General features: G+C 40.1%; 2 protein-coding genes across 3 annotated transcripts; one reads left to right on the top strand and one right to left on the bottom strand.

Annotated features, from left to right (window-relative positions):
- Positions 1-29,520: 29,520 nt before the first annotated feature.
- Positions 29,521-51,214, top strand: CALB1 (calbindin 1). The gene is made up of 11 exons (XM_019973484.2): positions 29,521-29,821; positions 30,356-30,432; positions 34,377-34,451; positions 43,476-43,559; positions 43,666-43,722; positions 47,154-47,231; positions 47,907-47,962; positions 48,052-48,091; positions 48,219-48,272; positions 49,138-49,209; positions 49,553-51,214. Exons 1-11 carry the CDS (start codon positions 29,743-29,745, stop codon positions 49,664-49,666), a joined length of 786 nt encoding a protein of 261 aa, XP_019829043.1. The 5' UTR covers positions 29,521-29,742; the 3' UTR covers positions 49,667-51,214.
- Positions 51,215-63,198: 11,984 nt separating this feature from the next.
- DECR1 (2,4-dienoyl-CoA reductase 1) lies at positions 63,199-106,732 on the bottom strand. 2 transcript variants are annotated; one of them, XM_070802933.1, is made up of 11 exons: positions 106,648-106,732; positions 101,178-101,252; positions 85,899-86,101; positions 84,661-84,718; positions 84,454-84,540; positions 83,370-83,517; positions 71,747-71,846; positions 66,493-66,565; positions 64,493-64,639; positions 63,950-64,012; positions 63,199-63,847 (listed from the first exon to the last, which is right to left on the bottom strand). In XM_070802933.1, the coding sequence occupies exons 1-11, from the start codon at positions 106,696-106,698 to the stop codon at positions 63,788-63,790; spliced, it is 1,065 nt and encodes a 354-aa protein (XP_070659034.1). In that variant the 5' UTR covers positions 106,699-106,732; the 3' UTR covers positions 63,199-63,787. The 2 variants fall into 2 exon arrangements, with proteins under 2 accessions (XP_070659034.1, XP_070659035.1); XM_070802934.1 differs by lacking the exons at positions 71,747-71,846; positions 83,370-83,517; positions 101,178-101,252; positions 106,648-106,732 and adding exons at positions 72,366-72,517; positions 74,950-75,069; positions 101,664-106,060.
- Between the last annotated feature and the right edge of the window lie 14,944 nt (positions 106,733-121,676).

Raw genomic sequence — 121,676 nt, forward strand, 5'->3', positions numbered from 1 at the left:
AGGAATTCTATCCCTACTCTGGGCTGTCAGAGGAAGCTGGCTAGAGAACCTGCATTTCCACCTCCTCATGACAACAGGACTTCATCCTTCTTTGTCCACAGACATGTCAGAAGAGACTAGTTACATCTTAAGATTTTTAAAAGATCTATAGTCTCACTAGATGATACCCAAGATGTACAGGGTACAACTTAAAATCTCTCATCCTATCAAGAGTCAGACAAATGCCAACATGAACAAGAAAAGGCATTCTACAGACATCAACACTGAGATGACACAGATGGTGGAATTATCTGACAAGGGTTTTTAAGCAGTCATCATAAATATGTTTAAATTAGCCATCACACTCTTCTTAGGTGAAAAAATAGAGTTTTAGCAAAGAAAAAGGAGGTATAAAATTAAAACCCCATGAATTTTTAAAGTTGAAAACCAATATTAAGAAACTCATTTTTAATTCAATGATGGCTTTAACATCAGAATGTAGAGCACAGAGGAAAAAATCTGTGAACTTGAAAACAGAATAATAAAAACTACCTGAATTGAGTAATGGGGAGAAAATAGACTGATCAACGTTAAACAGGGTTTAAACGGAACTTCAAAGTCCTGTGAGATTATAACAAAATATCTAATGTTTACATCATGGGAGTCTCAGAAGTAGAGGAGGAAGAGGGAAGGCCTAGAAAAATAACGAAAGAAAATAATGAGGCCCAAATTTGGCAAAAAACATAAGCCGGCAGATTCAATAAACTAAAGAAACCACAAACAAGATAAACTCAAAGTAATCTGTGCCAAGACACAGCAAGGGTAAATTTCAAATTTCTTACAGCTAAGGATAAACAAACAAACAAACCAAAACTGGAAAACAGTTAGAGAGAACACCTTACCTTGAGTGGAAAAGCTATTGGAATGACGGGTCATTTCTCACCAGATACCAGCCCTGAAAGAAAAGAACTATCAATCCCACATTCTGTGTTCATTGAAAGTATTCTTAAGAAATGAAGGCAAAATCATAACATTCCCAAATGAAAGGAAACTAAGAGAATTTGTCACCTAAATATCTACTACAATGAATAACTGAATGAAGTTTTTGAGATAGAAGGGAAGTGATGAAGGAATCTTGGACTATCAGGAGGGAAGACAGAACAAAGGTAACAGTAAAATGTGGGGTATGTAGAGTTTTCTTCTGAGTTTTCTAAATGGTGTTTGACAATTCAAGACATTTAACATTAAGAATTACTCATTGAACTGAACATACATATTTATTGAAAATCTGCACACAGAAAAATCCCATTTTTTTAATTTAAATTTATTTATTTTAATTGGAGGCTAATTACTTTACAATATTGTATTGGTTTCAAAGAACTAAAATGTTGAAGTAAGAGAACTCTAAATCTGAGAGCCATGAAGCATAGTATTGCAGTTCAGCTGAAGCATAAATATTTAGAAAAGGAGTAAAGAGTTAAAATTTAGTGAGTAATAGTGTAAAGAAACTGTAGTGTTACAGAATGCTGAAGAGGGCTAATGGCTGATCTGAAAAGGGCTGAAAACGACATACAAGCTTTACACTTGCAACTATTAGCTGTAACCTGAGATTCAGTTTCCTGAACTCTGTAACAGCTGTGTTGAACCATTTCAAAGACCCTTTAAAATCCTAAGATTCTAAGTTTTGTCCCCTAGAGAATGGAAAGCATCACATAGTAAAATGAACTGCTGATTTTGTGAGTATATAGCTATGCACAGTGGTTGAGAAGGTAGGTTCAGTTACAACCTGAAAAAGAAAGGGTTATTTAAACTATTTAAACATCCTGAGAAATCTGTGTGCAGCTCAAGAAGCAACAGTTAGACCCGGACATGGAACAATGGACTGGTTCCAAATTGGGAAAGGAGTACCTCAAGGCTGTATATTGTCACCCTGCTTATTTAACTTATATGCAGAGTACATCATGAGAAATGCTGGGCTGGTTGAAGCACAAACTGGAATCGAGATTGCTAGGAGAAATATCAATAACCTCAGATATGCAGATGACACCACCCTTATGGCAGAAAGTGAAGAGGAACTATAGAGCCTCTTGATGGTGAAAAGAAGGGAATGGAAAAAGCTGGCGTAAAACTCAACATTCAAAAAACCAAGATCATGGCATCCAATCCCATTACGTCATGGCAAATAGATGGGGAAACAATGGAAACAGTGACAGACTTTATTTTCTTGGACTCCAAAATCACTGCAGATGGTGACTGGAGTCATGAAATTAAGACATTTGCTCCTTGGAGAAAAGCCATGACCACCCTAGACAGCAAATTAAAAAGCAGAGACATTACTTTGCCAACAAAATCCATCTAGTCAAAGCTATGGTTTTTCCAATAGTCATGTATGGATATGAGAGTTGGACCATAAAGAAACCTGGGCACTAAAGAATTGATGCTTTTGAACTTTTTTTGGAGAAGACTCTTGAGAGTCCCTTGGACTGCAAGGAATTCAAACCAGTCAATCCTAAAGGAAATCAACCTTGAATATTCATTGGAAGGACTGATGCTGAGGCTGAAGCTCCAATGCTTTGGCCACATGATACGAAGAACTGACTCATTAGAAAGGACCCTGATGCTGGGAAAGATTGAAAGCAGGAGGAGAAGGGGATGACAGAGGATGAGATGGTTGATGGCATCACCAACTCAATGGACATGAATTTGAGGAAGCTCTGGGTGTTGGTGATGGACAGGGAACCCTTGTGTGCTGCAGTTCATGGGGTCACAAAGAGTCAGACATGACTGAGTGACTGAACTGAACTGACTGATTTAAACTAGTGATGACTCACAATAATGAATGTATGTGCCTCCTTCCATCTCCACAGTTCTTTCCTAATATTAATCTATCAGTCATGATCTAGTCTCTAGCAGTAGTGTGCTAGATGAACTGGCTCTCAAGAGTCAACTGTTTAAATGTTGGAGGGGCTGTAGAGAAATGGGAACCCTCCTACCCTGTTGGTGGGAATGAAAGCTAATACAGCCATTATGGAGAACCGTATGGAGATTCGTTAAAACAAAAAAAAGGAATGAATCTACCTTATAATCCAGCAATCCCACTACTGGGCACATATCCTGGATAAAACGTAATTCTAAAAGACACATGTACCCCAGTCTTCACTGCAGCACTATTTACAATAGTCAGGGCATGGAAACGATGTAGCTGTTCATCTACAGATGAATGGAGAAAAATGTGGTGTGTATATATATATATATATATATATATATATATATATATATATATGCATACCCCATGGACTGCAGCCCACCAGGCTCCTCCACCTTGGGATTTTCCAGGCAAGAGTACAGGAGTGGGTTACCATTGCCTTCTCCGAATGGAATATTACACAGCCATTAAAAAGAACAAATTTGAGTCATCTAGTGAAGTAGATAAACCTAGAACCTGTTACACAGAGTGAAGTAAGTCAGGAAGAGAAAAACAAATATATATTAATGCATCTATATGGACTCTATAAAAATGGTATTGATGAAACTATTTGCAGGGAAGGAAAGGAGATGCAGATGTAGAGAATAGATGTGTGGGCACAGTGAAGGAAGGCGAGAATGAGACGAATGGAGAAAGTAGCATCAACATACATCCACCATCATCCAACATACATACACCATCTGTGTAGAACAGATAGCTGGTGTGACATCACTATGTAACACAGGGAGCCCAGCCTGGTCCTCTGTGATGACTTAGAGGGGTGAAATGGGGAGAGGGGAGGGAGGTTCAGGAGGGAGGTAATATACATGTAATTATGACGGATTTGCATTATTGTATGGGCAGAAATCAACACAACATTGTAAAGCAATTTTCCTCCAATTAAAAAAAGATTTTTTTAAGAGTCAATTGTTAAATACTGAGGGATTTTGCATGACAATTGTTAAACCATTGGCAGCATAAAAGTGACCATGGTGGGAGGATTTACAGCACAGAAATGGGCAAACATTAAAACAACAGAGGATTTTATTCAGAGAACCGTTTACTGGCACACCACAGAACAGCAATTCTCCTTCTGTAGGCTAGAAATGTATTCATATACTGCCAGCCTCATCTCTCACCATCGACTTCTCTCCATTCCCCCACATTAAACAATGCTTAAAATATGCAGACCTTTTCGATATTTGGCAAAACTAATACAATATTGTAAAGTTTAAAAATAAAATAAAATTTAAAAAAAATATATGCAGACCTGCAAACACTCCATGCTCCCTCTTGCTTCTCTGCCTAGAATGCCCTCTACCATCACAAACACAACCATCCTAACTGAGCATCTACCATCATCACTGGGCCCGCTATAACCGCACTCCACTGCATTTTCCGTAGATAATAATTTCTTGTGATTAGATTTTACCGACTCCAGAAGACTTAACCCAGCCTCAGCTGATTGTGTTAAGTATGGTCTGTTTTCTCCCATACTACTCAGCATCATCTTTTTATACCACTTTACATTGTGTTGAAATTCCTTGTTTACTTCTCTGCACCTCTAACTAAAGGATAAATTCCTTGGAATTAGAGACATAGAGCTTGTGATTCAACACTGCATCCTCAGCTTGTTTGCAGTAGAAGGCACATAGGGATTGTTGAAAAATTGTTTTTGAGTTAAAACTTTACTGACACATTTCAGACCGGTATTTGCTTCTCAGTTCCATCATATCCCATGGTAAATGTTCCCAATTATATGACTGGGATAGGTTGGAAAATAGGATTTGCTATATGGAAACTCACTTTAAATTCAATATCATTAGCACAAATCCATTTCACAAGGTGAAATATGGCTCATCAACTGCTGATAAATGGAATGTACCTACCATATCAATAAACAAAGGATGTCACCATCATCAGTGATTGCAGCCACCACCTCACCGAGACCTGGTGAGCCCTGGGGGATCTCAGGAAGAAAAGAGTACCTGCTATCTAGCAGCCATCATTGCTTCCCTGATAGCTCAGTGGTAAAGAATCCGCCTGCAATGCAGGAGACCTGGTTCAATTTCTGGGTCCAGGATATTCCCTGGAGAAGGGATAGGCTACCCACTCCAGTATTCTTGGGATTCCCTGGTAGCTTAGCTGGCAAAGAATCCACCTGCAATGTGGAAGACCTGGGTTCTATCCCTGGGTTGGGAAGATCCCCTGGAAGGCTACCCACTCCAGGATTCTGGCCTGGAGAATTCCATGGACTGTAAATCCATGGGGTCGCAAAGGGTCAGACATGACTGAGCGACTTTCACTTTCAGCAGCCATCTGACTGCAGTGCACCCTGAGGAAAGGAAACTCCATATGTGAAAAGAGGGTAGTGTGGCCCCAGAGAGCTGAGGTGCACATCAAAGGAAAAATTTCAGTGAGCCCAGACTCCTGCATCTTCCCATACATAGAAGAGTGCTAAATCCCTTCACTTGGGATATCTGGTTTTCTTTAAGCATAATCTTTTGATGTTCTAGACTACTTCTCCTTTGTTGCAAAACTCCTATATATCCTAGATCCCCCCTCACATCCTTGGAGTAGTTATTTTGGGGTTGCTTGAGATGCTGCCTCCTAGCCTTAATGTCCTAAAAATTCCCACCAAGTAATACATAACTATCAACTTTTAGGTTGTAAATATCTTTAGTTGACATTACATATGCTTGGATATATATCCAAGCATATATATATATATATATCCTTGCATGCATGCGTGCTAAGTCTCTTCAGTCACGTCCTTAGTACGTATTTATAAATAAAGCTCTATCTATTCATCTTCAAATAAATTTTAAACAATGTTCATCATAATTAACATTATGATTATTAGCACTTTAGTTATTTTGCATTTCCCTGGCACCAAACACCATAGTGCTGGATGCAGTACCTCTGAGAATATTCTAATTGTTGTTCATCTGTCTGTTAAAATACTTCTTTACTGCTCATCACTGCTCTTCCTGGGCACATACATGATTTTTAAGATAAAAGTATATGTTACTAGCATTTTCCTAGAGGAAATTAAAAGTATAACGTAAAAGCTCTGTCTGATTTATTCCTAACCATTCCAAAGTGCTATTATTCTAAGGAAAAAATTATAAAAGAAATCAACTTTTAGATTTTTCCTGATGTCCAAGAGCAGCCTTTTTATTCTATTATTTATTTTTGGCTGTGCGGGGTCTGTGTTTCTTTTCTCTCGTTGTGGCAAGCAGGGGCTACTGTCTGGTTGCGGGGCCTGGGCTTCTCATTACAGCACATCTCTTGTTGCAGAGCAGGGGCTCTGGGGTGCGTGGGCTTCAGCAGTTGTCGCCAGTGGGCTCAGTATTTGCTCAGTACTGAGCTCTAGAGCACAGACTCGAGTCATGGTGCTTAGTTGCTTCGCAGCCTGTGGGATCTTCCTGCATCAGGGATCAAACCCATGTTTCTTGCATTGGCAGGTGGACTCTTTATCACTGAGCCACCAGGGAAGCACCCTGAGAACATTCTTCATGCTTTATTTGCAAAAGACACACACAAATGTGCTGGAATAAAATTTCGTTTGGGTGAGCTAGTTCTTCTTGTTTGCTTTCTTTTTGTTGTATTACTGATTATCTTCTTTTACCCTCATTTTTATGGTGGCCTTGCTGCTGCTGTTAGTTGCTAAGTAATGTGTGACTCTTTGCGAGTCCATGGACTATAGCCCACCAGGCTCCTCTGTCCATGGGATTTCCCAGGCAAGAATGCTGGATTGGATTGCCATTTCCTTCTCCAGGGGATCATCCTGACCTAGGGAGCGAACCCACATCTCCTGCTTCACAAGTTGATTCTTTACTGCTGAGCCACCGGGGAAGCTCCTTTTTTCATCTGTTTTGTAATTTCATGTCATGGCTGATTGGAAATGGATTTCCTAAGATTCATTTACTGAGACTGTGCTCAGCTTTCATTGTCACGAAATATTTCAAAAACACTGTGATAAACAGACCTCGTGCGTGTATGCAAGCTCAGTTGCTCACATCGTGTCCAACTTGACGTCTTCTTCCTCTGAAGATGTGGAGGTGTGTGCCACCTCTGAGCACTAAGCCCCGTGTCCTTGTTCCAGTTTGAATATGACAAGGAGAGCCCGACCGTGCAGCTTCATTCAGCCAACGGCTGCCAACTAGCTCAGGTGAGACCTTGACTTTCTAAAGGGAATTTTGGAGAACTAAAAAAGACTCATACAGAATACAATAAGACAGAAAGTGAAAGTCACTCAGTTGTGTCCGACTCTTTGTAACCCCATGGGCTATAACCCGCCAGGCTCTTCTGTCCATGGAATTTTCCAGGCAAGAATATTAGAATGGGTTGCCATTTCCTACCGCAGGGGATCTTCCTGACCCAGAGATGGAACAGATATCTCCTGAATCTCCTGTATTGGCAGGCAGATTCTATACCACTGCACCATCTGGGGAGCCAAACAGTCCTCATCTTTGTATCTTAATTCATATTGGCATTGCTTGCAATGAATAAGTCAAAAGGTCATTCAAAATATCGTGTCTAGTTAATGAACTGTGATCTCTGAATGCAAATTAACAATAACCATCCAATAATTACACAGCAACAAAAATTAACTTGGAATTTTGCTACATAAAGGGCATGGGAATAGTTTCCCCAGTCAATTATAATGAATCAGGATTAGAGAGTTTTAAGATAAGAATCTTGAATCTAATTGAGTCCTCTAATATCACTGTATTCATCACTAACTACTTGACTCGGCTAGTAACCTACCAGGCACTTTGCCTCAGGTTTCTTTTTTAATTTTACAGTACCATGAGATAGATATCACCATTTTACCATTTCAGAATTCCTCTTAACCAAGGTCACAAAATTAATAAATAGTGAAATCATTATTTTAAACAGGTCTCCCTAGCTGTAAAGTCTGTGCTTTTCCTATTATCATGTGGTTCTTAGTCAGTGATACCTGTTTTCATTTAATGAATACAGAGTACCAGCATAAGATGTTGATATTCTGAAAAACTCCCCATAAACACACAAAAAGCTTGTCAGACTCAATTAAAAAAGCAAAACCCAATAATATGCTGTCTAAAAAAGATATACCTTAGATTCCAAATCTACAAATAGGTTGAAAGTAAAATGGTATAAAAGCATATAAAATGCAAACAGTTTAACAATAAGAGAGCTGTAGTGGCTATATTAACATCTGATAAATATATTTTAAAATAATAAATATTATAAGAAATCATTTAAAATATTACAAAATATTTTATAATGATAAAAGTCAGGGATATATTGCCACCATAAATGTATACATATTAAGAACAGATTATCTAAATACATGAAGCAAAAACTTAAAAAATTGAAAGGAGAAGTAGATAACTGAAAAACAATAGCTGACTATTTCAATAACTCATTCTCAATAATTGAGATAGCATCTACATAGAAGAGGAGAAGGACAGGGGTGGGGAATAAGAGAGAGGGAAGAAGAATGAAATTTCAAATTCAGATTGGAAAAAGAAATAAAACTATCTTTATTTGCAGGTTAATTAATCAGTATGTAAAACCCCAAGGAATACTCAAAAGTACTAGAACTAATGAATGAGCTTTGCAAGGTCACAGAATATAAGATCAAAGTACAAAAATCAACTGTATTTCTATATACTATCAACACACAATCTGAAAGTGAAATTTAGGAAAAAATTACATTTGCAACAGCATCAAAAGGAACAAAATATGTAGGAATAAATTTAACAAAAAAGTTCAAGATTTATAGACTGAAAACTGCAAACCATTCATGAGAGAAATTAAATAAGACCAAAATAAATGAAGAATTATTCCATGTCAGTGTAGTAATAAATTCAATATTATTAAATGGCAATTCTTTCCCATGTTGATCTATAAATGCAAGTTAATCTCTGTCAAATTACAGCAGGTTTTTATGTAGAAATTGCCAAGTTGATCTAAAATTTCATAAAAATGCAAAGGATCTATAAGTGCCAAAGGAATTTTGAAAAAGAAGAAAAATTGGAAATTTTAAACTTCCCAATATCAAAACTAACAATACAGTTAACAATAATCAGGAAATCAATATATACATTGGCATTAACAGCAGTAGAACAGAAATGAGTGCTTGGAAATAAATCCTTGTATTTATAATTGATTAGCTTTCAACAAAGTTGTCAAGGTAGTTAAATAGGAAAAGTCTTTTCACATAATGCTGGGGAAATTCACATGTAAGTAAATAAACTTAGAGCTTTGCTTTATACCATACACAAAAACTAACTCAAAAGACTGTCCATCAATGAATAAATAAATAAAGAAGATGAGGTGTATATATATATATATATATATATATATATATATCTAAAATGAAACATTTTTCAGGCACAAAAAAGAAGGAAATCTTGACATTTGAGACAACATAGATGGAGATTGAGGACATTTTCTAAAAGAAATAGACAAAGAAAGACAAATCCTGTACGGTCTTAATTACATGTGTTATCTAAAACAAAAAATAAACAAAAAACCAAGGCCATAGATATGGAGAACAGATTGGTGGTTGACAGATGTGGCAGTGGGTTTGAAATGGATGAAGGAGGTCAAAAGTTGCAAACTTCCAGTTGTCCTAGGGATGGGGTGCAATGCACAGCATGGTGTCTATAGGTACTGCATATTTGAACATTGCTAAGAGCAGATCCACTGGAATATCGAAAAAGCAAGAGAGTTCCAGAAAAACATCTATTTCTGCTTTATTGACTATGCCAAAGCCTTTGACTGTGTGGATCACAATAAACTGTGGAAAATTCTGAAAGAGATGGGAATACCAGACCACCTGACCTGCCTCTTGAGAAACCTATATGCAGGTCAGGAAGCAACAGTTAGAAGTGGACATGGAACAACAGACTGGTTCCAAATAGGAAAAGGAGTATGTCAAGGCTGTATATTGTTACCCTGCTTATTTAACTTCTATGCAGAGTACATCATGAGAAATGCTGGACTGGAAGAAGCACAAGCTGGAATCAAGATTGCCAGGAGAAATATCAATAACCTCAGATATGGAGATGACACCACCCTTATGGCAGAAAGTGAAGAGGAACTAAAAAGTCTCTTGATGAAAGTGAAAGACGAGAGTGAAAAAGTTGGCTTAAAGCTCAACATTCAGAAAACTAAGATCATGGCATCTGGTCCCATCACTTCATGGGAAATAGATGGGGAAACAGTGGAAACGGTGTCAGACTTTATTTTTCTGGGCTCCAAAATCACTGCAGATGGTGATTGCAGCCATGAAATTAAAAGACGCTTACTCCTTGGAAGGAAAGTTATGACCAACCTAGATAGCATATTCAAAAGCAGAGACATTACTTTGCCAACAAAGGTCCATCTAGTCAAGGCTATGGTTTTTCTAGTGGTCATGTATGGATGTGAGAGTTGGACTGTGAAGAAAGCTGAGCGTCTTAGAATTGATGCTTTTGAACTGTGGTGTTGGAGAAGACATTTGAGTGTCCCTTGGACTGCAAGGAGATCCAACCAGTCCATTCTGAAGGAGATCAGTCCTGGGTGTTTATTGGAAGGACTGATGCTGAAACTGAAACTCCAATACTTTGGCCACCTCATGTAAAGAGTTGACTCATTGGAAAAGACCCTGATGTTGGGAGGGGTTGGGGGCAGGAGGAGAAGGGAACGACAGAGGATGAGATGGCTGGATGGCATCACCGACTTGATGCACATGAGTTTGAATAAACTCTGGGAGTTGGTGATGGACAGGGAGGCCTGGCGTGCTGCGATTCATGGGGTGGCAAGGAGTCGGACACAACTGAGTGACTGAACTGAACTGAACTGAACTGAACTGTTGGTTCTAACTGCAAAGAATCTGCCTGCAGAGGAGGAGACCAGGATTCTATCCCTGAACAGGGAAGGGAATGGCAGCCCACTCCAGTACTCTTGCCTAAAGAATTACATGGACAGAGGAACCTAGCAGGCTTGTCCATGGAATCACAAAGAGTTGGACACAACTGAGAGACTTACACTTTTACTTAAGATAAATTCAGGAGGTCAGGAGAAAATTTAAGTATTGAGGTGGTAGCTTTACACTCTATAAATTCATTAAAAATCACTGAATTGTACACTAACAGTTGGTGAACTTTATGGTATATTTCAATAAAGCCATTAATCTGAAAGTGAATGTGTTAGTTGCTCAGTCGGATCCAACTCTTTGTGACCCCATGGACTGTAGCTTGCCAGACTTCTGTGTCTGTCCATGGAATTCTCTAGGCAAGAATACTGGAGTGGGTTGCCATTTTCTTCTCCAGGGGATCTTCCTGACCCAGAGATTGAACTGGGTCTCCTGCACTACAGGCAGATTCTTTACAGTCTGAGTTACCAGGGAAGCCCCAATAAAATTATGATAAACATTAAATGAGCAAGGTTCTTCAACCTTGGCTGCACATTTGAATCACTGGGGTAGTTTTAAGATATACTCATGCCTGGAGCCCTTGCTGTTGTTCTTATTCAGTCACTAAGTCGTGTCTGACTGTGGCATGCCAGGCTCCTTTGCCCTTCATTATCTGCTGGAGTTTGCTCAAATTCATGGCCATTGAGTCGGTGATGCCATCCAACCATCTTATCCTCTGTCATCCCCTTCTCCTCTTGCCCTCAATGTTTCCTAGCATCAGGGTTTTTCCAATGAGTCAGTTCTTTGAATCAGGTGAACAAAGTATTGGAGTTCAGCTTCAGGATCAGTCCTTCCAATGAATATTCAGAACTGATTTCCTTTAGGATTGACTGGTTTGATCTTCTTTCCAGTCCGAGACCCCTTATTATGATTTAATACTCTTGGGATCAGGGCGTAATTAATTTTTTAAAGCTTTTCCAGTTATTTAAATGTTCAGTGGTTGAAAACAACTACAATAAAGGTTTGTTCTTTCTTTAAGCCTTAATATATGGTATTCCAACTCTCTATTAAGCTATTCAACAATTTATAAAGCATTCATTACATCTCAGGCACAGCGTTTGACATTGAGGAGAAAGAAAATAAAGAAGATCTCATCTTTGTCTCCATGAACTAATGAACAGGAAAGAGGTACAATCCACTCATTATAACAGTATGATAAATTTTATAACAAGAGTAAGTACAATGTTAGTGGAAGTGCAAAGAAAAGAATAATCAAAGCTGAATAATGAAAGAAAAGGTAAAACAAAGATATGAAAAGCATAGAGTATTGAAGAAAAAACAAGTAATTCAGTATAGCTGAAAAACTGGGGAAGGAAAAAATATATTGAGAGAACCTGTAAAGGAGGGCACAGTGAAATTGCAGAGCATATCATAAACTATACAATGGGAAGCAGTTGAGTGAAAGGCCTTCAGAGAGAGCACTCTATCAGCATCATAAGTAATGAATTAGAAGATTTCCACTTCTGGTCAAGATGGAGCAATAAGAACCACACACACACACACACACACACACCTGTAAAAAACAAAAACTGTACAAAATATATGAAACTATAGATTTCAAGACAATTGGTGATCAGGCAACAAAAAACAGGCATCCCTGAAATACAAGAAACAAATGAGGTGAGCTCAATCATTGCTTCAGCTTACTGCCTGGAAAAAGTTCTAATTCATGGTGTAGGAACGAGGAATCCAAGTAGAATCCAGAAGACTTCTCAGTTGAGGAGACAATGCCAAGAGTCTGAGGAGAATGATGTAGATCAAGTTTACAGGCATGAGCACTAGAGAGAAGAAATCTGCACACAGAGAGAACTCTGGGAATCTGCAGAGAGTCCTCTTAGGATCCTGCTAAGTACTGACCAGTGCAAGCATTTCTGGTTGTTGTTCAGTCACTCAGTCATGTCCAACTCTTTGTAACTCCATGGACTGCCACACACCAGGCTTCCCTGTCCTTCACCAACTCCCGGAGTTTTCTCAAATTCAAATCATTGAGTCAGTGATGCCCTCCAACCATCTCATCCTCTATCAACCCCTTCTCCTCCTGCCTTCAATCCTTCCCAGCATCAACGTCTTTTCCAATGAGTCAGTTCTTTGCATCAAGTGGCCAAAGTATTGGAGTTTCAGCTTCAGTATCAGTCCTTCTAATAAATATTCAGGGTTGACTTCCTTTAGGATGGACTGGTTGGCTCTCCTTGCAGTCCAAGGGACTCTCAAGAGTCTTCTCCAATACCCCAGTTCAAAAGTATCAATTTTTTGGTACTCAGCCTTTTTTATGGTCCAACTCTCACATCCATACATGACTACTGGAAAAATCATAGCTTTGACTATACAGATTTTTTTGGCAAAGTAAGTCTCTGCTTTTTAATATTCTGTCTAATTTAATATAATTTAATATAGGTTTGTCATAGCTTTTCTTCCAAGGGGCAAGTGTCTTTTAAATTCATGGCTGCAGTCACCATCTGCAGTGATTTTGGAGCCCAATAAAATAAAATCTGTCACTGTTTTCACTGTTTCCCCATCTATTTGCCATGAAGTGATGGCACCCAATGCCATGATCTTAGTTTTTTGAATGTTGAGTTTTAAACCAGCTTTTTCACTCTCCTCTTTCACCTTCATCTGAGGCTCTTTAGTTCCTCTTCACCTTCTGCCATAAGACTGGTGTTATCTGCATATCTGAGGTTATTGATATTTCTCCTGGCAATCTTGACTCATGCACAAAGAGAGTGTATGAAAATGCTCCAGGAAGCAGGAAGTAAATGTGCAAATACTCTGGAGAAAAGAAAAAAGAAAATTTTGAAGAACTAAAAGATTCATACAGAATATAATAAGGCAGAAAGTGAATGTCTCCCAGTAGTGTCCAACTCTTTGCGACCCTATGGACTGTAGCCAGCCAGGCTCCTCTGTCTGTGGAATTCTCCAGGCAAGAATACTAGAGTGGGTTGCCACTTCCTTCTCCAGGGATCTTCCCAACCCAGGGATCAAACTCAGGTTTCCTGCACTGCAGGCAGATTCTTTACCACCTGAGCCACCAGGGAAGCCCAATCCACAATAAGGCAAGTGTGCTGGAAAGAGATGATTCTAAAAAGTCAAACATCAGACTTTATTAATAACTTTTAAATTCTTGAACAATACATACCTGTTTCACTGATTGACTAGCTCTCCATTTTCAGTACCCTATTCTATTTTGTAATGGCTGATTTTTTAAATTCATTGCATGTATTGATGAGAATCTTTCATACTTCTAAGTATTACACAAATCTATGGGGGAAAACAATTATAAATCCAAAGATATTATCATATAATGGGTTTCTTCTAGTCAGGTATTAACTCAGATTAAAATCAAATGTGACAAATTTCCTGCCCTGTTATTAGCCAAGATACTTCCCTTTATCTGGGCCTGTAAAGCTACTTTACAAATAACTGTATAATCCAGCTGAGAGACCAGACAGAGAAAATACAACACAGTAATCTACTCAAAGTTACTCAACAGAAAGAAGTACTATTCTTGGTGAGAGACCAAAAGAGAAAAACCTGGCAATATCTAAACCTGTAGGAAGCTGCTGATTGGGTAGTACTCAAACAGGGAAATATTGAAGAAGGAAAAAGGCAAATTTCCTAGAAAAGGGAGACTAATAGGAGCAAAGATTTTCTGCAAATATGCAAGCGAGGTGTATGTATGTGTGTGAGGCTGGAAAGTTGGAAATTATGGGAATGTGTTGTAAATAAGACTGAAAACATATTGCATGGGTCACAGGTCTCTGAATTCTAGTCTGAGAGATTTAAATTCTAGTCTTCACAATCTGTAGATTCAATGCAATCCCTATCAAGCTACCAATGGTAAATTTCTCACAGAACTAGAACAAATGATTTCACAATTTGTATGGAAACACAAAAAACCTCAAATAGCCAAAGCAATCTTGAGAAAGAAGAAGGGAACTGGAGGAATCAACCTTCCTGACTTCAGACCATACTACAAAGCTACAGTCATCAAGACAGTATGGTATGGCACAAAGACAGACATATAAATCAATGGAACAAAACAGAATGTCCAGAAATAAATCCATGCACCTATGAGCACCTTATCTTTGACAAAAGGGTCAAAAATATACAATGGAGAAATCTCTTTAACAAGTGGTGCTGGGAAAACTGGTCAACCACATGGAAAAGAATGAAACTAAAACACTTTCTAACAGCATACACAAAAATAAATTCTAAATGGATTAAAGCTCTAAATATAAGACAAGAAACTATGAAACTCTTAGAGGAAAACATAGGCAGAACACTATCTGACATAAATCACAGAAAGATCCTCTATGACCCACCTCCCAGAATAATGGAAATAAAAACAAAAATAAACAAATGGGACCTAATTAAACTTAAAAGCTTTTGCACAGTGAAGGAAACTACAAGCAAGGTGAAAAGGCAGCCTTCAGAATGGGAAAAAAATAATAACAAGTGAAACAACTGACAAAGAATTAATCTCCAAAATATACAAGCAGCTCATGCAGCTCAATACCAGAAAAGCAAACAACTCAATCAAAAAGTAGGCCCAAGAACTAAACAGACATTTCTCCAAAGAACACATACAGATGGCTCATAAATACATGAAAGATGTTCAATATCACTCATTATTAGAGAAATTCAAATCAAAACCTCAATGAGGTATCATCTCACGCTGATCAGAATGGCTGCCATCAAAATGTCTACAAAACAATAAATGCTGGAGAGGATGTGGAGAAAGGGTAACCCTCTTACACCGTTGGTGGGAATGCAAACTGGTGGAACCACTATGGAGAAAAGTGTGGAAATTCTTTTAAAACTGGAAATAGAACTGCCATAAACCCAGGAATCCCACTGCCGGGCATACACGCTGAGGAAACCAGAATTGGAAGAGACACGTGTACTCCATATAGCATCTCAGAAGGGCTAAGACTGACCTATGGGGGCTATGTGGGTTTTTGTCACTGATTCTAAGAATTGGTTGGCTCTTTCTACTTTTCCTGAAGACTGAGGCCTCCAGGCACAATGGAGGAGGTAATAAGTAATGCCACCTTTAGAGACTCCCTTAGGTAGACTTTAGAAGTAAATGATGTCCCACTGTCACTTTGTAGGGACCTGGGAAGGCCAAATCTTGGAATGACTTCAGAGAGCAGCTTTTTTACAGCCTCCTCAGCCTTTTCAGTCTACCTTCAATCCATCCTGTGAATATATCTATCAAGCCTAGCAGGCATTTATATCCTTGAGAAATTGGCATCTGTGCAAAGTCTATCCGCCAGTCCTAGGTAGGTCCCTCACTGTTGTTGGATGGGCTGGGCCAGCTGGGGTTTTGAGTTTCTTGGGGATTATTTAACTGGCAAGTGGGACACGAGGAGAATATTTGCCTTATAGTCTTTTGGAGGTCTGATCCTCTGAAGGACCTTTCTAGTAATCTTTGGAGGGCCTTGTCCCCTAAATGAGTGATGGCATGTAAGGAGTAAATGAACTTCCACTGGATGTTCCCAGGCAGAAAAAGGAGCCCCTCCTTTTGGAATCACCCCATATGATCTTCTTGAAAACCCTCCCTCTTAGCTTTAAGAGTCTCACCTTCAGTATATGAAGGAGTTTCCAGCAAATTAGTCTGTGGAACTAGGGTGGCAACCCCTATTAGGTCATGGTTCTGTAATGCTGCTCTCTTAGCTGTCTGATCAGCTGCTTGGTTCCCTCGTGCCACTTCCGTGCTCCCTTTTAGGTGTCCTTTACAGTGGGAGACTGAAACCTCAGTGGGCAGATGGACTGCCTCCAAGAGCCTAAGAATTTGATCACCATATTTGATTGGGGACCCTCAGATGGTCAAGTGGCGTCTTTCTTTCCAAATAGCAGCATGTGTGTGTAGCATCAAAAAGGCATACTTGGAGTCAGTGTAAATGGCTACTCTTCTTCCTTTTTCCAGCTCTAAATCTCGAGTCAGGGCTATGAGCTCAGCCAATTGGGCTGAAGTAGCTGGTGGCAAAGGTTTAGCCTCTATCGTCTCAAAATTGGAGACTATTGCATATCCTCCACTCCATCCAAGACAAAGCTGCTTCCATCAGTGTACCAAATTTCCTCAGGATTGGTCAGAGGATCTTCTGACAATCTCTCTCAGGGTTTTGTACAATGGTCCAAAGTTTCTAAGCAGGAGTGAAAGGGGAGAGAGCCCTCAAAGGCAGGCAGGAGGGCAACAGGGTTAAGAACCTCACAAGGGGGTATAGTCAGGCCTGGATTTTCCATCAGCACTACTTGATACCTGAGGATCTTTTGATCAGACATCTATAAATGGTCTCTCCCATTCAGGAGTTGTTTCACTTGGTAGCTGGTAAAAATAGTTTGCAAAGAGTCGGACACGACTGAGCGATTGAACTGAACTGAAGAGAAAGTTTTAAAGCATCTTCTATCAGGACTGCAGTAGCTGCAAGTTTTTGAAGGCAGGGAGGCCAGCCTTGGGTGGTTGGGTCAAGCCTCTCAGATAAGGAAGTTACTGGTTGGGGCTCAGGTCCCAACCTTTGAGTAAACATTCCCAAGGCTATTCTTTCTTTTTCATGGACATGTAGATGGGTTGCTTTCTCTGGGTCTGGCAACATCAAGGCGGGTGCTTGGATTAAGGCCTGTTTTAGTGTAGCCTCTGCCTCCTTTTGAGGAATTGTCTTGTCCCTTTAAGCATTCATATAAAGGTTGGACGATCAGGCCATAGTTGGGTATCCAGATTTTACAATACCTGGTTAGCATCAGGAAAGCTCACAATTGCTTTCAAGTCATGGGGGAGGGCAACTGGAGGATTCCTTGTACTTGGTCGAAGGACAGCCTCCTGGACCCGTGCGTAATCTGAACTCCCAGGTCTTTGACTGGACCATCTGTGCCTTAGCGTGAGACTTTATATCCCCTCTCAGCCAAAAAGCTTAGAATCTGAATCACATGTTGATGAGCATTTTCCTCATCTGAAGAGCAGATTAGTAGGTCATCTACATATTGCAATATTTTCCCATTAGGTCCCAGGTCCAGATCTAGAAGATCCCAACTAAAAACCTGTCCAAAGAGGTGGGGGCTATCTCTGAACCCCTGAGGGAATGCTGTCCAAGTCATTGCTGGTGTTTTCCTCCTGGAGTTTTTGGTCCCTCCTTATTGGAGAGACCATAATGGGCTTCTCAGTAGTAACCAGGAGCTGTAGGGCGCTAGGGGCTGAGAAGCTTCCCATCACAAGGGTGGCTCCCTGCTTAGTGAGTATGTCTCTTCCCAGTAAAGGAGTAGGACACTCAGAGACCACCAGAAACTGGTGGGAAAATATCTGTCCATCCCAGCGACAAAGAAGTGTTCAGGTGCATTTTTTGTAATTGCTTTTCCCATAGCACCCAAAATGCTAAAGGTCTGAGGGGAGAAGTTTCCAGAGTAGGAGGTCAGGACAGAGTAGGAAGCCTCTGTGTCAACCAAGAGATTCTCGGAACTCCCTGTCACATCCAGTTGCACCCTTGGCTCCAGCCCTGTGATGGTTATCTGTGACAGGTGGACTGGCTGGAGCAGGCCACTTCAGTCCTGTTGAACCATCATGAGGGAGGGCTTGGCACTTGACCTTGAGGCTCTTGGGTCCTGAGGACAGAGGGCCACCCATGTCCCAAATGATGGCCTTTGTAGTAAGCCATTTTAGGAGACTTGCCATGATTTGGACACTCTTTGATGCAATGTCCCTTCTGTCTACAGATTAGGCATTTGTCTCGTGCTCTGTCCTTCAAGGACTCAGGGTTTGCCACAGGGCTATCTGGAGGGCAGCCAGCATCTGGTCATGCCTTGTCTCTTTCCTTTTCTCCCTTTCCTGATCCTTGGCCTCCCTCTCCTGTTCTCTGTTATAAAAGGTATTGGTGGCTATCTGGACTATCTCATCTAGAGGCAGCAGGATCCTGCTGCTGTAGCTATTGTAACTTTATCATTATGTCTGATGTACACTGGGACAGGAATTGGTCCTTTAAAATCACCTGTCCCTTGTAAGAGTCTAAGTCCCGATTGGTAAACTTTTGGAGGGCCTCTTTTAGCCTTTTGAGAAAGGCAATGGGGTTCTTGTTGGACTCCTGAGTTACTGTTGAGACTGGGCACAGCACCACAACTAATAGGCTTCCTCCTACTTCCACGGGTGGACTTCCTTAGGGGTGAGTCTTTCTGAAGCTTATCCTACCCAGTACTATTGCAACCTGAGAGCCAAGTGTCCCCAGGTCAGGGTGCAGATCCCCAGGTAGGTTGAGGCAGGTCATCCTCCTGGAGATCAAATCCCCCAGGCAGATCAAGGCTGGTTGCCTCCCTGGAATTGGGTCCCTGGGCAGGTTGAGGCATTTTGACCTCTTGGGACCCCTGGACTGGCAGATCCCCAAGCAGGCTGAGGCATGTCAACCTCCCAAGGACCAGATCCCTGGACAGGTCGAGGCAGGTCAACCTCCAGGGATCCCCAGGCTGGAGTTGGGTGTCCCCAAGGTCTCCAGCATGACTAGTGCTGGGTAGGATCAAGGGGTTGTAATCACAACTCATTGCTGGTTTGCCCACCCCGGAAGGAAATAGATAGCATGATGTAAAGCAATCCAAGCCTATGCTCTGAAACTATGAACCTGGTAAAATAGCCACAAGCCTAATCCTCTTATTGCTGTGAGGGAATGTTAAGTCACTGATTTCCTTCCCTAGCCCTCCATAAGGGCATTATAGGGTGCCTCCAGTGGTAAACATTTCATCGTCACAGACCCATTCTAGGTAATAACGGAAGTAATAATAAAGGAGTAGGTTATCTGGTCCTGCTAAGAGTATTTAAATAATGGACTGAGTGGAATGATGTTGCCTACAGAGGGGGTTTCCCTGGTGGCTCAGACAGTAAAGCGTCTGCCTGCAATGTGGGAGACCTGGGTTCGATTGCTGGGTCGGGAGGATCCCCTGGAGAAGGAAATGGCAACCCACTCATGGCAACCCACTCCAGTAGTCTTGCCTGGAAAATCCCATGGACAGAAGAGCCTGGTAGGTTACGGTCCATAGGGTCACGAAGAGTCGGACATGACTGAGCGACTTCACTTTCACTTTCACAGAGGGGGCAGGCTTGTGGTTGTAGGAGTTGGGGCAAAGTGGCTTAGGGACAAAATGATAAGAGGCAACAGACCAGATGTTCCATAAAGTGGAGTGGAGATTTGATCCAGGGGATATGTTTGTAGCTTTAGGAGAAGGATGGTAAGGGTTTGAGCTCAAATGGCCTGCAGGGCTAACCCCCGAAGTGGCAAACATTGTACCTGGAAGCCCGATCACCCTGGAAGGTTTGCCACCAACTGATGGACTTCTAGCAGGCATTGTGTGCCTGTCACCCACCCCAGTGGGTCAACGGAGAGGTGCTGTTGTCACACATGTTGTAGGAAACACAGAGGATGAAGGCCTGAATCTCTAGAGGGATTGGAAACTATACAGTATTTCCTTCCCAAGGCCAAGCCATTTTCTAGTTGTCCCACCAGAAAATTGCAGAGGCAACACTGTGTGCCCAGACAGGGCTCACGAAAAGAGCAGCCTTTCTAGAAATAGAAAGGTGATGACCTACCCAATACTTTGCAAACAATGGCATAGATGGAGGGAGGAGCTGAAGGACAGGAGGAAAAGGCAATGGGAAGAACGTGCTGAGGAATCCCCTTCATAAATGCCTGACCTGTGCTCACGGTTTTCATTGGCCTGATCCTTGGCACAAGGGAGATTAAGGATAGAACCCTCACCCACTTGGGCAACAGCTACTGGGATACAGTGGATAGTGTGTAACAGGAGGGAAAGGGGCAGGGCACAACTTTTGAAAGAATGACATAGCCCAAGGACATAACACAAACCAATTAGAATTAAATGTGTTGAAGACGGCAGAGAAGTCAACTTTGACTAGACCTTGATCTGCAATCAGCAAGCTAAATGACATACTCAGAGGCTCCATGACAGTTTCAAAGCACTGTTGAAAGACCAAGGAGTGGGCAGTGGCCCAATTTCAGGAAATTTCTACCCTTTCCCCAAAATAGTTGGAATGACCCTCCCACTCATTAGCATATGAAATAACCCAGCCCATAAAAACTAATCATGCCACATTTCATAGCCACTGCACTCACCATTTGCAATAGCCCACACTCTGTGGAGTGTGCTTCTCTCTGAATCTGAACAAATCCACTTCTTACCTATCACTTTGTCTCTCACTGAATTCTCTTGGCAATGAGACATCAAGAACCTGAGTTTCACTAGATCCTGAAACCAGGTACCAAGGGTTTTGGCTGGGTTCGAGTCCCAGCCATGTGGGTTCAAGTCCCTGAAAGGTTGTTGTGGAGCCATGAAAGATGCCAGGATTCTTGGCCTTCGGAGAAGAAGAATTCAATCCAGGGCCAGTGGTGAGGCTTGATCACTCAGAGCTTTTGTGTAATAAAGTTTTATTAAAGCATAGAAGAGATAGAGAAAGCTTCTGACATAGACATCAGAAGGGGGCAGGAAAAGTGCCCCCCTGCCAGCCTTTAGCCAGATGCTATATAGCTACTAGCAGTCCACTAATTAGAGAAAGGAAATGTCTCAGAATTCAGAGAATGGCACCAGGCCCCTCACCCACAACATGCCTGCTTGCAGGGTGTTCAAGAAAACAAGCAAAGAGAGATCGTAAAGGAATTAACATTTTGTTAGCCATATGTCCTTCCAGCCATAGGGGCGAAGACCTACCTTAAACAGAAGTTTCTGGATTCTGAGACTGAGCCATGTACGCTTTCTGCCGCGTTTGTTTTGCTGTGCCGGCATCCAGCACGCTGGGCTTCTTGTCACTTCCGTGCACTGGGTTTCTGTCGCGTTCTGCTTCCGCCTTGACTGCTTTTGCCGAGTCGGGCTTCTGCTGTGCTTGGCCTCTGCCTGGCTGGGGCCAAGCGAGGTAGCTTGGCTGAGGTAGCTTCAGCCAAGTTAGACCTGAGTCACAGCACCAGCTATGTCGGGAGAGTGTGTAATTTCCTTGGTTCTGTCTCTCCACAACAAAGATTTGAAATGGTGGACCAGTGTTACAGATTGGTTACAGCTCAGAATTTTATTTGGTGAACAGAGGACAATACACCCTCAAGGCATGAGGGTGGGCCGACCCCAAAGGAGAGGCCTCAACCCATCTTGTGACCCTCTTTTTATACATTTTGTCTCCACACACCCCCACCCCCCGCAACCCCGAGCCTGCCCTATGAAAATTAGGGCTAGCCAGGAAGGAGGCATGTTTGTTTCACCTGAGGTTCTTGCTTTGGTCCTCAGATTTATCCTTTATTCCCTTTTTGTGGGCTTTTCCCTTTCTTTGTCTTTTAGCTACTGCCGTTTTGGACTCCTTTCTCTATTCTAACTACCTAATAAAGGGACTCTATGTCTTTGAAAAAATGAAATCACAGTTAATGCAAATATTTGTTGCAGCATTTACTGTGTTTGTAACTCAGGTTAGATGGTGCATTTAGTGAGGTCAAGGACTTCAGAATTATCTTAAGTAGGTCAGGTAGTCACCAAGAAAATCATTTTTGCTCAAGGCCACAGTCTGTACTCGTACTGCTGCTGCTGCTGCTAAGTCACTTCAGTCGTGTCCGACTCCGTGTGACCCCATAGACAGCAGCCCACCAGGCTCCCCCGTCCCTGGGATTCTCCAGGCAAGAACACTGGAGTGGGTTGCCATTTCCTTCTCCAGTGCATGAAAGTGAAAAGTGAAAGTGAAGTCGCTCAGTCGTGTCTGACTCAGCGACCCCATGGACTGCAGCTCACCAGGCTCCTCCATCCTAGATGTCTATTTAGCAATGTATACTATCTATCATAAAAACACCAGACCAAGCAGAGTCACGAAATTACAGAACTGAAGAGTTGGGAAGGGTCACAGAAATTATAAAATCAAAATGCCCCCAGTTCTCACAGCCTGCCATTGGACTTCTACATACTTTCCTGCTAAACTGTAACCCCCATGAGGACAGACACTCTTTTTCACCATCATAGGCCCCTGAAAAATGTGTGGCCAGTAAATATTTTTGAGCAAGTAAATGGGTGTTCTTGTGGGGGAAATTGTGCCAGCTATATCCGTAGTGGCGCTAGTAGAAAAGAATCTGCCTGGCAATGCAGGAGACATAAGAGACGTGAGTTCAATCCCTGGGTTGGCATTCTTCCCTGGAGAAGGGAATGGCAACCCACTTTAGCATTTTTGCCTGGAGAATCTCATGGACAGAGGAACCTGGTGGGCTATACTCCATAGGATCTCAAAGAGATGGACACTACTGAAGCAATTTAGCAAGCATGCAAGCTTTCATTAAAAGTGGGAAGTTCAGAGTCTTCCCATTTGCATAGTGAATTGGAGCCACTGTAGCCTGAATATGGAGATATGATCATTCAGTACTATGAAATGGGAAATGCATTTTAACTACCCCAGGCATTTTTTTTTGCAAACGAATTGCTTCTGTTTTTATGACAATATGAGATCATGAACCCGTTCACCTTAACGGTGGTTAATAAGGCCTATAAAGCAAGTCGTAAAAATGCTTTGTTTGCAGTGCTGTTTTTAGAAACTCGTATCTTATGGAAAAATCTTCTCATTATTGAAAGCTTTTTAGTTATTTAAGAATCCTGGAAATAAAAGGATTCCCATGAACTTAAGAACATCCTTCATACCTTAATTAAGGAATCAAAGTATTTGAAGACAGTGGTAAGAATTATTTCTAAATTTACTTCAAATCTATATAAACTATACATTTTTTTTGCTGGTACCATAAAGTAGAATTTAATCTGGAAATGGCTGAAAATAGTCTGAAAAAAGACACTGTATGTACAATGAGGTAACAGTCTGAGACAATAGACCAATAATAATTTCAAGGAAAAATATTTTCTATTGAATGATATTTCTTCCATTAAATATATATATACATGAAGTCACTCAGTCGTGTCTGACTCTTTGCAACCCCATGGACTGTAGCCTACCAGGCTCCTCAGTCCGTGGAATCTTCCAGGCAAGAGTACTGGAGTGGGTTGCCATTTCCTTCTCCAGGGGATCTTCCCAACCCAGGGATTGAACCCGGGTCTCCCACATTGCAGGCAGACGCTTTACTGTCTGAACCACCAGGGAAGCCCATTAAATACACATATATAATTTTTTAAAAAATCTCACCTTAGAAAATGAAAAGGTAAAATTTAAGAATAGTGAATGCAAATTAAGGGAAGACTGATAACCTAGTTTTACAATTAGATTAGCACAAAATTTAAAGGCAATTCATAGCTAATGTGGCTAAGTATGAGTTGCTACAAGTTGAGAAAAATAATCTGGAAATATGTATTAAAATTTAAAGTATGCACACTTCTGAACTAGCAGTACTACTTTTTGGGACTCTGTCCTGCTGTAATAAAAAATACATGTATTGGAAATTCCCTGGCAGTCCAGTGGTTAGGCCTTGGAACTTTCACTGTGGTAAACCGAGTTCAATCCCTGGTAACCCTGGTTGAGAAACTAAGATCCCACAAAGTGAAAAATGTCAGTTGCTCAGTGGTGTCCAACTCTTTGTGATCCCATGGACTGTAGCCAGCCAGGCTCCTCTGTCCATGGAATTCTCCAGGCAAGAATACTGGAGTGGGTAGCCATTCCCTTCTCCAGAGGATCTTCCTGACCCAAGAATTGAACCCAGGTATCCCACACTGCAGATAGATTTTTTTTTTTTAATCATTTGAGCCACCTGCAAGCTGAGGGCCAAAATACAAACAAAACAACAACTAAAAAATACATGTACCTAAGATAAACGGATAATGGTGTATGTTGCATTGTTATAGCACTGCTTGATGCTGCAAAAGAAAAGAAAAAAGGAAAAAACAACTAGAAATAAATTGAATGTCTATAATTAGAGTTAATAAAAAATATTTGACTAAAAAAATATTTGACTATAAAAAACTATGTTAGGTTTTGACTTAATACTGGAGGGATGCTTTGATTTAATAATTAAAATTTATGGAGTAATATGAAGAATATAGTCTCTTTTCTATGAAACCGACTTTTAAATAAAAACCATATGTGCATATTTGTGTGTTTATAAAAGCATGGAGGTTTTAATATTGATTGCCCAAGGTAATGGCCGTACTAAGAGGGGATTTAAAAGGGAGCTTTAGAGCTCCATAATCTACATTACTTCCTCAAAAGCCACTCTACACATACATAAAAAGAAGGAAAGTGCTTCCCTGTTAGTTCAGTGGTAAATAATCTGCCTGCCAGTGCAGGAGACATGGGTTCCAACCTTGACTCGGGAAGATCCCACGTGCCGCGGAGCAACTAAGCCTGTGCACCACGACTGCATAGCCACAACTACCGAGACCGCGGGCTGCAACTCCTGAAGCCCGGTGCCCTAGAGCCCATGCTCTTCAATAGAGAAGCCACTGCAGTGAGAACCCCAAGCACAGCAAGGAGAGGCCAGCCTATGAAGCAATGAAGACCCAGCACAGTAAAAAAAAAAAAAAAAAAAAAAATTAATATATTTTAAAAAGAAAAAGAACTAAAAAGAGTGTTCCTGGTATTTGCACACAGCTCCAGGAAAAGTCACCTGTTCCTTTCTGCTGCTGCTGTTAAGTCGCTTCAGTCCTGTCCGGCTCTTAGCGACCCCATGGACTGCAACCTACCAGGCTCCTCCATCCATGGGATTTTCCAGGCAAGAGTACTGGAGTGGGGTGCCATTGCCTTCTCCAAATCTGTGTGACTTGAAGAAAATCAGTCCGTTTGCTCTGTAATTTCTGAACCTAATCAAATCACTACACCTAAACAATGCTGCATGGAAACTCTGAAGTCTTCTTAGCTTCAACAAAGTAAAATGGAAAAGAGGCAGCTTTTTCATATACACCTTTTTTTTTTTTAATTAAGTTACCATGTAATATTTTCAAAACTTAAAATGATACTCTAAAAAAGTTGTGGTGAAACTAATTAGGAATTTATACCACTGTGTGCTGAGCAGGGGAAGCGGGGAAGGAGTGTTCAGGAGGAAACTGTTCAGTCTTCAGGAGGAGTGTTCAGTTGTTAACTACCAAAAGTAATAGAAATGTTAGTGATTTTTAACTGGTTTGTTCATGATCCTTCATTTTTTTTCCCCAGTATTTTTTTTTCCTTCTCTCTGAACTGTACCCAAAGTCTAGACATTCTTAGCTGTTAGGACTAGAAAGGGTCAAAGTTCTTCCTCAAATCATTCTATAGTCAATTCTTTTTCACGTTCTCTTTGAAGTTTATCCTCCAGCATTGGTTTCCAAATTCACATACTATATTTTTTCATATAAAGTACCTGTTGCTAATATAGTGGCAAACTAGATTTAGGATTAGTCTTCCAGAAATTATGAATTTGCCCAAGCTATTGGTCTTTCATTCGCATGACCATTTCTCCTTACAACCAAAGTGCCTACCATGGAACGAAGTTCTGTCTGTGCCTATCATCTACGAAAAGTTACAAAATTTAAGCTTCAACGCTCATGCAAGTACATTGGGAAGTTTATGCATACATAGTATCTTGTGAGTAACTCCAATATATCTATGATATCATGTGTGTGTGCATGTGATTGTATCCCCATAAATGTAAGCTTCAGTAAGGCAGGCATCATGTCTTTTATTTCATCTTTTTCCAGTGTCTAGCAGAGTGCTTGGTGTAAGTACTAATAAATGTTCATTGGATACATAAAAGTATAAACAAATGAACATTTAATGAATGCCTACTTAGTCCAAGAATACAGTTATTTGGGCTTCCCTGATAGCTCAGTTAGTAAAGAATCTGCCTGCAGTGCAGGAGACCCCAGTTCAGTTCCTAGGTTGGGCAGATCTGCTGGAGAAGGGATAGGCTACCCATTCCAGTATTCTTGGGCTTCCCTTGTGGATCAGCTGGTAAAGAATCCACCTGCAATGCGGGAGACCTGGATTCGATCCCTGGGTTGAGAAGACTCCCTGGAGAAGGGAAAGGCTACCCACTCCAGTATTGTGGCCTGGAGAATTCCATGGACTGTATAGTCCATGGGGTTGCAAAGAGTCGGACACGACTGAGTGACTGAACTGAACTGAACTGAATCAGACACTTAAGATACATCTTCAGTGGATCTCAATTCTTAAAATATTCAAATCCAAATACTTTAGAAGTCTTTCAGTTCAGTTCAGTCGCTCAGCTGTGTCCAACTCTTTGAGATCCCATGGACTGCAGCACGCCAGGCCTCCCTGTCCATCACCAACTCCCGGAGTTCACCCAAACTCATGTTCATTGAGTTGGTGATGCCATCCAACCTTCTCATCCTCTGTCGTCCCCTTCTCCTCCCACTTTCAATCTTTCCCAGCATCAGGGTCTTTTCAAAAAAGTCAGTTCTTTGCATCAGGTGGCCAAAGTATTGGAGTTTCAGCTTTCACATCACTCCTTCCAATGAATGTTCAGGACTGATTTCCTTTTGGACTGGATCTCCTTGCTGTCCAAGGGACTCTCAAGAGTCTTCTCCAACACCACAGTTCAAAAGCATCAATTCTTCAGCACTCACCTTTCTTTATAGTCCAACTCTCACATTTTACATGACTACTGGAAAAACCATAGCCTTGACTAGATGGACCTTTCTTGGCAAAGTAATGTCTCTGCTTTTTAATAAGCTGTCTAGGTTACTCATAACTTTTCTTCCAAGGAGCAAGTGTTTTTTAACTTCATGGCTGCAGTCACCATCTGCAGTGATTTTGGAGCCCAAAAAAATAAAGTCTGTCACTGTTTCCATTGTTTCATTGTCATGAAATGATGGGACCAGATGCCATGATTGTAGTTTTCTTAATGTTGAGCTTTAAGCCAGCCTTTTCACTCTCCTCTTTCACTTTTATCAAGAGGCTTTTTAGTTCCTCTTCACTTTCTATCATAAGGGTGGTGTCATCTGCATATCTGAGGTGATTGATATTTCTTCCAGCAATCTTGATTCCAGCTTGTGCTTCTTCCAGCCCAGCATTTCTCATGATGTACTCTGCATATAAGTTAAATAAGCAGGGTGACAATATACAGCCTTGACGTACTCCTTTTCCTATTTGGAACCAGTCTGTTGTTCCATGTCCAGTTCTAACTGTTGCTTTTGACCTGCATACAGTCTGTAAGTAAATAATAAATCATCATTTATTATATTAAAATACATAACATGTCCAGTTAGATTTTTTCCCCCCAATTCTCATGGTAACTTCCAAAAATGTCTGAAAATTTCTTTAACAGAACTTGCTTGGCATAGCAAAAAGGAGAGATATGTGTGTTCCAGCCAATGAGCAGGGCCTTGGCTCTTTAGCTCACCTAGGTATGGTTTCTCTTTCTTTAATTTGCTAAGTCTTTCTACACCCAAAGGAGGTAAACCATAGTATCTGTAAAGATCATTTCCTTCTCCTTACATTTTATGATTTTATAGTTTAAATTCTGTCACTTTTCAATTATAATTCTACTTCAAGTTGAAAAAAAAAAAAAACACATCATCCTGCTTTCTCATGTTGGCAAGCCTTGTTTATATAAATGATCAGATGGTGATTGTAGCCATGAAATTAAAAGACGCTTACTCCTTGGAAGGAAATTTATGACCAACCTAGATAGCATATTCAAAAGCAGAGACATTACTTTGCCAACAAAGGTCCGTCTAGTCAGGGCTATGGTTTTTTCAGTGGTCATGTATGAATGTGAAAGTTGGACTGTGAAGAAAGCTGAGCACTGAAGAATTGATGCTTTTGAACTGTGGTGTTGGAGAAGACTCTTGAGAGTCCGTTGGACTGCAAGGAGATCCAACCAGTCCATTCTGAAGGAGATCAGCCCTGGGATTTCTTTGGAAGGAATGATGCTAAAACTTAAACTCCAGTACTTTGGCCACCTCAAGTGAAGAGGTGACTCATTGGAAAAGACTCTGATGCTGGGAGGGATTGAGGGCAGGAGGAGAAGGGGACAACAAAGGATGAGATGGCTGGATGGCATCACCGACTCGATGGACCTGAGTTTGAGTGAACTCTGGGAGTTGGTGATGGACAGGGAGGCCTGGCGTGCTGCGATTCATGGGGTCACAGATTCAGACACGACTGAGCGACTGAACTGAACTGAACTGAACAAATACTCACGTGATGGTCTTCAACAAGCACAAAATAGAGTAGCTATTGATACCAATAGATTCATTGCATATGTTCATCACATTAATCTAATATTTGCTAAACTTTCACCCGATTTTGTTCAAGCAAACACTCAAACGTCTTGGAGAAACCACGCACACACACAGGCACACACACAATGTAAGCATCCTTTATGTGGTTCTACCCTTCATTAGCTTTCCTCTTCCATCTGCAAATCAAAACCTTTTCACACACGATATTTCACTATAGTCTTCGGAAATAAGATTCCTTTCAGACATGAGAATGTGGAGGGAAATGAGTATTTTCTGCAACCAGTTTGTAAGCTAAGGATTTCCCACCACCTGCTGCTTTCTGCACTTCACAACTAGTGCTCCAGCTCGCTTTCCTGGGAGGAGAGGAGGAGACGGGAAGGGAGGGGTGGAAGGTTGCTGCGAGCAAGAGGCGGGATTGAGGGATGGGAGGCCGGGGCAGGCGTGGCCCGGCCCGACTGCGGGATAAATACCGAGAACGGGAGCCCGCGCGCAGAGAGGACTCCCGGGGACGCCTGAGCCGAGCAGCACCGAGGACAGCGACTGGCGGCGCCGGCGCCCTGAGTTCCCTTCTCCTGCAGCCCGGGATTTCTTCTTACACACACACACACAGACGTCCACACTCGCGCACGTGCACAGACACACGCGCACCTATACCCTGAGGTTCTCACCCCACTTCAGCGCTGACACGCGCATACTCCACGCAGACCACCCACTCCGCTCTACGATGGCAGAATCCCACCTGCAATCATCTCTGATCACAGCCTCACAGTTTTTTGAGATCTGGCTTCATTTCGACGCTGACGGTGATTATCTTTTATCTTTTTAATTGTTTGAAGAACTTTGTCCCACCCTCTTCCCTTCCTTGAGCCTCCTGATCCGATTATCCTTCATTTCTTTTCTTTGCTTCTTCCCCCATCTCCCTAATCTCTCTCCAGTTGGCTGCCAACCATGAACTTTAAAGTTTGTGTGTTGTTTCTATGTTACCCCAAAACCTTGAAAGTTTTTTTTTTTTTTTTTTCTCTCTCTCTCTCTCCAAGGATGATACTAATAGAAGGTGGGGGGTTGGGGTGGAGGGTAGCGACAGCGAGAGAGACCCTACCCTGCAAAATTTCTATGGCTACACTCATCAACCCAACCATCCTCCTTTGCCCTTAGTGGGTCTCTCCCAGGAGGGGACCACTGCCCTGTCGTGTATCTTTTGCGGGTTAATCAATAATCGATACTGAGGCCAAGATGGGACCTCTCCAGTGGCCGGAAAATAGCTATTGTGGAAATTGAACGGGGAAGAAACTTAAGAGTGAAATGTCTGACAACTGGGTGCATCTTTGTCTTTACAGGAAGTGGTTACCTGGAAGGAAAGGAGCTTCAGAATCTGATTCAGGAGCTCCAGCAGGCGCGGAAGAAGGCTGGTTTGGTAGGTTGAAGTTTGCAAGGGAGGAAAGAGACCTTTGTCCTTGAATAAATATTCTAGCGTTCTCATAAAGAGCTAGCGAAATCAAATGGTTTCCGGGGACGTACACATTTATTTACTGAGAAGGGGAGAAAGAGTGCCTTTTGAAATTGTGTAGGGAGAAAGAGAGGGAGAAGGAGGGGGAGACACAGAGACAAAGGAGAGAGAGAGAGAGAAATTCCTTAAAGGGAAAAAGCCTTACCATATGAAATCAGAGCGTTTAAAAGATTGTATACTTGTATTTTAATAGTACTTAAAAGGAAAGCGTGGGTGAGACCTGTTAGCAGATCACCACCTCTTCTATTGAGTTCAGTTAGGTAATTTTTAACCTCTCTTTAATAGCCTGAAAAGTAAACGAGTAGAAATACATTTCTGCCCCTTGAAGGTCAGGAAACCAATCTGTAGATTATGGATCTCTTATTCTATTGCCAATTATTATTCTTGTAATGTTGATGTGGTTGGAGTGAGGAGAAAATGTCCTCCCTCACTGGGGGAAATTTGTACAACTTTGCAACATAATAATGAGCAGGAAATTTAGCAAAAAGGGAGTTCATTTCTGTTGTGAGGAAGAAAATCAAAAGTTAGAGATGTAAAATGTAATTTTAATAACTTCACACATTTTAAACAAGCAAAGTGATTCTCTAATGGGAAGCAATTAGTGGGATTTTGAAAATAATCTATATTTGTGATTTAAGCTATCAGTTAATTTTTACTAATTATGAATAGCTTCCTTTAGGCATAAATTAGCCTGTTAAGAAAATATATTGTCAGCATAGAGATTTCACATTATATGTATACATATAATATATGAAGATACAAAGATATATCTTTAGAGGAAAATATAATTGTGTGAGCTTTTAGCAAATCACCACCTCCAGCACTGAGTTATATACATAATAGTTAACAGAGGAGCCTGGCGGACTGTGGCCCACAGGATCACAAAAAGTTGGACAAGACTGAGAAGAATGGCCATATATATATATATATATATACATATAATTCACTAATAGTCACCTTTTTGTTCTATCTAAGTTGAAAATTGAGTGACACACATCTCTGTACAACATATTAAAATAACGCCTAGCCCTTCAGGCTCCTCTGTCCATGGGATTCTCCAGGCAAGAATACTGGAGTGGGTTGCCGTGCCCTCCTCCAGGGGATCTTCCTAACCCAGGGATTGAACCCAGGTTTCCTGCATTGCAGTTGGATTCTTTATACCACCAGGGAAGCCCAAGAATAGTGGAGTGGATAGCCTATCCCTTCTGCAGGGGATCTTCTCAACTCAGGAATTGAACAGGGGTCTTCTGCATTGCTGCAGGCGGATTCTTTACCAGCTGAGCTACCAGGGAAGCTCCAAAAGAATGCCAGAGGACACCAAAATGATTTATAAATCAGTTGCTAAAATCCAATGATTTAAATAAAATTTATTTAAAACCAGAGAGCACTCTGGGATCCTGGGTCAGGAATATACCCTGGAGAAGGAAATGGCAACCCACTCCAGTATTCTTGCCTAGAGAATCCCATGGACAGAGGAGCCTGGCGGGCTACAGTCCATGGGGTCACAAGGAGTCAGGCACAACTGAGCACGGCACACGGCACTCTGGGAATTGTTTTACCCAGATTTGATGTTACATAAATTTGAAAGTGTAATAGGATGGGATCAAATAAAATTGAAAATGTATTATATACTGTCTCCATACCATCTTATACATTACCGTGTACATAAATTCATGCAATACTATCATTATAGATCTATATATCTTTGACTAGTAATACAAAACATTTTCTTCTACAGTTAAAATATATATATTTAAAATATCTGGTTGAGAAATCTTACCATAAAATTTCTAATTAAAACCTTTAAAGATGTTTCCACCAGCTAAATGATTATATTTTAATTTTCCTAGAAGTAATTTTAATATTTATTTTCAGCTTAGAAATTCAGATATTTAGAAACTCTATACATGTTTTCAGATATTTCTTTTCCTCTTCCCATTTTAATATATATACTTTTTGTAAACAATGACTTCATCTTAGTCTTTTTAAACTTTTAGATCTTAATTATTTTTTTCTACTGCTAAATTTCCAATCTTAGAATATTGGAAGATGGTATTGTTGGATTATAATCCAATAATACCAAATCTGAGCACAGGTTCAGGATTATATCAAGTTGCTTAACAGCTTGATTATTGTAGTATAGGTTTGAATAGTTAAAATCTAAATCTAGATATGAATTGAAACATTCATGTACTAGACAAATATTTCACTACTGGCCTCACTGTATTAAATCAACTTTTATCTATTTTTTCTTCTCTTTATTTTTAGAACTTAAAGGTTGAACTTATAAACCAGGTTTCTTTGCATTTCTAGCAATAGGATAACAGATTTTACTGTATTAATGGAAAAATTGTTTGGCTTAGCATATTAATAATGTGAAATTTCAAAAATTTCACTAATATTAACTGTAGGTGAATATAACATTAATGAAATATCATAACTTAATATACTTTCAGAACTAGCATTTTTCACTAAACAGTCTCTAAATTTACATTTATTTTTTATAAAGCTTTAACTTATTATCATTATCATTGTAATTATGTTTTGCACTGTTTAAGGTAATAAAGGTAGGTTGAAATTAATCCATATTGGAAGAGGTTTTTTAAGCCTATTTTAAGCTGCTTAATTACTATTTGTTACCTTCTATTAAAGATATTTACGTTTAACCAAAGTAGGATTTTGTAACACTAGTAATAATAATATTCAGCCTCAGTACAACCCTCAAACTCTGTTAAGCTATTTATCCCTAGAGCAAATGTGTGTGATAGATACTATCACCATCTTGTTCGTTATGATAAAAACTGAAACCTTAATTTACTTTTCCAAGGACACAGAATAGGACATTCATAAAGGCTGACCTATTTTACATCAGCTGCAGTTAATGCAATAGGGCTATTTTAAATGGGCTGTGTTGAAGACCCAAGGGTATAAAATCCAACTTCCTGAATACTAGTTCTATCTATGTACAGGTCATTAGTTTACAGTTCAGAGCTATCCATTCTGTCAATATGTGAAGAGGTTATGTAAGCAATAGAATAGATTGAAAAAGATAAGTCAAACGAGATGAAAGCTTTCACTTTGTCCCTCTTCAATAATCTTCTGTACGTAACTAAATGGAAACGAGAACATCCTCTTGGTAGAAAATGGAAACAAGGAAACACTGGAGAACTACTCCCTAAATTCCTCTTGGAGACAAAGATCTTCAGTGTATACAATCAGTGATCCAAACTAAGGTCATCAGTATCGAGTATTTCTAATGAAAGTACAAATCGGTCAGGTCATTTTTGTTAATTTGACACAAATTTTTCTGATTTTTAATTTGTAAGAACATTTCCAGCTTCTTCCACGCTGGAAACTTTCTTTGTTTAAAAATGAGTTGCTTTTGAACATTCACATTTGCTTGTCCAAGATGAAAACACAATATTAACTTCCATGGATAAAGCGTGTTATAATAAGGAAAATGTTATAGAATAATTAGTGCAGCAATATAAAATAATCTTCCCCAAAGCAAGTAATGTTAAGGTGCATTCATGAGGATCACTATATTTAAATTCACTAAAGGTTATGAACAGAATAATTCTGACTACATTTTTAAAGGATAACATATTCTCAAAACTAATAATAGAAGTTAAATCATAATGACTGATTCAGAAATTATGTCTTTCATTTCAAACCAGTAAAACTGGTGCATCAGCTACATCCTAATTTTCATGAAAAGGTTAATCAATATGCATAATTCTAAATGATTCTAATTCCAGTTTTTCTTTGTAACAAGTTATTAACATGATAACAAACATACTGTTTGTTTTTTTTAAAAAACCTTCTTCTTACCTGGCTTGTTATAATTTTAGGAGTTATCACCTGAGATGAAAACTTTTGTGGATCAGTATGGACAAAGAGATGATGGAAAAATAGGAATTGTAGAGGTAAGGAATTTATGCATTGTTCTCATATGGTTTTAATAAGTGAGCTTTTTGAAGTTGTATTCAACTCAAACATGATAAGCAAAACCTGTTCTAAGAGGCTTATTTTACTTAAGTAACATGCTATCTTTTGTTCAGAGATATAAAATCAAAAACTGCTCAGAAATGAAACAGACCTAAGAATTTTCATAATCCAAGCCAAAATTGAATATATTATGAAACTAAGACCTAAAGAAGTCAAATGATTTGTCTCTGGCTGTGCAACTGTCTGCTGGCCTTGGGGCGGTTAGAGACTCAAGTTCCCACCTCTGGATAAGTACTCATCCCATTACCTTACCAGCCTCAGTCCAATAAAATGCTAACTAAGAACACAGTTCACTGGTATTTCTTATTAATAGTGTAGACTTTTCTGTTAGAAAATAAAATGAACTATTTGCAGGCCCTAAAGATGATATCATGGCAAAAAGTTGCATCTTGTTTTCTGAAGTTCCATTTTAAATTGCCAGTTGGCCATGTAAAAACACAAGAACTTAAAGTGAGTGAATGCATAGGTATTTCTTTTGAGTCTTTAAAAGCTGAAACTTCAGTGTCAAATCTTATCTTTTCCTAGTGAGGACAACTTTTTTGTCTATGAATCAAGGAAGCAAAACTTTGACTATACATTAACTCTTTTGCATTCTTCAGATATGTGAAACAGTACTTTTACTTTTATAAAATCTAATGTCTTAGCTACTTTCTTTATCTCTGCAACCCATTAGAGAAATTGAGTGGATAATTTTGTCCAGAAAAATTAATAAGGTCATAGTTTAAAATATATCAAATAATAGGCATAATTATGTTCTTTATATAATGTTCCTAGTGTATTAGATTGTGAAGTATTCTTAGTCATAATTTACCTTTGATTCAGAGAACTAACCTGGTTTTCAAAAATTGATGTTATAGGACACCAGTGATGTCAATGTGAAATATACTTATTTTTAAACAGCTACTACAAATAGAGTTAAGGAAGGACATACTATTATTATCTTTGTAATTAAAATATTCCCCTGGAGTATACACTTTTCCCTTTGCCTATGCATAACTCATTACTATATAAATAGATAAATTAATAGTAATGGGACTTATAGATTGACATAGAAGCCAACTAATCAAGATATGAATCATCAAGGATAAGAAAATAACATTGAAATGAACATAAATGAGATGACATAAATCTAATTATTCAGAACTAGTCAGAAATTCTGAAATCAGTGAAATTATAGATGTGGCTATTTGAGAGTTTGGCATACTTTGTAATTCTAGTACAGGAAAGACTGTCATCTTATATTTAATGTATTTAACCTTAAGGACTCCAATGGGCTCAGCTATTTTAAATTTCTTCTGTGACCCTAGGTTGTTAACAGTAGCACAAAAAGCATGGATCTGATTCACATAGATTCTATATTTTTAAAAGGATAAGATGAAAAAAGCGATTTTGAATCTATATTTTACTGTATATTATATGGGATAATGATTTATGAAGTATTATTTGAGGTCTAATTTGAATGAGAAGCTAGGAGTTATTACCAAATACATTTTCCTAGAGATTTGATGTAAGGAATTTCCACAGAAGTTTGGGAAAGAAACTGTTACATGAAAGAAAAGGATTTCTGTGTGGGGAAAGATAGAAATAGTTAACAGAAGAGAATGAAGAAGTTAATGAAGACCGAAATGAAGACTTGAGGAACTTTTATAGCAATAACAGTAAGAAAGAGAATTTTCATTTATTTGTATGACATTACACAAACGTGGAACCCACTCCAGAATTCTTGCCTGGAGAATCCCATGGACAGAGGAGCCTGGAGGGCTATAGTCCAGGGCTAAGAGTTGGACACGACTGAGGGGACTGAGCACACACACAATTATTGAGTGTTTTCAAACACGTGATCTCATTTGATCCTCATAATAACAAAATAAAATAAATTTATAGTTGAGGAAAGCTGTAGCTTAAATAGAATTTCAGCTGCTTTCCTCTAAACCACTCAGCCTTTTTTTTTTTTTTGCAATTAATAATCCACATATTTTCTGCATTAAAAGAAAATATTTTCAAGTTTCAGTTCATCGGTTACTTATGGCAAGGCTTAAATTTAGCCTGGCTGAACAGGGATGCACAAAGTATAGAGAAGTTATTTGACCCAATCACTTGAAACATGATTTGGGAAGAACTTTCAATCAGCGAAAGGACTTCCCTGGTGGCTTAGAGGGTAAAGCATCTGCCTGCAATGCAGGAAACCCGAGTTCAATCCCTGGGTTGGGAAGATCCCCTGGAGAAGGAAATGGCAACCCACTCCAGTACTCTTGCCTGGAAAATCCCATGGAGAGAGGATCCTGGTAGGCTACAGTCCATGGGGTCTACAGTCCAAAGAGTCGGACACGACTGAGAGACTTCACTCACTCACTCATTCAATCAGTGAAAGCAGAAAGAGTTTAAAAGAAGAGAAGTTAAACACATAAGACTTAATTAGAAAGTTTAGTTATTCCAGGACATGGAACTTTTTGCTGCATGGGACCCAGAGGAAAAGCTAGCCAAGATTTCTCACTTTAAGGGTAAAGAAACTGAAGCTCAGAAAGGTTGAATGATGCGTCTAAGGTCCCACTGGCAAGGAGTGACAGAACACTTATACAGGTCTAGATCTGACTCTGATTCCAGAATTCTTTTTATTGATCAGAGTTATCAGCCAAGACGAAGGAAGTGAGGAGGGTCTGTACTTGGAGAAACGAGAAGGAGAGAATGGGGGAACAGGGAAGAGATTGCTGCCGTAGTTCACATGCAGGTTGATTGTATTTAACCTAGTTAAGGAGGACGGATAGGAAAAAAGGAGATTCCGAAAAATCATTGGAAAAAAGGAATTGAAAGCTACAGATTACATGTACAAAATGGAGGAGAGTGGGGAATGCCTGAATTTATAATGTGCCCTCTAGTGTCACCAGTAAGTTGTATTAAATCAAGTTCACCCTTTCTGTTTTCCAATCTGACATATATATCACTTGCTAAGAAATCCTATATATAACATGGAACATAAATACATGAATTTCAGCCAGCTTTGAAAGAATGAAAAAAACCCAGGTTTTCCAAAATTTATAATAGTTTACAGATTCCCATCCGCTCACATCAAGTATACCATAACTTTCACTTTCAAAGGGAAAAGAGATTAGATTTGCTTATGTATTGCCCACTTAGTAGGTGTATTCAGGGGCTCATCAAAATCTAATCAAAGTAAACCAAATGGTATTTATGTGGTAGTTTGCTTTCCAGGTCAAATTGACTTGGCTCTAATTGAAACGTGTTGTTCAAAAAAACAGAAAATATAGTGGTTAACTTTCAAACTTCTGTTTTAACGAAGTTGCCTGACACTTTCCAACAACATGCTGTTACTACCTAGACATGTGAAAACGTGTAAAAAGAAGGGTAATGTACAAATATGCTTTCTTGTGAACTTTTAAGTTTCATGTCTTTTAAATAAATTTTCAAATTCACACAAATACAGCTTGATATAAAGAGATTGTTGATACAAACTCAAAACAGGAACTCTGAAATTCTGAGATAATTTAACAAATACCATGACAGTCAAATGTTCTAAATTTATTCAGACTAATAGCTCTATTGCAGAGAAGATTGATTAAAATGGTCAAAGAGGGAGGCTGAATGATTTAGCAGATAATAGAAATTCCGTCTCTGGTGCTCACATTAAGTATAGATGTTTCCCTCAGCTGGATGTCAAATCTGCAAACTTTTCACCTGATTGCCTGAGCACTGTGTGAGAAAACAGTGTCCTCTCGAGTCTTTCTGTGTCTATTTGTCCAGGTCAGTGCATCCACCGGAAAAAAATAGATCGGAAAGCTATTTCAGTTGTAAAATTGTAATAACCCTCCCAGGGCAGCAGGCATTTTTCTGGACTTTCCTTCTTTTCTTGATAGTGGGATTTGAGCATGCAAGTTTAACCATAATAAATGTAATTTTGTAAATAGTAAGCTAATTTTCTACCTCAGGCTTCCCTGGTGATTCAGTGGTAAAAAATTCACCTGCGATGCAGGAGGCTTGCAGGAGATGAGGGTTCAATCCCTGGGTCAGGAATATACCCTGGAGGAGGAAATGGCAACACACTGCAGTATTCTTGCCTGGAAAATTCCAAGGACAGAGGAGCCTGGCGGGCTACAGTCCATTGGGTTGTAAAGAATTGAACATGCCTGAGTGACTAAGCATACACAGTTTTCTACTTCAGAGTTTGGGGAAATGACTGACAATAAAACCTGATTTAGAACTTCATTCTTGATAGATTTTTAAAATAGTTTATTAAGACTGAAGATTTTAATGGAGGGTGATAGTTAAAGGACAAGAGTCTCAAAATCAAAAAGTCAGACTGATTTCAAATCTGGCTCCAACTGTAAGCTATGTGATAGCAGGTCATTTACCATCTCTGAGCCTCTGTTTCCTTGGTTGTGAACACAGATGACATGAATATCAACCTCAGGTAACACATGTCAAAAATAGACAAGCCCTAGTACACTATAAAAACTAAGTAAATGTACTTGCTATTATTATTAAAAATAAAAGTATTTCATTAGAAAATCTTTGCCATTTTTCTTAATGTCAATCTTTTCCCCATTCTTACAACTTGTCAAATTCGAATTATTAAATTCAACTAGCCTTTAAAAAACGGAGAAGGCAATGGCACCCCACTCCAGTACTCTTGCTTGGAAAATCCCATGGATGGAGGAGCCTGGTAGGCTGCAGTCCATGGGGTCGCTAAGAGTTGGACACGACTGAGCGACTTCACTTTCACTTTTCACTTTCCTGCACTGGAGAAGGAAATGGCAACCCACTCCAGTGTTCTTGCCTGGAGAATCCCAGGGACGGGGAGCCTGGTGGGCTGCTGTCTATGGGGTCACACAGAGTCGGACATGACTGAAGCGACTTAGCAGCTTAGCAGCAGCAGCCTTTAATTTGTGTGAAAAGATTATTTGCCTTTTAAATTTCCCAATTTCCTGGACTCACTTCTCACTGGCTAGAAAAATATTTCTTTGGCTTCCAAACCAAGAAAGTAAATGTTTTACTAATATGTGTCAAAAGAATCTAACGTGCACCAAGGTTGTCTTCAAATATATACCTCATTCATTTATATTTCTTGTAAAGTTGTCCTTCACGTGTTCTCTCCCAGCACCTAGAGTGTAGCTTTACCACTGTAGTTATCTCTTGCTTTGAAATTGTCTGAAACAAAATTTTTAATTATCTGCCTCCCTGTAAAGTTCTTACTGTCAGTGACTATGAATCCCCAGCCTGCAGTCCAGTGCCTCATAGGTACTGAATCATGGCCACATGAGCCACAGCAAGGGATTTCAACCTAATCCAAAACATAGTCAAGAGCTCCATATTATGGCTAGTAATAGAAGAGAGGTGGTAAAGATCCCTGTCCTGGGACAGGTTGGTTCCTTTGGGGACCATATCTGAGCTGAAGAGAAGCAATGAGGAAGTTTATTAGGAAGTGCTCTTGGAATCAGTGCCTGTCCGAGGGAAATAAAAGAACAAAGCTGGGCAGAGTGAGACGTTGGGCTGTGAAACAGTCTCAACTTTGGCTGACCCTACAGTGAGCTCTGAACTGGGACAACCCTTGGGAGATGTCCCAAGTTTTGAGTGAGAGAGCTAGGTTTTATATCCCTATGTGCATCTTGGGAACATAGGTCTTGTCAGCCCAGGTAATCTCCCAAACAGACCTGACAGCTGAGACCACGACAACACCCCCAGCGCCTAAGAGAACTCTGGATGGCAGTCACAGTGGCCACCCCAACCCCTATCCACTGCTTAGTAGCAAGCTATTTGAATTCTCGCAGCCTGTGCTGACCCTGGATAGTCAACTGCCTTCATTTATTGGTTGAGTAAAATATCTATGGAAATTCTTGCAGGTGCCAGGCAAAGAAACATTAATTAAGTCACAGACCCTTTCCTCTAGATGTACATAGACTGAAACAGAAGACAGGCAAGTAGAGAGAAATTTTTGCCTCCCCACTCTCAGTGACAAGCAAGCAATTTTCATAAAAGAAGCTTTGAAAGATTCTCCTAGTAGCCACAGTTACCTGCCTTCCATTCATTTCTCTGCTTTTCTTAACTCTCTTCTCCAACTTATAATAAAGTTTTGAGAGTTTATAAAAAAGCAGGCTGGTGGACTGAAAATTAAGAAATCAGCAATAATCTTGGAACAAGTAATACAGGCTACTACTGTTGACAAGAGTGACTTAGCAAAAGAGAGGCAACAACAGCCCTACTTAACAGCTTCTATAAAAGACCTCAGTCACATTGTAGATGTGGTATTAGAGTCAACAGCTGGGGAGTTACGGCACCCAGCTCTGAAATTTGAATATTGATTCATATGCTTTCCCCAGTGGTCCATTGATTAGGACTAAGTGCTTTCACTGCCAAGGGTCTGGGTTCAATCCCTGGTCCAGGAACTAAGATCCCACAAACCACATGACATGGCAAAAAATACTCAAAAGATGATTTGTTATGTTATCTGTTTGTTGTGAAGGGGCTTCCCTCATAGCTCAGTCAGTAAAGAGTCTGCCTGCAATGTGGGAGACTGGGGTTTGATCCCTGGGTTGGGAAGATCCCCTGGAGAAGGAAATGGCAACCCACTCCAGTATTCTTGTCTGGAGAATCCCATGAGGAGCCTGGCGGGCTACAGTCCATGGGGTTGCAGAGAGTCAGACACAACTTAGAAACTGAGCACATAGCCACATCCTCTCCACACATACTTACTTCTTTCTTAGTGGCTGGTTTGTCTTCTGACAGTGTTTTATGTGTTTAAGACTCATTACTAACATCTATAAAATATGATGGTACTATATTGAATTTAACATTAACAGTTCAATTAAGTTAAAAGATTGACTATGTTGCATGTAGATATAATATGTATTTTATTATAATTAAACCAAGTAGGACCAAAATAGCGGGTGAAGAAATATACATTTATACTAAACATAAAAAGCAATTTTGCCATCTCTATATTTGACATTCTTAGAGACCTCTGAACTTCATGCCAGTTATGTAAAGTTTAATTTTTGAAACAAAAGAGGTTAAAATATCCCTAATTTTACATGTGGTCATTGCTTGCTAGCTCAGTCTTTTAGTTTTTCTGTTTTTATCTATTTGGTGGGTTTTGATAAGTAGATTTTTAAAGAAAAATTATTATTTTGTTCAAAACAATGTACAGTAATTTTGAAAATCCAAGCAATATAGAAAATCACAACAAAGATAAAAAATATGCTCACTACAAATCATGTTAAGTAGGTACTTTTAATGAAGTAAAATTATTAACCAAATCCAAACGTTTATGTCAAGCACCTAACATGTTGAGTACCACACTAAGTATTCAGGGGATGCAGACAAAGAATAGTCTTTGCCCTCCTGAAATGGGTGGGTTATGGGTAGGTCTACCAATAGTTTACAATGGGGTATCTGACAATTTACATACCAATAAAGAAAGAGTTGGCATTGGCTATTTCCTGTTTCCTAAATTAATGCTTGCATTAATGCATAACCATACTATTGACCTTTGGAAATAAGAAAATGTTTTCTGATAGTCATACCAAACATCCTAATAAGATATCTGGCTCTACCCCTTCATTTCATCCCATTATTAGTGCCTGAATGATTCTAATTTGAAATATTATTTCAAAGATCTAAAAATAAGATGTTAAAGGACATATACAGCATAAAGAAGCTGAGGTTACTTGCATATAAGATAGAATGATACATTTTATATTTAAAATTTTTAAATGGACCTAAAAGGACAATATTTTTTTTTAAGTGTGAGTCTGTTCTATAATTTGGTAGACTTTTGGCATTTATGCTGACCTAAAGGTTAATCTAGACCACGGGTTTTTTAGTTTAAAATTCACAGATGAGGGTCCCTGCCTGTACTTCAGGGATTCATCAACTTCTGGAAATTAGATGAAATATAGTGTTTAGGTTCATTCTTTAATGGTGAAGACACAGTGATTCTAACAGATTCTCAAAGTCATTTTGAACCCAACACATTTAAGAGACACTGGTTTCTATTTCAACTCCTCATTTTAAGTGATGAGCATGCTAAGTTCCAGAAATGGCTGAGGGAGTTGCTGGGGACCACAGCTAATTAGCAGCTGCCCAGGAATAGAGCACACACCTTCATTAGGACATCAGTCCAGCTCCCACATTCCCTGCGCACAATAGATAGATTGTATTCGTCCTAAAATGGGATCTGGAGTCCTTCTTTCCACCAAAAAAAAAAGGAGCATTGAAGTTACAAAATGAGATCTTAGGAGAAATGTCATCGGGTCATTCAAAGGAGATCATCAAATAAAATTTAAGCCCTGGACTCAAGCAACAGATGTCCTTTTAGCAGACACCAAACATTTGAGAACTGATATTCCCTATTACCATTCAGTTTCCACTGTTCCCTGTAAAGTGTCTTTTTCCATCTCTCTTTCTCTTGTTTTACAATTGTCCTTAGTTTATATTCCATTGCATCTCTTAATAAGCTTTCTCCTTCGACTTTCAGAATTCATTTTTTGCCTTCTGTCCTCTCTGCTACATTCATATCTCTCAGCTTCTTCTTTTATGAAATGTATGGCCCCACGTGTGCCATCTTCTGGGCCCTCACAGGAAAAGACCTGATCTGGGGCACAGGAAAGATGCAGGGGTCGAGCCAGCGGCATGAGTCTGCTTGTGTGTCTAGCAGACGAGAAGTGTCAGTCACCCTTCCCTGCACTCCCTAGGCATGCTTGCTGCAGCCTCCTCCCTGACCTGAGAACCGGTCCCTCAAAGGGCAGCAAGCCCTGCAAAACACGATGGCACTTTGTAGGGACAAAGTATCTGAAAGGGAAAATCGATTGCCATGTTTCTCCTCTCCTAGTTTTCTGGGTAATAAAATCATGGTCAAGCACAACTAAGAGCAGGAAACGAGAGAGACTTGCTTTCAAGCTCCTCACACCAGCTTCTTCGATCTTTTCCAGTTGGCTCATGTGTTACCCACAGAAGAGAACTTCCTGCTGCTTTTCCGATGCCAGCAGCTAAAGTCCTGTGAGGAATTCATGAAGGTATAGGAAACCTTTGTCACTGAGTGATATCTTCAGATATCTGAAAGTGGGGGAATTGTGACATTTTCTAATGTGTTTGGTCTTCCTTATCCAAAATTACTTACAGACATGGAGAAAATATGATACTGATCACAGTGGCTTCATAGAAACTGAGGAGCTTAAGGTAAGCAAAGAAAAATGTGTACATTTTCCCCTTTCAAATGCAATTATGAATTTTGTGGGTTTTTTTAAAAAAAACTTCCCACAAAAGAAACTAACGTTGAGCAATGGTACATTTTCATCCACTCTTCCACGTGGTTAATAAAGTACCACATCAAAAAAGAGACTTCAAGTACCTTTTGAAATTCTGTTCAGCAGCTGGCATTTTCTGTGGTGTGTACCAATTGTTAATAAGGGATAGATAGATGATAGATAGATATATAATGGTACACTAAGCCAAATAAGTCAGATTATTTTCATTAAAATTTGACATTTTACCTTATAAATTAAACAACTATATAGATTTCCCTTTAAAGATAAAGAAACAACTATTGGACACCAGTTGTATGCCAGGCACTTTATACACATCTTATTTAACCTTTATGTGAGTTCTGTGGGATTAATGTTACTGCAGTAAGGAAAAAAGTGAAGAGAAGTTAAGTGATGAACTGAAGTCTACACGGAAACAGGACATTGAGCTGTGATCTCTGAACTAGTTTGCTTCCAAGACTCCAGGCTTACAAAGTCCTAATATAATCAAACTTCTGAAAAACTGTAACTTTGGAAATGAATTTATCAATTCGTATCTCAGAAGTGTACATAGGAGCTGGTAGGAGAGGAGGAAGATAGGAAGGAAAAGGTAAAGAGATCTGAAATCAAGTCTGGTCTATGGACAAATGTCTTTATCATTCTGCCTCACTTTTTCATTCTTTATATGAGGGTAATAACACCTACCTTTCAATTTATTGTGAGGCTCAAGTAAGATGTTGCATCTTAGAGGTTTTGTGAAATACAGGTACAATATAAATTATATTATTCATGAACTCAATAATTTACTAGCCTTTCAGAAATACAAAACCATCTCTCATTTTTTTAAATTGACCTCAACACTTCTCAGTTTGAAAGACTCTATTTTCTCTATCTTTAGGATATAGAGTAACTAGAAGGGAAACAAATTAATAATTAATGAGCACCTGCTATGTGGCAGGCATAATACTAGATGCTTAACATGTATTTTAACATTTAATCCTCAAAGAAAATTTGCAGGGGAGGTATTATAATTCCCATTATACAAACAAACACACTGAAATTCAGAGAAATTAGATAATTTCTCAAGAGTACTCAGCTGCTCGGGAAGAGAACCTGGCTTTGGCCACAGAATATCTGATAATAGCAATGATTTTCTTTCCCACAACATCAAAAGTTTTCAGCTTTAGTCACTAAGAGTTACCTCTTCTGCTGTTCTGTAGGGAAACAGGAATATCAAACATGGTTTCCCGGTCGTAATTGAACATCGTCTGAGTTACGCGTATTTGTATAATGGAGGGCTTCCCAGGTGGCACTCGTGGTAAGGAACCTGCCTGCCAGTGCAGGAGGCTCAAGAGATGTGGGTTCAGTACCTGGGTCGGGAGGACCCCCTGGAGGCGGCCACAGCAACCCACTCCAGTATTCTTGTCTGGAGAATTCCATGGACAGAGGAGCCTGGCAGGTTACAGTCCATAGGGTCACAAAGGCTGAAGCTACTTAGCACACATGTATAATTGCAAAATCGTTAAAGCACGTGGGACTAACAACACTTAGAAATGTAAACATTTTTCACGTGAAATCAACAAAAACTATATTTTTCACAAATTTGTAATTCAACAACCCACAAGGTGACAGTTAAATTATTGTGTTTTTATTCTACTGGACCAAAAAAATTCTTTTAAAAATCATTTCAAGTTTATAAAGAAACTTTAGCTCATTTCCAATACTGACCTTCTTTGTTCTAAATTTTATTCTCAGAAGAGATTCTAAATAGAAGTACTTCTGTCTGGGGAATTTTGAAGATAAGTTGGCATTCTTTTTTAATGGATCTTTCAAGAAAGCTAATTTTAAGATTCCATAATGGAGTAAAACATTGCTTGCTCTCAGACATGACTTTGAATCTCAGCGTCCTGAAGTTTCTCCCAGGCTATTTTTGTGACCACCATTTTAGTCTCTGATGAGGATTTTTAACCCAATTAGTCTCTGACAAAAGCCTCATATGGTTCAAAAATAAAATTCATCCCCAACAGATAACTTTGAATTTTTCATGCTTCACTTTGAATTTTAAGTGGAATGTTTGAAGTGAAAATAAAATTATGAAACCAAGAAAAAAGTCTCCATTGAAAATAATGAAGTTAAATCATCCCAGCAGAACTAGAAAATTTGGGAGGGAGATATATGACAGCAAAGCTGAAGAAACCCAATCCTTCAATAATGTCTTAACATATCAGCTCAGTTTTCCATAATTGCAGTAATTCATTTTTCTGAACAAATAAAGAAATTGCAAATGAACAGCACTAGACAAAGTGAAAAACTATTATATTCTTAAGTACTTACATTGTCATTTATATGGCAAGCTTTTGAAAGCTTTTATTTGATTTATTTCTGTGGTAGAAAAATTAAAATCACTCCTAAACTTCAACTGTCAAATTAATAATCATCTTTTTTTTCATCCTTCCCATATTAATTTCTACTTTGGTGTGATTCATATCCTTCAAGAATTAGGTAACGCCTGCAGCCAACTATTTTAGTTTGAACAGTCAGGTGAAACATTCTAACCAAGGTGCTTTGGACTGCATCAAACCTAAAAGCTAACCCAGCCTCTAGTGAAATGTGCTTCATACTGGCTATACACTGATATGGAAATACAGATTGTAAGGGCAGAAAATGCACTTGAAATTAAGGGTAGATCTCCACCTTGTATACTAATAATCATTCACATACCTCAAAAAGGTATAAGGGGGTCCATTCTGTTTCTTGGGATTCCCAAGTGGCTCATAAGCAAAGAACCTGCCTGCCAATGCAGGAGACATTAGAGACGCAGGACCGATCCCTGGAGGAGGGCATGGAAACCCACTCCAGTATTCTTGCCTGGAGAATCAATCCCATGGACAGAGGAGCCTGGCAGGCTACAGTCCATGGGCTTGCAAAAGAGTCGGACACGACTGAAATGACTTAGCACACACACATGCACAGTGTTTCTTATTTCTTGGAGAAGAATCGCATGAGTATCTGTGAAGATACCATTGGGAAGAAATGCATCCATTGGGCTGGCTGGCTTTATAAGTTTTTACTCTGATTCCTACATGGTGCACAATCTAACTTCTCTTTTAATTGAAATCATAAAAGCATAGCATACCATAGCATGGTCTGACAGATCAGTTCTCAGTAAAAGGCAGATATCACACCCGTCAAAGGCAGCATCACTGCTGGAATGCCAAGAGGACCTCTCTTCTAATGTCCTCCTTTTATCCAGTCCTAGTCTCAAAAAGAGACTTTCGTTGTATTCCTGGGTTGTTCCATCTCAAGGCAGGCTGTGAAGAAAGCAGATTGTTATTGATGAAATTTATCTGTTTTTTGTCTTAACAGAACTTTCTAAAGGACTTGCTGGAAAAAGCAAACAAGACCGTTGATGATACAAAACTAGCTGAGTATACAGACCTAATGGTAAGACTGATCTTGAAAAGATTATAGCCAAGAGCCTATGAAATATTACTGTGTTCTGGCTAATTCCCAAGACTACACAGGATGAAATGAATAAACCATGGTGTGGGCATCGTATGCACACATGAATCATTTCACTTGAAAAGTAAAATACCTACAAAGCTTCTACCTTGTAAGGCTAGCTTCAGGGCTCCGTGTATGAGCTTTTCCTTTCTTGTGGAGTTAGGCAATTTTCATCTATCAAAAGATCACTTACTCAAAAATTTATTCTGTAAGGATTTATTCATATTATCTGCTTTACTCTTTGGTGCTCTAAAAGAGGAAAACAAATATTTATTTTCCTACTATTATTTGGAAAGTTTCAGGATGTGTACTGCCAGACACCATATCTCCCACATCTTGATACATATAAACACATATTTGCAAGAAAAATAAACAATGATGTTCCAGAAGTCTAGTGTAAGATCACTCTTACTCTGTTTTATATTGTTGTGATAAACTTTTGTAACTGACAAGTCATAGAATTGAAATTTTTCACTGAAAGTTTAATAAATGCTAGTTTCTAGAATTTTGCCATCTATATAGGTAATTGATTAGTCAAACTTCTTTATTTTGAATTTCCTTCTCTATGCAACAAGTACTTTTTTTCAATACAAAATAATGCCTTCTGTCTTTCAGTTGAAATTGTTTGATTCAAATAATGATGGGAAGCTGGAATTAACTGAGATGGCCAGGTGAGTTTAGGAGCTATGCAAATATAACCATTATAAGCTGACCTTTGTCAAAAATCTAATGCAATTATATAATGTTTTTCTCTCAAAAGATTACTACCCGTGCAGGAGAATTTTCTTCTTAAATTTCAGGTATTTCTCTTTTTCTCTACCATACATAATATTTCTCAAAAGGGTAAAATGTGGGATATCTGCCAAGGGAAGCACAATGAAATGTAATTGTAGCATTTTAATCTTTGCCCTCTTCTCTATCATCTAGGGAGTCAAAATGTGTGGGAAAGAATTCAATAAAGCTTTTGAGTTATACGATCAGGTAAAAAAAAAAGTGTTTCTTATCTGTAATTTGATTTTTTAGAAAAATTCAGAAAAAGGGAAAAAAAGCCTCAATCTCAAGGTTATATTTAAAGAAACATGAGCTATTAAAATTACTCAGCCAATTTATTCTTGTCATAGGAAATGAATTACGTTATATCCCAAATTAGACGAATTTGATTCAAATCCCACGCTACAATTTATCTCCTGTGAACTGTGAATAAGATACCAAACTCCTCTGACCCTTAATTTCCTCATTTGTAACCAAGAGATAATAATACTCACTCCACAGGGTGGAATGAAGATTGAGCTGGATGAAAATATCCGGCGGGGATTCTCCCACAAAGGGTATAGTGAGATCACGTGTGTGAGGAAAGGTTGGGTATGACGTCAGTAGTCAACATGCTCTGTTTCTGCTCATTTCTTTCCTCCTGGACCAAGCCAGTCCTCTGGAGACCCTAGCACAGCTCTCCCACTGCATGATGTGATAACGGCCCGCCTCTATCACAGGCCGCGAATATGCTTCCCCGATGCCTATGTCCTCCCTCCATCAAAACATTTGTGATTAATTTCTTACTTCAACAAGAGGTAGTGATATTGTTAACATACAGGGAAATAGTAAATGTAAAATCACTTTGAAAATTTCGAAGCATTTTACAAATATAAGGTCTGAAAGAGAGGAAATTCGTATCTGTTTTGGGACTTTGGAGCAGTTCAAAATTTGAGGGTCTGACCTACAAGGTTAGTATATCTGCCAAATTTGCAGTAGGCAGATTTTCTGAGGATTTCAATTATTTCCATTTTACTACCTTTGCCTTTTTTGTGGATGAGGTTGCTTATATATTGTTTTATTACCCCTCCCGTAGGATGGCAATGGATACATAGATGAAAATGAACTGGATGCTTTACTGAAGGATCTGTGTGAGAAAAATAAACAGGTAATGTCATTACCTTGCCATTTCCTTCTTAAGCAGACTTGATGGATCCATCCAGATGCAACCACACATCTACTTTGGAGAATCTACTTTAAAACTTTATAGAGGAGAAGAAGTAGATTTCAGTTCTTAACTTGATTTCATACTGGTCTGAATCAGTGCTTAACTGAGATAAATAGATTTTAAAAACAACCTTGTGATTTATTCACATTTGTATAAGAATTTAATCCAACTCTTCTTAATGGATTGGTATAACAAGCAGTTTTGTCTCATATTTTATTACTTGACAGTGGTTAATTCACTTCCATGTTTAACTGCATTGTAATACCATCTATGTCCTATTTAGGATCTGGATATTAATAATATTCCAACATACAAGAAAAGTATAATGGCTTTATCGGATGGAGGGAAGCTATACCGAACGGATCTTGCTCTCATTCTCTCTGCTGGTGACAACTAGGGTTGATGACCATGACACTTATTAGTGATACATTGTATCTAAAAAATAACTGTGCACCATAAGGATGTAGGCTGTATTTTCTTTTCTGTCTGTAAATTTAACTGCATATAGATAACTATCCAAGATCTGTGGCACTCTTTTCAGTTTGCTTCTATACTCTTCGTAATGTACAGTTTTTGTAACCATATGACTGAAAAGGAAGATGTCTATGCTCAGGCCAGTCAATACACTCAATTTAAAAAAAAATAACCTAACATATTCTTCCTTCCATACATGTCATTGGACAAGATTTCCCTCAAAAATCCACCAGGATCAGTCTCTAAAATCCTAGTCTCTGATGTTTGTCACTATTGAATAGAAGGATTATAAATAACAAGCTAAGTATTCTTATTTCAGACAATCTGAAGTCTGCCCAACAAAATAGTTCTGAGCTGTATTTCCAATTAGAAGAAATGTGCTTTTGCATCTAAAATACCAAACTATTAATCCATAGTTAATCGCGGCTCTATGAGGTTAACAGTCTCACTTCACTGGGCAAGATATAGTGAATCAGCAATACATCTACTGCTTGAATTCTTATCAGTCTACTGGTTCAAGTTGATTTGATGACAAGGAAAAGCAGACAATGCATAGATCTACCTAATTCTACATTTGTATTTATAAGTCTACTGTCAAAGAGTATGACCTCAACCCATTTTCTAACTGGTTTCATGTCTTGCAGCCTATTAATTATTCTAGGAAACTGCTGTTTTATGTCATAGTCTATGTACTATCTGATTAAATTATATATATCACGTATCCTGGTGTTTACTTTGCATACTTCTTGGATTTTCTTTCTATGTAGAACTGTTCTTTTCCGCCCAGGGTAACTGCTGTCTCTGAAAATAATTTTTTCTAGCTATGACAGCTCTATTTTTACTACATAAGTGAATTTTAATGTAAAATTCATAGCACCCTGATTATTGAATGTTACATCAACAATTTTGTCTATTCTGTGAATTCTGTATTTCATATTGAGATCAGCATTCAAACTAGTTCTATTTCTATCTGCAGATAGTTTCAAATGAGTTAACAAGAACATCTGAAAAGAAATGCTAATGCAGTCATTTATCTTATTTAGTAAGGGTAATTCTAAAACATTCTCTTGACACACATTCAAGCCACAGTTTCATATATTTGTAGCTAGAATATACTATACTGGTTATAGTTGACATGTAATGCTTGGTGATTTCTCATTTTTTGATTGTGAAGCAGGGAACTATGAGAGATGTGTCTCTGAAATTTATAGTTACTACCAAAGAGTTAATGGTTCTGGGTCACTTTGAATGTTGCCATTCTATAAATTCAGCACTGATTTCCTCAATTCATATAAGTAACAAAAAGTGAGGTATTTCTTTCCCCCAAGAATGAACAGAAAAGAGATTGCCAAAAAATAAAATTTATCATGTGATTTCAGTGGTAGACTGGCTTTGCTTTTAGTGTGTAAATGGAAGCACTGGTCTTAGGCTGAATTTAACTACTAAGAATAAATAAAAACAGAAATAACTTTAATAATTTCTTGTACTTCTCTTTTCTTCCTCAAAAAAGTCAATGAACACGTAACCCATGATCAATCCATGGGAAATGTAGGTTATCAAAATTATTACACCCTAAGATGTCTAATGGGCTTCCCTGGTGGCTCAGATGGTAAAAAAAATCTGCCTGCAACACGGGAGACCTGGGTTCGATCCTGAGTTGGGAAGATCCCCTAGAGAAGAATGGCAACCCATTCCAGTATTCTTGCCTGGAGAATCCCATGGACAGAAGAGCCTGGTGGGCTACAGTCCATGGGGGTGCAAAGAGTTGGACATGACTGAGTGACTAAGCACAGCACAAGACATTTAAATAAATGTAAACCTGCTTGACCCATTATTATCAAATTATGGGATGCCTCATTGAATTAATAGGTGTCTCTGACATTAAGATTTACAAAGAAATCTCAACAAACATAATCAAATATTTCTTTATGAAAGATATTCTCCAGAGGCATAGAAACAATATACAGAATTTGCCAGGGTCCAGCCCCAGTGGATCCAGGGAAATTCGAAGGGGAGACAGCTTCAGCAATCAGGATACGATAGCTTTAATTAAATATTAATTAGAGATATAAAGAGTAATAGAATAAGGATAGCTCAGCAGGAAAATTCAGTGGAGAAAAGAGGCTGAATAACTTGGTTTACGTGGAAAGCTAATAAAATTCCAAAATAAGGAATTTATGTCACCTATGTAGGCCACAGGCGTCCTCCCATTCTCCAGAAGGAGACACTAAGGCCTCCCTGGTCAGATCTTAGAAGCCCAGGCATAATTAGTAGGCTTGACGAGCCTCCACGTTCCAGATGGGGATTCAGCCAGAAGGTGAGAGAAAGAACGACATGGGAAGACCAGTCTTTCGAGGAATTTATCCCATTTTTTATTTTTCCAGGGTCTGTTTTTATACACTGAGATGTTATACAAAAGTCACGCGGGGTCAGCAGTCCTGATTTTATTAAAGTCAGGTGCTTCATACAAATGAATACAGAGGTCTTAGGGGTGTTACATCATCTTCTGGCCAGGGGGCCTGCTGACAATTTATGACCCTCTCCTTGTGACAGCGGTCAGTCAACCAGAGCACTTATTTCTCCAGGGGTGATTATTCTTAAAACAGACGCCACCTTCTGAAGGTACCAGATAAAGTTACATTCCTATAGAGTGAGGGTGTAGTGGGTTTTAATTAAGGAAAGAATTTGCTTAGCCTAAGGTCTAACATGATTCATATCGAAGGTTAATACTTATTTCTTCTATATATTCATTAATGTGTAAAAGGGCAGGGGATGTGGAGACTTAGCAGCAAACATTGGCTCAACAAATGAAAAACCCTTCACCAGTACAATTTCTAATCAGCCCACTAAACTATACTAATAGTTTTCTAACTTCTCTAAAGAACCTGTTTTTATAAGGTTTAAAGCATCTCATGCCTCTCACAGTTGGGAGGCTGTGAACAATCACATGTGGCTGGACAAGCCTGTCAGGCAGGCTAGAGAACCTTCAGAGGAGTTTGTAGGTTGAAACACTTCTATCATGCCCAGGAATTATTATTAACTGGAGCTGTAAGTTAACTCCTTCTCCAAAAGAGGTGGTGGGGGACAGCCCCCCGTGAAGTCAGAGGTGTAGGTGAGAGCACAAAGCAGTAAAGTAGGCAGACTCTGGTTTTGGGGGTAGATGCTCGAGAATTTCCAGGGGGACTCCTGAGGCTCGATCCTGCCTTTGTGTATGCCAAGCCTCCTTCTTCATGACCTTTGCCATGGGCAGAGTTCCTCACGCTGGCTCCCGGCAAGAATTTCCCTACATTTCATCCGTGGGTGAACAGGTGTTTATTATGAAGTATGAACCATAACTAGACCAGGTTTGGTACTCTTACAATAATATCAAGGAAAAAGAAAGAAAAGCAACAGCAAAACTTCTTATAGAAGGATGTCTGAGGGAACTTCCTAGAGTGCTGACAGTTATAAGGGCCACAAATTGAGCACCTGGCCGATCAGGGTGGACTTTAACTCCTAAGCACTCCCAGGGAAAATTCTTACAACTCAGCTAAATTAGTCACAATTGCATATAGGTGACAGGCCAGCCTCCCGGAGCAGAGAACAGAACAAAGAATGGAAAATGAATCTGAAAGAACAAATGTAAGATAACTCATATAGCACCTTCCTCATATCACGAAATCCATTCCAAGTATGTTACCAGTCTAAATGGGAAGTGTACGCAGACAGCAAGAGAATATCTCTAATACTTCAAGCATGGAAAAATTCCTTAACCAATTATGAAAAAGCAGACTGAAAAATTGGACTCTATTAAAATTAGGAACTCTGTTCCCAAAAATATGCTATTAAGAGAACAAAGTTGCTTGTAGCTTGAAAACCAAACACCAGCATGTGAAAAGGTATTTGTGTTGGCTCACAGTCTTGAGAGTTTCCCAGGTGAAACCCGAAACTGGCCCCAGTACACAGAGGGCATGGAGAAACCTAAGAAAGAGGCAGACCACTCCAGACTGGTAGGTGGCAGTTTTAGTAAGTAAGGAAATTGACATACAAGGTTTGGCTTGGGTGTTAAGTGACTAGACCTCCACACTCACCCACCTGAATCTGAGAGTTTCTATAGAGCATTGACCCTGGGTTCAGTCATGCATTCAACCCAGGTGGTCTCACAGTACCTTACGTACTCGTGGCTGAAATACCTCTGGTGGTAGGAAGGGTAGGTCAAATGGACATTCGAGGAAGGAGGGAGTGAGGAGCCCAGACTCAGCTCCTGGGTCAACCTGCACTTAAGTCCACTTGATGACCGCCTTCAATGACTTGTAACACTGACAAAGGTACAAATATATAAACATTATTTCTGAAAACAATGTTTACATTCAACACAACATAAATACGTATAAGAAGGCTGAACAGGCATTTCACAAATAAAAGGATATCTAACTATCCAAAATAAAAATAAAATAATCAGTGGTATTAGTAATCAGGAGAAATCATATTAAAATAAGTGGAATACTAGCATGCACTCACCAGAGAGGCTAAATTAAAGAGATTTTTGAATGCCAAGTATTGGTGAGGTTGTGGCACAGTGAACATGTTTATGCACTGCTTGGTGGGCACTTAAGTTGTGAAGACCTTGAAAAGCCATTTGGCAGTATCTACTAAATTTGAATGCATGTACACTTCATGGGCTTCCCAGGTGGCTCAGTGGTAAAGAATCTGCCTGATGATGCAAGAGATGCACGTTCAATCCCTGGGTCAGGAAGATTCCCTGGAGTAGGAAATGACAACACGCTCCAGCTCCAGTATTCTTGCCTGGAAAATTCCATGAACAGAGCCTGGCGGGCTACAGTTTATTGGGTTGCAAAGAGACACGACTGAGTGACAAAGCACACACACACACTTCACAATCCAGAAATTTCACTTTTAGGCTTAGCAGCCTGACAGAGAAAGGTGCATGTATCTTCCGAAAAAAAAAAAAAAAAAGGATGCTTTATAGCAAGCAGCATTGTATTTGACATAACCCAAACTAGAAACAATCCAATGTCTACCAACAGTAGAGCAAATAAACTGGTATATTCATACAGTGAAATGTTATATAACTATGAGAATGAACACAGGAGACTGGCCTACACATGGACACCACCAGATGGTCAACACCAAAATCAAACTGATTATACTCTTTGCAGCCAAAGATGGAAAAGCTCTATAGAGTCAGAAAAAACAAGACCGAGAACTGACTGTGGTTCCACCATCAGCTCATTATTGCAAAATTCAGGCTCAATTTGAAGAAAGTAGGGAAAAACACTAGGCCATTCAGGTATGACCTAAATCAAATCCCTTATGACTATACAGTGGAAGTGAGAAATAGATTCAAGGGATTAGATCTGACAGAGTGCCTGAAGAATAATGGACAGAGATTCGCCACATTATACAGGAGGTGGTGTCCAAAACCATTCTCAAGAAAAAGAAATATAAGAAGCCAAAGTGGTTGTCTGAGGAGGCCTTACAAATAGCTGAGAAAAGACAATAAATGAAAGGCAAAGAAGAAAAGGAAAGATATACCCATATGAATGCAGTGTTCCAGAGAATAGCAAGGAGAAATAAGAAAGCCTTCCTCAGTGATCAGTACAAAGAAATAGAGGAAAACAATAGAATGGGAAAGACTAGAGATCTCTTCAAGAAAATTAGAGATACCAAGGGAATATTTCATGCAAAGATGGGCTCAATAAAGGACAGAAATGGTATGGACTTAACAGAAGCAAAAGATATTAAGGAAAGGTGGCAAGAATACACAGAAGAACTATACAAAAAAGATCTTCATGACCCCGATAACCATGATGGTTCAATCACTCACCTAGAGTCAGACATCCTGGGGTGAGAAGTCAAGTGGGCCTTAGGAAGCATCACTACAAACAAACCTAGTGGAGGTGATGGAATTCCAGCTGAGCTATTTCAAATCCTAAAAGATGATCCTGTTGAAGTGCTGCACTCAATATGTCAGCAAATTTGGAAAACTCAGCAGTGGCCACAGAACTGGAAAAGTCAGTTTCCTTCCCAAAGAAAGGCAATGCCACAGAATGTTCAAACTACTGCACAATTGCACTCATCTCACACTAGTAAAGTAATGCTTAAAATTCTCCAAGTGAGGCTTCAACAGTACATGAACTGAGAACCTCCAGATGTTCAAGCTGGGTTTAGAAAAAGCAGAGGAACCAGAGATCAAATTGTCAACATCCATTGGATTATAGAAAAAGCAAGAAAAACATCTACTTCTGCTTCATTGGCTATGCCAAAGCTTTTGACTGTGTGGATCACAACAAACTGTGGAAAATTCTTAAAAGAGATAGGAATATCAGACCACCTTACCTGCCTCATGAGAAATCTGTTTGCAGGTCAGGAACAACAGTTAGAACTGGACATGGAACAACAGACGGGTTTCAAATTGGGAAAGGAACATCAAGGCTGTATATTGTCACCCTGGTTATTTAACTTATATGCAGAGTAATTATGAGAAATGCTGGGCTGGAGGAAGCACAAGCTAGAATCAAGATTGCTGGGAGAAATATCAATAACCTCAGACATGCAGATGACACCACTCTTATGGCAGAAAGTGAAGAAGAACTGAAGAGCCTCTTGATGAAAGTGAAAGAGGAGAGTGAAAAAGCTGGCTTAAAACTCAACATTCAAAAAATGAAGATAATGGCATCCAGTTCCATCACTTCATGGCAAAGAGATGGGGAAACAGTGGAAACAGTGACAGACTTTATTTTCTTGTGCTCCAAAGTCACTTCAGATGGTGACTGCAGCTGTGGAATTAAAACACACTTGCTCCTTGGAAGAAAAGTTATGACAAACCTAGACAGCATATTAAAAAGCAGAGACATTACTTTACCAACAAAATCCATCCAGTCAAAGCAATGGTTTTTCCAGTAGTCATGTATGGATGTGGGAGTTGGACTACAAAGAAAGCTGAGTGCTGAAGAATTGATGATTTTGAACTGTGGTGTTGGAGAAGACTCTTGAGAGTCCCTTGGACTGCAAGGAGATCCAACCAGTCCATCCTAAAGGAAATCAGTCCTGAATATTCATTGAAAGGATGAATGCTGAAGCTGAAGCTCCAATACTTTGGTCAACTGGTGGGAAGAGCTGACTCATTGGAAAAGACTCTGATGCTGGGAAAGATTGAGGGCAAGATGAGAAAAGGGTAATAGAGGATGAGATGGTTGGATGGCATCACTGACTCAATGGACATGAGTTTGAGCAAACCCAGGGAGATGGTGAAGGTAGGGGAACCTGGCATTCTGTAGTTGATGGGGTTGCAGAGAATTGGGCCCAACTTGGCAACTGAACAATGACAAAGCAATTGCTATGTAGATAAAAATCCAAAAATATAAGAATACATGTTTTATAATTCTAAATAGAAACTTCAAATCAGCTTAACTTAGATGTTGGAAGTCGAGATACCGGTTAGTTTTAGGGAGAAAAATGGAGTGACAGCGGCGAACATAAGCAAGGCTTCTGAACCCCTGGTGGTATTTTGTTTCTTAGCTGCTTAGTAGTTATACAACCAAATTCTCTTTGTGAAAATTCATGATCTGAGTATTTTTAGCGATCATAGGTCAGCTAAAATTATTTTTGAAAAATTAATGGTGTCCAAAGCATCCCTGAAAAAGCCAGATATATAAAGATAAGGAAAAGCACATTCATAGGATTAATAAACAGCAAGTGCAAAGGCCCTAGGCCGAATAATTCTGAGGAATAGAAGGAAAGCTGCTGTGAGCCTGGGTGAGGGGAGACGGTGTATAAAATACAGCAGGCAAGATCACAGCGTAAGGAGTTGAGATTTTGTATTAAGCACCATGTTTTCTGTCTCCAGACCCAAGGGTTATTTTACTGTACACTTGAGAACTGCAAGACCTTGGAAGGAAATTGAAGTTAAAGGGACTGAGGCTGTGAATGAATTTATGAAAATACAACAAATATTTTTATGTTCAGTTACAACAAAATAAAATTGATCAAGAACCAATTCCCCCATTCTGAAAAAATTAATGGGCCTTTTTCTTTTCAAAGCTTTTGTGATAGAACTGTATCTCATAAAGACCTTATTGTTGTCTCCTGGTTTAAATGATGATGCCACAAAACTGGTCCAATTGAGCAGGAAACATAAGCTTAGCTTAATCATACGACCTGCAGTTCAGTTCAGTCGCTCAGTCGTGTCCGACTCTTTGCGACCCCATGAACCACAGCACGCCAGGCCTCCCTGTCCATCACCATCTCCCGGAGTTCACTCAGACTCACGTCCATTGAGTCAGTGATGCCATCCAGCCATCTCATCCTCTGGCGTCCCCTTCTCCTCCTGTCCCCCCTCCTCCTCCCAGCATCAGAGTCTTTTCCAGGGAGTCAACTCTTTGCATGAAGTGGCCAAAGTACTGGAGTTTCAGCTTTAGCATCATTCCTTCCAAAGAACACCCAGGACTGATCTCTAGAATGGACTGGTTGGATCTCCCTGCAGTCCAAGGGACTCTCAAGAGTCTTCTCCAACACCACAGTTCAAAAGCATCAATTCTTCAGTGCTCAGCTTTCTTCACTGTCCAACACTCGCATCCATACATGACTTTGGTCAAGTCCTAACTTCCTTGAGCTTCAGCTCTCTTTATAAAATGAAGGGGTGAAAGGGGAAGAGTCCAGATGGAGGAGAGGGAGCACATGGAGTCAACATCTCTGCACAGCCAAGACACTGCCAGATGCTTGTGGGGACCTCAACACCCAGGCGGATGGAATGAACCCCTGAGCAACAGGGCAGGACTTTGTGGGGAGGGAGGGGGAAGAAGGGGAGGCCGAAGAAGAGGCACACTTACCTTGAGGGGCCAGCGGGGTCAGGAAGGGTATGGGGGTCACATCCCCGCACCAACTTGGCCTGGGGGACCTGCTGAGGTCCTGCACCTGGTCCTCCACCTTCCAAGGCCCCCTCTGCTCACAGAGGAGGAAGAGACAAGCTGGATGGGGAGGGACCCTCAGGGAACAGATATCAGAAGTTACTGGCAGTCCCCCAAGCACTCAGCCCAGGGCAGCCTGCGGAGGCCCCAAGCCTGATACTCCAAGGACAGAAGCAGTTTTTTGTTTTTGTTATTGGGGTTCAGTTTTACCTTCCAGTTGTTTCATATATATATTTTCTAATGTTAATCTTCTCAATTTATTTGGTATTCTTTGTTACTGCTATTTATTATTATTTTTGCCACACTGCACAACCTGCAGGATCTTGGTTCTTAGGCCAGAGGTCAGGCCTGAGTTCCTGTACTGGGAGTGCCAAGTCCAAACTCCTGGATTAACAGAAAACATCAGCACCCAGGGGCTATTAATCAAAGTAAGGTCTCCTGGAGGTCCACGTCTCACACTAAGACCCAGCTCTACCCAACCGCCTGCAATTCCCAGTGCTAGAAACTTCAGGCCAAACAACCAGAAGACAGGAATCTATCAAAAAAAAACAAAAATGACATGACAAAAAAATACGTTACAGATGAAAGACCAAGGTAAAAATCTATAGGACTAAATACATGAAGAGGAAATAGGCAACCTGCCTGAAAAAGAATTTAGACTAATAATATTAATGTTTGAAAATCTTAGAATGGAGGCACAGACTGAGAAAATAAATGTTTAACAAAGACCTAGAAGAACTAAAGAACAAACAGAGATGAACAGCAAATGAAATAAAAAATACAGTAGAAAGAATTAATAGCAGAATAAATGAGACAAAGGAACAGATAAATGAGTTGGAAAATAGAATGGTGGAAATAACAGCCAAAGAGTGGAATAAAAAAAAAGGTGGGGGGGGGGGAATTGAAGACTGTCTTAGAGAACTCTGGGACAACACTAAATGCACTAACATTCGAATTAGAGGAATCTCAGAAGAAGAAAAAAGGAAAGGATGTGAGAAACTATTTGAAGATATTACAGAAAAAAATTTCCTAGCATGGGAAATAAAATAGCCACCCAAGTCTAGGAAGACCAATGAGTCCCATAAAGGATAAACCCTAGGAGAATCACATCAAGACACATATTAATCAAACTAACAAAAATTAATTCAAAATTGAATTCAGAGAAAAAATGCAGCAAGGGAAAAGCAAAAATAATATACAAGGAAATCCCCATAAGGTTCTGCAGAAGCTCTGCAGGAGAGAAGGGGGTAGGTAGCAGGATATATTTAAAGTGATGAAAAGGAAAAACATACAACCAAGATTACTCTACCCAGCAAGAATCTCATTCCGATTTGATAGGGAAATTGAAAGCTTTACAGATAAGCAAAAGCTAAGAGAATTCAACCCAACCAAACCAGCCTGAAAAACAATGCTAAAGGAACTTCTCTAGGTAGGAAACACAAAAGAAGAAAAAGAATCACATAAACAAAACAATTAACAAAACGGTAGTAAGTACATATTAATAATTACCTTATATGTAAACAGATTAAATGCTCCAGCCAAAAGACACACACTGGCTGAATGGATTAAAAAACAAGATCTGTGTATATGCTGCCTACAAGAGACCCACTTCAGACCTAGGGACACATACAGACTGAAAGTGTAGTGATGGAAAACGCTATTCCATGCAACTGGAAATCAAAAGAAATCTGGAGTTGTTTAGTTGTTAAGTCATGTCCAAGTCCTCGTGACCCCATGGACAGCAGGACACAAGGCTTCTATGTCTTCTATGGTCTCCCATAGTTTGTTCAGATTCATGTCCATCAAGTTGGTGATGCTACCTGACTATCTCATCCTCTGCCCCCGCTTCTCCTTTTGCCTTATATCTTTCCCAGCATCAGGGTCTTTTCCAATGAGTCAGCTCTTTGCATCAGGTGGCTAAAGTATTGGAGCTTCAGCTTCAGTATCAGTCCTTCCAATGAATACTCAGGATTGATTTCCTTTAGGATTGATTTACTTCTTTGATCTCCTTGCTGTCCAAGGGACTGCAGTCCAAGAAGACTCCCCAGCACCATAATTTGAAAGTATCAGTTCATCTGCACTCAGCCTTCTTTCTGGTCCAACTCTTACATCCATACATGACTACTGGGAAAACCATAGCTTTGACTAGACAGACTTTTGTTGGCAAATTGATGTGTCTACTTTTTAATACACTGTCTAGGTTTGTCATAGCCTTCCGTCCAAGGAGCAAGCATCTTTCGGTTTCATGGCTCCAGTCACTGTCCACAGTGATTTTGGAGTCCAAGAAAATAAAATCTGTCACTGTTCCCACTTTTTGCCCTTCTATTTTCCATTTTTTTTTAATGTAGAGTTTCAAGTCAGCTTATTTACTCTCCTCTTTCACCTTCACCTTCATCAAGAGGTGATGTTCCTCTTCCCTTTCTGCCATAAAAGTGGTATCATCCGCATATCTGAGGTTGTTGATATTTCTCCTGAGAACTGTGATTCCAGCTTGTGATTCATCTAGTCTAGCATTTCGTATGATGTACTCTGCATAAGTTAAAAAGATTGACAATATACAGCCTTGACATACTTCTTTCCCAATTTGGAACCAGTCCATTGTTCAATGTCCAGTTCTAACTGTTGCTTCTTGACCTGCACACAGGTTTCTCAGCAGGCATGTAAGATGGTCTGGTATTTCCATCTCTTGAAGAATTTTCCACAGTTTGTTGTGACCCCACATTCAAAGGCTTTAGTATAGCCAATGAAGCAGAAGTGAAAGTCAGTCATGTCTGACTCTTTGTGACCCCATGGACTATACAATTCATTGAATTCTCCAGGCCAGAATACTGGAGCGGGTAGCCTTTCCCTTCTCCAGTGGATCTTCCCAAACCAGGAATTGAACTGGGGTCTCCTGCATTGCAGGTGGATTCTTTACCAGCTGAGCCACAAGGGAAGCCCAAGACATGTTAGTCATTCAGTCATGTCCAGCTCTTTGCAACCCCATGTATATTCCAGGAAAAAAAAACTAAAAGAACTGAAGATAGTTACATGGGAAGACAGCTTTGGAGTGGGGATTTCAGTGTACTCCTTCCTGTTCAAATTATATAAACAAATTACTTTCATAAAAAATAAAGATTAAATGGAAAAAAGGCAAAATGTTGAAAATAAATATACCAAAATGTTAACAGAAGTTTTCTTTAGGAAGTTAGCTTTCAAATTTTTTATTCTTTTCTATTCTCACATTTTCTATAATAATAATTTCTTAAAAATCAAAGAGCAGAAAAACAGAAGGGCCTTATCTTTCATTTGTGTGCTTGACACTTAACATGGTGTTTTTAGTTATCTCACTTAATCCTCATCACAACCCTGTGAAGCAGATATTGCAATTTTGAATTTTATCATGAAGAAAATGAGTGATGAAACTTACAAAAGGTCATTTATGTAACTACTGTCACTTTTTTTCCTACACCATAATAAGTATCGATAATTTAAAAATAAAGAAGATAGATGTGGATAGAAGAGAGGAAACGGTTATTTTTAAAGGTAAATGGAGATAGGTATGGGGTCCCAGTAAAAGGCAAAATTATCATACATGTAAAGGATACTCATTCTAAACCATTTATGTACACAATTTAATGTAATTAATGCATATAATTAACTGCCAATGTAATAAGGATTTGTATATCAGGCTTATAGTATATAAGTTCAAACAGGAAAACTAGATTCTTTTGCAGGAGGTAAGATGGAAGCTGCTGGTGCCCTCTCTTAGTAACTTAGGCAATGGAGAAAGTCAGTTTGGTGAGCATATAATGAATGATTCCTAAATGGCAAGCCACTCCAGTATTCTTGCCTGGAAAATCTTGTGGACGGGGAGTCTGGAGGGCTATGCAGTCCATGGAATCACAAAAGAGTCAGTCATGACTTAATGACTAAACAACAATAATGAAAGCAAACTACTTTTTTTAATATAAACTCAAAATTATATCTATTAAACTTGAAACTGTGGATTTTTTGCTATTTGATTCTTAGGATGACAAATTAGTCAAATTAAATATGGAATAAAATGAAATTATACACAAAAAGTTTTTATAAGCTTTGTTCATCTTTTCTACACAGAGAATACACACAATTTTTTTTAGCATTTCCTAGTCTAGTAATTTTATTTTTTTCAAAATAAGCATTTTATTAAAAAATTTTTTTTTCTATTCTTTTCCAAATTCTTTTCCCATTTAGGTTATTACAGAATATTGAGCAGAGTTCCCTGTGCTATCCATCCTAAATACTGCAGTGTATACATGTCAATCCCAAACTCCCAGTCTATTCATCCCCACCCCATCCTTCCCTTCTGATAATTGTAAGTCATAGAGAATATATACTTTAAACGCTGAGATGAAATGCTATCTACTAGGCGTTACTTTCTCTAAACTCTAGAAACAGAATGAATTACTTCCCCCTCCATAACCCTGCTGGAACCTTGTGATTCATTTATCACAATGAATCATAAATAATTATTTACTAGTTTATTTATCCTGTTAGATAATGAGTTTTAAGAGTACAAATGCTGTAGATTATTCATGGTTTATTTTTACTGCCAAATAAAACTTCTGGTTACAAAATAGGTCCTGGCAAAAACTTGTTTGAATCAATACTAAGTTAATGGAGTTAAAACTGAATTAATACTGAGTTAAAGAAGACAATTCCTAAGTACAATGAAAAGGAAATACCTTGGAAGGACAGAGTCCATTATTAGGTTTATTGTAAATCCCCTGTTTTCTTTTAGACACTGTCCCCATGTCACTGTGTCACTGAAGACATAGGTTTAACATGTAACTTAAATGCTACTTCCACCATTAGGTTTCTCCTGATTTTCTCCAGTTACAAATATCTGTCCCTTTCTCTGCACTTCTAAGCACTTTTCAGTTCTATTAATAGCCTTTCACTTTCCTGTTTTTATTGTTTAAAAATTCTTTGAAGAGACAATATCCCATCTTATTCATCTTTTAATGTACAAGATCTACCTACCATTGGCCTAGCATATAATACACATTCCAGGAATGCATGCTAATTAACAATTTATTAGACCTGAAAATATTCAAATCATTATAGATTGTCTGCATAATTTCCATTATAACCAAGATGAGGCCAGAGTAGTCTTAGGAGCCTTTGGTCTTCCTGATAAGTCCTTCTATTATGTCCCACTGATCCTTGGTGACCTACCACAAAAAGAAAAAGTCAATTTAATGAGGTTCTTGTGTGTTTTTAAAGCTTAGTATCCTCACTGTTAATATTGTATTATATTCACAAAATGGCATTACCTTCCTCAGACTGTTGAATTCCCCTGAAATAAGTACTTCCTCTCCACCATCAAATCTAATTACCTAAAAAATGATAATAAAAGCTGTGAAATTAACTTCTTTTAAAAAGTTTTCTGAACCATTAGCCACTTCTCCCTCCTAACTGGTTGGAATATCTCTTTGACACTTTCAATCCAAGCACAAGTTTTAAAGACAAAACTGACGATTAAACCTAAATTGATTTACTCTCTTAAAAATCCTCTCTCCATCATTTCTATGATTTCAAATTCTACCCAATTTTAAAGATCAGCTTAAAGGCACGTCTACCAGAGTTATTTGCATTTAATAAAATTAATTTATTAATGAATCAACTCCATAAGTTTAAACTATATTAGTATTTCTATATTATAAATAACATACTAAATACAGCTAATTAAATACTTTAAATCATATTTACATTCAACATCATAAGGATTGGTTCTACAATCCACCTTCCCACCCCAAATCCACCTCCCCACCCCAAATCCACCTCCCAAAAGTGTTGAGAAAGAAAACTATGCTTACAGCTCCATTAATCCAAGAAGCATAATCACTACAAAGGAAAGCAGCAAGACTTGCAAGTTCTTCCACAGTTCCCAGCCGACCACAGGGAATTCTGTCAATCATTTCTTTTTCAAATGCTCCAGTTGGGTCCAGACGGCTAAAGGCACCCTTAGAAATTAAGAAAATAGTTAGGTAACTTAAAAAAAAAAATCCTATTTAAGAAATAAATTTGCAATAAATGGAATGTTACTAAGGCAGCCCTGTTCATATCTTACTCCCTATAAGCAAAAAGTTTTGCCAAATTCTTCCATATTCATTTTGCCTAATGCTGCTGCTGCTGCTAAGTCGCTTCAGTCGTGTCCAACTCTGTGCGACCCCATAGATGGAAGGCCACCAGGCTCCCCCGTCCCTGGGATTCTCCAGGCAAGAATACTGGAGTGGGTTGCCATTTCCTTCTCCAATGTATAACAGTGAAAAGTGAAAGTGAAGTCGCTCAGTCGTGTCCGACTCTTAGCGACCCCAAGGACTGCAGCCTACCAGGTTCCTCATTCCATGGGATTTTCCTAAGACAGGTATAAAGAAAATCATAGACAAAGGTCTCAAACCTGGTTCTATCAGTTCTGGCTACAGAGTTTCCATACTTCAATTTTCTTTTAATTTCTTTAAAATTATATGCTTGTCGTTTGCATAAAACTCATACCTAGACTGCTAGACTAAAGCTCCTTGATGGCAAGCATCTTGTCACAACTGTTTTTATATCTTTCTCAGCACCTTTGCACACAGAAGGCACTCGGTAAATATACGTTAAATAAATAATAAAATGCAGATGACTTCCCTAGATACTGAGGTCCTAGAATGAAGTTTTGATGACTCTTTAGTCCTTTTCAGACAGTGCTTAACACAGTGATACTCTGAATCAAGTATTTTAATATGTGCATTTGGATTATTTTTCCATTAATTTTATCATTTTTTATAATTTAAGTGCCAAATAAGATATTCAGTCAAGTTTCACTTAGGCAGTGTTTCTATTTTCCACCCTTCAAACTACTTAATTAATACAACCATCTTCATGTTAATATTTAACAACCCAGAACCACCTATAAGGCCAATGTTCCTTAGCATTATTTTCCATTTATATAACAATACTGGAGTGGGTAGCTATTCCATTCTCCAGGGGATCTTCCTGATCCAGGGATCAAACCCAGGTCTCCTGCATTGCAGGTGGATTCTTTACCATTTGAGGCACTAAGGAAGCCCCCTCAGTTTATTAAGTTAAAGTTAGCAAATTTCACTTGGGCCTTCAAAGCAACATTCCAGGTGGGATTAAAAATTCCTGCTTTACATGAAAACAAAAAGATGTGAGAATGAAGTTATTTGGGATAATGTGAGAGAACAGAGAGCCTGTGAACTTTTGAGCAATGTCTGTAACAGCATAAGTGATAATTATGAATTGCAATGAATATCTGATTACAAGTAAAATGTATGCCATCAGAAGAATTTTTAATCCCAGAGACATGGGACTTAGATAACATACGTAACTGAGTGTTTAAAGTGAAAAGGCACAGATATGACTCAAAGAAAATGCTACCTATTTTCTGCATATAAGACCAAGCTTATATGATCAATTTAGAAAGCATCTCTTAAATTTAAAATATAGTTACATTTCCATGATTTTTTAAAAAAGGACGTCAAAGTAAGAACCTGTAAAATATAGTAAAAAATAAGAAATATAATAACAGATCATTAAAGCAAATCAGACAAAATACCAAAATTCAAGGCATAGAAGATCCCAAAAATATTATATTAAGACACTGAAATAGACCTTATGAAGGAGTTGTGTAACTACTATTTTCTTTCCCAGATCCTTATTTCTTATGTTGGATAATAGCAAAACCCTCTTCCCTTCTACCAGGGCTCCAAACTCCGGTATCCTTGGAAAATGCTGCATATTTCAGAATGTATCTATTAGTCGTCCACTTCTTAATCACTCAAAATGTGATCATAAGCAAACCAAAACTTACTTTGGTTTTTATAGGCCCCGGCTGAATCACATTGAATCTCATTCCATATTTACCCCATTCAGCTGCAAGAGACCTAAAAATTAAACAGTACAGATTTCTAAAATACTATACTATAAATTACAAATACTATTAACCAAGACTTAATACATGCTTACTACATGCCAGAAACTACAGCTCCAGTAGGTAAGTACTACTATTATTCCCTATGTTACAGACAAGGAAACTGAGGCACAGAGAAAATAAATCATTTGCTCTGGGTCGTATGGCTAGTGAGTCAACTTCTAGGAGTCTAGCGCAAGAGTTTGTGCCCTTAATCACACTCTTCTGTACTATGTAATATTTACATTTTAGTGTCCTAAGCACTATGCTAGACTACCTACCATTCATATTTTAGTATGAAGACCAATATCAGTATACATATTTAAAAAGGGTATCATTATTTAGCACAAAGAACTGAAAGGATCATGTCTCTTCCTCACATTTTCTGGAGTTCAGTCCTGCACCTATAATGTTCAATGCAACTTTACTTACAGTACATTAGATCACAGTGTCTGCAACATTACAAGTGCCTTCATCAAGTAAAAGATGGAAACTGTGCAATATGTGCCAATATGACTCAGAGGAAGAAGTACCCATCTCTACCAGGAGTAAGAGGGAAGCCTTCCTTCAGGAGGTGGTAATTGAGCTGACACTTGAAGAAGGATTAGGAGGTTTTTGTGGGAGTAAGGGGAAAAGAGAAGAGGATGGAAAATATTGGAAGGGAGGGTGGAGAAAAGAAGACTGCCCAGGTATGTGGGCCAGTGGGTATGCAGGACAAAGGCATAACAACACGCAGTCTCCAGGACCTAAAAGACCTTATCTGGTGTGACTGTGCTACAAGGTATGGAAGAGGGCTGAAGGGAACTCAGGCTGGGGAAGAACATACAGAGTTATTGAGCATCTATTATGTGCAATTCACCGTGTAGTAATATAATACCAAAAAAGCAGCACAGGCTCATGGCCCTTAAAGAACAGGAAATTGAAATATCTAATAAGATCTAGACAAAACAAATATAGATATTGTACAAATGGTGTCAAAATAGTCAAGTTCTAAGCTCTTATTTCCACTATCATTTGACCTTAAAAATGGTAATTATCTCTATTCAGACTAAGTTTAAACTGCTGAGTAAAGTACAATTTTGTCTCCCAGAGAAATGTGTATTATTAGTTTATATGTTACAAAGTACCTTAAAACTACTCAAAAGAGAGAATTGTGTAGCTCAGCAGGAACTGAGCATTGGCTATGTACCAGATCTTGCTGAGCAATGAGCAAGATGAATAAGATCTGCTTTCTTCTCTCACAGTACACAGATCCTAGTGGGGAAGTTATACAGCTTTAATAATATATTAAAAATGGTCTACCATGCCCTTTTCTGTGCACCTTCATTTTAGAATCTATAACACAAGATGGCATTTATTAATGTGTTACTCTTCTCATTAGATTAGCATAAACATGCAAAGGGTTATTGTTGTTCAGTCACTAAGTCCTATCTGACTCTTTGAGACCCCATGGACTGCAGAACGCCAGGCTTCCCTGTCCTTCACTATCTCTCAGAGTTTGCTCAAATTTATGTCCATTGAGTCAGTGATGCCATCTAACCACCTCACCCTCTGCCACCCCTCTTCTCCTTTTGCCTTCAATATTCCCCAGCATCAGAATCTCTTCCAATGAGTCAGCTCTTCCCATCAGGTGATCAAAGTATTGGAGTTTCAGCTTCAAAACCAGTCCTGCCAATAATGGGTTGATTATCTTTAGGACTGACTGGTTTGATCTCCACACAGTCCAAGAGACTCTCATGAGTCTTCTCCAGCACCACAGTTTGAAAGCATCAATTCTTTAGTGCTCAGCCTTCTTTATGGTCCAACTCTCACATCTGTACATGACTACTGGAAAAACCATAGCTTTTCTATATTGACCTAAATCAGCAAAGTGATGTCTTTGCTTTTAATTTTGTGCCTGCAGTCACCATCTGCAATGATTCTGGAGCCCAAGAAAATAAAGTTTGTCACAGCTCCCAATTTTCCCTATTTGTCATAAAGTGATGGGACCAGATGCCATGATCTTTGTTTATTGAATGTTGAATTTCAAGACAGCTTTTTCACTCTCCTCTTTCACCTTCATCAAGAGGCTCTTTAGTTCCTTTTCACTTTCTACCATTAGAGTGGTATCATCTGCATATCTGAGGCTGTTGTTATTTCTTTCAGTAATCTTGATTCCAGCTTCTGATTCATCTAGTCTGGCATTTTGCATGAGTATCCTGCATCGAAGTTAAATAAACAGGGTGACAATATACAGCCTTGTCGTACTCCTTTTCCAATTGTAAACCAGTTACTTGTTCCATGTAAGGTTCTAACTGTTGGTTCTTGACCCTCATACGGGTTTCACAGGAGACAAGTAAGGCGGTCTGGTAGCCCCATCTCTTTAAGAATTTTCCAGTTTGTTGTGATCCACACAGTCAAAGGCTTTAGCACAGACAATGAAGCAGAAGTAGATGTTTTTCTGGAACTCTCTTGCTTTTGCTATGATCCATTGAATGCTGTCAATTTGATCTCTGGTTGCTCTGCCTTTTCTAAACCCATCTTGTACATCTGGAAGTTCCCAGTTCATGTACTGCTGAAGCCTAGCTTGGAGAATTTTGAGCATCACTTACTACCATGTGAAATGAGCGCGATTGTGCGGTAGTTTGAGCATTCTTTGGCATCACCCTTCTTTGGGTTTGGAATGAAAACACATTTTCCAGTCCTGTGGCCACTGCTAAGTTTTCCATATTTGCTGATATACTGAGTGCGGTACTTTAACAACATCAACTTTAAGGATTTGAAATAGTTCAGCTGGAATTCCATTGCTTCCACCAGCTTTGTTTATAGGAATACTTCCTAAGGCCCATTTGACTTCACACTGCAGGATGTCGAGCTCTGCGTGAGTGACACCATCATGGTTATCCGGGCCATTAAGACCTTTTTTGTATAGTTCTTCTGTGTATTCTTTCGCCCTCTTCTTAATCTCTTCTGCTACTGTTAGGTCCTTACTGTTTCCATCATCTGCCGTGCCCAACCTAACATGAAATGTTCCCTTGATATCTCCAATTTTCTTGAAGAGATCTCTAGTCACTTCCATTCTATTGTTTTCCTCATCTACTTCTTTGCATTGTTCATTTAAGAAGGTCTTCTTATCTCTCCTTGCTCTTCTCTAAAACTTTGCATTCAGTTGGGTGTATCCTCGGAGAAGGCGATGGCACCCCACTCCAGTACTCTTGCCTGGAAAATCCCATGGACAGAGGAGCCTGGTGGGCTGCAGTCCAGGGGGTCGCTAAGAGTCGGACATGACTGAGCGACTTCACTTTCACTTTTCACTTTCATGCATTGGAGAAGGAAATGGCAACCCACTCTAGTGTTCTTACCTGGAGAATCCCAGGGATCGGGGAGCCTGGTGGGCTGCCGTCTATGGGGTCGCACAGAGTCAGACATGACTGAAGTGACTTAGCAGCAGCAGTAGGGTGTGTCCTTCCCCTTCTCCCTTGCTTTTTGCTTCTCTTCTTTCCTCAGCTATTTATAAGCCTTCCTCAGACAACCATTTTGCCTTCTTGCATTTCTTTTCTTGCGGAATGGTTTTGGTCACTTCATCACGTGCAATGTTACAAACCTCCGTCCATAATTCTTCAGACACTCTGTCTACCAGATCTAGTCCCTCAAATCCATTCGTCACCTCCGCTGTATAATCATAAATGATTTGATTTAGGTCATACCTGAATGGCCTAGTGGTTTTCCCTACTTTCTTCAATTTAAGTCTGAATTTTGCAATAAGGAGCTGATGATCTGAGTCACAATCATCTCCAGGTCTTGTTTTTGCTAACTGCATAGAGCTTCTTCATCTTTGGCTGCAAAGTATATAATCAATCTAATTTTGGTATTGACCATTTGGTGGCATCCATGTGTAGAGTGGTCTCTTGTGTTGTTGGAAGAGGGTGTTTGCTATGACCAGTGCGTTCTCTTGACAAAAATTATGTTAGCCTTTGCCCTGCTTCCTTTTGTGCTCCAAGGCCAAGCTTGCCTGTTACTCCAAGAAATGAGAAAAAATATCCCAGAAGAGGTGGGATATGAGAGCTCTGAAGGGAGGTGAAATCTATTATAGCAAATTCTAACAACAGCACAATCTAGGCATAGATATATGAAAGTGCATGATGTGTTTAAGTAAGTATAGAGCTCAGAAATATCAGTGATTAAAGCAGAGGAAAAATGGTAAAAGAATACAAGCTCGGTGAGAATGAGGATTGTTCTATTTCCATTACTACCATATCCCTCTACCTAGTAGAAGTGCCATGTACGCAAAAGGTACACGATAGATATTGATCTAACAAGCCAATGAATACAGAAAGGCCAAAGGCAAGTCCATTTAGAATATCATACTGAGTTTTGGCTTTTATTCCAAAGATGAATAGAAATATGATATAAGGTTTTTAGCTAGGGAATTGTAACAGCAGACATACATTGTTAGAAAGATGAATCTGGTGGGAACATGAATAAAAAATAAACTGGCAGCAGAGAAGCATATTATGGGGCTATTACAATAAGAAGAAAAGCAGTGATAAGAACTTACATTAAAACAAAGACATTGGGAAGTCCAATGGGGAACAGATTCAAAAAGCAATCATATACTGCTGAGAAAAAGCTGAAAGACCTGATAAGTGGTCACTGTCTATGCTAGTCTATTAATCCTGTATAATAGTATAGTCAGTACAATAGAAGGATGAAAGCACATTTAAGGGAGGTCAGAGAGGGTACAAGTAGAGACACATGGACACTCCAGTCTAAGTTCCTATCAGCCCTTTTCTCAAACTTTATAATATAGTCGTACTGGATCAGTGATTAAAATTAAGTAATAATTAGTTTCTCAGTCGCAGTAACCACAATGCAAGGGTTCAATGGCCGCTTGTAGCTCCTGAAGAGTACAGATCTACAGAATAGTTTAATCACTACAGAGAATTCTAATGGACAGTGCAGCTAATAGAAAAATAAGACCTATTCATGAGACCCAGTGTCTCCTGGCAAATCCAAATTAGTCATTGTTTTAGTTTTCTCTGGAAAGAAACAAAAAAGCAGGAATTTAGTTGCACAGGCTTTCAAAGCATGTCATCTTCAGGGACAAGATTAACCTGAAAGTACTTATTAGATTACTATATACCCAGTAATAGAAGATTAACAAGATAGTACTCACTTGTTCAAGGCCTCCACTCCTGCCTTGGCAGAAGCACTTGGTACTACAAAACCTGATCCAGTCTCAGCATAGATGGTGGTAATAGCAAGAAATGATGCTCCTAATATTTTTAAATGATACAGTAATTAACAATACAGCTAAACCAATTCACATCAGGAAAACATTTAAAATAATGGGATCTGGTTCAAGACGGTATAACCAAAACAGAAGAATTTTTTAAAACTTTACTAAGGCTAAATTAATGAAACAGTAATCTAATAAAAGTGTCTCATCTTTCTTTGCTAGTAATCTTGCTGTCATTCAGGATGGCCCAATCTTAATCAAAATTCTATACCAGCTGAGTCAATACCTAGGCTCAAATCTCAGAGGCCCTGCATACAGCTGGATAGGATTTCCATTAGCTATCCTCCCATTTGCTGCTGCTGCTGCTAAGTCACCTCAGTCGTGTCCGACTCTGTGTGACCCCAGAGACGGCAGCCCACCAGGCTCCCCCGTTCCTGGGATTCTCCAGGCAAGAACACTGGAGTGGGTTGCCATTTCCTTCTCCAATGCATGAACATGAAAAGTGAAAGTGAAGTCACTCAGTCGTGTCCGACTCTTAGCGACCCCATGAACCTACCAGGCTCCTCCATCCATGGGATTTTCCAGGCAAGAGTACTGGAGTGGGGTGCCATTGCCTTCTCCGATCCACCCATTTAAACAGGAATAAATCAGAACTAAAACTAAATTAGCAGGGACTTCTGCCTTCAGCACCATGGACTTGCCTTCCTCCTGAAACATAAAGAAATTGTAGCAAATATATGATACAACTATTTTCAGATACTGTTTAGCAGGGAGGGAAGACAGCAATTTCTGAGAGAAGAAAGACAAATGAAATGAGCCCTAAGATCACATTTTACATAAAGGTACTATACATATACTACAGTATGTACTCCATATATATATACATATTATAGTGTATATTACAATCTATGTAGTATATATCGTATATACATATGTCATATAGACTGTGGCATGCTGCTGCTGCTGACTCGCTTCAGTTGTGTCTGACTCTGTGCGACCGCATAGATGGCAGCCTACCAGGCTCTGCTGTCCCTGGGATTCTCCAGGCAAGAACACTGGAGTGGGTTGCCATTTCTTTCTCCAGTGCATGAAAGTGAAAAGTGAAAGTGAAGTCACTCAGTTGTGTCCAACTCTTCCCGACCCCAAGGACTGCAGCCCACCAGGCTCCTCTGATCCATGGAATTTTCCAGGCAAAAGTACTGGAGTGGGTTGCCATTGCCTTCTCCAGACTGTGGCATAAGGAGTGGGAAAACAGTAAAATATAGCATTATCACTGTGTCTAGGAGACAGACTGGAGTTTGGGGAGAATGAGGAAGTTTGAATTTGTGAGGAGATTAACCCCAAAGAGGAAAGTATGTAAAGACAGAGCCTCATAAATCGGCATAGTCTATCCTTGAGTCTGGTCAGACACCAAAATGTACTTGTTAGGCTGAGCGTCCATAAGGCCAGGCGAAGAGTAGCTACCCGGGAGTCATAAACGGAACAATTCCCTGAGTACACATAGGCTGGGAGATAAGCGAGTCCACGTAGCCTTGTTGAGTATCAGAGCTTTCAGTGGAAAGTTCAGAAGGGCTGTGCATCAGTAGGAGGGTGTTTGTTGTTCAGCTGCTAAGTTGTGTCCGACTCTTTGCAACCCCATGGACTGCAGCACCCCAGGCTTCCCTGTCCTTTACCAACTCCTAGAGTCTGCTCAAATTCATGTCCACTGAGTCAGTGACACCATCCAACCATCTCATTCTCTGTTGCCCCCTTCTCCTCCTGCCTGCAATCCTTCCCACCATCAGGATCTTTTCCAGTGAGTTGCCTCTTCATATCAGGTGGCCAAAGTAGGAGGATTTAATTAGCCCAAAATAAAGTCTACTCTAGACTCACCTGATCCACCAGCTTTTAATTCAAAAGGAAATAGAAGTGCATACACATATGGACATACCACATACACACACACACATGCACACAGCTCAATGACATAAGATTTATAGCACGCAACCCAAAATCACTACACACGAAAAGACACAGAAACAACCAGGGAAAAAATCAGATAACAGACACAGTCTCTCAGAAACGACACAAAGGAGAGAATCAGCAGATGAAGACCTTTCAGATGATATTGTACACTGAACAGCTACATGCAAAAAAAAAGATTAGAACATATCCTCACATTGTATTCAAAAATAAACCAAAAATGAATTAAAGGCCTAAATGTAAGACCTAAAACTATAACAGTCCTAGAAGAGAATAAGGGAGAACACTCTCTGACATAAATCATAGCAATATTTTTTTAGATCTGTTTCCTTAGACAAAAGAATAAAGGCAAAAATTAACAAATGGGACATAATTAAACTTAAAAGCTTTTGTACAACAAAGAAAACCATGAACAAAATGAAAGAAAAACCTACTAAATGGGAAAAAATACTGACAAATAAGATAACCAATAAGGGGCTAATAACCAAAATAAGTAAATAACACATACAACTCAATATTAAATAAACCAAACAACTCAATTAAAGAATGGGCAAAAGACCTGAATAATCTATTTCCAACGAAGATATACAGATCTCCAGCAGGCATAAGAAAAATGCTCAACATTACTAATCATCAGAGAAATATAAATCAAAACCATAATGAGACATCACCTCACACCTGTAAGAATGGCTATCACCAAAAGTCTACAAATAACAAATGTTGGCAAGGATGTAGAGAAAAAGAAACCCTAATATGTTGTTGATGGGACTATAAATTGGTGCAGCCATTATTGAAAACAGTATGGAGTCCTCAAAAAATTAAAAGTAGAATTACCACATGATCCAGTAATTCCATTGTTGGAAAGAAATGAAATGAAGAAAAGGAATATACTAATTAGAAAAGATACCTGCACCCCAATGTTCATAGTGGCATTATTTACAATTGGCAAGATATGGAAGCAATCTTAAGCATTCATCAACAGATGAATGAATAAAGAAAATGTGATGTATATATACACAATGGAATATCACTCAGCCATAAAAAAGAACGAAATTGTGACATCGGCAACAACATGAATGGTCCGAAAGAGTATCATGCTTAAGGAAATAAGTCAGAGAAAGACAAATGCTGTACGTTATTGCATATACTTGGAACCTAAAATCTAACATGGACCGTACCGTGTGCTCAGTTGCGTCTGACTCTCTGCGACCCCATGGACTGACGCCCACCAGGCTCCCCTGTCCAGGGAATTTTCCAGGCAAGAATCCTGGAGTGGGTTGCCATTCCTTCTCCAAAATCTAAAATAAATGAATATATATGACAAAACAGAAGCAGGCCCATGGATATAGAGACCAAACTAGTGGTCACCAGTGAGGTGAAAAAGAAGGGAGTGGTGAGATAGGAATACAGGGTTGAGACACAAACTGCTGGGTATAAAATAAGCAATGAGGACACATTGCACAGCACAGGAAAACACAGCCACTATTTTGTAGTAACTTTAAATGGAGTATAATCTGTAACAATATTGAATCACTATGTTATACACCTGAAACTAACAGAATATTTTAAATCAACTATACTTACAATTTTTTTTAAAGATAGTAGAAAAGACTTCTGTTCAAGACATCAGAATAGAAGTATGTGTGCTCATCTCCTCCTGCAAGACCACCATAATCACAACTAGTAATTGCACAACCCTCAACAGAAGGACACTGGAGCCCACCAGAAAAAGATACTCCAAAGCATATTCTTTGTCTTTGGACAAAGCTGCAGGGAGGTGGTAGGAGGGGCACAATCATGATAAAATCAAATCACAACCCCACTGGATGGGCAACCCAGAAACTGGAGAAAAATAATACCAAAGAAGTTCTCCTACTGTAGTGACGGTTCTAAACCCCACGTCAGGCTTCCAACCTGGGGATCCAACAGAGGGACTGGAATACCCAGGGAATCTGACCTTGAAGGCCAGAGGGATCTGATTACAAGACTTCCACAGGACTGGGGGAAACGGAGACTCCAGTCTTGAAGGTCACAAACAAAATCTTGTGTGAACCAAGACTCAGAGAAATGCAGCAGTAACCACCACCCCCCACGCCCCAACACAGGAGACTGAAGCAAAACTACCTGCCAGTGTTGGAGGGTCTCCTGTGCATGTGTGGGTCAGCAGAAGCTCACGACAGGAGGCAGGGAAGAGGCAGCAGCAGTCTCAGAAGGTCCCCCTTGATGTAAACCCTCTTGAAGGTCACCAGTAACCAGACCAAGAGCCCATAGACCCAAGGGTTGGATTGGCTCAGGCCAAAACACGACCAGGGAGGGGACGCAATCCCACTTATCAGCAGATAATTGGATTAAAGCTGTTCTGAGCAAGGCTCTGCCCACTAGAGCAAGACCAGTTTTTCCCACCACCAGTCCCTCCCATCAGGAAGCTTACACAAGACTCTCCATCAGCGGGCAGACAGAGGAAGCAAGAAGAACCACAGTCCCACTGTGACTAAAACAAAAGCCACATTACAGAAAGTTAATCAGCATGAAAAAGCAGGAAGTTGTGTCCAGATGAAGGGACAAGATCAAACCCCAGGAAAACAACTAAATGAAGTGGAGATAGGTAACCTCCCAGAAAAAGAATTCAGAATGATAGTGAATATGATTCAGAATCTTGGAAAAAGAACAGAAGACCTACAAGAACTAAAGAACAAACAAACAGAGATGAATAATACACTAGAAGGAATCCACAGCAGAATAACTGAGGCTGAAGAACAGATAAATGACCTGGAAGACAGAACGGTAGAAATCACTGCCACAGAACAAAATATAGAAAATAGAATGAAAAGAAATGAAGACTGCCTAAGAGACCTTAAGGACAACATTAAACACATCAACATTTGCATTACAGGGGTCCCAGAAGAAGAGAGACAGAAAGGATCTAAGAAAATATTTGAAGAACTAATAGCTGAAAACTTCTCTAACATGGGAAAAGAAGTAGTCAGCCAAGTCCAGGAAGCACAGAAAGTCCCAGGCAGGATAAACCCCAGGAGGAACACACCAAGACACAGTAATCAAACTGACAAAAATTAAAGACAGAGATAAAATGTTAAAAGCAACAAGGGGGAAATGACAAATAACCTACAAGGAAACTCCCATTAGGCTATCAGCTGATTTCTTAACTAAACTTGTAAACCAGAAGAGAGTGGCATGATATATTTAAAGTGATGAAAGGGAAGCAACTACCATCAAGAATACTCTACCAAGCAAAACTCTCCTTCGGGTTTGATGGAGAAATCAAAAGCTTTCCAGACAAGCAAAAGTTAAGAGAACTCAGCACCACCAAATCAACTTTACAACAAATGCTAAAGGAACTTGTCTAGGCAGAAAACAAGAAAAGGAAAAGATCTACCTATAGAAAATAAACCCAAAACAAGAAAACAGTAATAGGATCATATATATTGATAATTAACTTAAATGTAAATGGAGTAAATGTACCAACCAAAAGACATAGACTGGCTGAGCAGATGAAAACATGTGCATGTAGGCACTTCCACTCACCACATCACTCTGCTTGATCCCCCAAATTGTATGTAATTATTTTATATTGTTAGGTTAATCACGTTCCCATTATGGCTTGCAACAGTAATTATCTTTCATTTTTTATTTGGCTACTGATTGTGAAAACTGATCAATATCTTTTACTATTGTGACTATGTAACCATTACTCACTTAGTACCATGGTATCACGACTGGTCAACAGAAAATAGAAATCTGTATCACCAAAAGTAGCATTTAATAGAAAAACCTGTAATCATTTTTAAAAATCCAGATGCATATCAGTATTACCTTGGAATTCTTTGAAAAATACAAATGTCCAGGTGTTACTTGTTTTTTTTTTTTTTTTTTTGCCAGTTTCAGATATGTGTCTAATGAGCAGCCATGTTTAAAGACAACTGAACTCTATGAGGATCTTTTACTTTTATCTAGCTTGTTTCACATTCTCTATTGTACATTCAGTGCTCCCATTTCATTTAGTTTATGTTTTCCAGTTTCTCCACCTTCTCTTTTTTTTTCTAATGTTCTTTCTCAAGCCTTTAACAAGCATAGTAGAAAATCTTTTGTATACAAGGCTTCCCCGATAGCTCAGTTGGTAAAGAATCCACCTGCAATGCAGGAGACCCTGGTTCAATTCCTGGGTCAGAAAGATCCCCTGGAGAAGGGAAAGGCTACCCAATCCAGTATTCTGGCCTGGAGAATTCCATGGATTATAGAGTCCATGGGGTCGCAAAGAGTCGGCCACAACTGAGTGACTTTCACTTTCACATATGTATAATATATATATTTTTGAAGATTTATGAATTTTTGCCTAACTAAAAAATTTATGACATTTTGATTTCACCTGATTGACTTAGTGTGAATAGAATGCTAGATTTCTAATTTTAAAAATAGATATGCAACAAGAAACAAAGGTTTACTACATAGCACAGGGAACAAAGTCAATATCTTATTATAACCTATAATGGAAAATAATTTCCAAAATAATATATGTGTATATGTATAACTGAATCACACAAGAAAGGAATTCTACTTCTTGAAATTTAGTAATGTTTACCTTTTTGTCAGTTTTTCTAAATGTCCTATGGAAACCAAATAACAAATGAAATACAAAATTTTAAATATAGTTCTGTAGGATATAAGATTAATATAAATATAAAACTATTATATTTAAATTATTAATGACATCATTCAAGACACATCTATTCTTATTTTTTCTGTAACTGATAAAATATTCTCAGAGAAATATTAATATGTCTCACTATGATTATATATTTTTTCCTTTTCCCTTACATTTCTTCTCAGCTTTGCTTTATATATCTTTGTTTCTCTGTTGTTAGGTGTGTAATGATTTATGATGTCTATCTCCTTTGTGAATTGTACCTTTTATCATTAAAAATATCATTTTTGTTTAAAAAAACAAAAGATGGAAGAAAAAATGATATTGTAAGTATTCTAAAATATTTCAAGGAAAACATGAGTATAATTAGAAATACAAAAGTAGAACCAAATAGAACTTCTAACACTAAAAAACATCTGAAATGAAAAATCAAATAAATGGTCTTAGTTGCAGAAGAAAAGATCCATGCTCTTGAAGACACCACAAATATCAAGCATGGAAAATAAAGGACAAAGAAGGGATAAAAATTGAGGGGAAAAAAAAGGCAGAACGTCAATGAGCTGTGGAAGTATCTAGCATGTTAACATATATATAATTGAAGTCCCAGAATAAAGGAACAGAAAAATCATTTGGAGAAATAAAGACTGCAAATGTGCTATATTTGGTAAAAACTACAACCTCTAGAGACCAGATGGAGAAGACAATGGCACCCCACTCCAGTACTCTTGCCTGGAAAATCCCATGGATGGAGGAGCCTGGTGGGCTACATCCATGGGGTCGCTAAGAATCGGACATGACTGAGCGATTTCACTTTCACTTTTCACTTTCACACATTGGAGAAGGAAATGGCAACCCACTCCAGTGTTCTTGCCTGGAGAATCCCAGGGACGGGGGAGCCTAGTGGGCTGCCGTCTATGGGGTTGCACAGAGTCAAACACGACTGAAGCGACTTAGCAGCAGCAGCAGCAGCTAGAGACCAGATAACCTACTCTTTTATCGTTACTTCTGTTATTACCTAGAAAGGGTCTATGATCCTCTGGATCATAGAAAAAGCCAGAAAATTCCAAAAGACATCTGCTTCACTGACTATGCTAACACATTTGACTGTGGATCACGACAAACTGGAAAATTCTGAAATTCTGAAAGAGACAGGAATACCAGACCATCTTACCTGTCTCCTGAGAAACCTGTATGTAGGGCCAGAAGCAGCCTTTAGAACAGGACATGGAACAATGGACTAGTTTGAAATTGGGAAAGGAGTACATCAAGACCATATATTGTCACCCTGCTTATTTAACCTATATGCTGGGTTCATCATGCAAAATGCTGGGCTGTATACTCACAAGCTGGAATCAAGACTGCTGGGACAAATAGCAACAACCTCAGATATGCAGATGATACCACTTTAATGGTAGAAAGTGAAGAGGAACTAAAGAGTTTCTTCATGAAGGTGAAACAGGAGAGTGAAAAAGCTGGCTTAAAAACTCAACTTTTAAAAAATGAAGACCATGGCATCTGGTCCCATCACATCATGGCAAATAGATGGGGTAAAATTGGAAACAATGAAAGATTTTACTTTCTTGAGCTTCAAAATCACTGTGGACAGTGACTACAGCCACAAAATTAAAAGATGCTTGCTGCTTGGAATAAAAGCTATTAAAAAACCTAGACAGCATATTAAAAGGCAGAGACACTACTTTGCCAACAAAGGTCTCTATTGTCAAAGCTATGGTTTTTCCAGTAGTCATGTACAAATATAAGAGTTAGACCATAAAGAAGACTGAGAGCCACAAAATTGATGTTTTTGAACTGTGGTGTTGGAGAAGACTCTTGAGAGTCCCTTGGACTGCAAGGAGATCAAACCTATCAATCCTAAAGGATATCAACCTTGAAGGTTGATATTCATTGGAAGGACTGATGCTGAAACTGAAGCTCCAGTACTTTGGTCACCTAATGTGAAGAGCTGACTCATTGGAAAAGACCCTGATGCAGAGAAAGATTGAGGGCAAAAGGAGAAGGGGGTGACAGAGGATGAGACAGTTGGATGGTATCACTGACTCAATGGACATGACTTTGAGTAAACTCCAGGAGATAGTGAAGGACAGGGAAGCCTGGCATTCTGCAGTTCGTGGGGTCGCACAGTGTCAGACACAATTAAGTGACTGAACAACAACAGACTAGGAGGAGATATTCTAAATACATACTATATCTCACAAAGTACTCAGTACAGAGTCTATGAAAATTTTCTACAAATCAATAATAAAAAGGTAGAGCAAAATGGAACAACAGACTGGTTCCAAATAGGAAAAGGAGTACGTCAAGGCTGTATATCATCACCCTGCTTATTTAATTTATATTCAGAGCACATCATGAGAAACACTGGGCTGGAGGAAGCACAAGCTGGAATCAAGATCCCGGGAGAAATATCAATAATCTCAGATATGCAAATAATACCACCCTTATGGCAGAAAGTGAAGAAGAACTAAAGAGCTTCTTGATGAAAGTGAAACAGGAGAGTGAAAAAGTTGGCTTAAAGCTCACCATTCAGAAAACTAAGATCATGGCATCCAGTCCCATCACTTCATGGCAAATAGATGGGGAAACAGTGGCAGACTTTATTATTTTGGGCTCCAAAATCACTGCAGATGGTGATTGCAGCCATGAATTAAAAGACGCTTACTCCTTGGAAGGAAAGTCATGGCCAGCCTAGACAGCATATTAAAAAGCAGAGACATTACTTTGTCAATAAAGGTCCATTTAGTCAAGGCTATGGTTTTTCCAGTGGTCATTGATGGATGTGAGAGTTGGACTATAAAGAAAGCTGAGTGCAGAAGAATTGATGCTTTTGAACTGTGGTGTTGGAGAAGACCCTTGAGAGTCGCTTGGACTGCAAGGAGATCCAACCAGTCCATCCTAAAGGAGATCAGTCCTGGGTGTTCATTGGAAGGACTGAAGCTGAAGGTGAAACTCCAATACTTTGGCCACCTGATGCGAAGAGCTGACTCATTTGAAAAGACTCTGATGCTGGGAAAGACTGAAGGTGAGAGGAGAAGGGGGTGACACAGGAGATGGTTGGATGGCATCACTGACTCAATGGACATGAGTTTGGGTAAACTCCGGGAGTTGGTGATGGACAGGGAGGCCTGGCGTGCTGTGGTCCATGGGGTCACAAAGAGTTGGACACCACTGAGCGACTGAACTGAACTGAACTGAAAACTGTCAGGTTACAGCATCTATAACTGACAGGAATTTTGGCAGAAAAAAACTGGCTCCATCTTTTAAGAAGCCTGAGCTAATATAATTTTAATGAAGTCCATAGAATTTTAATTTTAATCCAATGTGATGAGTAAAAATAGATCAAAGTCTATATTACAATGAAAGACAATAATGAGAAAAGAAAGGAGAGTCAGACGGAAGTCAAGAATAACAAAGACGGGCAGGGGATGAAATAAAACAGACAAGACAGGGAAATACCAAGTGATGAGAGAGACCGAGATGAAGAAATAAACAGAGAAACAAAAGTGAAGAGTTGATAGAGAGTGAGAGAGACAGACATATGGAGAGAAACCGAGAAATGAGTAAGAGGTATGGAGAGAGGAAATCAGACACAGTGTGGATAATTCTCAAATACACTTGAAAAAGGATACAGTAAGAAGAGATATAGAAGAGATACAAGGATCCTGGGAGAGAGAAGAGAGAGAAGTCAGCCCACACTTCTCTATCTCCCCACTCAATCATCCTTCTTTAAAAAAATTTTTTTAAAAAGCAAATTCCCTATCTCAATCATATTCACTTTGCTATAATAGGAATTGAAACATAGGGTTTCAACTTCAATAAGAGAACAGGGAAAAGATGGAAGTTGTTAGCATACGTGTAGAAAAAAGGCTAATGCCCCTCTAGAATCCTTCTGTCTGTTCCTAGATCCTTTCTCAAGCTGATTTGAGAATTATCCACGCTGTACAGAAGAAGAAATTGAATCTAATGAGACAAAAGCTTTGAACCAACAGAAGGAAACTGATCAGCTCCATGCCATTCCCCTCAAGCCCCAAAGGGCATCCTTCAAGTAACACAAGGATACTTCCTCCTTGTCCTGGTTCGGAATACTCTATCACCTCTCTGAGAAAATACCTGCACCCTTCAAGTCCCAGCCACAGTCTGATCAGGGACAGTGTCTTATTCACCTCTGTCATTTGGACATGCAGCACAGGGTATGGTACACAAAAGTCATCAGTGAGTGTTAAGTGAGTAACTGTACACTGATTCTAGACATACTCGTTTTTCCAGTGGCCGTGTATGGATGTGAGAGGTGGACTGTAAAGAAAGCTGAGCACCAAAGAATTGATGCTTTTGAACTGTGGTGTTGGAGAAGATTCTTGAGAGTCCCTTGGACTGCAAGGAGATCCAACCAGTCCTTCCTAAAGGAAATCAGTCCTGAATGTTCATTGGAAGGACTGATGCTGAAGCTGAAACTCCAATACTTTGGCCACCTGAGGTGAAGAACTGACTCATTGGAAAAGACCCTGATGCTGGGAGGGATTGGGGCAGGAGGAGAAGGGGACAACAGAGGATGAGATGGCTGGATGGCATCACTGACTTGATGGACATGAGTTTGAGCGAACTCCGGGTGTTGGCGATGGACAGGGAGGCCTGGCGTGCTGTGGTTCATGGGGTCGCAAAGAGTCAGACACAACTGAGCGACTGAACTGAACTGAACTGAACTGACTCACTTGATACCATTGCATCACGACTGGTCAACAGAAAATAGAAATCCATATCACCAAAAGTAGCATTTAATAGAAAAACCTGTAATCAGGTTTTTCTGAGTGACTGAACTGACTGTACAAGTACAGACATTGCATCATTGAGTATCCCAGGGCTTAGCACAGAACCTGCACACAGTAGGGATCCAATTAATATGTGAAAAATAAATAAACATACCTTTCTGTGCTTTGATTAGTTCCTTCCCAATTGCTAGAGTCACAAAGGCTGTGCCATTCAGAACTATGTCAGTTATTGTCTTCCAAGCATTAGGAGAGAGTCTTTCAGAGGGAGAAATAAAATTCCCTGCTGCATTGTTTATCACAATCTAACAAGTGAATAAGGCAAGTTATAGAAACTTAGATGAGGAGGAATATTTTTCCTAAAGAGCTTTTATTTCTGAAACTTAAAGCTAAAGTCCATAGTCTGTTAGGAACAGTACTGTGAGATTTGGTTCAGTTTTACTTTCTGTGAGCCTTTGAAAATTTCCTCTTTTTGTTTACCAAATTTTGGAATTCTAATCCGTGTCTCAAAATTAGGGTAGAGTCTATTACTAAAAATATACATATAGATTAAGCATGTCTAGGATGTGATTATTTATTTCAAGGAATCTCAATTAAAGTGCCTTTAATTTCTGATATCATTTTGGCTTAATTTAGCTAATGAAATTCTTGGTTGATGACCAACTTCTTCAATAACAATAAAAATTCCACTTAGTTCTATAGTAGATATTGATTTGTCCAAAAATATCTTTAACATAGCAAAGTGCTCTCTTTGAGACTACTGGAGAAAAGGCTTCTTTCCAATATGCGAACCAAACAAAAGCAAAACATCCATGTATATCTCAGGTCTTATAAGGAGAAATCTGGAGCGTTTTTGTCCGTTTCCTTGTTTGTATTATTTTCCTCCATGGACAGAGATAATCCAAAATTATAAAGAAAAGCAAAGAGCATGAATCATTTAAACTAAATATTGTGCTCTTGGATAGCTACTCTTATTTCATAATCTTATTAAATATAGTGAAATAAAGTTTGTTCTATATGATTATAAATGTATTTTTAAAGTGTTCCTAAAAGGAAATAGTATAGCAGTCTACCTACTCTACTCCCTAGCAAAAAGAGCTGGCTTTTTGCTAGCAGAGGAAAACAGGGGCTTCTTAACACAGCACTTGCTCAGCATCAATATTTTATTTCATTAATACACCTTGGTAGGTGCTATCAACATCAAACACCTCATACTGTCGCCTCATCACCATCACACTTACATCAGGATGTCCGATGACTTTGATGGTTTCTGACACAGCGTTTTGCACCATATCGGGGTCCCTCACATCACACTGAATTGCATGAACCTGCAAAACAACAAAAACAAAAAGTTCTACATTTTTCAGACTTCTTAATCCAGAAGCATGAGTCACTTACTTAAGCATGTTATCATTCTGAAATCTGATTTAAATAACTTTTTAATGTACCTTATTTCCAGTTTGAGAAGATATCTGCTCTGCAGTTGCTTTCAAAACATCAATTTTTCTAGAAAGAAACACATGGTACTTTGCATGAGTTCTGAAATAACTTCATGTTATATTTTTCTTTTTAATTTCATAAATTAAGAAAGAATTTACAGTTTAAAGACATGTATTTTGAGGACAATAGAAAAGCTAAATCTATAAACAAGTTAGTTTGAGTGCATTTATTTTCCAGAAGTTACATTTAAGCAATTTTCATATATCTGACATTAATTGATAGAATTAGTTTTAAGCCAGTTAAATTTTAAATTATTTCTTTAATTATATTCTTTTCTATGTGTTTTCTTGTCCAGGCATGCTTTAGAAGGAAAATACATTCCTGGAATGATGTAAGCTTAGGTTAAACTATTTTTAAAAAATCTATGTTCTATATAAATCTATGTTACCAGATTTTATACCAAATTGATGGGTTTGGACAACCTAGATGTACTCAGAATCTTACACGCTTCAGAAAAACAAACACACAAAAGCAATGTAAATCACATAGTATTACAAAGACAATAATATATTAACACACTTAAAAACATTGCAACATAAAAAAAAAAATGTTCTGGCCAATTTGCGTTAAAAGAAACATCTGAAAGAAACTCCTTTGGGCCCTTATAAATTATACAGTGACTTATCATTCAGACTATTATTTAGCCTATCTAAAAATTTTACAGTATTCCAAACTGAAAGAAAGGATAGATTTTTTGGCCAGTCTCTAAACCTCTAACTTGAATAGCTATAAGATACCAGGACATGCCTAAATAAATTCTTTCCACAAGGCCTCCCCCTTCCTATATTCATCACAATCGATGTTTTGAAATATTTGCCCGTCTTATAGGAAATGGAAGCATTCTATCCATTATCCTGGTGCAAGGTTAACTATCTACTGAATCAGTAATTATAATCACTCTCACTGAAAACAAAGGAGCCTCAATATAGTACTTCATTACTTCATACACAGAAAAAATTCTGTCGCTGAATTTGTGAAGTATATTATCAGTTCCATCATCAATCATTACTTCTATCATCACAAATAATAACTGACTTTTTCCAAGGAGATTTAAATCATCTAAAGACTATTTCATAGAGATTAAGATGCAAATCAAACAAATCTGGCAAAAAGTGTTTTCAACATTGTAGCACAGACTTATTCCATCAATAGACTCTCGCCTGGCAACTTACTGAGACTCACTCACCGGCTGGCTATCACGCACTGTGCACCCAGGCTGGACAGACAAGTTGTCATTCCTTTTCCAAGGCCAGTGCCTCCCCCGGTAATAAATGCTACTTTTCCTTGAAAACTATTGGCTGGTAGCATCACTTTTGGAAAAGGTGGAAAGAATTTAGACTGCAAAGCTTCACTGTTTTGATATAATGTTTTTGTTCCATAACTGAAAAACTAATAGAAGAAAAAAGAATTGAAATAGGCATACTTGTGTTCCCACAAAAGATATGAGATTTTAAACTTATTCTTTAATATTGGTCAAATTCGTGGATTAACACAAACACTGTAAACATATTGGTACTGTATTTAACCAATTTTTGTACTTTTTCTGTTGGAATGTTAAGTAGCTTAGTAGAATGGTTTATAGCAAGGGCTTTGGGGCTAGACTAGGAGAGAACTTTCTCCCTAGTCATACAACCTTCAGCAAGTTATTTAATCTCCATTTGCCTCAATTTCTTCTATAATTGGAAATAATGACGGAACCTTCCTCACGGTCATTATAAGGTTTTCACAAGACAATATAAATAATATACTTAGGAAATTGGATAGCACATAGAAAACACTCTATAAATGCTGGCATTGTTAGTTCATGTGTTTAGCTTAAATTTAACTTTAAAAAGCTTAAAGCATGTTTGTCTTTTAACAAGAACAACTTGGAAAAAATCACATTCCATCTTTTGAATCACTTAAGAACACTATAAAAATCCTTTATAAGGTTTATCAAATCAAATGCCTCTTCTCATGTTGTCTTTGAATAATAAATTTAAAATAGGAAAAAAACTAATTGTTATAATTAAAATGGGGGAAACTATAAAACCATTTTCAACTAAAAAAGTATTTGGACTGCCTTATCTCGTATTTTACAGCTTACCCTCATATTACTTATCGAAAACACTGCTATTCTCTCATTTTTAATTATGAAAACAAACTTTTAAGTGTTAAACACAGAAACAAATAAAGAGCTAACATATTCATTAAGTGTTTACCACGTATCAGGATTAGAAACTAATTGTCACCACCCCATGAAATAGGTGCTAATTTTACCCCATTGTACAGGAGGGGCCCAGAGAAGATAAACATGTTGCCCAAGTTGCAAAACCAAGATTATAAAACCTTGCATGTTGTCTCTTTATATTCACTGAGATACTACTGAGTTTAATAATCACACTATTCGGGTATCTGATATTTCCCATCAGGTCACGGTTGTAAGATTAAAACTTCAGAATATATAATTTCCCACTAGAGCATTCTTATACATTAAATGGGCTGTCATTATTTGTCTTGAGATATCTAGAAATTTACTGTAAGGAAACAGAAGTCAATAACTTCAGTTCAGTCGCTCAGTCGTGTCCGACTCTTCGCGACCCCATGAATCACAGCACGCCAGGCCTTCCTGTCCATCACCAACTCCCGGAGTTCACTCAGACCAACATCCATTGAGTCAGTGATGCCATCCAGCCATCTCATCCTCTGTCGTCCCCTTCTCCTCCTGTCCCCAATCCCTCCCAGCATCAGAGTCTTTTCCAATGAGTCAACTCTTCACATGAGGTGGCCAAAGTACTGGAGTTTCAGCTTTAGCATCATTCCTTCCAAAGAAATCCCAGGGCTGATCTCCTTCAGAATGGATTGGTTGCATCTCCTTGCAGTCCAAGGGACTCTCGAGAGTCTTCTCCAACACCACAGTTCAAAAGCATCAATTCTTCAGTGCTCAGCATTCTTCACAGTCCAACTCTCACATCCATACATGACCACAGGAAAAACCATAGCCTTGACTAGACGAACCTTTGTTGGCAAAGTCATGTCTCTGCTTTTGAATATGCTATCTAGGTTGGTCATAACTTTCCTTCCAAGGAGTAAGCGTCTTTTAATTCATGGCTGCAGTCACCATCTGCAGTGATTTTGGAGCCCAGAAAAATAAAGTCTGACACTGTGTCCACTGTTTCCCCATCTATTTCCCATGAAGTGATGGGACTGGATGCCATGATCTTCATTTTCTGAATGTGGGCTTTAAGCCAACTTTTTCACTCTCCACTTTCACCTTCATCAAGAAGCTTTTTAGTTCCTCTTCACTTTCTGCCATAAGGGTGGTGTCATCTGCATATCTAAGGTTATTGATATTTCTCCTGGCAATCTTGATTCCAGCATGTGTTTCTTCCCGTCCAGCATTTCTCATGATGTACTCTGCATATAAGTTAAATAAGCAGGGTGATAATATACAGCCTTGACATACTCCTTTTCCTATTTGGAACCAGTCTGTTGTTCCATGTCCAGTTCTAACTATTGCTTCTTGACCTGCATACAGATTTTTCAAGAGGCAGGTCAGGTGGTCTGGTATTCCCATCTCTTTCAGAATTTTCCACAGTTTATTGTGATCCACACAGTCAAAGGCTTTGGCATAGTCAATAAAGCAGAAATAGATGTTTTTCTGGAACTCTCTTGCTTTTTCCATGATCCAGCGGATGTTGGCATTTGATCTCTGTTTCCTCTCCCTTTTCTAAAACCAGCTTGAACATCTGGAAGTTCATGGTTCACATACTGCTGAAGCCTGGCTTGGAGAATTTTGAGCATTACTTTACTAGCATGTGAGATGAGAGCAATTGTGCGGTAGTTTGAGCGTTCTTTGGCATTGCCTTTCTTTGGGATTGGAATGAAAACTGACCTTTTCCAGTCCTGTGGCCACTGCTGAGTTTTCCAAATTTGCTGGCATATTCAGTGCAGCACTTTCACAGCATCATCTTTCAGGATTTGGAATAGCTCAACTGGAGTTCCATCACTTCCGCTAGCTTTGTTCATAGTGATGCTTTCTAAGGCCCACTTGACTTCACATTCCAGGATGTCTGGCTCTAGGTCAGTGATCACACCATCATGATTATCTGGGTCATGAAGCTCTTTTTTGTACAGTTCTTCTGTGTATTCTTGCCACCTCTTCTTAATATCTTCTGCTTCTGTTAGGTCCATACCATTTCTGTCCTTTATCGAGCCCATCTTTGCATGAAATGTCCCCTTGGTATCTCTAATTTTCTTGAAGAGATCTCTAGTCTTTCCCATTCTGTTGTTTTCCTCTATTTCTTTGCATTGATCACTGAGGAAGGCTTTCTTATCTCTTCTTGCTATTCTTTGGAACTCTGCATTCAGATGCTTATATCTTTCCTTTTCTCTTTTGCTTTTTGCTTCTCTTCTTTTCACAGCTATTTGTAAGGCCTCCCCAGACAGCCATTTTGCTTTTTTGCATTTCTTTTCCATGGGGATGGTCTTGATCCCTGTCTCCTGTACAATGTCACGAACCTCTGTCCATAGTTCATCAGGCCCTCTATCTATCAGATCTAGGCCCTTAAATCTATTTCTCACTTCCACTGTATAATCAATAACTTAGGATAAGGCTATTCACAAGTAGAAATTGAATAAGAAAATGCTTATAATATGATGTAAAAAATAAGAGAGAGAAATATACAGGATGTTCTGAACTATAAATAAAAATACATGCTTAGAAAAATGACTGGAAGGAAATAACAACAGTAAGTAGTGGATTTGATATTTGCCAAGTGCCAGGTCTAATTAGGACTTTCTACAACCCTATAAGGTAAACTGTATTGTCACAATAGAGTGGGAAAGACTAGAGATCTCTTCAAGAAAATTGCAGATATCAAAGGTACATTTCATGCATGGATGATCATGATAAAGGACAGAAACAGCAAGGACCTAACAGAAGCAGAAGAGATTAAGAAGTGGAAAGAATACAGAAAAAAGAATTATACTAAAAAGGTCTTAATGACCCAGATAACCATGATGGTGTGGTCATTCACCTAGAGTCATACATCCTAGAATGTGAAGTCAAGTTGGCCTTAGGAAGCATTACTATGAACAAAGCTAGTGGAGGTAATGGAATTCCAGCTGAGTGATTTCAAATCCTAAAAGATGATGCAGCTAAAGTGCTGCATTCAGTATGTCAGTGAACTTGGAAAACTCAGCAGTAGCCACACAGCTGGAAAAGGTCAGTTCTCATTGCAATCCCAAAGAAGGGCAATGCCAAAGAATGTTCAAACTATTGTACAGTTTCACTAATTTCACATGTTAGTAAGGTTAAGGTTAAAAATCCTTCAAGCTAGGCTTCAGCAGTACGTGAACCAAGAACTTCCAGATGTACAAGCTGGTTTAGAATGGCAGAGGAACCAGAGATCAAATTGACAATATTTGTTGGATTATGGAGAAAGCAAGGGAATTCCAGAAAAACATCTGCTTCATTGACTATGCGAAAGGATGGACTGGATCACAACAAACTGTAGAAAATTCTTAAAGAGATGGGAGTACCAACTACCTTACCTGACCCCTGAGAAAACTGTATGTGGGTCAAGAAGCTATAGTTAGAACTGGGTATGAAACAACTGACTTGTTCATGGAGTTCTCCACTGGTTCAATGGAGAAAGGAGTATGACAAGGCTGAATATTGTCACTCTACATATTTAAATCTATGCAGAGTACATCATGAGAATGCCAGGCTGGATGAATCACAAGCTGGAATCAAGATCTCCAGGAGAGATTACAACAACCTGAGATATGCGGACCGTAACACTATAAAAAGAGGAACTGAAGAGCCTCTTGATAAGGGTGAAAGAGGAGAGTGAAAAGCTGGCTTGAAACTCAACATTAAAAAAAACTAAGATCATGGCTTCCAGTCCCATCACTTCATGGCAAATACAAGGAGAAAAAGTGGATGCAATGACAGATTTTATTTTCTTGGGCTCCAAAATCACCAGGGATAGTGACTGCAGCCATGAAATTAAAAGACACTTGCTCTTTGGAATGGAAGTTATGCCAAACCTAGACAGTATATTAAAAAGCAGAGACATTACTTTGCTGACAAAGGTTCATATAGTCAAAGCTACGGTTTGTCCAGTAGTCATGTATGAATGTGACAGTTGGACCATAAAGAAAGCTGAGAGTCAAAGAACTGATGCTTTTGAATTGTGGTTCTAGAGAAGGCTCTTGAGAATCTCTTGGACTGCAAGGAGATCAAACTAGTCAATCCTAAAGGAAATCAACCATGAATATTTATTGGAAGGACTGATGCTTAAGCTGAAGCTCAAATACTTTGGCCACCTGATGTAAAGAGATTAGAAAAGCCTTGATCCTGGAAAGACTGAAGGCAAAAGGAGATGTGGGCAACTGAGGATGAGATGGTTAGATAGCATCACCAACTCAATGGCCATGAATTTGAGCAAATTCCAGGGGATAGTTGAGGACAGAGCAGCTTGGCATGCTGCAGTCCATGGGGTCACAAAGAGTTGGAGACAACTTACGGGACAAAAGCAACAACAACACTGTTACTCCAATTTTATAGATGAGAAAACTGAAGCAAACAGGTAGGTCAAGTAACTAACTTTTAGAGGCAAATAATGAAAGTAGTAAAGATTCAAATCTAAGATGTATCTGACTTCATTCATTACCTTTCACAGTCATTATGTATGACTAGGTAATGGCATAATAGAAGACTATTTGTTCTTTTTGTTAGGTTGGTTGATTTTGAGTAATTTCAAATTTTATTCAATAAATATTAATATGATTTGATTTTTAAACCAGGGGGGAAAAGTTACTGAAGGATAAAATTTGAAAATGTGTATAAAGGATAAATAAAAATGTGCAGATCTGGTCATCTTCCAAGCTGGTCATTATATTTCCTTTAGTTTCATGTTGACAAAGCCTTGAAGGACTTCTTATCTCTCCTTGTTATTCTCTGGAATTCTGCATTCACTTGGATATATATTTTCCTTTCTCCTTTGCCTCTCACTTCTCTTTTTCCTCAGCTATTTGTTAAGGCCTTCTCAAACAACCACTTTGCCTTCTTGCATTTCTTTTTTGGGGGGATGGTTTTGGTCATCACCTCCTGTACAATGTTACAAACCTCTGTCCATAGTTCTTCAGCCATTCTGTCTACCAGATCTAGTCCCCTGAATCTATTCGTCACCTCCACTGTATAATCATAAGCAATTTGAATGTCCTAATGGCTTTCCAGTACTTTGGCCACCTCATGCGAAGAGCTGACTCATTGGAAAAGACTCTGATGCTGGGAGGGATTGGGGGCAGGAGGAAAAGGGGACGACAGAGGATGAGATGGCTGGATGGCATCACAGACTCGAGGACGTGAGTTTGAGTGAACTCCAGGAGTTGGTGATGGACAGGGAGGCCTGGCGTGCTGTGATTCATGGGGTTGCAAAGAGTCGGACACGACTGAGTGACTGAACTGAACTGAACTGAACTGAATGGCTTTCCCTACTTTCTTCAAATTGAGTCTGAATTTTACAATAAGGAGCTGATGATCTGAGCCACAGTCAGCTCCAGGTCTTGTTTTGCTGACTCTATAGGGCTTCTCCATCTACCGCTACAAAGAACATAATCAATCTGATTTTGGTATTGACCATCTGGTGATGTCTATGTGAAGAGTTGTCTCTTGTGTCGTTGGAAAGGGGTGTTTACTATGACAAGTCTGTTTTCTTGGCAAAACTCTGTTAGCCATGCCCTGCTTCATTTTGCACTCCAAGGGCAAATTTGCCTGTTATTCCAGGTATCTCTTTACCTTCTACTTTTGTATCCTAGTCCCCTTGATGAAAAGGACATCTTTTGTGTGTGTGTGTGTGTGTGTGTGTGTGTGTGTGTGTGTATTAGTTCTAGGAGATCTTGTAGGTCTTCAAAGAACCATTCAACTTCAGCTTCTTCGGCATTATTGGCTGGGGCATAGACTTGATTTACTGTGACGTTGAATGGTTTGCCTTGGAAACAAACTGAGATCATTCTGTCATTTTTGAGATTGCATTCAAGTACTCTTTTGTTGACTATGATGGCTACTCCATTCCTTGTAAGATTCTTGCCCACAGTAGTAGATATAATGGTCACTTGAATTAAAATTAATTAAAATTCTCCCATTCCTGTCCATTTTGTTCACTGATACCTAAAATACTGATGTTCACTCTTGCCATCTCCTATTTGACCACATCCAATTTACCCTGATTAGCACACATGCACACAAAAGGTGGAGCAACACCTGAGTCTGAGTTGACTCAACACTGCCCACAACAAGTCCAGAGACCTTCCTACAAATATTGGATGACTTTCTGAGCAGGGAGATTGACTGAAGAAAACTGTGGGCAGAGGAAAATGAAGGAATCACAAGGATATTCTTCATACTGCCACTCTCCATATATTTCTCTCTTTTTTCTCATACGTTCTTATGTTGTCCTTTCTTTATTATTCCCTTAACTTTCACTTTTTAACCTACTTTTTCCAGTTTTAAAACATCTTATTTTTTTTTTAATTCATTTCATTTTTTTCCTGTTTTGAGGGTACTATGTAGTTATATTGCATTTTCCCCCATGCTTTCATTTTGCATTTTTGCTAGTCATGTTTTTACTACACATTTTCACTTAGGGGCTTGTTTATTAGCTTGATTGCTCTCTTCTGTTTTGACTCTAGTTTTTATCCTTTTCTCTGTTTTCTCTCTTCTTTTTATAAGTGTGCGAGTTTCTTTGGGTGTTACTGGCTACTGAGTGTTGCTTTCACCATTAGTCTTGGAGTTTTGTCCCACATGGCCTATGAAGTCTTGCTGCTACAGTTAGGGGTCGAGCCTGAGCCCCCGAGGTGGGAGACCCGAGTCTAGGACCTGGGACCACCAGAGAACTCCCAACTTCATGGAACATTAATCGTGAGCACTCTGCCAAAGGCCTCCCATCTCAACACTAAGACCAAGCCCACCCAAAAGCTAGCAAGCCTGTGTCATGCCAGTACTTTAGCAAAACAGGAACGCAACTTTGTTCATGAGCAGAAAGGCTGCCCAAAGCCGCACCAAGGCACAGACACCCAAAAAACACGACTGGAAATGGCACTACCCTTCAGAGAGACAAGATCCAGCTCCATGCACCAGAACACAGACACACATTCCCCCAACCAACAGACTTTCATAAGGCACTGGTCCAACTCCACCCACAAGGGGCAGATTTCACAACTGAGATGAACTATGACCTACCACCAGGCAGAAAGGAGACTCCAAACTCAGTAAGTTAAATAAAATAAAAAGACAGAAACATGCAGCAAATTTAAGGGCCATGGTAAAAACAAAAACAGAAAAACAAGGCCAAACAAATGAGGAGGAAATAAACAGCTTACCTGAAAAAGAATTCAGAGTAATGAAAGTAAAGATGATCCAAAATCTTGGAAATAAAATGAAGGCACAGATAAACAGACTCGAGGCAGGGATTGAGAAGATACGAGACAAAGTTAAAGAGGACCTAGAAGAATTAAAGAATAGACAATCAGCAATGAACAACACAATAACTGAGAGCAGGAACCAACAGCAGAATAACTGAGGCAGAAGAACAGACAAGTGAATCAGAAAGTAGAACGGTAAAAATCAATGAAGCAAAGCAGAATAAAGGGAAAAGAATAAAAAGAAATGAGGAAGTCTCAGAGATATCTGGGACAACATTAAGTGGACCAACATTCGAATCATAGGGGTTCCAGAAGAAGAAGAAGAAAAGAAAAGGCATGAAAAAAATATTTGAGATTAGAGTTGAAAACTTCCCTAACATTGGAAATGAACTAGCCTACCAAGACAGGTAGGCTAGGTAGGCTCTCTCCTACCAAGAGAGCCCATACAGGCTAAACCCAAGGAGAAAAACCCAAGACACATATTAATTGAACTAATGAAAATTAAATACAAAGAACAAGTACTAAAAGCAGCAAGGGAGAAGCCACAAATAACTTACAAGGGGATCCTCCTAAGGCTAACAGTTGATTTTTCAACAGAAACTCTGCAGGCTAGAAGGGAATGGGAGGCTATACTTCAAGTGATAAAAGGAAAAAAAACCTACAACCAAGATTACTCTTTTTAGCAAGGATCTCATTCAGATTTGAAGGAGAAAGCAAAAGCTTTACAGCCAAGCCAAAGTTAAGAAAATTCAGCACCACCAAACCAACGTTACAGCAAATGCTCAAGGAACTTTTCTAGACAGGAAATACAAGAGAAAGAAAAGGTCTACAAAAACAAATAATACAATACAGTAAATGGTAATAGGATCATGGGTGTGCATGCTCAGTCACTTCAGTCATGTCTGACTCTTTGCAGCCCTGTGGACTATAGCCTGCCAGGTTCGCTATCTATGGGATTCTCCAGGCAAGAACACTAGAGTGGGTCCCCATGCCCTCCTTACAGGGGATCCTCCCGACCCAGGGACCAAACCTATGTCTCCTGCATCTCTTGCACTGCAGGCAGATTCATTACTGCTCATTCACCAGGGGAGCACAGACATAACAATAATTATCTTAAACGTAAATGGACTAAATGCTACAACCAAAAGACACAGACTAGCTAAATGGATACAAAAAACAAGACCCCTATATATGCTATCTACAAGAGATCCACTTTAGACCTAAGCACAAATACAGACTGAAAGCGAAGGGCTAGAAAAAGATATTCCATACAAACAGAAATCAAAAGAAAGCAGGTGCAGCAACACTCATGTCAGCTAAAGTAGATTCATGTTGATGTACGGCAGAAACCAACACAGTACAGTAAGCGATTATCCTCCAATCAGAAATAAGTAATTCTTTAAATGTCAATTTCGTGAAGACCAAACAATCTTATTTGTCAAGCAACTTTGAAAGTGCACACTTTTGCATTTCTAAAGGAATTCATATAGCGCACAAACAGAGTAAGCCTACAATAACTACTTTGGAATTTATTTTATCCAGTTGCTAGAAGGCATAAGCCTGTGACATGCATGCATTCTTTTCAGTGCCCAGACCCTACTGTCACTTCCGCATAATTGACATGGTTCATAGTGTCTGGAAATATAAGGGGCAGACAGAACATTATTTCCTGCAGAATAAAGAGATCATCCCACCTGCTAATGCCAATAGTGTCAGGATACTAAAAACTTTAACAAAATTGAAGAGCCCAAATTCTACCCATTCCATTCTTGCCACAGGCTTTATTAAACTCAAACTCCACACCTGTGTGGTTTGCTTGAGCACCTCTACCTGCTCCTTCTCTTAAACCGGGCACTGTACAGAGGCCTCTGATATTCTAATCTTCTGCAGAACACAGATCTCATTGCCACAGCAACATGAAGGTAAGGCTAAGCAAATATAAAAGAGAGTTAGCTGACTCCAAGCTTCAGTGGCTAGGCTGAATTATGTGGTTGTTACCAGTTACAAAACAAAAATTACATTTTTGAGTGATGATATGTCCCATAGTGATGAACATCAGTCCTTGAAAAAGTAGCTGCTCTGTGTTACAGGGTGTACTTGCTAATTTTTATTACAGTTCTTATCTGTATGCAATTAGATGTAGACTAAATAGATGTTTCACCCACACTATGCAATCAAGGAAGATGAAATCAAAGAGATAAGTTAATAGGCACTTTGAAATTTTCAAGTGGAGTTTTCACTCCTGCTTGCCTCTCATTCAAGTCATCTCCTGTTGATCCCTATCACATTAGCCAAAACTAATATGACTAACTTTTTTGAACCAAGAAATATAAACCCTGCGCTTGAAAGAGATTTGTTTTGATTTGGGAATTTGCTTCTATGAAAAAGTACTAGAGACAAATATGATATTATAACTAGGTATACTGTTAACTCATTTTATTTTTAGCAAGTTTTTACTGAGCATATGCTATACCCAAGACACTCTTCCAACCAATGGCAATATAGTGGTGAGCAAAACAGATACACTATTCCATCCACAGAGAGATTATCTTTGGGACGAGGGCAGATAAATTAAGTGAAATATATAGTATAGAAAAAGCTAATGTGTTGCTGTGGGAAAAAAATAAGGCATAGAATATGGGTAGAGTGTTGCTATTTTAAATAGAGTGGTCAGCAAAGGTCTCACTGCAGTGACATCTGAACAAAGACCCAAAGGGAGTGAGGGGATGAGTCACATGGTTCTTTCAGGCAGAGGAAAAGCTAAAGGCAAAGCCCCTGAGAAGGAAGCCTACCGAGCACATGAAGAGTCAGAGGGCCAGCATGGCTGAAGAAGATGGAGGAAGGAGAAAGAGGGAGAGAGGTGAAGTCAGTGAGGCATAGAGGACGGGATCACAAAGGCTGAGTCAGCCACGACACGGACTGACATTCTTACTCAAGTTGTGTGGGAAACTTTCCAAAGTTTTGAGCACAGGACTGTCATGAGCTGCCTTAGGTTTGTAGACATTTGTTCTGGTTACTAAATTGAGAAGAAAATGTAGGAGGCAAAATGGAAAGCAGGGAAAGTAGGTGTAATGTTTTGTAGCTGGCCAGGCAAGAGATGACGACCTTGACTGAACGCCACCATAGGAGGAGTGGGAAGTCAACAAATAAAATTACTTGTGGGTGAGAAGGTCCCAGAAAAAGAAGATGCAGTGAATTACTATTTCCTCTTGCCTTAAAGTCCAACCTCAGCACACCTTGATCCATATCACTAAAAGAAGACAAAGAGGGCTCTCTCTTTAATCAAGGCTATTTGGTGGACCAAAATTTTCTGCTTCTCCCACCTTCATCTCAGTATCTGAAGCTACTTTGTGCGTTGCCTTTGTGTTTTAGAAAGAATAAGATTTAACGGTGAACTAGAAGGAAGTGGGGATGAGTCAGACAAAAGTCATTAGTCTGGGTGAGAAACAATGAGGACAGCAGAAATCAAGGCAAGACAACACTTCCCACACATTTAACACGTTGGTTAGCCTGAACTCAGAAGCCAGCCAACTGGAAATGGGAAGCAAGAAGGGGAGAGCTGAAGATGACAGAGTTTAAATAGTATAAATAGTAACTGAAATGACTCAGTTGATCTGAGAAGACTCAAGTTGGAGAATTGAAAATAACCAGTTCTGTATCAGAAATGTTTCACCTGGCATGCCTGTGGAATATTCAGGTGGAGATATCTAATCTGGAGTTAAAAATATAATTTTAAAGCATAAGCAAAATAAATCAGGGCTAAAGGTGAATGGCAACATCATTTCACAAATTGTGAAAGCCTACAGTTCTATCACAGCTTTTGATGCAAGATAGCACGGGAGTTTTCCCATTCTGGAAGGGATCACAGTACAGTCGTCCCCTTACTCTTAACTTACTTAACTTACCCAGGCATTTCTACTGTCAAAGTAAGTTATCATTTTAGGAAGAGAATATAGGACAGTTAAGTTTGCTGACTATTTTCCACCTGGAATTTTCTTTACAAACTAAGGGCTAGGGCTGGGTTTCCCTGGTGGCTCAGTGGTAAAGAGTCTGCCTGCCAATGCAGGAGACACAGCTTCAATCCCTGGCCCATGAAGATCCCACATGCCAGGGAGCAGCTAAACCCATGCGCCACGACTATTGAGGCTGTGCTCTGGAGCCCAGGAGCCACAACTCCTGAGCCCATGTGCTGCAGCTACTGACTCCCATGCACCCTAGAACTGGTGCTCTGTAACAAGAGAAGCCACTGCAAGGAGAAGCCTGAGCACCTTAACAAGGAGTAGCCCCTGCTCTCTGCAACTAGAGAAAGCCTGCATTCAGCAATGAAGATCCAGTGCAGCCATAAACAAATAAAACTAAAAAAAAAAAAAACAAAACAAAACTAAGGGTTGCCAAGTATTAATGAAATGCCTTCTAATTGCCCGTATTCTACCTCCCTAGTCAGTATCCTTCCTCTCTGCTTACTGTCTGACTTCAAAGACTCCTATCTTCCACCATTCACAAATACTAAGGGTCAGTGCTACATCATCTCTTAGGTGGTCTCTGCCCTCCAGTCCCCCTTTACCCAGCACATCTGCGATACTGCTCTCCAGAGTACTGCAAACCTGCTTGTAGCACTTCTCTCTTTGGGATTCCCTGAATAAAGTTCAGATTCCTCAGCTTCACCCAGCACAGCAAGTCATCATGACCTGGCTCTTCTCCATCTATCCAGCCTTATCTCCCTTTGCTTTCCCCTCTTTAAAATTTATACTCAGATAAACAAAATAGTCAGGGTTCCCCAAATACCAACTGTGTCCACCTCTCTATCTTTACACAAATGGATCTCCACCAACACTCAACATGCATCATTCAAAGGCTAAGGCCTTCGTTAACACTCCTGACAGACTTATCATTCTCCCCACCACCTCTACAACTTAATCAAATCACCTGCATACCAGTTTAGAAGTCCTAGAGGCCACCCTTACGGCAGAAAGTGAAGAAGAACTAAAGAGCCTCTTGATGAAAGTCAAAGAGGAGAGTGAAAAAGTTGGTTTAAAGCTCAACATTCAGAAAACTAAGATCATGGCATCCGGTCCCATAACTTCATGGGAAATAGATGGGGAAACAGTGGAAACAGTATCAGACTTTACTTTTCTGGGCTCCAAAATCACTGCAGATGGTGATTGCAGCCATGAAATTAAAAGATGCTTCTCCTTGGAAGGAAAGTTATGATCAACTTAGACAACATATTAAAATGCAGAGACATTACTTTGTGAACAAAGGTCCGTCTAGTCAAGGCTATGGTTTTTCCAGTGGTCATGTATGGATGTGGACTATAAAGAAAGCTGAGCGCCGAAGAATTGATGGTTTTGAACTAGTGTTGGAGAAGACTCTTGAGAGTCCCTTGGACTGCAAGGAGATACAACCAGTCCATCCTAAAGGAGGTCAGTCCTGGGTGTTCATTGGAAGGACTGAAGCTGAAGCTGAAACTCCAATACTTGGGCCACCTGATGCAAAACGCTGACTCATTTGAAAAGACCCTGATAATGGGAAAGATTGAGGGTAGAAGGAGAAGGGGACAACAGAGGAGGAGATGGTTGGATGGCATCACCGACTCAATGGACTTGGGTTTGGGTAAACTCTGGGAGTTGGTGATGGACAGGGAGGCCTGGCATGCTGTGGTTCATGGGGTCGCAAAGAGTCAAACACGACTGGGCAACTGAAATGAACTGAGAGGCCACTTAACATTTTCCAGATACATCATTTACCCCTCTCTTCTCTCTGGCTCTTCTTGTAAATTCTCTCAGAGAGGAACATTTTCCTTAGCTCAGGGGCCAATGATAGAAATTTGGACTTCATCTCACACCACGCACCCAATCCACTGAGTTCATTTTAGTCCTAAATAGCAACAAAAACTGCCCTTAGGTCAGACCCCTGTCACTTTTACTTATACTGTAGGATCCCTATCTCAAGTCCCACCTGATGACATTACTTTCCTGCTTCCACTTCTGATGGTGCCATTTGCCTCCTCAGCCTGGCCCAGTCTTCCTTTCTCACCTCCTACCATGGACCAAGCAGCAAGGACTCTCCAGTTACCACTTGAATATCACCAGACTTCAGGCCTCTCATGTACGGCCATTCCCCGGTTGAGGCCACCACGGTCTCTTATCCAGAGAGAGTCTTGCCCAAGTTTCCTCCATTCTCACCCTGCTCTCAGGCTTTCAGGACAAAGCTCTGACTCCTTCCTGGGGCTCACAGGCCTCCCCCGCCTGTCTCTCACAACCCGCCTCCTTACTTGGGACCTATAACTCTAGTCTGGGTCTTCACAAAGGTCACTCTGCTGCCTAGAACTTTCTTACTCTTATTCCTTCCCCTGGCTAACTTCCACTGATCCTTCAGGTTCTAGTTTAAATGTAAAACTCCAAAATGATACACCTAAAAACTCTACACTTCTCCCACTGTGAGTGGGAATGTCTTCTTCCCCAGTCCTGATGCTTCACTTCCCCCCAGGAGGGAAGATGTCTTCCCTCCTTAACTCCAGGCTTCTTTTGCCCCTTTATTCACTCTGTCCCCCTACAAATGGTTTATCTGACCAGAAAATTTTGAGAGAATAATAGGGCATGAGTAGTCCTTCTTAAACCTTCTCCCTCTTGAAACCAGAATTGAAAGAGACACGTTCAGAATTGAAAGAGATACCCCAATGTTCATCACAGGACTGTTTACAATAGCCAGGACATGGAAGCAACCTAGATGTCCATCAGCAAACCAACAGATAAGAAAGCTGTGGTACATATACACAATGGAATATTACTCAGCTATTAAAGCGAATGCATTTGAATCAGTTCTAATGAGGTGGATGAAACTGGAACCTATTATACAGAGTGAAGTAAGTCAGGAAGAAAAACCCCAATACGGTATATTAATGCATATATATGGAATTTAGAAAGATGGTGATGATGACCCTAAATGCGAGATAGCGAAAGAGACACAGATGTAAAGAACAGACTTTTGGACTCTGTGGGAGAAGGCGAGGGTGGGATGATTTGAGAGAATAGCATTGAAACATGTATATTACCATATGTGAAACAGATCGCCAGTCCAGCTTCTTTGCATGAGACAGGGTGCTCAGGGCTGGTGCACTGGGATGACCCTGAGGGATGGGATGGGGAGGGGGGTGGGAGGGGGGTTCAGGATGGGGGACACATGTACACCCATGGTGAATTCATGTCAATGTATGAAAAAACCACTACAATATTGTACAGTAATTAGCCTCCAATTAAAATAAATTAATTAATTAAAAAAAACAAAAACCCCTTCTCCCTCTTGGGAGCTAGCCGCCCTCAGCAAGCAAATGTTCCCCCTAAGGTGATTATTGTTCACTTGCTAAGTCCTACATGATGCTTTGCAACCTCATGGACTGTAGCACACCAGGCTCCTCTGTCCTCCACCATCTCCCAGTTTGCTCAGATTCATGCCCATTGAGTCAGTGATACAACCTAACCATCTCATCCTCTGCCACCCACTTCTTTTGCTTCAACCTTTCCCAGAATCAGGGTCTTACCAATGAGTAGCTCTTCATATCAGGCGGCCAAAGTATTGGAGCTTCAGCTTCAGTCCTTCCAATGAATGTTCAGGTCTGATTTCCTTTAGGATGGACTGATTTGATCTCCTCGAAGTCCAAGGGACTCTCAAGAATATTCTCCAGCACAATTTGAAAGCATCAATTCTTTGGTGCTCAGCCTTTTTTGTGGTCCAAATCTCACATCAGTACATGACTACTGGAAATAACCATGGCTTTGGCTACATGGTCTTCTGTCAGCAAAGCAACGTCTCTGCTTTGTAATACACCGTCTACATCTGTCACAGCCTTCCTTCCAAGGAGCAAGCATCTTTTCATTTCATGGCTACAGTCACTGTCCCCAGTAATTTTGGAGCCCAAGAAAATAAATTCTATCACTGCTTCCACATTTCCCCTTCTTTGTGCCATATTATATCATAATGTTACTAGACTGTTAAGCTTTGTGAGCAAGAATCAGTTCTTTCTTATGCTTGGATGGCTTAGTATAGTGCCTAATATATAGCAAATGTTCGATCTGCCACATAAATAAGTGAAGCCCAGCATGCCTTGGGCCCTCGGCAACCTGTTCAGCCTCATCTCCACGCACTTCTCTCTGACTCCAAAACTTCACAAACTCCACAGTGCCAAACCACTTGGCTTTTTAAAAACAGGCCATGCTCCTTCACTTCTTGAAACATGCAATTCCTTGTATTAATATCTAGATTGTCTTTGGGGCTCCATATAACTCAATTCCAAAAGTGAGCTTGGAGCCACCTCCTTCATGAAGCCCTCCCTGTCTCCTTTAGCAACACACTGTTTCGTTCAGATGTCCATTCTAATAACACATCTGCATTTTCACAGTCTGTTGATGTCTCATGATGACCCACTGGAATACAGTATTTCAGACAGATTTTGGATGAGGACCTAGTATGAAATATGCCTTACACACAGCACAGTACATGTATTCTGTCGTGTAACAGATGTTAGTTATTTACTCTGTGCTAAATGGCAACTCACTCCACTATTGTTGCCTGGAGAATTCCATGGACAGAGGAGCCTGGCAGGCTACAGTTCATGGGGTCAAAAAGAGTCAGACATGACTAAGCTACTATCACTTCACTGGGCACTATTCTAGGCCTGCCTCCAAGAAACCTATATTCTGAAATTTTGAGTTGGGTAAAGAAAGATTTCTTAGGCTTTCTGGATAGAAAAAAATAAAATAAAGAAAACTCAAAACATAAACAAGGGGGAAAAAATCTAGCTGGCTTTATACTTCTCACTGACAATATTCAGCATCAGAATAAAATGAAACAATGTTGATTAAATTCAATGTGAAAAACAAATGTGATACAGCCAAGCAAAAACATGGCTAGTCAGCCGTCTCTTTGCCAGTACAAACAGATGCCTGGGATGAAGTTGGTCAAACATTAACCCTGGTTATTTCTGACTGGCCAGTTTGCAGACATGTATTATTTTGTTTAATTTAACTATTAATATATTACTTGAATTCATATTGGCCCAGTATCATTTTTATAAAAATACTAATTACTCTTTATTTTTTAAAAAAAAGTGAAAGTCCCTCAGTTGTGTCTGACTCTATGTGACCCCCATGGACTATACAGTCCATGGAATTCTCCAGGTCAGAATATTGGAGTGGGTAGCAGTTCCCCCTGGAAAATTTCCAGGGGATCTTCCCAACCCAGGGATCAAATCCAGGTCTCCTGCATTGCAGGTGGATTCTTTACCAGCTGAGCCACAAGAGAAGCCCCCCAAAACAGGGAGGAGGCAAAGGATGGCAATGTGCATAAGAGATATCAAAGAACTGTAAATTTTTAAAAGTTCCACAAATTGTATGCTTAACCTTACTATATAAGATGAATTCTTGTATTTTCTATTCTATTCCATTTTGCTTTTCTTAAACTCATTTTGTTCCACTAAATTATTTGACGGTCCAATCATGAGTTATTATTCATAACTTAAAAAATATACAAGAAGCTATTAATTCAAGGATGATAGTGATAGTTTCCAAGTAAAGATTGTCAAAGAATGCCCAACACTTTGTAGGCACTTAATTAGCATTTTCTGATAAACTACTGAATGAGTGAATGTTTTCCTCAGTAAAACTGAAAGCAACTTGAGAGCAAGTTTTGTATTTTTTTAACCTTTGCATTCCCATAGCCAAGCAAAGAGCTAGTTCTCATTAAATGCTGTACTGAACTGAGCCCTAGTAGCCCATAGCACAATATTGGTTAGTTAGTTAGTTCAGTCGCTCAGTCGTGTCCGACTCTTTGCGATCCCATGAATCACAGCACGCCAGGCCTCCCTGTCCATCACCAACTCCCGGAGTTTATTCAAACTCATGCCCATTGAGTTGGTGATGCCATTCAGCCATCTCAGCCTCTATCGTTCCCTTTTCTTCCTGCCCCCAAGCACCCCCAGCATCAGGGTCTTTTCCAATGAGTCAACTCTTTGCATGAGGTGGCCAAAGTACTGAAGTTTCAGCTTTAGCATCAGTCCTTCCAATGAACACGCAGGACTGATCTCCTTTAGAATGGACTGGTTGGATTTCCTTGCAGTCCAAGGGACTCTCAAGAGTCTTCTCCAACACCACAGTTCAAAAGCATCAATTCTTCGGTGCTCAGCTTTCTTCACAGTCCAACTCTCACATCCATACATGACCACTGGAAAAACCATAGCCTTGACTAGACAGACCTTTGTTGGCAAAGTCATGTCTCTGCTTTTGAATATGCTATCTAGGTTGGTCATAACTTTCCTTCCAAGGAGTAAGCATCTTTTAATTTCATGGCTGCAATCACCATATTCATAAACAGTGTCATTCAGTCATGTCCATCTCTTTGGAACCCCACGGACTGTGACCTGCCAGCCTCCTCTGTCCACGGAATTCTCCAGGCCAGAATACTGGAGTGGGTAGCCAGTCCCTTCTCCAAGGGATCTTCCCAACCCAGGGATCGAACCCAGGCCTGCTTGCATTGCAGGTGGATTCTTTATCATCTGAGCCACCAGGGAAGCTCACTTCATAAATAGATATATGAGGGATGAAACATTTCTCAGATTCTTGATAACTAAAATATTTAAATCAGGGGCTTTAATTGTAACAACTTGTATTTGCCCACAAAATCATGTTTCCCGGAACAACCTGCCACTTCACAGATGTGAAAACTTTTCTACACCCAGGAATTCACACCGAAGCTTGTGTGGGCCAGGAAAGGGAGACACACCACTTACAAGGAACTCTCTTGCCTTCAAACCTCCATCCTCAAAACTTCCATTTTTCTTAAGCAAAGGAACTTCAAACTGTCAGGTTACAATTAATTTTTAGTTCATTTTCTCCCTCTCATGCTATATTGCGTAATGACATCAGAAGATCGTGGACACGGTCTGTGTGACCTTATTACTACAATTCTAACAATTTGTGTTCTTTAAAAAATCTCTGAAGACTTCTCTACTTTACAGAGCCATTATAGGATCCAAATGAAGAGTTCTTTAAGAGGGATCAGACAGTGTAGCCTTCTTTTACAACCTACAACCCAAATCTTTGTAAGAGAAAATACTATCAACAACACCCTGGCCTTGAACAAATCTCACTTTTTAAAAGGAAGTTCTCTCTTACGTCATAGACTCATAGTATTCCCTTGTGTTCAGAACTGGAATTTGAAATTTGTCCATGTTTTTCAAAAAAGATAAAAACATGGCTACTCATTCTAACTGAAAAAAGTTTTTTTCACAATTGGCACACTGATTTTTCTACTTGGCTAAGGAAATTGTGAATTCAGGTTTAGTTTCGCTTAGCTAACTAAGGTTTCTTTTCATTTGATTGAGGAAAGGGGTTGTCTTGGATATCATTAGTCTCTTTTTCCTTTCTCTTTCTTTCCCTCTTTAGCTGTTTCCTCTTGACCACTTTAGACTATCGGTCTAGTGGAGAGATGTTGACAAAACCAAACAAAATTAGGAGAGAAAAAGCTGTGGAAGCCAGCCTGAGATGCAGCGCTCCCAGCATTAACTGCAGGCAGGGAAATTTAAACAGCTCGATTTGCTTTCTATTTTTTTTATGTGAATACGTTCATATGGGCTTCCCAGGTGTAGTGCAGAGGTAAAGAATCCACCTGCCAATCCAGGAGGCAAAGGCTAAAGAGAGGCGAGTTCTGCTCCGCAGATGGGGAAAACCCCCTGGAGTAGGAAATGGCAACCCACTCAGGAAAGACCCTGGAAAATTCCCTGGACAGAGGCGCCTAGAAGGCCACGGTTCATGGGGCCCGCAACGAGTCCAACGTGATTTAGCACTCACGCACGCCAGGTTGGTATTAATCTTTGAACAACAAACAGGTGAACGAATTTCTTCGTTTAAAAAAAAAGGACTCCAGCTAAGGCCAATGTTTCCTCTGGGCCCCGCTCCCCACCCCTCCTTCCCTTTCCCCCTCGTCCCCAGGCCGGCAGGTGTGTGCAGGGCCCTTCTCTCTATTTACATGCAACTTGGACTCTTTGCGACCTCATGGACTATATAGTCCATGCAATTCTCCCTGCCAGAATACTGGAGTGGGTAGCCTTTCCCTTCTCCAGGGGATCTCCCTAAGCTAGGGATCGAACCCCGGTCTCCTGCATTGCAGGCGGATTCTTCACCAGCTGAGACACCAGGGAAGCCCGACTTTCACTGGAAACTCACAAGAATGTGCAACTTGTGAGAACCACGCAGGCGTTCAACGTGCCCCTCCACACGGGCACAAACGTACCCCAGGGCTTCTCCCGAGGGCAGCTTGGATGTGACCGCCCCTCTTCATCCCAGTCCCGGGAAGCCACAGCCCCCTGCCCCGGCCCCGCGTCTGCAGGACGCCCGCGCCTAGCTCCCCGCACCGGGACCGCGGGGCTCCACGGCGCTCCTCCCCGCGCCCGGGACGCCGGGTCTGCGCTCCCTGGACGGGGATCTTGCAGGGGACACGCAGGGCTCCCGGCCCTTTCGGCGCTGCCTTACCCGCCGGGAACCGCGGCCCCAAGAAAAGAGAAGCTGGTTTAGCACCGCCATGTCTGGCCTCCCTAGGTCTGGCCGGAAATGCGCGCGCGAAGGGAGGCGGGTCAGAGAGCCCCAAGTTGGCAAGACTGGGCTGGCCAGGGAGCCGACCCGCCTGGGCGGCTGGGGCTCCCCGCCCCCCGGGTCAGAGCCCAGGCCTCAACTACGCTTTTTTCGTGCTCTAATTACCTTTATTTTCCCCATTGTTGTTGTTTTAATAGGGTATTTAATGGAGGTTCATCTGTCCCTCTGAGTGCACGACTTACTGTGCCAGAAAAGTCCGCAGATTGCAGAAATGCAAGACATGGATACACGTGTATTTAGCGACTAAGTCCTCTCTGACTCTTTGGCACCCCTGTGCACTGTGGTGGTAGGGTAAGGGAGTTAGAGAAGGCTAGGTTCGGAAAAAAGAACCAGACAGGCACTTTACAGGAACAGATCACCTTAAATGAGGCGAGAAGGGGCAACTTGGTTGCAACTTCAAAAACGAAAGAATGGTCTCAATTCATTTCTAAGGCAAACCATTCAATATCACAGTAAATCAAGTCTATACCCCAACCACTAAGGCCACCGAAGCTAAAGCATAATTATTCTTAACAGAGTTTATCTAAAAACTCTTATCTCATTTACATTTTCTTTCCTTAAACATTTCTTCACATGGAAAAGTTTCCTTGCTTACAAATTTGTAACAGATATAACAAGATTTTATTTAGCTTATATTAAACCTAAGCAGGATGAAAATATTATGCTTAGTATTAATGACTCTTAGACATGTCTATAATAATTAGATCAAACATTAATACCCGGTATTAATTTAATACTGAACATTTCCCAGTTCATGTGAAGCTGAAAATCATTAATTATGACTTCAGTAATTCATAATTGCTAAATTTCTCTTGTATTTAGAATTGTTTCATTTGTAAGTGCTTACTTTTTTAGGCCAATTAGATTAAAGCTCATTTACAAATTAACCCCCTGCAACATTATCCAAAGACAAAGACACATACTGAGGCATACATATATCCAAACAGACACAGCGAGAGATCTAGCTTCATTTTCTAAACTTAGTCATGAATCATATATCACAATATTAAACTCACTAATTTTTAAATTAGTGAGCCTCTTGATGAAAGTGAAAGAGGATAGTGAAAAAGTTGGCTTAAAGCTCAACACTTAGAAAACTAAGTTCATAGCATCCGGTCCTATCACTTCATGGCAAAGAGATGGGGAAACAATAGAAACGGTGACAGAATGTGGTCCACTGGAGAAGGGAATGGCAACCACTTCAGTATTCTTGCCTTGAGAACCCCATGAACAGTATGAAAAGGCAAAATGGTAGGATACTGAAAGGGGAAGTCCCCGGGTCGGTAGGTGCCCAATATGCTATTGGAGATCAGTGGAGATATAACTCCAGAAAGAATGAAGGGATGGAGCCAAAGCAAAAACAATACCCAGTTGTGGATGTGACTGGTGATAGAAGCAAGGTCCAATGCTGTAAAGAGCAATATTGCATAGGAACCTGGAATGTTAGGTCCATGAATCAAGGCAAATCGGAAGTGGTCAAACAGGAGATGGCAAGATTTAAAGTCAACATTCTAGGAATCAGCGAACTAAAATGGACTGGAATGGGTGAATTTAACTCAGATGACCATTATATCTACTACTGCAGGCAGGAATCCCTTAGAAGAAATGGAGTAGCCATCACGGTCAACAAAAGAGTCCATTTTGGATGCAATCTCAAAAATGACAGAATGATCTCTGTTCGTTTCCAAGGCAAACCATTCAATATCATGGTGATCCAAGCCTATGCCCCAACCAGTAATGATGAAGAAGCTGACGTTGAATGGTTCTATGAAGGCCTACAAGACCTTTTAGAATTAACACCCAAAAAAGATGTCCTTTTCATTATAGGGGACTGGAATGCAAAAGTAGGAAGTCCAGAAACACCTGGAGTAACAGGCAAATTTGGCCTTGGAATACGGAATGAAGCAGGGCAAAGGCTAATAGAGTCTTGCCAAGAAAATGCACTGGTCATAGCAAACACCCTCTTCCAACAACACAAAAGAAGACTCTACACATGGACATCACCAGATGGTCAACACCGAAATCAGATTGATTATATTCTTTGCAGCCAAAGATGGAGAAGCTCTATGCAGTCAGCAAAAAAAGAGACTCAGAGCTGACTGCGGCTCAGACCATGAACTCCTTATTGCCAAACTTAAATTGAAGAAAGTAGGGGAAACCACTAGACCATTCAGGTATGCCCTAAGTCAAATCCCTTATGATTATAGAGTGGGTGTGAGAAATAGATTTAAGGGACTAGATATGATAGACAAGAGTGCCTGATAAACTATGGACAGAGGTTCATGACACTGTAAAGGAAATAGGGATCAAGACCATCCCCATGGAAAAGAAATGCAAAAAAAACAAAATGGCTGTCTGAGGAGGCCTTACAAATAGCTGTGAAAAGAAGAGAAGTGAAAAGCAAAGGAGAAAAGGAAAGATATAAGCATCTGAATGCTGAGTTCCAAAGAATAGCAAGAAGAGATAAGAAAGCCTTCCTCAGCGATCAATGCAAAGAAATAGAGGAAAACAACAGAATGGGAAAGACTAGAGATCTCTTCAAGAAAATTAGAGATACCAAGGGAACATTTCATGGAAAGATGGGCTCGATAAGGACAGAAATGGTATGGACCTAACAGAAGCAGAAGATATTAAGAAGAGGTGGCAAGAATACACAGAAGAACTGTACAAAAAAGATCTTCATGACCCAGATAATCACGATGGTGTGATCACTCACCTAGAGCCAGACAACCTGGAATGTGAAGTCAAGTGGGCCTTAGAAAGCATCACTATGAACAAAGCTAGTGGAGGTGATGGAATTCCAGTGGAGCTATTTCAAATCCTGAAAGATGATGCTGTGAAAGTGCTGCACTCAATATGTTAGCAAATTTGGAAAACTCAGCAGTGGCCACAGGACTGGAAAAGGTCAGTTTTCATTCCAATCCCAAAGAAAGGCAATGCCAAAGAATGCTCAAACTACCGCACGATTGTGCTCATCTCACACGCTAGTGAAATACTGCTCAAAATTCTCCAAGCCAGGCTTCAGCAGTACGTGAACCATGAACTTCCGGATGTTCAAGCTGATTTTAGTAAAGGCAGAGGAACCAGAGATCGAATTGCCAACATCCGCTGGATCATCAAAAAAGCAAGAGTTCCAGAAAAGCATCTATTTCTGCTTTATTGACTATGCCAAAGCTTTTGACTGTGTGGATCACAATAAACTGTGGAAGATTCTGAAAGAGATGGGAATACCAGACCACCTGACCTGCCTCTTGAGAAACCTGTATGCAGGTCAGGAAGCAACAGTTAGAAGTGGACATGGAACAACAGACTGGTTCCAAATAGGAAAAGGAGTACGTCAAGGCTGTGTATTGTCACCCTGCTTATTTAACTTCTATGCAAAGTACATCATGAGAAACGCTGGGCTGGAAGAAGCACAAGCTGGAATCAAGACTGCCGGGAGAAATATCAATAACCTCAGATATGCAGATGACACCACCCTTATGGCAGAAAGAGTAGAGGAACTAAAAAGCCTCTTGATGAAAGTGATAGAGGAGAGTGGAAAAGTTGGCTTAAAGGTCAACATTCAGAAAACGAAGATCATGGCATCTGGTCCCATCACTTCATGGGAAATAGATGGGAAAACAGTGGAAACAATATCAGACTTTATTTTTAGGCGCTCCAAAATCACTGCAGATGGTGACTGCAGCCATGAAATTAAAAGACACTTACTCCTTGGAAGGAAAGTTGTGACCAATGTAGATAGTATATTGAAAAGCAGAGATACTACTTTGCCAACAAAGGTCCATCTAGTCAAGGCTATGGTTTTTCCAGTAGTCATGTATGGATGTGAGAGTTGGACTGTGAAGAAAGCTGAGCACTGAAGAATTGATGCTTTTGAACTGTGGTGTTGGAGAAGACTCTTGAGAGTCCCTTGAATGGCAAGGAAATCCAACCAATCCATTCTAAAGGAGATCAGTCCTGCGTGTTCATTGGAAGAACTGATGCTGAAGCTGAAACTCCAATATTTTGGCCACCTCATGTGAAGAGTTGACTCATTGGAAAAGATCCTGATGCTGGGAGGGATTGGGGGAAGGAGGAAAAGGGAACGAAGCAGGATGAGATGGCTAGATGGAATCACCGACTCGATGGACGTGAGTCTGAGTGAACTCTGGGAGTTGGTGATGGACAGGGAGGCCTGGCGTTCTGTGATTCATGAGGTCGCAAAGAGTCGGACACGACTGAGTGACTGAACTGAACTGAACTGAGAAACTTTATTTTAGGGGGATCCAAAATGACTGCAAATGGTAACTGCAGCCATGAAGTTAAAAGACGCTTGCTCCTTGGAAGAAAAGCTATGACCTACCTAGACAGCATATTAAAAAGCAGAGACATTACTTGGCCAACAATGATCCATCTAGTCAAAGCTATGGTTTTCCAGTAGTCATGTATGGATGTGAGAGTTGGACTATTAAAAAAGCTGAGTGCCGAAGAATTGATGCTTCTGAACTGTGGTGTTGGAGAAGACTCTTGAGAGTCCCTTGAACTGTAAGGAGATCAAACAAATCAATCCTAAAGGAAATCAGTCCTGAATGTTCATTGGAAGAACTGATGCTGAAGTTGAAGCTCCAATACTTCGTCCACCTGACACGAAAAACAGACTCAATGGAAAAGACTCTGATGCTGGGAAAGATTGAAGGTAGGAGGAAAAGGGGACGACAGAGGATGAGATGGCTGGATGGCATCACCGACTTAATGGACATGAGTTTGAGTAAGCTCTGGGAGTTGGTGATGGACAGGGAAGCCTGGCATGTTGCAGTACATGGAGTCACAAAGAGTTGGACACGACTGAGCGACAGAACTGAATTGAACTGAATTCTAAATAACAACTAAAATAAGATAATTTTAAGAGTTTGTTCCTCCCCTCATTGCCTCATTTTCAGGAATTAGATATGGTCTAGATAAGGTAATTAGATATATAAAAGTGATTTATACAGTAGAGACACAAAAATGATTTAGACACAGCCCCTACACTTAGGAACTAGAAAGGATGGAAAGAAAAGGAAACTAATATTTGTTCAACACCTACCATACATAGTATGATGTCTCATTTAATGCTAACAGTAATACCTCAAGATAGTTATTATTTAAACCCTATTATATGTCAGAGGAGACTGGGTTACCTTTGTTAGTGTGTGATCTGGAGACAGTTAAATCCTAGCTCTATTAAACCTATGCTCTAGCTTAACATTAGTTAGAAAATAATGGCAGATTAATGGAATTTTTGGAGAAGACAAGATGGTCTCTTAAATACTTAAGGTAAGGTGAAGGAAACAAAGAAAGAAATTGAAGATAGATTGGAGAAAGAGGTAATTCATAAGGCAAAACCTTAGTGGGAATGAGAGGAGATGGGCTTGACAACAAATGTAGGATTTGATTCCAAACCAAAATGTCAAATCACACCATGAAACCAAATATAAGAAGGTTAGAATAAGGGACTTCCTTAGTGATCCAGTGCTTAAGACTCTGCCCTTTCAATGCAGGGGACATGGGTTTGATCCCTGGTTAGGAAACTAAGATTCTACATGCCACACAGCACAGCCAAAAATTTTTAAAAGAAGACAAAAATGAGGTATAGGTATAGATTTTAAAAGAAAAGAAATGTGTCTTATGATATGGATAGATGTAGAGTAGGATCAGAAATTGAAAGGAAGTTCTTGTATTAATTTCCTCAGTAAGATATGATGCCATGTTCTTAGAAGGAAGTTTGGAGATGACTAGATCCAGGGAGATTGGCAAAGGTGTGGAATAACTCTTTAGTTTTATAGAGAATGAATTAAAAAAAAAAAAAGGAAATGAAGTTGATGAATAGTGTTCTGTAGTTCAACTGATACTAGAGTTTATGAGCTTGCATTCATTTTATATTTTCAAAGACAGGCAGATTTTATCCAGAAGCCTCAGTATAGAAGGTAGCTGTATGCTGACTCATGACTGAAGCGTTGTTTGGGCTCATAGAAAAGTGAGCTATAGAGCTAAAAATGAGAGCTTATAGCTCTGAAAATAAAAGTTATTCTGAGAGCTATTCTTAGCCCTGAGAGATGAGCTAAAAGTAAAAGTCGTTCAAGCTACAGATCCTGATGTCTATTCTGCATACGTTGAGGATAGAAGGATACTGATAACCTGCATAAAGTGGAGCACTCAAGTGGCTGGATATCCAGAAGAAGCTAAACAGCAGGTGTAGTAGAAATAAACTTCCAGTCAGAAAGGAAGATATTAAGGTTCTGGTGATGTAAAGAACTAAACTGTGACCATCAGAGAGGTAGCATGTGTGAAACAGAAATGAAAGTAACAGGAATTGAAAGTCAAAGAAATGTGAGCCTAGCTGGTAGGATACATTGTCCAGGTGTTTCTTATAATTACTTGAGAATGACAGCAGGAATTGGGATGAAGAAGAAAATCCTCACATAGATGGTCCTCAATTGTTGTTGTTGTTCAGTCACTAAGTCATGTCCGACTTTTTGGCAACCCCAGGGACTGCAGCCCTCCAGGCTTTCTTGTCCTTCACCATCTCCTGTAGTTTGCACAAACTCATGTCCATTGAGTCAGTGATGCCATCCAACCACTTCATCCTCTCTCGCCATGTTCTATTCCTACCCTCAATCTTTCTGAGTATCAGGGTCTTTTCCAATGAGTTGGCTCTTTGCATCAGATGGCCAAAGTATTGAAGCTTCATGATCAGGGTTGCTTTCCCTTAGGATTGATTGGCATCCAAGTCAATCTTTGATCTCCTTGGCATCCAAGGGACTCTCAAGAGTCTTTTTCTCCAGCACTACAGTTGACAGTAACTACAACTTTATAATACATCTTGATAGTTGCTAGTTGTAAGTACTCCAGCTTTATTCTTCTTCAAAATTTCCTTGGCTATTCTCAGCCCTTAAATTTCTGTATAGATTTTAGAAACTGCTTTTTGATTTCCACTCAAAAATTACCTGGGACATTGTATTAAATTTCACTGAATCTAAAGATCAGTTTGGGGAGAAATGGCATCTTAGTGTCAGGGGAGTGTGTAATTTCCTCGGTTGTGTCTCGTCACAAGAAGAATTTGAAGCAATGGACGTTAATGCCCTTGGCGTGTCACAGCTCTCAGACAGACCGTGTTATAGCTCTCAGACAGATCAGTGTTACAGCTCCATGTTACCGCTCAGTTTTATTTAGAAAATAAAAGGAAAATACAGGTGTGAGGGCATACCAACCCAAAAGACGCGAAGAGGAGAGAGAGAGCGCATGCGCACGCGGGAGAGAGAGACCCCCAGGCCAGGAGCTAGCCAGGAGTGTTATTTGTTCTACCTGAGGTCCTCACTCTGGTCCTTGGACCTTCCTTTGTTCTATTTTCGCGGGCTTTTCTCTTCCTTGTCTTTTAGCCACCACCATTCTGGACTCCATTTTCCTATTCTAACTACTTAACATTAGCAATCCATGAACATGGTATATTAACTTGCATTTATTTAGAACTTATTTTAATTTGTCAGTAATTTTTTTGTAGTCAATAATGTTTTGTATCACATCTTTTGATTGGGTTCTTATGAGGTATTTGATGACTGTTGGTGCTATTATAATTATCTATTTACATGTCATTTTCTATTTATTTTCTGGAATAAAGGTTACAACTGAATTTTTTAGACATTGTGTTCAGTGACCTTATTAAACATACTTTCCAATTCTTTTAGGTTTTCAATATACATGAGTATGCTGTTTGTGAATTATGACTGTCATTTCTTCCTTCCCAATTCACATGCTTTTTCTTTTTCTCTTTTACTGTGTTGGTTAGAGCATCCAAAGCCACATTTAAAACAAGTGGTATCAGCAAATATGTCTTTATTTCATTCTTGATGTCAGGGGGGAACATTAAATAATTTACCTTAGGTATAAGGTAAGTGGAAGTCTTTTTTTTTGGTGGTAAAGTAGCTTAGGCAACTACTGGAGTATTAAGGGAGCTTCCCAAGTGGTCCTAGTGAGAGAGTTAAAACTTAGGCAGTCCAGGGGCCTTTAAGGAGTAGGTGAACTTTCTCACTCAAGCTTTCCTTAAGCCTTGTGCAAAAATGTATCTTGCCCAAGAACTGGCCTTTCTTTAGGAGCTAGTGATGACACAGTCCTACTCAAGGAAATGCTTTTCTTACACTCTATGTTAATGATTCTAATTGTAATAAATCTTGCCTGGGAGCCTGTTCCTCTGCAACAATATATCTCCCCCAGAAGCATGTTGCATAGAACATGTTCCTTTTCGCTAATCTTGTACTGAAGTTATTTCAGGATGTGTGGCTTGGGAAAGGGTCCACTGGAACTTGTAGTCTTGAAGTGTTCTTTTTATCTATTCTCGGCAGCCAGTTGAAAAGTATATAATGCCCTAGCCGCTTGCAGGGCCTTTTGCTGGAGGACTTTTCTATCTTTTCACTTTAATAAAACTTTGCTGCACAAAAGACTGAGACTGTGTCTTTGCCCCCGGAGTGAAATTTTCTCCTTCAGAGACCACAAACTCGACGCCAACCACTGTAAACTATCACTAGTGTTAAAAAAAAAAAAAAAAAAAAGCCCTGCCAAAGCAAAAGACGCAAGAGATGTGGGTCAGGAAGATCTCCTGGAGGTGGGCATGGTAAGCCACTCCAGTATTCTTGCTTGGAGACACCTATGGATAGAAGAGCCTGTGAGAGGGTTAGGCAGGAAGGCCAGGGGTCTCCAAATGGAGGAAATAGGCTGCAAGTGTCAGACATTTTTAATCTCTTTTAAGCGGCAGGAGGAAACAAACTAGTGTTATATTTTTTCCCCTTCTCTCAGTTCAGTTTAGTTTAGTCGCTCAGTCATGTCCAACTCTTTGCGACCCCATGAACCGCAGCACACCAGGCCTCCCTGTCCATCACCAACTCCTGGAGTTTACCCATACTCATGTCCATACAAATTTAAAGAGTTTCTCTTAAAATTCTGTGTTGCTACAATGACACCCGGTTCTACCTGAACTTAACTTTTCTCAAGCCTTGAGCTAACCAATGCATTTTTCTTATGGAAATGTTTGTCTCAGGCTATGTTAATGTGCTATGCATTTACCCTAGTCTCTGTCTTCAAGTAGGTTCGCCTAAAGGCTCAGAACCAACTTGACAAACCAGTATGTTATACATTATTCTCTTAATCTATGTTAATGAAACCATATATTTGTATGGAAATCTGCCTATCTTCAAGATTTATGTCAATCGCTTTATGGCCTGGGATGACTCACCTGGTCCAATGTTATCTCAAAATGCATGTTGTGGGTGAGGGGCCTGGTGCCATTCTCTGAGTTTTGACACATTTCCTTGCTCTAATTAGCAGACTGCTAGGCAACCCACTCCAGTACTCTTGCCTGGAAAATCCCATGGATGGAGGAGCCTGGTGGGCTGCAGTCCATGGGGTCGCTAGGAGTCAGACACGACTTCACTTTCACTTCTCACTTTCATGCATTGGAGAAGGAAATGGCAACCCACTCCAGTGTTCTTGCTTAGAGAATCCCAGGGACGCGGGAGCCTGGTGGGCTGCCATCTCTGGGGTCTCACGGAGTTGGATACGACTGAAGCGACTTAGCAGCAGCAGCAGCAGTAGCTATATAACATCCGGCTAAAGACTAGCAGGGGGGCACTCTTTCTGCCCCCTTCTGATGCCTATGTCAGAAGCTTTCTCTATCTCTTTTATACTTTAATATAACTTTATTACACAAAAGCCCTGAGCAATCAAGCCGGTTTGAATTCTTCTCCTCCAGAGGCCAAGAATCCCCGGAGTCTTTCATGGTTCAGCAATAACCTTTCACTTGGAGGGCTACAGTCCACAGAGTTGCAAAGACATGACTGAAGCAACTTAGCAGGCACGCAAGGAGTATTAAGAGAAGAGCTTGTACCAGCATGCTACAAGTAGAACTGGACAGGACGAATAGACTCCCCAGTACTTAACTCCTTATTAGATGACAGTGCTTCCCAGGTGAAGCAGTGGTAAATGATCTTGCTGCCAATGCAGGAGAAAACAGACAGAACAGGCTCCATCTTGAAAGCAGGACTCCATCTTGGGCCAGACTGTGGACTTTGAGCTATATGCCCAGTATCTACGGAAACGACACACCAACTGGAAAACCAGACCCCCCAGAAGGAAAGCCCCAGGGCTCGTACCTAGACTCTCCTAGTCGCCTAAAAGAATACCCTACTTATCTGTGTAACTGAATAGAATCATAAATTCTATTATGCTTATTGGGGTATGATCACAGGCCCATGGATAATTGTCCACTGTTAACTACCTAGGCTTAAGGCATATGAATCACAGGTTAACTTTGATTGTATCTTTCTTTTTCTTTGTTCCTTTGTGTAAAGTTTTCACAAAAACTGGTCAGAGTCCTTGGCTAAGAGGAGACTCTGCCTTGGGCCCGCTGGTGTAATAGACTGCACTCTACTATCTGCATCGTCCTTCTGAGTGAGTGTTTTTCCCAGAATGCGTGGCTACAACATTTGCTGCATTAGCCGGGAAACTCCTCACTTTGAGGAGACAAGTCCCATTTGGGACTACTCCAAGGCCTTGTGGCTTGAATCTTCTAGAGGAGGGAAGGTGCCTCGCCCTTCTGGAAGGATTCTGCTTCTCAATGCCCAGATCTTTCACATTAGCAGGTGGTGGACGGCAGCAGGGGAACTGAGCACTCAGGTGAGGAGGAACCCATCCAGCAGAGTGGAAGAGGTGGCCTGATCACCCCCCTGGGAGGGACTAAAAGGAGCGGGACCCACAGGAACCTGGAATAGGCAGGCGGCGATTGCTTGGTACACAGGTTGACGAGTGTGTTAGGGCTTACGAAGGAAATTTGCGAAGGTCATAGGAGGTGGTGTCCACGCCGTCGTGGGGAAAATTATTACCAAGCAATCGCCAGGGGATTGTTAGGAGAAGAGACTTGGTCTTTGTGTGCTTGTATCCTGCCCTCCCCAAGGAGGTGTCCCATCTGTTGTGAAATTCTTGACCCCCTCGGAATTGTCAGGCCAGAAGGAGGGGGGTACATAAGTGATTACGAATTGGCTTTTCTGGAGACAGCCTGGGACGTGGGATATTTAACACATCTGTGTTTTCATCTGCACCTGATAAAGCCCACTAAAGCAGAATGGACTTTAAAAGTTAAAAGAAACAGTCTTGGACCATGTGGTGTTCTGGTTTGGCCATGCCAACTGGCAGGTGAAAACATGCCAATCCCCCTTCTTCCTCTGGGATCTGGGAGGTAAGGCTCTTCTTACCCCAATTAGGAAGGAGGTGGAATGGCAATTTAAGTGTTTCATTGAGTAGAAATATCAGAAGTACATAGGGTACCAAGAACTTTGTAGACAGAATGAACAGGAAAAGTAGAAGAAGGTCCAAGAAGGTAAGCAAGATGGGAGGAAATTAATCTAAGGCAACTGCATTGGAGTGCATGATTAAAAATTTAAAGAAGAGACTTGGAGGCGACTATGGGATGAAGATGATGCCTAACCACCTCCACATACTCTGTGAGGTCAAATGGGCCCCTATGGAAGTAGGGTGGCCACCAGAGGACACCATGAACTTAAAAATAGTGGAAGCAGTCTACACAGTAGTCACAGGAGAGCTGGGACACCCGGATCAAAATCCATATATTGACTCATGGCTAGGGTTAGCTCAAGACCCTCCTCCTTGGACGAGGTTCTGTATCCAGAAGGGAAAGAGAAAAATATTAATGGCATGAAAATTGACTAATGATAAAAAAGAAGTTCTACAGAATTTGGATGGGGATGACTTGCCCCCTACCCCATACTGGATGATGACATGCCCACTGCCCAGTGCTCCACCAGGATGGGAGGCCGCCTTAATGCCCGATCCAGGGCCAGGTGAAGCTCCTGCAGCAGCTGCTGCTCTTCTGCCAGCTCTCTTGGAGATCGTAGAGCCGCCGTTTCAGCAGGCTCTGATCCCAGCGATGGAGACCTCTGGTCAACGCCCCCAGGATTCCACCTCAGCTGGACCTCCTAGACTGTATCCACCTCTCCCATAAGTACTGATGAGAAGGGGGAAGAAAACACAGAAATTAGACAGAGGCTGCGTTCCGCCAAGGAGTAGGGGGAAAGAAACCCACTACAGATGCCCCTCAGAGAGCTACAACAGCCTCCGGTTCAGGACGCATGGGGCACTACCGTCCGCCCCCTGTAGTCTATTATTACCAACCATTTTTCTCTACGGATATATTAAACTGGCAGAGACACGCTCCACCATACTCAGGGGAGCCACAAGCCATGATTAGGCTAATAGAGACTATTTTTTGAACCCACTGCCCTACATGGGATGACATAATCCAACTACTAGTCACCCTTTTCAGCACTGAGGAAAGACACAGGATCCTAACTGAGGCCAGAAAATGGTGAAGAGAAATGGCACCTGAGGGTACTGCAAACCCGCCATGGTGGGCAGAACCAGCCACCCCCGAGGAGAGGCCCAGTTGGGACTGTAACACAGAGGAAGGGAGGGGCCACCTGGAGAGATATTGCGGCTATTTTACAAGGCCTCAAGAGCGGGGCCTGGAAACCTATGAGTATAGCAAAACCCTCCAAAGTGATTCAAAGGGAAACTGAATCACCCTCTGAGTTCTACGACTATGCGAGGCCTATAGACTTTATACGCCAATAGATCCAGAGGCCGCTGGGTCTCAGATGCTGATAAATGCAGACTTTGTGCCTTAAGCCCACCCCGAAAATGTCAGATGGGGGGCATCAAGTGACTCATGAATTTTTATACATCCCTGAATGCCCAGTATCTTTGTTGGGAAGAGACTTACTGTCTTAATTGGGAGCACAAGTGACCTTTCCCCCCCTCGAAAGACTCACTGTTTGAGTGGGCTCAACCAGCTATTTACTCTCCCTCTCGGTAACCCCTCAAGATGAATGGAGGTTGCACCATCTCCTGGAAGGGAAACCGGACTGGCTAAACAGTCAAGAGAGAGGGAGAGTGTTAACAACAATTCCCTGAGGTCTAGGCGGAAGACAACCCCACTAGGCTTGCAAAACAACAAGTCCCAGTAGTAATAGAACTCAAACCTGACACAATTACATCAGCACTCGCCTTGGGCCTGCCAGACCTTGCTAAGCCGTTTACTCTTCACGTGACTGAAAAGGACAGGTGGCTATGGGAGTGTTGACCCAGACTATGGGGGCATGGGACAGACCAGTGGCTTATCTCCCAAAACAGCTGGACAATGTTGCTACTGGGTGGCCGGGATGCTTACGGGCAGTTGCTGCGGTTGCTCTACTAGTCCAGGAGGCAATCAAGCTGACTTTGGGCTAAGATTTGATCGTAAAAGTCCCACATGAGGTCAACACTCTCCTGCGAGGGGACCCCCATAAATGGCTGTTGATATCCTGGATTACTCAGTACCAGGGACTAGTACCCCATGTTACTATTGAGCTCTGTCAGGTTCTGAATCCGGCCACTCTGCTTCCTGTGGGAGAAGGTGGGCCCTCACATGATTGCAAGGAAATCCTAGAAGAAGTTTATGCTAGCAGACCTTTCTTGAGAGACCAGCCAATCCCAGACCCAGATTGGGTCCTGGACACCAATGGCACCAGCCTGGTGAAACAAAGACCATGACTGTCGGGATATGCAGTAGTCATGGGAGAAACCATTGTTGGGGCTGGCTCTCTGCCATCACGCTGGTCCGCTCAATGGGCCGAACTATATGCTCTAATCCGGGCCCTCCAGCTGTCAAAGGGTAAGAAGACCAACCTTTACACAGACTCCAGGCATGCTTTTGCCACACTACAGGTACATGGGGCTCTGTATAAGGAGAGAGGCCTTTTGACAGCTAGTGAAAAATATATTAAAAATAAAGAAGAAATTCTGACCCTATTAGATGCCGTCTGAGAACCAGGAAGGGTCGCAGTTATACACTGCCGAGGACATCAAAAAGAGGATGCCTCCCAGGCTCGGGGAAACAGACTGGCAGATAAGACCACTAAACAAGCAGCTGAGGGTTTGGGGGTGACAAGTGAAGCCCCTATTAAAGCTCTCATATTGGCAGAGCTGCCTGAGCTAACACCGGACTCTCCAAAATACGCTGAAGCCCAAAACCAACCAGCCAAAGCGGAAGGGGCCATCGAGACTGAAAAGGGATGGTGGGAATTGCCAAGTGGCAAATTATTGGTACCGGAGGAGCTGGCACCCACTCTGTAAACCAAGCACACCACGTGACCCACCTAGGGCATGATAAACTGGAAGAGCTAATTTGAAAATATTTCTTGGTTCCCCACCTCTCTTCCCTATGCAGGACAGAATCTCAGAACTGCACGGCCTGCTCACAGGTCAAGGCTGCCTCTCGACATGGACAGAAACCTCCAGGGATTCAGCTAAAAGGCACGCTAGCCTTTGAACACCTGGAAGTGGACTTCATTGAAATGAAACCTCACCGACACTACCTTTACCTGCTGGTCATGGCGTGTACGTTCTCGGGATGGGTAGGAGCTTTTCCTACCTGGACTGAAAGAGCATTAGAAGTAGCCTGGTGCCTGCTTAGAGAGATAGTTCCCAGATTTGAATTTCCTACCAGCATTGGATCGGACAAGGGCCCGGCTTTTGCAGCTGATTTAGTACAACAAGTAAGCAAAACTTTAAACATCAAATGGAAACCACACACTGCATATGGGCCCCAGAGTTCTGGGATGGTGGAACGAACAAATTGGACACTTAAAAAGAGACACTCTCCAAGTGGATCATAGAAACTGACTGTTCCTGAGTGGACTGGCTTCCGATGGCTCTGCTCAGACTCAGGATGACCCCACGGTCCCATGGCTATTCTCCATATGAAATTGTGTATGGGAGGCCCCCTCCCATAATAAAACAGATATCAACAAATTTGCCTCAGGTAAGGGGAGATGAGATTTCACAGC

Source organism: Bos indicus, chromosome 14 (assembly GCF_029378745.1).
Source record: "Bos indicus isolate NIAB-ARS_2022 breed Sahiwal x Tharparkar chromosome 14, NIAB-ARS_B.indTharparkar_mat_pri_1.0, whole genome shotgun sequence".
NCBI classification, from domain to species: Eukaryota; Metazoa; Chordata; class Mammalia; order Artiodactyla; family Bovidae; genus Bos; species Bos indicus.

Bases quoted from the DNA above. Each gene is read 5' to 3' on its own strand.
- CALB1 (XM_019973484.2), top strand. From the start codon at position 29,743: ATGGCAGAATCCCACCTGCAATCATCTCTGATCACAGCCTCACAGTTT. The intron at 30,433-34,376 runs GTAGGTTGAAGT...TTATAATTTTAG, and splicing joins CGCGGAAGAAGGCTGGTTTG to GAGTTATCACCTGAGATGAA. The intron at 47,963-48,051 runs GTGAGTTTAGGA...TTCTCTCAAAAG, and splicing joins GAATTAACTGAGATGGCCAG to ATTACTACCCGTGCAGGAGA.
- DECR1 (XM_070802933.1), bottom strand. From the start codon at position 106,698: ATGGCGGTGCTAAACCAGCTTCTCTTTTCTTGGGGCCGCGGTTCCCGG. The intron at 86,102-101,177 runs GTAATATACATG...TTCTTCTATTAG, and splicing joins GGCGATCTGTTTCACATATG to TTTTTCAGTTATGGAACAAA. The intron at 84,719-85,898 runs GTGAGTGAGTCT...GTTTCTTTCTAG, and splicing joins CAGTGCGTGATAGCCAGCCG to AAAAATTGATGTTTTGAAAG.